The 128,308-nt window shown below is 38.8% G+C and overlaps 8 protein-coding genes and 1 long non-coding RNA gene across 12 annotated transcripts; 3 read left to right on the top strand and 6 right to left on the bottom strand.

Annotated features, from left to right (window-relative positions):
• Positions 1-11,528: 11,528 nt before the first annotated feature.
• Positions 11,529-48,655, bottom strand: cckbrb (cholecystokinin B receptor b). Its single transcript, XM_075479466.1, has 5 exons — positions 48,200-48,655; positions 32,751-33,002; positions 23,382-23,643; positions 20,117-20,244; positions 11,529-19,274 (listed from the first exon to the last, which is right to left on the bottom strand). The coding sequence occupies exons 1-5, from the start codon at positions 48,357-48,359 to the stop codon at positions 18,733-18,735; spliced, it is 1,344 nt and encodes a 447-aa protein (XP_075335581.1). The 5' UTR covers positions 48,360-48,655; the 3' UTR covers positions 11,529-18,732.
• A 10,962-nt stretch (positions 48,656-59,617) lies between these two features.
• Positions 59,618-64,570, top strand: pdzk1 (PDZ domain containing 1). Its single transcript, XM_075479467.1, has 7 exons — positions 59,618-59,824; positions 59,944-60,157; positions 61,747-62,079; positions 62,162-62,358; positions 62,443-62,667; positions 62,743-63,033; positions 64,425-64,570. Exons 1-7 carry the CDS (start codon positions 59,618-59,620, stop codon positions 64,476-64,478), a joined length of 1,521 nt encoding a protein of 506 aa, XP_075335582.1. The 3' UTR covers positions 64,479-64,570.
• A 383-nt stretch (positions 64,571-64,953) lies between these two features.
• On the bottom strand, positions 64,954-70,953 carry LOC142396580 (Golgi pH regulator). Its single transcript, XM_075479468.1, has 14 exons — positions 70,723-70,953; positions 69,758-69,817; positions 69,492-69,595; positions 69,294-69,400; positions 69,070-69,171; positions 68,802-68,922; positions 68,543-68,623; positions 68,328-68,437; positions 68,124-68,212; positions 66,713-66,805; positions 66,513-66,608; positions 65,955-66,044; positions 65,741-65,806; positions 64,954-65,642 (listed from the first exon to the last, which is right to left on the bottom strand). Exons 1-14 carry the CDS (start codon positions 70,762-70,764, stop codon positions 65,436-65,438), a joined length of 1,368 nt encoding a protein of 455 aa, XP_075335583.1. The 5' UTR covers positions 70,765-70,953; the 3' UTR covers positions 64,954-65,435.
• A 563-nt stretch (positions 70,954-71,516) lies between these two features.
• Positions 71,517-87,101, top strand: LOC142396583 (OX-2 membrane glycoprotein). Of its 2 annotated transcripts, none has more exons than XM_075479469.1 (7): positions 71,517-71,693; positions 72,717-72,828; positions 72,923-73,243; positions 75,328-75,657; positions 80,634-80,918; positions 82,904-83,005; positions 85,583-87,101. In XM_075479469.1, the coding sequence occupies exons 2-7, from the start codon at positions 72,756-72,758 to the stop codon at positions 85,588-85,590; spliced, it is 1,119 nt and encodes a 372-aa protein (XP_075335584.1). In that variant the 5' UTR covers positions 71,517-71,693; positions 72,717-72,755; the 3' UTR covers positions 85,591-87,101. The 2 variants fall into 2 exon arrangements, with proteins under 2 accessions (XP_075335584.1, XP_075335585.1); XM_075479470.1 differs by having other exon boundaries at positions 72,748-72,828.
• Positions 87,102-90,145: 3,044 nt separating this feature from the next.
• On the bottom strand, positions 90,146-94,413 carry LOC142396137 (uncharacterized). Its single transcript, XM_075478678.1, has 6 exons — positions 94,333-94,413; positions 92,068-92,397; positions 91,934-91,972; positions 91,738-91,857; positions 91,615-91,646; positions 90,146-91,374 (listed from the first exon to the last, which is right to left on the bottom strand). The coding sequence occupies exons 1-6, from the start codon at positions 94,400-94,402 to the stop codon at positions 91,072-91,074; spliced, it is 894 nt and encodes a 297-aa protein (XP_075334793.1). The 5' UTR covers positions 94,403-94,413; the 3' UTR covers positions 90,146-91,071.
• Positions 94,414-96,844: 2,431 nt separating this feature from the next.
• Positions 96,845-99,272, bottom strand: LOC142396138 (uncharacterized). Its single transcript, XR_012772515.1, has 4 exons — positions 99,172-99,272; positions 97,556-97,885; positions 97,423-97,461; positions 96,845-96,978 (listed from the first exon to the last, which is right to left on the bottom strand). It is a non-coding gene; the product is annotated as an uncharacterized LOC142396138 (long non-coding RNA).
• Positions 99,273-106,223: 6,951 nt separating this feature from the next.
• Positions 106,224-108,998, top strand: LOC142396139 (uncharacterized). Its single transcript, XM_075478680.1, has 4 exons — positions 106,224-106,353; positions 107,061-107,080; positions 107,208-107,245; positions 107,531-108,998. The coding sequence occupies exons 1-4, from the start codon at positions 106,334-106,336 to the stop codon at positions 107,717-107,719; spliced, it is 267 nt and encodes an 88-aa protein (XP_075334795.1). The 5' UTR covers positions 106,224-106,333; the 3' UTR covers positions 107,720-108,998.
• A 1,206-nt stretch (positions 108,999-110,204) lies between these two features.
• Positions 110,205-114,145, bottom strand: LOC142396140 (cell surface glycoprotein CD200 receptor 1-like). Its single transcript, XM_075478681.1, has 7 exons — positions 113,717-114,145; positions 112,697-112,756; positions 111,976-112,281; positions 111,360-111,647; positions 111,143-111,233; positions 111,015-111,057; positions 110,205-110,910 (listed from the first exon to the last, which is right to left on the bottom strand). The coding sequence occupies exons 1-7, from the start codon at positions 113,781-113,783 to the stop codon at positions 110,842-110,844; spliced, it is 924 nt and encodes a 307-aa protein (XP_075334796.1). The 5' UTR covers positions 113,784-114,145; the 3' UTR covers positions 110,205-110,841.
• A 9,755-nt stretch (positions 114,146-123,900) lies between these two features.
• Positions 123,901-126,750, bottom strand: LOC142396141 (cell surface glycoprotein CD200 receptor 2-like). 3 transcript variants are annotated; one of them, XM_075478682.1, is made up of 6 exons: positions 126,443-126,750; positions 126,133-126,192; positions 125,415-125,720; positions 124,791-125,060; positions 124,546-124,650; positions 123,901-124,450 (listed from the first exon to the last, which is right to left on the bottom strand). In XM_075478682.1, the coding sequence occupies exons 1-5, from the start codon at positions 126,507-126,509 to the stop codon at positions 124,547-124,549; spliced, it is 807 nt and encodes a 268-aa protein (XP_075334797.1). In that variant the 5' UTR covers positions 126,510-126,750; the 3' UTR covers positions 123,901-124,450; position 124,546. The 3 variants fall into 3 exon arrangements, with proteins under 3 accessions (XP_075334797.1, XP_075334799.1, XP_075334798.1); XM_075478684.1 differs by having other exon boundaries at positions 125,415-125,530; positions 125,655-126,192; positions 126,443-126,749; XM_075478683.1 differs by lacking the exon at positions 126,133-126,192.
• Positions 126,751-128,308: the final 1,558 nt, after the last annotated feature.

Consider the following 128,308-nt stretch of genomic DNA (forward strand, 5'->3'; position numbering starts at 1 on the left):
GTATGAAAATAGAATAATAACACTGTAATAAGGTTAGCTCTTGTGTCATTATCCTTGAACTTAAAGAGACTTCAAAGTGGCCTTGGAATATTGTACCAATTATCAGCCTTTCAATCACATGCCCATAATGGACGCTGCTGCTTTTCTTCTCCCCATAGAGTTATGCTGTTGACATAATGAAATAACTACTCTGTCGAACTGGCTGGTTAGAAAAGCTGATACCCCACAAATGAAACCAAGCATTGATCATTCATGCTACATGATTGAGTGAGATCCAGTGATTAAGACTCAGAGTCACTCTGAATCATATGTTTTGTTTTAGGCAGCATTATAATTTTATCAGGACATCTGTCATGCAGATGAAAGGTCTGATACTTACCAACTATGCAAAGGATCTTTGGGAACCGATGAGAAATATGTAGTGTCCGATAATTACCAGCTGTGTAGGGGAGTTTCGGGCTAAAATAAAACCTCTCGAGAATAACACACTCCCCAGTTAGTGTGTCCAGAAGAGGCTCAATAGATAAGCACACACCATATCCGGGCTTCGTGCCTGTTGATGGGAACATGCAGCATCTTCAAGGTCACCAAAAAAAAAGAAGATTCTACCCTACTCGATGAAAAACACACACACCGTGAGTCAGAGATTGCACAGACTTTAAGGATCTCTCCAGACTTGATACATCCTTCTGTAAGTTTCTGTGTTCGACCAAGTCTGTGTCAGCAGAGTTCTTCCTGCATCATCTACACATGGGCTGTTTGAAGGCGACCGTCCCCAATACTCCACACAGACAAGGAAACTTCATCATAAACAAAATTTGTGCTTTGCTGTATTTTTTAGAAAGCTTCGATTGTTGGTTCCCATCCCATTTCTACACTAGTGATTAGTATGTTCAATAATGTGTGTTCCCTGCAGTTTTTCTAGCTCTAAGCTGTGCTTCTCAATCTCTGTGCTTATCAACTTCTTTGAAGAACTTGAAGGATCAGAGCAAACAGTACTGAAGAATCAAGACGTTGCCTATCTTCTACAATTTGGGAAACGGAGAGTGCAATCTGCTTTGCAGTATATGTGAGGGGGAAAGTTCTTTGAGTCAGGTGACTCAAAGAACTAAACAAACTGATAGAAAAAAAGTCCAGAAAAAAAAGTTCTACCTGAAAACTGTCTCCAATTAAGTAAAGCAACATCAATATTTTTTCTTGTTTTAACTTCTTTCCTGTCATTTTTGTGACGGGGTAGTGGGTAATTAAAGCCAGGTGTATCTAATTCCCAGGACACAAGCTAGTAGGAGCTGTGCTGCACAGACAGCAAGGTGTGTGGTTACACTTTGTTCTCTGGTGGGAAAAAAACCACAAGCCAGGGTATGTACAGCAGGAACCTTAAATTGTTTTAAAATAACTTATGCCCAGAGATTTAAACATTATCTTATAAATGCTCACACAGGTGACAGAGGCGTATTGTACCGTCAGACAGAGGTGACAGCAGGAGTTGGCCACAAACATTTGGGAGACGGGTGCATGGTGCCATTATCAGCACAGCATTGTTATAGTATTTTCTTTTGGTTTTATTGATTTTTATTTAGCAACTGTAACCCTGAGCCAAAGCACCTTGTAGCCGTGGTAGTAGTATCGGGAGACAGAGGCTTTAGACCTTTTTCTTTTCTACAAAAAGCGCCTTTAGTACTTTGAGTAATGGAGGCACAAAGGTTGACGAAGCCCTCTTGATCTTTAATATGAGTACCCTATATCTCCAGCCTAAGGTAATGTAAGTCTAATGGTTATGTAGTGTGTGTGTGTGGCATCTGAGGCTATTTGTGGGCCAGTTGCTTCAATCATTTTGTGTTGCTCATTGATTCTGGTTTTAATCTAATGGTTGTGCTGCAAATGTTGATGATCAGATAGTGTAGTAACCCTCATGGTTATGGACTTTGTTAAGTAAACAATAAAAAAACGCAATGCCATATAAGCTGGTCAGATTTAGGGTTAATGACATTAATAAAACTTAACTTTATCTCTGATAGACTTATTAAGAGTGTATTAAAGTCTATCGGTCACCTACAATTCAAAATTGACAAACTACTGGTTCTACAATCCATCAAGTCTGCAGTCGCATTTTGTTGAGGCCATGAAAGTTCTCGATTAAGTTTAGATTATTTTGGTCCGGTAAAGAATTTTCTTCAAGGTGCTTAAAATATTTTTCACATCAGTAGCCCTGTATTCCAGAGTCACTTTGCATTTCTTGCAGCAACATTCTTTATTTGGGAGAAGTTGTCAAATTCCTTAGTCTCATTTTACAATCACAGGGATGAATCTATATTCTGGACAGGAAATGCAGTGGCTCAATAATGGATTTTAAAGTGAAGGTTTGGAAAATAACAGAGGTCCGTCCTCTGCAGCACGCTTTTAGCCACACTGTAATGGTATCTCCTAAGCTCCACCAAGTCTGTGGAATCACTGCACTCTGCATTAAAACACACTCTTGTCTTCAGCTCAGTGGCTCCGAGTGCTCTTGTCCATTTTCCACCCAGCCTTTTAACATTGCACTAAAGCAAGAGAAGATGGGAGAGCCACTGACCATTCACCTTTTGCCATGTCCCCCCCCCCAGCTTGCTGCTTTCTTTATTTGTTTGTTAAACTTATAAGAAAAATAATTCCACAAATTTAGTCATTGCAATGGGACATGCCAAAGAGCAGGAGCAGTATCGATCTCAACCACCTTCAAGATTCTAACGGAACATTTTGAATTCATTCACAAAATTATCATTTGACCAATATTATTGTGTTCTCGTTGTTGATACTGACCCCTGTTTGAGCAGTATTCTGTGTTTGTGCAAATAACAGTTTAATTTGAAAAAAGTGTTTAAAGAAGAAAGCTAGAGCCCCTCTTCCTCTGCCCCCATACACCAGAACTTAAAATAATCTCCTCTTCGCCCCAAATGCCAGCTCTGCAGCGCTGAAGTATTTCAGAAAATCAGAAAATCAACAATGGATTACCTCAACGGAGTGAGAGAAAATTATTTCAACTGGTTAATGGTAATACTAATAAGACTCTCTAATGCTTTATTTCCACAAATTACACTTTTTCTCTTTAATGTCACTCTTGCTTCTAAATAGCAGGGGGGGAGCAACCTCCTCCGTTTCTGGACCAGCCTCCTCTGTGATAATGGATGATTAATCATATTTGTTAAACTCCGAAATGTCACTCTTTATTACAGAACCATTTAAAGAATGTATTTATTGCCTCAGATTTGAAGTTTCTTAGGTGGGAAATAATTATGATTTCCTGACAGTTACTGTGGAATGAGTCACCGATACTGTAGAGCTGTTGATGAGTTCCCATTTAAGCTTTCAGGTGCATTTGTGAATAGAAGCACATTTTAGAGAACAACTTTCAAACGGCTCAAATATAGGGACAGAAAACTGGAGGATTTACAAGACCAGTGTGTATTAAAGAGGCGAATGGGTAAACACCATAAACACTTTAGAAAGGATTACTCAACCCCTCTTGGTTGAGTATGTTTTTCATCAACCTCTGTCTTTATCTGTGACTCTGAGGTAGAAATGGTGATATGTTCACAGCTTTTTGTGGCACAAAGAAAACTCACAGCGCTAACACCCAGAATTTCACTGGGAAATAGAATCCGTTTTCAGTCATCACACTTGCCAGTAAATTTGAGGTTTCCACTTTGATTTATTTACATTATTCCACTATGTGTATCTGAGTGTTCTACATGGAATAATATGCTTAGGACCATTTTAGCTATGGACAGAACTCTCTACATAGAAAGGATAACTCAAAACATAATTGTCTGGCTGCCTGTTCATAATAAACATCTAATTATCTTGCTAAATGCACTCCAGGTGCTCAGATAATGTCTCAAATATAATTTCCGATCCAACCCCCACTGTACATGAAGACTAGCTCCAGGAAATATTATCAGCTCATATTAGAGTTTGCAGTTGTTATTATGAGCTTCATTTTAAGGTATAACATTCTGGATGTTTTTTTTCTGGATGATTTTACTGTGTTTTCAGAGCTCTGAGACTGGCTGATAATCTAGTTTACCCTGAAGTCAACACATCATAAGATGGGGACCCGGGCTACGCATTAAAATTCAATATAACTTCAATTGTACACTGTTGCAATCACTTTGAATGAATGGCCCACATAATAAACATGTGCTGTTATTTGTTCAAGATGCCAAATCATTTCCATTGTCTGGTACGGCACTTCCATCACAGCACAAAAGAAAAAAAAAATACCCAAAAATATGTAAATTCTATTATTTTTTAACAGTTAGTTGCTAAGTTACTAAAAAAAAAGAAGCTTCTGATGAAAGACTTTGCTAATGCTTTGTGTTTCTATTTCCTTTAGTTATTGTTTTTTTTCATTATTTTCTCTAGGGGGAGGGAGGGGGTGTGATTTATAAATCATTGGGTGTTTGTATCAGCAATTTCATTTTTATAAAAAAAGCTGATGGACACAGTAATATTTCAGAAGCGAAATGAGGTTTATTGGTTTAACAGTAAATGTGCAATATATTAAGATATTAAGTTTTGAATTATTTTCAGGTGATCATTTCCAATAACCTGCTAACAATTCTGTTGAGCTCCAACAAGTAAAAGATCCAGTGTACGGAACGTAGTGACGTCTCGCATCGCAATTTGTAAATTGCACCAAGAAAATATGGCCAATCTGCTCCAAAACAGGGTATGGATATATAAAACTGTATGTAGTTTCATGAATAAAATTTTGTCCATGCTCAAAGGTAAAAAATTAGCATTCTTTTTGCCAGATTTAAAAAGCTATGTGTATGAATGTTTCTATTTTCTAAACCTCAATCACTGTAAAACTATACTCAGATGCACAAACCTGATTTCTACTCTCATTTTTAGCCTTGAATGAATCCACACTCCCCTACAAAAATCTTCAACATGTGACTTACAGAAGATCCTGAACAATATATAAAGTCATTGATTCTTTAATTGCCAGGAAAACAGGAAATAGATGCAGCATTTTACTGAAATGTGCAGACAATTAATGGAAATCCATGATATATAAAAACAGAGTTTTTAATAATTCTAACAACCTTAAAAGTTAAATTTTGGTATCGCCATGTTTTTTCTTCAACACAGCCTGAACTCTCTTATGGCGCTTTTCCACTAGCTCGCTTCGGCTCGGCTTGGCGCGCTATTGCGTGTTTCCACTAGCACGCCGTACCTGCAACCGGGTAGATTTTCCGTATCACCTCAGCTCTGGTTCCAAGCGGGCCGAAGCGTTACTTAAACGTGACGTCAGCCGACTGCCTTCCACTGATTGGGCGATGAGTGTCGTCACTGGAAGCGTCATAACGCGGATAATAAAAGCTAGCGTTAGCAACCGTTAGCTTACCTCCAAACATCGTCTTTTTGAAGCTCGTAACAAAACTCTCCGGTACTTTTCAATACTGTTTTGTCTGGCGGCCAGGAGTCTTCTCTGGCTCTCTTCTCTTGCCTTCTGTGCGACAAAAAGCCCCAGGGTGAGCAGCAACACGCGCAGCTGTGTTACGACGACCCCACCCACGTCGAGGAGGCACGAAGTATACTCGTTTGTAATGGAAACACAACCAAACCGAGCCGTGGCGAGTCGTGGGGAGCTAGTGGAAAAGCGCCATTAGAGTATTCAGACCAAACTCACTCTTCTGCAGAGCCCCCATCGGCTGTGGAGATTAACCCTTGGAACCTGGAAATGCCTTTGGGAAACACGTATCTGAGTTAAGTGAATAGATCTTTTTAAACTGCTTGCTGTGAGTCCATCTCTACTTAAGGGTTTGAAATCTGTCTCAAACCATAATAAAAAAACCTCTTCTGTTGTTTGCCTCCTCAGCAACAGTAGTGCCATGCCTGTTCTCTGAAAGCTTGTGAGATACATCCTGCATTCAAGTCTATAGCTGGAGAAATGAGTAACCTCTGGAATATCTTTACACTCACTTGCAACAGACAGGGAACCTGGACAAAGTGTTTATGTGTGCCCCCTCTTCCCCTGGTCTGCGTCCTATCCTGCAGTGACTGCAGCACATACCACATCCTATGTAATAGAAGCTTAACTTGACAAGGTTTTTATTCTCAATATGCGCTCGCCTTTTTTGGTTTAGAAAGGAGTCCATCACATATTTGGCTTGAGGGGCCTAAGCAGTGCCCACGCAGCTATGTGACTTAGAGCTTTAGTGCCCTCGACCCATTTGATTAGTGGTTGTAAGCCACTATTGTTTTCCACAAAGCTCCACTCTCTGGTCACTTCTGGGATTCTATTTTTTTACTAAAGCCTTATCATAGCTGCCTAACCAATATTTTCTGACTAGAAACCTCAGAGTGTAGCTCGGACTGAACAGAAGGTCCCAAAGCCCTTTCTTGTAGTAGCATATTTGCTCAGCTTCACACGAGCACAGAGTGGCAAGCTTTCATTACATGACAGTTGTGAAACAAAAGAGTGAACACACTGCAACACAGCTCTGTTTACTCAGAGCTGTACTCAGAACATTTTTCAAACAGTCTTTTGGCTTGTTCATGTGAAATTTAGGAAAATACGGACAGACAGCAGGGTTATTTTTGGAGAACTCTCTCGCAACCCTGCCGTGAAAACTAGGAGTCATCTTTATTGTCTGACCACTTCTGGTGAGGGTAACTATGATCTAGATTTTTGTGAATAGATTGGCGGAGTTCTTACTCAATAGGTATGGTTTTGTAACCTTTTTTTGCGGCTCAAGAGTTTGAGCAACTTTTTCTTGAGGTCTTAAGAAATTAGGGTGCACTCTCACACCTGATTGCTGCCATGGAGTAACTATTTTTTTACATGAGATAATTGCTCATCCTACAGCTTCAAATACTTTTGCCACACGTGGATTTGTTGTATTGGGTTATTCCCACCAATAAGTTAATGATCAAGGATTCATTTTGTCTAACTTGTTTCGATAATTTATAAAAAAAAAAAATCTAATTCAGAAAAGCTATGGAAATCTGACATGTTTTGAGTTATAGTTATGCAGAAATTCAGACAATTTCAGACATTCACAAATTTTCAGTGTGTTGTCTCTGCTGATGATAATGAAGTTTTATGAAATGACGAGGTTGTCAGCGGTCACACTTCTTCTGTTTGTTTCTCCTCCCCCTGTACCTTCCTCCTAGCTCTTAAATAATTAAAAGTAGAACTCAATAATAGAAGCCACAAGGTGTGCCACAATATATTAATACAACTACCCGTCCTATTCGGACATGTCACGAGTGATTATTAGTGTCTTTGTTCATCAGAAACCCTTTCCCAAATCACACTGTCAGGAGTGATCAGTCTCTTGTGTTCAGGGAGCACACTGCTTCTTCGATCTTCAATCCGATCACAGCTAATGCAATGTCCAGCATTTTGTTGGTGGCTTTCCTGCACCGCAGCTCCTTTACCATATGGAACATGAGAGTTCGATTTGCAAGGACCCTGCAAATAATTTCTACTGGCTCACAGCTGGCTTTCCAGCTATTGTGTACATTTTATACACACAGGCCTCTTCAAACATATTGACATTATCTGGAAGATAACAGTAGGACTCTCAGTACAGTTTTCTCAGTAATCTGAATGTCAGTGATGTGATAGGAGATTTCGTGCAGGAATATCAGCAAACAGCAAAGCTAAATAATCCCATACAAAGTGTAAACAACATAACACATCCACAAAACAAGTGAGGCAGCCTGACATCTTGGAAATATGTGAAATGATCACCACTTATGGCTGCAGCACTATGTGTTCTTAAAGATCTGTATTGGTGGCACAAAAAGTGACAAGTTCGTCCTCCATTGACGCTCACATTGATGTTACCACCGTCAGTTAGACTAGTCTGCTTGGTTGCAAGGGTTACAAGTCCTTCTCTACATGGTGGTGAGGACATATTGGCTTTTCTGAAAGGGGTAAATGTCCTTGATCAGTGAGTCTTCAGACCGCCGGCAGGTTAATTACTTGTTCTCTTCTTCTGGGTCAAGGTAAAATTAATCAGGATTGAGCTTTTGCCCTAAGGGCATCTCAACTCTGAGCTACTCTGACAAATTCAGATCTATGTGTAACATCAGTATTGTCTGTAGGAAATTATCTGAAGATCTTGTGTGCATTTACATCTGCGTTTATGTTAATATTTCTGTAGATGCTTAAAATCAAGATCACAGTTCCAATGGATTATTATTCTCAGTCTATTCTTTTACTTTTTTTTTTAATTTTCTCTCTTCCTTGTATAGCACATATTGAATGGCATAATAATCATTTGTAGTGACAAAGATAAACCCTCCCTCTGTGAGTCTTAGAGGGGAGAGTTCCAGCAGTTTCTGACCTTCTATACTGGGACCACAGTAAGGTGTTGATTGGGGAATTCACAGCAGGCGGTAATGGCTACTGTAGAAAACCGCTCATTGAAATTCACTAGAATTCAACACTTTTTTTCAGATATAGAATACAAAACATTAATGGTCTCATTAACCTGTTAAAAGTTTGAAATTCTGACAGAGTAAACTTTATATTTTAATCTCCCACCAAATACATACCCAAGACAAATGACAGACAAAGTAATGGTACAATGTTGATATCTGCCATTCATATGAGACTAGACAGTATTTAAAAGGCCAGATTTACTAATGATCTCTGCTTGGCACAAACTCTTTTTGAAAGTTATAAAAATGAATTGTGGAATCAATGGATTGGTAATTAGCCTCATAAACACATGAACTCTGTGATTTTGTGAATATGTATCCTTCTCCACACAATTTTGGGAGATGGCTGATGAGCTATTTTTCTTTAATATTTCTCTAAATTGATAAGTGATGTGTATTAGAAGGTGCACATGTTTCACACGGTTGCAAAGCAGACATTCCTGCAAGAATTTTACAATCCTGTTGCCGCAGAGGATGCAATCACCGCCAGAAACTGTAATGCTAAAAATGACAAAATGGAGGAACTTCCCCAAAAAGTCTCGTGATCAACTCTGAGCAACAGATTTAAGACAAGTCTTCTTTTTTTCTTTGACAAGGGTCCCGCAAATTCAGGTCAGAAAAAGTATCATAATATAGCCAGCAGCTGTACCTCATATTTTACATATTGTCTTCTATATGTTGAGTTGGCATGTAAATATAATTGATACAGTAATTTCAAAATGTAGCATGTAGCTTTATTAGCTTTTGATTGAAATGTCATGTCCTCAGGCTTTAAAAGCCAGCCATTTGTGGAAGAACATTAAAAGAGCCTGGAAAACCTTTTGTTTTGTGCTATTGTCATAAAATTCAAACTAGAACTGGATAAGACATGCGACTGTTGTCTGATTTTGTTTTTTAATTAACAGGTCACACCGGTAATATAGGCATCTGCATATGAAGCTTGGATGGACATAAGAAAAAAAATATTTCAGCGTCTTCGAACATCTATAAATCAGTAATAATGACAATTTGGGAACAAAATGTTCGAAAAGAGATCGAAATTAAGCACCAACTCCATATGATTCTAGAAAAGCTCTCAGTGTACTTTGTATGTACCCCAGACAGGCATTTTTGGCTAATTCTCATTGGAAAGGGAAGGTATTAACCATACATTTGTTTCTGACACATTCTGTTGCTCTCAAGTTAGTAAAAAGGACAACATGTCTTGAAAAAATGTCTTCTAGTATAAGCTTTTAATAACTCAATAATAGTTAATGGATGCTTAATTCCCAAGAATGTACTTTATCTATGCTTTTTTTCCATTATGATTAGGGAAATTAGCTAAATGCCCAGAGACCAATAAAACTTGCCAGACAAAGCAGACACCGCATCTTCTATTACTACTGGTGTCTCAGTGACAATAGCAAATTTCATCCATTCATCTGATTCATACAACCTTCCCATAGAAAATAAAACAGACTCCTGTGACTGGAGGAGGATTGTATTAAGAAGGTCAAGATAACAGTGCCCAGTGCTAGCCTAAAACAGCAGCAAGGCACAGACAACCTCTGATCAGGTTTTGTTGATAGTTCCTCGATCTCGACATAGAACAAAAGAAGACTGCGCTGTGATGTTGTTGTTTCAAAACTTTAGATTTCTCTCCCACTTGACTTAAGACCAGTGAGCACATTCAAAAGGCAGCTCAAGACCCATCTACATTTACTGACTGTTGTTTAATAGTGTCTTGTTTTTTCTATCATTGCATGTTTGTATCTTGTTGATTGTTTTTGTGTTTTTATCACATATTTGTCAAGCAACTTGTGACACCAGTCCTTGAAAAGCGATACATAAATGAGATCCACTTACTTACTACAGCACATCTGTGTTTGCTCTCACAAATAAAATCTTTTATCGCTGCATGTGATGGAACATTTTCATGGCAGAATACTTTCTTGTATTCTTGTACAAGGCAAATGGCTTATTGTTATATTGAAGGCCAATAGGGTTTCAGATGATATATATGGGAACTATGTAAAGAGTAGCCAAGCAACCATCCCTTTTTTTCCCCAGTCCATTAAAACCATTCAAAACTGAACTACCAAGTAGTTAAAAGAATGAGTCATGCCTGTGCACTTTACCTTCTCAAGTTTCCGCATGGCTTTGTACTTAAAACTTGAAGCTAAAATTGTCCAGAGGTGAATTGAACGACTCAGCTAATGCCTAACTGAAAGAATATGTTGCTCATTTAATCCTGTTCATATATATATATATATATATATAAATATGTATATATATATATATATATATATATGTATATATATATATATATATATATATATATATATATATATATATATATATATATATATATATATATATATATATATTAGCTTGGGAATTTTACATCCAAGACCACCTTAATTCTTTTCGTTGTGGAGGAAATTAAACAGCAGCTCAATTCTTACTGTCCTGCTTTTTTTGTTTTGGAGGCCTTGTCTAAGTTCAAAGGCCTATTTAAGTTTTAAAGAGCTGTGCTACTCACTGCAGTCTAAACATTGCGCTTTTTGTCTTTTTCAGCAGCTTTGTTTATGAATGCCTCATTGTCTGAGGGTATGAGGATTTCCTTATCCGTACACATTAACATGAATGTCCCTTGAGTTCTACTGAGCCCCTTTTGTTCGTATATTGCTGCTGGTATCCTACCTCTCTGCAGTTAGAATTCTCATTCCTAATTTAATCATTGCACAAAGGCTATAAAACTTTCGGTAAAAAGAGATTTAATGCACACACAGCTTGTGCTTTAAATCTTTAAAGATCTTGTTTATTTTTTCCTTTTCACATGATAGTTGAGGAAAATTACGTGACTGATGATTTCATATATTTCTTCTTTACATTGAACAGCCAGTTCTAGGATTCTTTTCTCTTGGAAAATATCTTTTGATTTAACAAATCAGGCTGCAAACCCCTGCAAATCTCCTTATTATATCTTTAGGCCATCCATTTTTTTCCGTGTCAAAACTGACATCACAAATGTGAATGAAAGAGCTCATATTTAGTCACTCTTGCTATGCAGTACAATTTCAAATTACAATAAAGACAGCACAAGAGGATTACCTGTTATAATTTGACATAGAGACTTTATTACAATAAACACAACATTGCACAAATAGATTTGAAGCAAATAACCACCATGTGACTAAACACCCACCTGTACATACATATTAAACACTGTACGTCTGAGAGAGACAGAAATGTGGACAGAAAAACACAAAGTTTATTTTTGTCAGACATGAGGATCTCAAACTTAAAAAGCCCCCATAGTAGGAATATAGAAATGCTAACCAGGTGATCCTCATGCTGTGAGCACATCTGTGATGTTTGCCATGTCAAAAGCAATGCCTGTAACAACAACAGCAATTGCTTTATTTTCTCAGAAAGGAGGCAAACCTGTTGAGCCTCCTCCTTTTAGAGCCAATCTGAAACTAAATTGGTAAATTACACATTCCAGAAACACAAGCAAACACCTAAGGCCATACAGTGTCATAGCAGCACCAAACATACTGTCAAGATAGCGTTGTCTACATTGCCTAATGAAACCACATCAAATGTTTTTCACAGACTCACAAAGTTGCTACTAATTAATAACAAAACCATAATCACAGTAAGAGTTATACCATTACCACTTTCTCACAGACAAATTCAAACCAACAACGAATTTGTAACTATCAAGTGTTTGCCATGATTCATATCCATCTCAACAAAAGGAAAAATAAGACTCATAAAAGCTCTCTCGCTGAGCTCTTATTTTGACTGAAACAGTAGTGACGCATGTATATACACAGGAAATGTATCAGGGCCTCATATACACCTATCCACTCAGACACAGCTACTGTACATCCATACACGCTTAAGGCAACGGTGGCCTGGCAACTGTGACCATTTGAGTAAACCTTGACGCTCCCTTGAATGCTACTCTAACATTTTTTATTCATCCCACGGACACCTGTGGCCTGAATGTGGTGCTTAGAGACATGGCATACAGCCATAGATCACCAAAACACAATATCAGTACTTTCCTTAACAGAACATCACAATGCAAATATACAGTAGAATATCTTATTTTAGCACAATTCTGAATATATCTTTTTCAACAAAGCTACGGATGGGCAGGTATTGACAGAGTTACGAAGCGGACATGATTTATATTTGCTGACATTCACAGAAAGATGGCTGCAATAATCCAAAATCTGCCCCAGAGACCGTGAACATCAACACTAATGAAACAACACCCACATTTACTCTCAGACAACACACTCTTTAATCCTCATCATCATTTTCCACGATATGATTTCTACATTCCACATGGATCAAACTGATATGATGGCAGAAATGACAAATTCATTGCTAAACCACCACAACTCTGAAGACTATATTACAACATAACTCATATGGCAACTTGTGCTGCATGTGCAAGAGAACTGTCAATTCTGTATATTTTGAAGACTCAACCAAAAAAAAAAAGCAAAGGGTCTATTAAATAACACATTTTTTCTGGGAATTTTTAGTCATTCATAATCCATGGGGAAGGTCAAGGTAGGTTTTCAGTAGCATCTGTCAGTTTGTCTGTCAGCCATTATACCTAATATAGTAATTGCCAAGCTTATATGTCATGACAACTGATGGAGAGGAAGAGCATGGACAAAAAATTCCATATATCCTGGAATACATTGGCCTTATTAGTGGACTACAAACTTCAATTTCCTTTTTGCATGCTCATGTTGTGGCCCCCTTTAAAAATCTAGTTCCGGTGTCTTCCTTTTGCTCCTAAAACTCTTTGCTAAAACAGCTCATTATCAACAGCGAATTGGATTTAGAAGTATTTAAGATGAAGTTAGGAAAAAGATGCTGCACTGATTTAATGCAGAAAAACAGCCATCCTGACTTGAGACCCAGTATGATAATCTAAATTTATGCAAAACCTTAACCCAAGGGCTTTTGCTGCCTTTACATAACTATACCTGGCAGTCTGGATTCAGTGTGGATGCAGATCCTTTTACCCACTGTCATCCACATAAATGTAGCATTTCATTCAGAAATGCTTTGCCCTTTCAACAAAATCCATCAAGCCATTAAGCTGATCCACACAAAGCAAAGGGCAAGCTAATTTAGAACTTTATACACTTAATTTCCAGGAAACAAGGTTACCTCACGGTGCACATTACTAATAAAGATATTATGACAAAATTAGCGCTGTAAAGCCCTACTCAAACCTGAGGAGTATGACTTACTATATATACATAAAGAGCCATTACACTCAAGCTCCTGCCAAATAAATCAATTCAGTGCTCATTAAGCCTATCAGTGTCAGGTAAATAAATTATATCACTATATCGTTTTAAGTAATTGGTTTACTGGAGCTGAATAGGGCAGCGACCGTGGTGACAGAGAGAGAGTAACCAAAAGCAACTGAAAGCATGGCAGAGCGTATCGTGGAAAGGGTTTTTAAAGCTATCGCAATAAGAGAAAAAAAATTCCACATTGTAAGGCTAAGAATTCATTCAGAAAATTTCTTTCAAGCACTGGACTTTACCGGAACCCGAATACCCACAAGACACTGTAGGCAACAGGGTGGTGGAAAGAGCCCAAAATTTAGGTGTTTAAATATGTCACTAGTTATATAAGAATATCTGAAATTTACAATAATATTTGATTAGAATAGAATATGGAAATACAATCTGTACTCCCTACACTGCCAGAGCATTCAGTGCTTGCAATGAAAAAAGATCCAGTACCAAATATCAACTCATGTGCCCCAAAGTTTCCCTCTGCAACACCTGTGGCTTGCGTCCTTATCATTCCCTGGCAGCATTGCTCCTGAGTTTTGCCCTCAGGTACACTTGTGTCGAAGAATTTTGGACTATTCATTGTGACAAATGGCTTCACTTGGAGGAACAGTTTCCTGCTCATGGGAGCATTCAGCAGTTCAAACAGACACGGACACACATAAGCCTTACGAAAAGAAGCGTCGTGGTCAAGCGTGATAATAAGAAGCTGGGAGAGGGGGTGGTGGGGGTGGCAGAGGGAGAAATAAATCAACTCAGACCGAAACAGGCTTTTGTCACCTGCGGGGGTATAATTATCACAGAGTGAGTGAGGAGCTGCCTCTTCATAAAGGCCATCTCATTGTCTTGACAAAACATGATTGATTACCCAATGCAAGTGTGTGATTGTGATGTTTCAACTTAATTTGTTCACTGTAGAGACAACTTAAACTTCTGCAGTGGAATACATTAGAGCAATCCACCTTGTTATGAAGATATTACTACCTTTACCTAAACTTGAAGTGTTGTTTTTTTTTCTCACTAAAGCCCTTGTGAGATTGACAGTATAAAATTCAAAATTTTACTTTGTCATACATTACATTTACAGACAGTGCAGTTGTCGATCTACTGAGATATGTCTAATTTCTTCTACCATTGTAAGACACGAGAGGTAACTTCCATGTGTGAATTAACCTCTGAATAACTCAGCATCTGCTTTTTGCTAACGTTTCCTGAGGACAGTGTTATGATAATTACTGGCCATTTTTAACTTAACATTTTACGTGAATTCCTTTTAAAGGAAATCTTTTTGATATCCAAATGTCTTTCGTGAAGTTGCACAGGAAAATCCCAAAAGTTTTTAAAAAAAGGGAGAAATTACCAGTAGTTTGAAAATGTGCTCACAGTCATTCTCATTTCCGTTCACAGTCCAAATGTCCTTGTGCAAGTGAGCCAGTGAGAGAAAAAATAGCAAACAGTTTACACTCCCAGTTATTTTTATGGCCAGTATTAATTTTGTAAAGGGGAAATCACTAATTATCAACATCTGCTTGTAATTGGTTCTCAGCATAATAACCAGTTTAAGAGCTGTGTGTGTGTATATGAGAGAATGAGGTGGGCTGGGGAGCAAGATATGGCGTCCTCTGCGACACCCCAGGGAAATCATTCTGATGGCTTTTTTCTTTTCTGTTTTTTCCTCCAAGTGTTACTCATATACAAAGAACCAGACGGCTGTACTGAAGTATTCGTCTAATGCGGGGAATGCTCCTGGCTGATGCATGAATGCAGTCTGGCTGGAGTTCACTGCAGTCAGAGAACTTCATTCACAGAGAAAAATGTCTGCTTCTCTGGGTAACAATGAGGTGCGAGATCAGGGTGTTTCTGTTGGAAAGACAATCTATTTTCCAGGATCTCACCTTGGTTTCATGTGAATATTTTAGGTCAGACTCACACGCACAGTCGCCTGACGCCAGAGGTAACCAGAACAGGGCTATCAAGCCTAAATAATGTTAACAGCAAGATGAATGCCTCTTATGTTTTACAGATGAAGGGGCCTGCACAGTGTCGTGGGGGGACGGTCAATAATGCCTTTGCTGTCACTTTGTTGCCTGTGTGAGGCAAAGGTTGTCTCTGTGTGTTTGAGCAACCGGGGCAAGAGTAGAAGCTAAAAGATCTACTCCTGGGTGCGTCAGTAAGTGCGTCATTTGCTATACTTTCTATTATGCAGATTACGTTTTCAGATAATATATATATTTTTCTTGGAATGAAATAAGAATCCACAAATGCTACAGACTAATCTAGGATAAAAAAGAAAAAGACTAACACATGGGCAGGCCATTGATCATTAGCTGCGAGACTGACAGCATTGTGCTTTGGTGCACTCAGTGAAATATGCTCACCGGCTCAGTCCGTCGGGGCCGAGGTTGTAACATAATTAGTGAGAGAGGAGTCGGGGCGCCAGAGTCACAAGCCCGCAAGACAGATTTGACAAAGAGAGACCCCTGAAATCTGGCGTCCACTCTGTAGCCCGCAGTTGCGCTCAGAAGTGACGGAGTCATGTACACATTCATAAGACTGAACCAAACCAAGCCATTCGTCAAAGGGAAAGATTGCGTTTAACATTTACGAGAAACCATGGATATGTATGAGCTTAATGTTTCTCAGAAAATGCTCAAGCCCCATGTCTGACGAGTTGGCTTATTGACCAACAAATAAGCTCAGGTTGGAGGGATCGAGCAAGTCAGCCATCCCTGCACGTGGGCATTGAGAGGGACGTTCATGATTCATTCAAGAGTATGTCATAAACTCAAAAGTCCATTCTGATCCAAATGATTTTGATCAACAAATCCTCCAAACATTACAGGGATATATGTAGTTTTCATACCTTTAAATATCACTCATAACAGTGTCCTGTAAAGAACTATACGAGCAGCGAGAATTAAATCCAAATAATGCACGGTTTCAACATCAGAGAAGATGTTCTTCTGGTGTTTCGTTTTAACAAGCACAAAATTTTAATGGCGAGAAACTGTGGAGGGGGTGGGGCTGCCATGCTCAGCCCTCTGAGCCATGCACCTGCTTGGGACATGAGATCAAGACTTACGCATTACTAACCAACTGCTTTTTCACTTTTAGTTATGTTCAGTCAATATAATTACATTTCACCAAAACCCTTAAAATCAACTAAAGGTTGTGCTTAGATGTTAGCATTGCTTGGTTAGGATCAGAAAATGATCATGATGTGGGCTAAAATGTATTCTTTTTAAAACAGAATCATCACCCACACGCACACGATTATGCTACCTGCCTTGCTTACATGCAAACACGAGATATTATAATAAAACTCTGTCACTTCATGGTTAGATTTTGCCAACAACATTCCTTGATTAAGGTGAAAAATCAAAACTACTTGGGCTGGATTGCAAAACGATTTTGATTGGGGATAAAATAATCATTTTTGAAACATGACGATTATTCTCGTGGACGCCATTTTTGCTCCTAAGTCAATCTCACAGCCACTGCTGGTCACAGATTGTTTGAACATCATTCGAGATATCTGCCGACATGAACAGACGACTCATGGGCACATTTTGGGGAGGAGGACAAGTCTCTCCTATAGTCCTTTCTGTGTGCTTTCAGTGCAGAATTATTAACATGTAAATGTCTAATAACAGCTCTTTTTTTGCCCTTAGCTGAGCCCAAGTGCACTCAGGAGCAGATCTCTTTACTTTGCTCCTTGGTTTGGAGCTGGTGTAGGACCATATTTTTCTCTTTTCAGTTTTTTCCTGAACACTTCAGGAACTGCCTTGAGAAAAGGCCTTTGTTTGGCAGAAAATGACCTTTCGAATCACTGCACATTGCAAAGCGGTGAGTTTAGAGAGCTTTCAGTCCGACTGATAACAAATATTGGTAGACAGAAGATGGAAACCCTGGTCACTGGGCTGAATTAATTTAGAAGCCACTGCACTAGCAGACTGGTTTCCAATTTAGTCACAGCTTTAAAATGCTGACAGAGGAGCTGTAGTGGATTATTTTGCCTTTAAATTTCTAAGCCGTGAATTAGTTTCATGCATTGGTTGCTTTTTTATTGGTTTTATTTACACATATGTACTGAAATGTACATAATATAGGGATATGTTCATTTAAAAACTATTTTCAATTCTTATCAAAATGTTATCAGTGAAGAGCAAACTAGACACTAGTATATAATATAGGAAACAAGCATGACTTCATTAAAACAAATTCTACACACACGTAAAGTAAGTGCCTGGTATTACACTGTGTGTGGGTTTTTTTCTTTATCTATTCTGAACTTTGGATTCATCATCTCACAGCTAATCGATCAGTTTTCATGAGTAATTTCCAAATACTCGTGCAAGATTTTCAGTTAAACTTACATTTAAACACCTATAGTTGTAATTTGCGTGTAATTACTATGCAAGTAATAAACACAACAACATGAGACAAATGCAACACAGAACTTGGAATCAGGCACTTAATCCACAAGGCAACTGAGTTACCATCATCAACAGACTATTCAGCAACTGAGAGCAAAATGAAAAAATTAAATGCTATTTTTTAAGTTAATAATGACTGGTGAGTTACCAAAACTGCCTTCCTCACGTATCACACAGCCCTACTCTAATTATGTCCTCTACACCACACCAGCAAATTTAAAAACCAATGCACACACGCTGTGGCAAACATCTAATTTGCCTTGGTCCACAGCCACAAGACATAACTGTATACTCTACTTTTGTGCTTTTTGAAATAGAGCTGTGAAGGTATTTACACTGTAAAAATGGATTTCGTCAAACAATCTCAATATACTTTTACGCACAGTCAACGGTGAAGCTTATATACTGCTACATATTACAACCTGTTTCTCCACGTCACATTACTGTTCCTATGAGCACAGCATTGGCCTGAAAACAAAGGGCGCTGTGTTACCGTAGTAACAGTCTTTTCTGGATTGTGCCTGCATCCATCTCCCTCAGCAGCCTCCCATGGTGCTGACTGTAGTGTAACTGAACTTAGACATGGATGCCCCTGTTGCCATAACATCCTCTTCGTTGTCACGTAGCCCACGACGACGGCGGTGACGGCAAGGTGCACCGCAGCACGAGAAGGTGGCGAGCAGAGCCTTCCGGAAGCGTGTGTTCATGAAGCAGTAAATAATCGGGTTGACGCAGGCAGAGGTATAGCTCAGTAAATGGATGAAAGCGATAGGTGCCCCTGAGAGGGCGCCTTTGGCAGACACGTCATCGAAAGCCCGCCAGGTGTTGGCACAGTACAGAGGCATCCAGCAGAGAAAGAACAGAACGACGATGACCACCAGCATACGAATGACTCGCTTCTTGGCCTCCAGCTTGGCCTCCGATGTATTAGTGCGTGGTCTTTCTGTCTTTATATGCCTGGTGGATGCAGTCATGATGGACATCTCCATGGAATGTGGCCGCTTGACTGCATTCACGTAACAACCATCACCATCGTCACTACCGTTAGACACAGTGGAGGTCAGGCCATTCTTCACATCTGCATGGGACAGCGAGGTGAAAAACAATATTTGTGTTTTCATTAAATGCTACAAAACACGTTTTTTTTTTCTTTTTCCATTTCCAATACATGTCCTTATGGTACAGTACTTTTAGATATTCAATCAATATTCCTGCCTCTAGGTTAAAAAACGCTTGACCTGAGAATTTTTTTTTCTCTGCAGCCAGTTGATTGATTTCTGTGATGATACACGCAGCCAATACTAAGAGTTATTTGAGTGACTCATACTTATTTAAAGAGCAGCTGCTCACCCTAATGGGCTGAAAAGTGACTGGCAGTTCCTGCTGATGCACAGTAATTATCCATTTCTGGATATTAGAAACTGTTGATGAAATTCAAAAATCCTGCTTTCTTTTCTTCCAAAAAAAAGAAAAAAGATACAATGGCAATATTTTAAGAGCTCAGAGGCATCCACATTTTTTTTAATTATGTCCTCCATTTATTAGAATTCTTTTGACTGGGATATTCATGAAAAACATGAGCTGTGCCTCAACAGAGGAACATGTTTTGGGGCAGATGGTATTTTCCAAGCTTGGGAGATAAAACAGAATGTTTAATTTAAAAAAAAGCTGTAAAATAGTTAGAACAATATATTTGATCACTACCAATGAATAGTTTTACCCCCTTTTTTTGTATTTATTATCAAGGAACAGTGGCGAGTTTGTGCCTGAAAGTTGTGGACACAATTGATTCTGAATCTGGTCCTGTTGCATATGTGTCTATGGTAATTCTATTTCTAGTACACAAGATTCTGTGACATCAAGAACATCTCTACTCTATTACTTTCTCAATTTTTCCTTAGGAAGTGTGCCTGGCCTCACCAGTAGAGTCTTTTTTGTGGCCCATTTCAAACTGGATGCCTCGATAAAGTTCTCTGGAGATCAATCCGTAGGCAACGATCATCACCACTCCTGGAATCGCGAAAAGTACGAGCAGAAGTAGGACATACCTGCAAGAAACACAAGTGAGGGTTGTCAAAACGGGAGTTGATGGATGGAGATAGACTTATGTTTGTATAACAGATCAAAGCATTGCACTTTGAAAAACTGATGCCCTTCAGCCAAACTTAGCCTTTACAGAATTCCTAAAGATTAGCTATAAAAGATTTAAATTTTTAATAGGAGGACAGGAGATGAAGTTTGTGCAACTTAGGTGAGAAACTTGGGAAATTTTTCAATCCTGTGGACCTTACCTTTCGGAATTAGCAACCCCTTATAGTTTATGTAATATCTTAATATACTGGTATGATAACATACACATACACAAGTATATAACTATTATTCCATTACTTTTTTTCAAGTAGAATTTTATTCTTCTGGATAATACAAAATACAAAGCCAGCCAAATGGGAAAACCATTCTTCAGCTTAGAAAAGAAGGCAAGAAATTACTGTTTGTGTCTTCCTAAGGCTGATGCATTTATCAAACCAAAAAAAAAGTGTAAAGAGAGAGAGGGAAAAAAAACAGATACCACAGTCTCCTCATTATACCTTGAAGACGTGGGAATTATCTATGCGTTTCTTATCAATTCAGGCAAAGACATAAGATCAAATGCAAAAGAGCAGACATATACAAAGAGATAAAAATTCTAAATTGTAAACCGTGTGCAAATACACACAAACATATCCTGAGTTGAGTGAAATTACTCCCAAGCCTGCCCTCTTAAAAATCCAAAGCAAAACCACTCTAAAACATTGTCTGTTCTCTTTATCTGTCCAAATGTTTCCACAAAAACACAGACGCACAGAAAGAGCTTTAAAAACTGGCTCTGTGGCCAAACATGGAAGCAAATTAGATGGCTCACTGTACTGAAGTAGACCCTGTTGAAGGTACACTGACGCACACATAAACAACCCTCAAACAGTTCTCCTAAAGTTTATTTGAAACAAAACTGCACGTTGTCCACACATCATGTCCTGATTATATGATATGTGTTTCATTTGATGTGCTGTTTTGAACTGTAATACTCTGAAAATGTAATCATGTTCATTTAAAAAGAAGAAAAGTATATAAATACTATAAATCTGCCACTTTAGTTACAACACTACTGGACTGTTCATAATGTAACACAAGATGAAATTACCTAAATATGCTGTACTGTAGTGTAAATCTAGTCAGCGGCACCTCTCTGGTTTGGAATAAAGTCTCATACTGTGCATTGCTGCAGTATTCTTGCCACCCTCTTATGCGCTTTTCAGTATTCTGAAACACTCCTCGGTCTTTAAGATTCTCCTCCAGATAAACCCTGTTTGCTCTGACTGTCCAGCTGCCCTGCAAATATGAGCCAATACTTCTTATATAATGTTAGATTGTGTGCGTTTGTATATGCTGGAGGACTGCTTTGGGATTTGGATCCTAGTGCAGGAGCGGGCAGTTTTAACATTGTCATGGGCAGGAATGGGTGGTCAGAAAATATGCTGCAGATCCCACAGTGATAGCAGCTCGTTGAGCTGCTTGAACCATTGTATTGGAAATAACTAATCCTGGCTGTAGTATATGCATCTGAAATTATTTAGAGGTGCAAAATACTTTAAAAATTTATATCATAAAATCATGTACGAATGCATTAACCGGCCACGGTGAAATGGTTACAATGATTCCTGGCTCAGATTCATTGTTAGGTCATCACGGGTAAACACGTATATGTACCACCTGACACAATAATACAACGGCGTACTGTATATTTTTATATACAGGGTACTGTATATTTTATGAGTCAGGGTACTGACTTGTGATTGACAAGAAGTCTGCACTTAGTGGGGGACAAAGACGAGCCAAAGCTGCCTGAGACTGCCCCAGCCACCCCCCAGACTACCCCTCATAGTGGGTTCTTAGTAAAATGTATGACTCACTTATTACATTACATTACGGTCATTTTGCAGACGCTTTTATCCAAAGCGACTTACAATAAATGTGTTCCACATCGGTAGGCACTTATCATGTTCCAAAGCAGTAAGATGGAGTTAGCGAAGATGAGTCAACAAACCAATTTATATTCTATTTACAATATCAAAAGAACAAATGTTTCCACCCTGCGTTTAGTAAACTCTCAGCAAGATCAGCTGTTGTGACACTGGGCGACCATAGCAGTAAATCTTCCAGAGCATTTACTGTGAGTGTGTGTGCCAGTATGAGTTATTACTTTGTTCTCCATTCATCCGACCTTTATGGAACTTTCCACTTATCCTTGCTATTTTTGGACACAGTATGGATAATCACAAAACTCAACAAGGACCTTCATATGCTATTATTGAACATTTTGTACAGAAAACAGCAATTTCCACAGATTACTTTTGCAACTTTTCCAGACTGGGCGCTCTGCAGAAATTCTCCAGATGAGAAGTACATTTATGAGCTGCAGACCAAATTGTCTTCACATTCTCCTACAAATATGTAGTGTTCTTGTGTGAAAATTTGCTATATAGTCAATTGGTATGACCATAGATATTGCAATATGTATGCCTCATTGGCTGTTGATGTACAGAAGTGTACATAATTAGAGAAACTCGCTCTAAAAAAATAATAACATTTATTCATCCGAGGCCTTCTTACAGGAAATTTTTTTGCTGTTCAGAAGCTTCATTTTTCGGGGTTTAAAGAGTCAGTCAGATCAGCCACCAGTGAACCAACTTAATTGAAATCTTAAAAGTGAAGGTTTTTTTTTTCACTGTCACATTAACCCAGATGTCATAAAAATCAGTTCAGAATTGAGTGAATTATAGTAAATTTTATGGAAAATTTGCAGCCGCATTTTATCTCTCAATACACAAATTTCAACTCAATGCGCGGCTGCCATGTAACCTTATCTGTGTCGCTATTTGCAACGGTATGCAGCCTTGAGTAACTCCAGTCACTCTGTGTTCTCAAACAGTCAAAGCGACATCACTGAACAATTCACCATACCCAATTCCAATATTTATTTGTGGAAAATGAGGTTCCTGTTAGGCAAAGCTGAAGAAAAACAAAACTTACAATGCTACAATCTACTAATTATTATAACAACAAACTGAACAGGTTTTCGTTTTACCACAGGTGCAGATTGACTCTGTTATCTAAGTGACGCCCTGTTCAGAGCCCAAACACTTACCAGGTCTGCTCTGCAGTTGCGAGGGGCCACTTGTGGCGACACTGGTGTGCTGTAGTGGTGTCAGGATGCTGAAAAGACTCCAGGTGGCTGATGATTGGATAGGGGATCATGATAATGAAAGCCAGCACCCACGTAGCAGCAATCACACGGTAGGCATGGGAACGGGTCTGCCACACCCGTGACTTCAGAGGGTTACAGATGGCACTGTAGCGCTCAATTGCTATGGCAACCAGACTAAACGTTGAAATGCTCACGGATATTCCTGTAGGAGAACAAAAAAGATTATTCTAAAAGTAGGTAAGCATACATGGTGTATGCGGTCTGTGTTGATATTGATAAAAATGAAAACAAAAAGTTATTACAGATCCGTCCTCAGAAAAGGTCTTGGACCCGAAATAAAAAGTAAGAACAAGTTTGGTAATGTGATTGTCATATCTGTGATCACAACAAAACGTGGCGCTCTGAGAAGATGTGCTTGGAGAAGAATATAGTAAGACATGGAAAGGTGGGGATGGTTATCTGAATCTCGTGGTAAAGGAAATCATGCTGCGATATGATCTGTCCCCTACACACTCACAATACAAGACGGGAAATTACTCTTTACCTCTCTAATCCATGTCCTCAGTGACAATACAAAATGTATTTATGTGTGTGTATGTGTGTGTGTGTGTGTGTGTGCGTATGTGTGTGTGTGTGTGTGTGTGTGTGTGTGTGTGTGTGTGTGTGTATGAGAAAGACAGAGTGAGGACCCAGGGGTATTTAATGTTGCTTAAACCTCTGAATGAAGCTTTAGAGCAGAAACCAGTGAAGCAATAAACAGTCAGCCAACAGTGTCTCTTTGGGCTTTTCCTACTTTTTCCTGAAGATTGATTTCCTCATTTAACAGGTTTTCTTTCTTAAATCCTCCTTCGTTTTTCTTTACTTCTGAGATACATCCTTCTCACAGGGGCCACCGCAATCATCTTGTTCAGTTTCAAACTATTTTTCATATATGTCAATAATTTCATTCAAACATTCTCAGTTAAAGGATAAGACCGGTTTTTTGACATTGGGCCCTTGATTTCACATTATAGCATGATGTTCTACTCACCCCTGCTTGTTGTTGAACATTTGGAGCTGTTCCGAAGATATTCGCGAGGCGTCTGGCTGCTCTCTTGAGATATTCGGCCATGAAACGGTTTCCTATGGGCAAGCTTATACAGGCACAAACTATGCTGTTTATAATTTATTAATTACTGTACACTAGCACTGATAACGTGGAGGTGCGTCGCTTACTTAAAAAAATCCGGGTTATTGTAATTTTGATTTTTTTGTCGTAAAGTGGGTGTTACTGACGTCCTCGTCGTGCTACTACCAGACAGCCCACAGACCTGCTGCCTATTTATTCATTCGGCTAAAATTCAAAATTAGTAACCCGGATTTTTTTAAGTAAGCGACGCACCTCCACGTTATCAGTGCTAGTGTAGAGTAATTAATAAATTATAAACAGCATCGTTTGTGCCTGTATAAGCTTGCCCATAGGAAACCGTTTCATGGCCGAATATCTCAAGAGAGCAGCCAGACGCCTCGCGAATATCTTCGGAACAGCTCCAAATGTTCAACAACAAGCAGGGGTGAGTAGAACATCATGTTATAATGTGAAATCAAGGGCCCAATGTCAAAAAACCGGTCTTATCCTTTAATCTCTTTTTCATTTGTTTTTAACCTTTTTTCTGTATGCTTCCTGAAATTTTCTGCATTCCACCTTACTCGTTCAGAAAAATGATAGAACAGAAAAATATTTTTTTAGGAATTACTAAATCCTTCATTGACTTCATTCCCTCTCCTAAGAGCCTCCGCTGTGCGTGTACGTGTGTTAGAAAATAATAGGACTGCAGCAACTAATTGATTCAGTCAATTAATAGTTGATAATGAATTTCATCATTAATGAGTTAATTGTATGTTATGATACATTGCACTTGCTGTGGCAATATCCTCTATAGTGGGGGGAGGAACACCACACCTTGCCTAGTAATTTAATGGATAGCAGGAAATTATGTCGTTTCCTTTGTCTCTGGACTAAACGTTTGACAAGTGACAGATGCAGAGTAATGACAAAGCGAGGTAAAGTGCAGACACAGAGTCTAACATAACAACAGAGAAACATGATGAGCCAGAGGCTGATGTAAAAAACAAAAGCAAAACACGCTAACTGCCTTAACAAAATCACCTAATTAATTCACTTTACTCCATTGATCTAAGTGTCACAAGAGCTCCTTAAATTCCACTTGTTGTAAAAGGCCACAGAATTGGACACATTACAGAGCAAGCAGCACAATGAAGATCAATGAGCTCTCAGTGTTTGAGCTCCAAAGCTCCGCTGCACAAATTAGACAGTCTGTTCATCGGACCAAATTAAGTTTTTTTCAAACTCCAAAGTGAAACTTGGTTCACTCCAATAAGACGGGCCTTATGATAGAGTGGTAAGACAAAAAATTGCTTAAAGAGAGAGCGAGAGAGCATATTTGTAATTTGCCTGAAGGCATCTGGGAGACTCCCCAAACTTGTGGAATAACCTACTCTGATTAAAACTGAACCTGACATCTAGGAAGAAGCTGCAAGTAGCCCAAACCCAACATATCTCATCAGCTGAGAGCACTGTAAACACGCCCTGGGGATGTTTTTCATCAACAGGGCCTCAGACATTCATGAGCATTGAAATGATTTAGATTTAAAGATTTAGACTGGGAAAAGAGTTTCACCCTTAGGAATGACGATGACACAAGAATGTAACTAAAGCAGCACTGGAGTGATTTTAAGACGAGACATTTATATGTCTTGGTTTGGCTAAGTCAAAGCGTAGACCTCAATCTGACTGGAATGAATCTGTAAGACGAAGATTACTGTACGTTGGCAGAATCCATACAGATTCAAAGAGCTGGAGCAGTTGTTTAATGTGGAATGGGTTCAAATCTCTGTGGCCAGCTGTGTCAGACTTTTAGAGACATAGCCTGTGAGAGCTGCAGCTGTAATTGTTGTAAGAGGAGCTTCTCTTGTGCACACACTTTTCCTTTTTCATTTCAATATTTGACAGCTTTAGCAGACCCCGATCATGTATTTTATCAATTTTAAAACTGAAAATGTTATTCTAATGCCAAAACCAACTACGGTATTTGTGAGTAGAAGTAAAGTTGAAAAGTGAACAAACATGAGAAAATGATTAGTCAGATGCGGCCCCAGCAGTGGGTAAAAATGTCAGTATCCGAGGGCATGAAATATCTGCGAATTGTCAGAAACTAATTTTAGTGCAAAGGCAAGCGCATGTTTAACAGTATCTGGGATTCAAATCTTTCCATAACTGTCACAATGCCATGATCTGAAAAGTGCAAACCCCTCCGATCACAGTAGGGAATCGCTTCTGACAGCAGTAACAAGAATCCAAAGTGATTTTACTATTTAACCTTTAAATGAAAACGATTCAGTTTCAAAACAATTTGCTTTACATCAAAAGTGTCAGGATCTGGGTGTTCAGTGGCGTTTTTTGTACTTAGTTATTGCTTCTATTATTTTTATTCAGTGCTCTGAATTCTTTCTGTGTTAGATCAGTCTTTGTTTCACCTTAGTTCTGTTTCTCATAGTATTCAGTTATGTTTAATTACTCCTTGTGTATTCTTTGTGTTAGTTAGATTCATTTTCATAGTCAGCGTACTCTCCCTCGCCCCCTGTGCCATCTCTCTCTCTCTCCTCAGTCCGTCTCCTGCCCTTTTCTCTCTGCGTCCTGTTCTGTAATCAACCTCCCTGGTATATAGATCATGCCAGTTCCACCACTCCTTGCCGGATCCTCGTCTTATTCGTCTCACTTCCCTCTATCTACCCCGTCAAGCTGTCCCGTCCTATGTTCCATGGTTTTCCTCGTCAGTCCTTGCCAGTATTTCAGTCTGGTTTTGTTATTTTCTTAGTTTTGTTTCATTTAGTTTTTTCAATGTTCCAGCTTTGCTGCACTTTTTGTTTATATTTAAAATAAATCCCTTAACTTCACTTCTGGCTCTTGTCCGTGTCTGCACCTGGGTCCTCCCCTACCAAACCATGACAAAAAGGGCCGATCAGCTGTCACTTTATTTTGGCATGCTGAATGAGAGAAAGAATTAGATCATGTTTCAAACTGATCACTGCAAATGAGTTACCTCTTCATCTTTGGACAACAACCTCTGATCAGCATGGCATTTTCAAATAACTTGGCAAGTTTAGTATTTCAGAAGACTGCGGCCATCAGCCCCGCATGGCAAGACTGAGAGTGAGCTGCCGGCTGTCTTGCAGTCAGGTAAAATAAGCCAATCTCTTCTCTTTTTGTCCATGAGTTGTTTCTGTCAGTTTCAAAGCCTCCATGTGAGATGTCCATGCAATTTGTTTTTCTTCTTTTATAGGAAAACATGCCTTAACGTAGAAAACTAAATAACAGTTATTAAATGCAATACATCACAGTATTTATACCTGCTGCTAATTTCCAATGCCTGTCCTGTTTGGATCAATAAATGTGATTCTATAATCAAAATAAGGGCTGTAGCCATTTTTGTTGCTCTAAACAAAGCGTCCTCAGTGAAAATGATCCCATGCACCTGGGTGTTGAGCTCACATCAGTGACCAGAAGAGCTGGAGCCCATGAAAGCCAACGCATGCTGTAGAGTAAATTCACTCAGGTATCATAGGTGGTTGAAAACTTTTACACTGCACTGAATAGCCTGATATTTACAGTTGTTGAAGGGGTTTATATCCAGTGTAATCAGGACTTTAGAGTACTGTACTTTAAAATCATCAAATCTTTCAACTAAAATAACCAAATAGATTGGTTGTTCATACAGTCCATCACGGTTTCCTCTAAGCAACTCCCCCTACAGGTTGCAGAAGAGAAATATGACTCATTTGGGCCTTAGAGGGAAACGTCATTCTCAAATGTTTCCTTTGACAAGCAACAAAGTCCTCATAAAAGAGGAAGGAGGAGAGGTGGGTGAAACACTAGTTTGAAATTAACTTTTGACAACTGTTTTTTCTAGTTTATGGTGACGGTTAAAAAAACGCCACAGTACTTTGAAATACTTGTTAGTCCTTTTGTGGGCTTTGGCAGTAGCATCACTTAGTTAATATTAGGACCAAATTAACGGTATAGTCACCCTAAGGATGCCCGTCATGACCACTCGAGGTTGCATATTGAATTAAATTACAGGTCTTTTCTATCTGAATGAACAAACCCCTGGGGTCATTTTTGGGAGGACAGCCTTATCATGATCAAAGATTTACAGTAGAGCTTCTGCTGAGTTAAAGATGGGGATATCGTATTTGGGTGGACATGAAAATAGAACACATCTTAAAAGCCGATAAAATTGTAGGGTTTAATGGTACATGTACTTGTGAGAGAGAATTTTAAATACTGTCATATAAAGAGATGATTCTATATTTGAAGAGACTGTATTCATGCTAAGCTAATTAAATCCGTTGCTTTCAGTCTATAGATAACAGATCCCACTTGTGTCTTTGCATTGCATATCTACATAAGCACATTTCCAAAATGTCAAACCATTCCTTCATGTTAGGAGTTTGTATGAGGATCTCTTTCAATTTTGGTACCTTGAAATAAAAATCTATAAACATTTGAAAAGTGACTCTACAGAGATATCTACAGAGGCACATGACACACTTCAATGCAAACTGTTAGAAAAAAATGCTCACTTAAAGAGAATAACAGTGGAAGCGCACATCAATGAACAGCCAAAAATTGGGAAATATCATGAAAATGGTCTGTTCTCAATAAAGATAAACCCCCTTTGTAACATGATTGACATGAGGTCAGAAAACTTATTAACTTCATGACTGCAGGACCAGCATCCACTTGGAGCTTTATTGTAGCAGGACTATAAAGGGCTGCTGCGTTTCATCGTTTAGTCGTTTTTTTCATTTTCTGCTGGAAGCGTATCAATCACTTCAAAAGGCAGTTTTCCATCAGCATCAAATGGGTTTTGCCTCTCGTATTTTATTTTCAGAAACGAGTACTACAACACAAAAAAAGGGGGTTATTTTATTTTGGTATAAAAAGTCAAAATCGAAACACACTCAATTTTTTTCTCTCGAGTGGATAAAAAGGCACGATAGAACATTTTTAAAAATGGTTGGATTATCTTCTTGAAGTAGCCAAGAAGTTCAAGAAAACATAGTAAAAAAAAAAGCCTCAAATTCTGAGAAGCCTTTAGGTTGGAAGTTGAAAAAGAAGAAATACTTCAACACTCCACTGTGTGACACTGAACACACTTATGTAGCAGTATGGTGCTCCCAAAACTGACAGGCATTACTGTTTTTCAGATCTTCTTTGTGTTCTCTCAAAATATATTGATGGTGCATTGGTTGAGCTGAGTTATAACACACTAATCTGTGCTCTGCAGATAATACTGAAAACTGTGATCATACAAATTTCCACATGATAGTGCTCATTGCTTATATCAAAATATCTGGCTCTGCCCAGCTGTGATTGGTGAAGCCATGGCAGGATTTAGTTATTGTTCTGACTGCAACTGCCTTTGTGGATCAGTCTATGATGCCTCTTGACCGGCTGCTGTATTGTTAGAATTTTTAAGCACCATTATGACCTACTTGGTACCAACACACCCCAGGACCTTTGGAACAGAAACACTGCACAAACTCGAGCGCTGCATGTGGGCAGGGTTACAACCTTTCATAAAGAAAAATGTCACAGCCAGACTCGTAAAAAACACAAAGCACAGCATGACTACAGCCCCAGTCACAGTGACAGTTGTGTCACCATCATGGCTACAGTCTGTGTCAGCAGTGGTAGGGGAGAGTTGAGAACCAGAGCCTTTAGTTTCCTTTTCACATGCACCCCCATTAACTAGAATCCGCATAGTCATGGCAAACTCATTCACCAGGAGGATCTGTTTCAATGTCACAGTCCTAAACCATAATTACATTCAATATCTTTATTCCTTATGTTGCAATTTTACTTTTGTTTGTTGGTTTTCTTTTTTCTTTTTTTTGGACATCTGTTTTATGCAAGCATTACATTAAGCAAAAAAGGACAGGCGGTGAGATGCATGGGTCAAAAACCTCCTCTTTCACCTGAGAGAAGGGTTTTCTACACCTCTTGTTTTATATTGGATATCACTGTTTCACTCTAAGTCCTGCTGGTTAGGCTGGATTGCCTGCTCTTTTAAGCCTGTGTGTTCCTCACAAACCATGACAATGCTGTGTAGTGACTGAGACATCTGGCTTAGTTAGCAGAACAATTAATGAGCAAATATGTAATTTGGTTTCCAGAAACAAACAAAAGAATGGCTGAATAATTCTTAGCTGACTGGGCTGAGGGTGCTCTGACTGTTGCTTTGGTTACAACCAGCGCGCGTCTTTTCATGTGTCTGAAAAAAGCTCAGCGTTGCTTTGTGAGCAGGAAAAAATGCCAACACTGTTGCAAAAAAGGTCCTTAAATATCTTGCCATTACATTTCACCCCATGTGTCACTCTTCTTTGGAGAGCGATGTGCATTCAGAGCTTACAAAAATGCTCAGAAATTGAATTCCTCATGGCAAATTCTTTACTTGAGATAATATGTTCTGCTCATTTGCAGTGCATCCTCAAAGAAGGCTTTCCATCACAATCATCAACACTAACTATCTAATGATAATATCAATCACTGATGTATCATGTATGACTGAACATATCTGATTATATGAATCAAATTAAATCTTCTCATTTTGAGATATTTTTTCCTGAGATTAGCGTGCTTGTGTAACGTTTGGTCATGTTTTATCTTCACAGCAATCTTAAACTTGAACATTTCTCTCTGACTAATATTCCAATCATGTCTGTACATACAAAGTCTTGACTGAAATTCCCACTGGCTGATGCACCTCTAACCTCTATTATGAGGCAACTGACCTCCCATCTGCAAGTGCTCATCCCAAGGCATTAGGTTATGGCTGAGCTGCTTAAAATACATTGAGATCAGACTTTAAATGGCTTTTCAAAGCTGAATTCAACTGAAAATGTTTCTGCTATGAAGTAAAGGTTAAAGGGGGGGAATTTTTTGCCGGTATGAATTAAAAAAAAGATACATATACTGTAGCTGAAATCTCTTGAAAAAGCCTTCACAATCAGGCTCAGCGTTTCACATAAACGTGGATTATACTGAAGCAGGTCCATTTCCTTAATCTGTTCTCTTAGCTTTGGTGATGAACAATAAATGGCACTTAACTCAAGTAATATTTGAAGACTAGGATCTAAAAATACACTAATCACCTGTTGAGCGTTAAAAAGGTTTGTGCATAAGACATCTGAAATTTTGAACAGGGATGCAGATCTGGATACAAGTTTACTGGGTAACTTACAGTACTATGCAAATGCCCTGAGCCTCCCCCGATTTGATTTTATTTGGGATGAGAACCTTTATTCTTCAACACAGCCTGAACCCTTTTAGACAAGCTTTCTTGTAATTTCTTCTTTTAAGAATAGTTTCAGGCTTCATAAAGGACATTCCAAAGCACGTTTTTGAATGTTGGCTCTTTTTTGTTTTGCTCTCTGTCAAGATGATCCCACACTGCTTAAATATTTATGTGATCCGGGCTCTGGGGAGGATTTGTCACTTCATAAGAACTGTTTTCACAGATTTTCAGCCCACTATTGTGTAATTTGGTATATCTGAGCCTGCTCTTTTCCCCCCTTTTCCCTTCCTTAACAATTGATTCTTGACAGCTACCCATCCTTGGAGACCATTTCTGATGAGGCCTCCTCCACTGTTTGAGTTTCCTCAAATTGTTTCAGGAGAACACTGCACACCAAACTAAAACATGCAATTTTTTGGGTTAATAGCTTGTTGGGAATCACCTTGTTGGAGCAAAAATACTATTTCATGCCTGTCAAACTGTGTTATCTTTGGCATTCAACATGCAGCTAAACAAATGGGTGCTGTTCGTTATGTGTAGATACATCACAGGTGTATCCCTTGAGTTAGGTGCCTTTTGTGCTTGAATGATTCATAGGTCAGTGGTCAGTGTAAAATGTCTGAGCAAATAAGTCATAGTCTGGACTGAAAATCGGTGAGAAAGCAGCTAAGGAACCTAAGAAAAGAAAGACCTCCAAAAGGCCTGGAAAACTATTGCTCAAAACCACCTCAAAAGATTACCAAAATATATTTCTCTTTGGTGGCAAAATATGAAGCAATTAGGGGTTTCTCAAGACTTCATGGTATCTACATACTGCATACCTACTGTATATAGAAAACTAGAAAAGAGTACTTTATTAGCTACTTCTCGTCACCGCCTGATTCTAAATAGTTTTGCCCTCCTCACTCACCCAACTTCCCCTTATCCCTTGATATTTTCCCTCACTCACCCATGAGGTAGGACACTATCTTGCACATGGCAGCTCCAAAGATGAAGTCCTTGAGGATATTGGGGATGAGGGTGAAGGGCATGCAGAAGATGGCCATCATCAGGTCACTGACGGCAAGCGACAACAGGAAAGTGTTGGTCACAGTACGCATGCGCTTATTGACCGTGAGCACCACAATGATCAGCAGGTTGCCGAATACGCTCAAGAAGAAGATGAGTGAGTAGAGCAGGATCCGCAGCGTGTAGTCCTCATCTGGAACAGAAACAGACAAGAATTCATACCGTGACGGTCTGTTTTCCTAGTAAACAAATGTATGTTTTACATGTTGATCTCCTACTGTCTTTAAAAGAAAGGATACAACAGTGCAGATTCCTAATTGCTTAAGCATTTTGAACAATGAACATGCCTTTGTAATAGCGAATAGACTTAAAAAGGGAAATGCATTTTTTTTCGAATTTCTCTTCTCTGCAAATGGAAGCTTGTGGTTGCAGAGCTATCAGCTCCACAGCTGGACCAGGAAACAAAAGTTGAAGCCGCTGCTGCCGAGCTTTGGCTGCCATAAACCGGTACGTTCCGCTAATAAAATATTAGTTGCGCCTGCTGCTGGTAAAAGAATTTACATCACAGCCTCACAATGGCACTGGTCATTCCCCTTGCACTCTTTCTAACAAATTTTACACCTGTTAATACTGAGTCTATCCAAAAAAAAGGTAAAACCAACAACATAATCTTATGAAAAAGAACTAAACAACAAAAGGTGGGAAAAGACAGTTGCTGTTACATTATCGTGTCTGTAGTTCATATCATACACATTACTATATTATATGTCATCTTCTGAATAAACTGCAATAATATAATACATTTTACATATCATCTGAACAGCTAAGATATATTGTCAGCTTGAGAAACAAAAAAAAAAATACCTTCAGAGGTGAGGTTCTCATGTTGGTTGTAGAGTGTGAGCCAGAGCTAATGCAGCCTGTAGCCTTCAGGACTTCTGACTGCTAAACAGTCAGTGTTTTAACATTGCTCATGTGGATTTGCTAAAAACTTTCACTATTTCACCATTACCTTTGACAATGAAATGGCCAATTTATTTCTCCCCGTTTGTCACGAAGGAAATAAAATGCTTTAAAACGATAGGAGAACACGCGAGCAAAAGAGACTTAACTTAAATCTTTACACTTTGTGTTGACACCATATATTTAGCCACTAATGAAATAAAACACCCCTGAGTGCATCACAAATCAGTCTCTAAAAAGCTTTTTTACAGTCATAAGGTATTAAGTTCAATATTAGATGGTGGAGAATTGGATTATTAATTATCATGTCGTGTCATATTGTTAGCCGATTAGTAATTTTTCACTTTGTCTTCAGGCTGCAGAAGCTCATCATCTCTCTGTAAAAAAGGTCAATTTTAGCTGCTTTACTGTCTTGAATCTTATATCTGGTACAAATGGTGCCTACCACTGCCAGTAACTATTTCAGAAATGTTCCAATTGAAGCTGTATTTCTGCTGTTTATCAAGGTTAGATGCTGCTGTTAAATACACCAGAGGCTGAGGCCTCCATCTTGAATACAAATACAGTGAAGTGCAAAACCATGCAGGCTAATCCCTGTTTGTCTCCTCAGCCATGAGCAGCTTCACTGGATCATGTCCTGTAAAGTTATTTGCTTTCTCACCTCACTCCCTCGCTTAGACACAACACTCTTTCAACAGGTTACCCACTGTGTTTGTATCCTGGGGATTAGAGGTCCCCATGTGTGCCACATCCGCAGGACATAAATCACATCACGCACATAAGCTCCAAACTTCACAAAAACATAGGTAAAGGCATTTGCAACCACACACACACACACTGAAGCCTTAATCCACTGGAACTATACCACCGACAGTTCCTCGACTGCAGCAGGAAATTGCATTTACTGCAAATACATGCTGACAGGGTCGGTTCTATCCAAACTATCCAAATTTACCGTCATCACCATCTTTCTTTGGTTAGACTTTCCATGAAAGTCGTGTCTGTGTTTCACTTTGAACACATTTCTAAAACATTATAATGCATTTACAGTAGATGATGTGAGGGGAAGATACTAAATACAAGTCCATTCCTCTTCTTTACCTGCCCTATGTGTGATGATGCGAAATGTTTCCATTGGCTAACCTCCCTTTGTAAAAAAACTAAAAATACCAGATATATTTTTCTGATACTATTTAGCCCAGAGGTTTCTCAAATTTTGATTTCTTTCAACACAGAACAATTTTTCACCCTGTCTCGGTGCGTCACATTTATTGAAACATGTGCAAACATAAACTGAAACAGAGTTTGTACAATTCTAACAAGTTTGATAGCCAATATTTGGTATGACCATCTTCATTCTTCAATACAGCCAGAACCCTCTTAGAAAAGCTTTCTTGTACTTTCCTTAAGTAGTCTTCAGGAAAAGTTTCCTTAGCTTCCTGAAGGGAGTTGTCCTTTTTTTTGTTCTCTATTGGTTCTATTTTTTTTAGGGATACTGGTTTCAGGTACTGTTTAGGTCTTTATTATTTGTATTTAACCTGTCCATCTTCCATACATTTTTTCAGAACATACTTCACACCATACCGAGGTATGCCAACTCTTTGAGAATCACCTGGTTGGTGTAAAAATACTATTGTATTATCGGTCAAACTTTCATAGATCTAACTTAAAAAATGGGAACAAACCATCCGTATTTGTGACTGGCTGCTAGTAACAAAGCAAAAGCAAAAACCTAAAGATGCTATTAAAAAATGGCTCATAACCTACCTTTGATGGGCGGGAAGCATCTTTGTCCTATCAGAGCAGCCAAATTTGCCAGGTTATAATCTGGTTGGATATTAGATCCACACTGTCCAGGATTTTTAACTGAATCAGTCTATATCTGGAGTTGAACAGCCCCCCTTCAATAACTCTTCTCATGCTGAAACACGCAGCTCACTGATCCAGGCCTCCCTGAGAGGACCAGCATCGACTGTTTGAATCTGGCAAAATGATACATAGATGTATTGTCTATGTAGAGACAATATATTAATACTCTATGAATATTTAAATTTGATCAAAATAAATAAAATCTTTAAGGAGTTTTTATTATAAAGTTGTTATCCAGTAGCTTACAACAGGGCTGCACTCAAGAGCAGAGTGGGAGAGAGGTCCTCACAGCTGATATGGATTCGATTTCAAGCCAAAGTGGAGATCCATCCGGCCAGTTATCTTCAGGGAGATCCCACTGCCAGAAGCTAAGAGCTCTTACATTTGTAGCCAAGTAATAGTATTTGAATAAGAGAAGGCCAAGCCTCCCTGTATGAGCATTTTCCGAAATGCGAACTGTATTGTTTGCCCTGACAAATGAAAGGATAATTTAATCCAACAAGGTGGCCTTTTTATGCTTAAATAATTCACAGGTAAGAGTGGTTTAACAAACAAAAATCCATATTCGGGTACAAGGACTGGAGTGAAAAAGCCCCCAAGTGTTCAAAGCAATATTTAGAAAGACATTTAGATAACCCAGGGATCCACTGCACTTTAAAAATTTTACTTTAAAGTCTGGTTCACTAAAAGTTAAATATACAGAAATGAGTGGTGGTTCCATGGCTTTTTCACAGTACTATATTTCATATAATTGTTTGCATAATTAAAAATATACATTTATTTTAAGCCTTTTGAGTGCACCATTATGTTTATGGCTTTTAATTCCCTTTTACGTACATTTTAATTTTACTCTCTGCAGTCCCCATTTCAATGCGACAGCTTAATTGCTCAACGTTTTCTATCTGATTGGGGCACTTTAAGTTTATTTGTTGGGGATTTTATATCTGAAATGGAATTAAAGACACTAAAATACTTACAAATATTTTCCCTTGGCCTGTGCCTGGTTAATCCTGACCATAACTCATATTGGTTTGAAGTAATCCAGCTGGGATATAAATGGGTATTGTGCACAGCTGGCTGGGGCACATAATCTGAGTTCCCCTTATCTGCCTGCTTATCAAAAAGCAACATAATGTTCTGATTGAGCAGTAAAATTGGAGCGCTACTGTGCAGAGATCTGGCATGTAGTTGAAGAGGTACATTAAGTACATTATTTGACTTTTACAAATCAGATGCCACACATGTAGTTTACAGATAGAAATTACATTTCACCAAATTGATCTACTGCCTTCGCTCAGTGCTGCAGGCCAGATATGTGACAGATTTAGTCTCAGCCTGGTCAATAAAAGTCAGTACAGTCAGTCTTTTGCTGTGTCTTTCATCTCTTTCAGAGTCACACACTCATACAAACACACACATCTATCGACATGTGGCTTCACCATCTGTCACACAAACTCCTCTGCAGATAAAATGTGCTGCTGATGGAACATCAGGATTTCTTCACTAGAACAGACATGGAAAAGGCAGCAATTTTAACTCAGGGGGGTGCACACACATCTGCATGAGTAAAATGAGAATGTGAAGACAGATGATTGACAGGAGAGAGGGAGCAGCACTCTATTTTCTTAATTTTATATGTGTTCCACTGTCTTCAGCTTAATCAAAGCCAATTAGCTTTCCTGTGTGCTTGCTGATAACTCCCTCTGCACATTAACTACTTTCTTCAAGCAAGCATTTCTCATTGCTCCATCTCTATTCAGCAGTGTCGATTATTAGTATTGCTCACAAATGGTCTCACGGGCCAATATACACAGGCTAATTCTGCTAAGCATAGAGAACACTAAACTGCGCCGATCCAACTACATGCATCTCAAAAACTGAGATTGATCTTTTTTTCTTAACTGACCTTTTGCAGTGCTACAAACACATCTTGTCCCACCTGATGGCAATTTGGTTGGAAAAAAAATCTAAAAGAATCATCAATTTTCAATCAACTACGGTGCATAATTTAATTCAAATATTCAGAGAATCTGGAGACGTCTCTGTGGGAAAAGGGACGAGGGCATTCACAAATGCAGGTTAAAGCTCTATCACGCAACAAAGAGGCTTTTTGTGAACACGATCCAGAAGTAAATCTGTCCTTCTCTGGACCAAAGATCATTTAAAATAGATTGAGACACAGCGGAAAGCTGTTGTGTGTCTAAAAAGGTCTATTAGTGCCTATAGAATCATGAAAGACAAAAAAAATGACCATGAACACCCAGGACTGCTGAGCAGCAAGATTCCTATATGAGACAAGAATAAGACAACCCAAAGAACAAACAACTGATCCCCTCACTTGCAAGAAGTTTGCGGATTGTAGAAGATGGGATGCTACACTGTGGTGAAAATGACCACTGTGTAGTGGTGTTGTGTAGGCGCAATAACTTCAATCATCCACTGAGTAGAGATAAAAGATAAACGTTTCACCTTCAACATTGAATATGTTTGCTTTTTTTCATGTTCTATTGTGGATGAATTATTGGTTTATGTGATTTGAAAATTCCATTCTTATATACATTTTATACCATATTCCAATTTTGGGCTGCTCAAAATATTACACATTATCACATAGGCTCTTCATAGATTTTGGATTTGTTTTATGACTATCATTACAAATATTTAACTACTGCTGTTCGGTTGTGTGTTCATACGTAGCAGATTGCAGTGTGCAACGGTTCAGACACATAAAGTTACCTACCATATTGTGTGTTCATTTGGAGGAATGTGGACAATCCTTTAAGTGTAAATACCTCTAAAGCCTGAAGGGGTCTTGGTTACAAAACCTCTGGATTCAATGGAACTTGTCAACCTAATGCATAGTGCTTTGAATTATGAGAAGCAAAACACCATGTTTAAAGCCTAAAACAAGGAGACTGAATGCAGCTCGCACAGTCTAAATATACAACAGTTTGAAAGAAAAGAGATGATGCGAGCACAAATTCCTACAGGACGCAAAAAATAACACTGAATAAATTGACATTAATAAAAGCGAGAATGTGGATTTGCAGCCTACAGCCAACTGCCACAGATGTCTTTCCTGCTGCAGAGTTTGACCTTCAGTTCATCATTTTGTCAACCTGAAGGGCCCTTGAAATTCAGAAAAGGACAAAATCTATACTTGTCTACACTGGGACACGAATACTGCATTTTTAATGGTAAGCATGTGATTAGCTCCTGTAGTTTTTACTTTTCCTACGACAATACACAACATAATATGCGTGCAGTGGTTAGGGATCTGTCCAGCCTCACAGAATGGTTTCTATAGGATAAAACAAAAGTCTGACTGTCTAATCTTGAAATCAGAATTGTGGGCTCAGAGCTCAGGCTTTACCAGTAATGTTTTGCTCTTGATCCAGTCATGCTATGATAAACACAGAAAGGTCTGCACTTCATCATTTCATCATATTCACTTGTTAAACTCTATCTTTGGTCACCAAATATATACATAAATACATGTGTATCTTAAAAATGCTATTGATAGCATTTTTATATTAGTATTGGATGAAATGAGAACATGTAGTGTGAAAGCAGTCACTTGTAGTAATAGACGAATTACTAGAATTATCCATCACTCTTTCTTTTTAGCTCCATAAATCATCAGTGCTTTGTTTTGATTCAGTGTCACAGCTCTTTTCTAGACATGCTTTCAGCAAAGAGTCTCTAATAAACTCTCAGTACACTTCACTGGCCAGCACCAAATGGCAGACAGACAGGAGGAGAAACAAGTGAGGAACAAAGGAGGAATTAATTCCTAGAGAATATTTCCAATATCACAGGGAAGTATAAAAAAAAAAAAAACAAAATTCAAGAGTCATTTGGTAATAATTAATCCATACACATCTTGGAGATGTAATAACAATAATGTCTGAGAAGTTAATACTATCTACGCCAGACAACTGGCAGACAAATCACTTATCTGGAGAGCCATGGGACACATTCAGGGTGGTGGATTTGTTAATATTACACTGAGAAGATATGAGGAAAATATGAAAAAGTCAGTGTTGTGCTGCTAAAGATGGGGCAAATGTTACGATATGATTGAGTAAGTTGAAGCAAAGTTGGAATGAAAACCTAATGATGGAGAAAGTGTAAGCTTATGATTTTTTTTATGATCTGTCATTGTAAGTTTATTAAAATTTCCAAAATTGAAAGGACTGAACATCCCAGTTATATTCACAGTCCCCATAAAGATATGGTCATTATAATGGATCTGATATGATAAACAACAATAAGGGAACTAGTGCTGTGAATTTGAGAAAAAAAATCATTCAGCGCTTGTTTAAGACATTTCCAATAAGATAATTTCCTCTGTATCCTCTTGACTTTATTGTGGTGAAAATGTTTGCATCTCCTTCACAGTAACAACACTTTTCACAGGGTTATTTGCAGGGTTGTTTCAGCTTCTCAAAAAATGAGCAGACTAATTGACAAGAGAGAATTAAACTGTCTCTCCTCAGAATTCTGTTGAAGTGTTAGTTTAAACTATGAAAATGATGATATCAGTAGTAAAGCAGCTATGGCGGTGGCGACCCAGCCCTGCTAATTTCTAATATCACCTTCCAATTCCATGTGTGTTGCGCACTGCTGCTTGTTCTGCCAGTGAATAGACTTAAATCACACCTAAATTAAGTTTGAGGCTTATTGCAGATTGTATTGATATAAGAGAGGTATTCTGGTGCAGGAAACTACTCAAAAGAAACTATTTGGAAGGATTTCTTTGCACTCAGCTCCACCATTCTTTTTTTTTCAGTCTTTTCAGTCCACAGCAGCATCTGACCACCGACTCTGGTACACAGTCTGCTCTCTGCAATTAGCTGAAATAGGCTGATGTGAACTGCTTTACTTTAAATATCTCTTATTGGAGTCCATTAGCTTTGCTTACTATCTCGGTATTATACACTGTATACGTTTCGTTAAATCGCAAACAGTAATTATGTCTTGTTAACTATGACAGACACACATTTTTGCAGTATAGAATATGTTCATCAAATCTAACATATCATTGCTTTTTTTTTTTTACCAGAAATTCAAGTGTTGATGAATTAAAGTTCAACACATTGCCCATAAGGACATCCAAATGATTCAAAAGAAACGTTAAATGGAGTAAAAGAGTCTCTTATAGGACATGCAGTTAAATTGTTAATGAATTAATGATGAGGCTTGTATTTCAAACATGAATTTTTTAGGTTTTGTCTATTTTTTTCTTATTTTGTAGCTTTGCATGGCTTCATATTAACTATGAATTAACCTCCCGCCCCCACATCTCTTTCTCATACATATACAGCATCTGTCACTTTCTATCCCACCAGCCTTTATGTGCCTGCACCTATCAAGGAAAAGCCGACACTGCTCAGCTCCTGTAGGATCTCGGTGTTGGTAAATGTCACAGCTAGTGGCTAATCCAGGAAGGTAAATGTCATCTAAGCTTCGACACAAAGCCAGACACACCGTAGAAGAGTTGATGGAGGCAATGAGTAAAACCACTTTCTGTTGACAACACACGATCCACCGAGACTTTGCGGTCACAGTGGTCAGCATACGCAACATGTTTGTTGCTTTGCCCAGGCATATTTTAAACACCACAGCTCTCGACAAGCAGTGTGACATGAGTAGGTGTGAGCGGTGGAGATGGTGAAATAGGCACAATTACAGGAAGTGGAGTGCAAAGGCAGTGAAAAACACAGCGTTTTGAATTTGTGTGCATCTTTCAGATGCTTACAATAATGAGGGAAATGTCTTGAGATAACAGATTTGAAATTTGAAGGGGCACACCCGATAGTGACTGATAATTGCTATTTTATCATGTCATCATCTTCTTTAAAGTAAGTGATCTTGCAATTGACTCTGGATCTGTGGATCTGTGGATCTGGACTTTAGTCTAAAGTGATGGTAAAAAGAAATGACACTCTCCGAACATTACATTTTTACAAATCAGGACATAATGGCAATGATCGGGTTTTTACAGGGTCTTAAATCAGGTCAACTAGGTTCATATGAACTCTTGATAATTAATTTAACAAAAACAAAGTCAAATACAGAAACAACTTGTTGTTACAGGACAAGTCACATCCACCCATTCACACACATACACACACACACACACTGATTTGGTCTGTACAATTTTACAGGCTATATAGTGCTTTTTTTGCCTCTATCACACACAATCATATTCAATTTTCAATTTTCATCCCCTCCGCCTCACAATGTTGTCTCAGTTCATCGATGCTTGAGTACATTTGTTTATGTCCCTCGAAAGCATTTTGATCAGGTTGAGAATTGGCCTTTAAGTGGGCCTATGTAATGCCATGATTTTTTATTTTTTTGTCTTCAGCCATTTTGTTGTAGATTTGCTGCTGTGCTCGTGATCGTTGTCCTTTTTCATGATCCAGTTTCAGTCAAGCCTTATCTGTTGGACAGATGGCCTCACATTTGACTCTAGAATACTTTGGTATGCAGAGGGGCTCATGGTGGACTCGCTGACCGCAAAGTTTCCAGGTCCTGTGGCTGCAAAACACACTCAAATCATCAGCCCTCGCTTCACAGTTGGTATCAGATGTTTGTGTTCTGACAGTTTAAGCTGTGCTGTCATGTTCTTTTCAGGAGAAGAGGCTTTCTCCTGGCAACGCTTCCAAACAGTTTTTTTTCTAATTGTACTGACATTAACTTTAACACTGAACATGCTACCTGAGGCCTGTAGAGTCTGAGATGTAGCTGTTGGGGTTTTTGCAGTTTCTCTGAGCACTGCACAGTCTGACCTTGGGTTGGGGTGAACTTGCTGGGACTTCCACTCCGGAGAAGAATGACAACTGTCCTCAGTGTTTTCTACTTGTGAATAATCTTTTTCACTGCTAAATGATGGAATTCAATTTTTTTATTTTTTTTTGGACATAGCTTTATAACCATTCCCAGAAAGCGAAGCTACAATTGCATCTCTGACGTTAGCTGTGATATCTTTCCTCCTTGCCAAAACCTGGTGCTCACACTTGCTGATGATCAGTTAAGGAAGTGCATTTGATTAGCAGCAGCTGGCTGCTAATTATCTTCTTAATTCCTATGGAAGCAGTAAAGATGCAATTGGCTTTTAAAACACTGCCTCTGCCTGAGTTTTATCAAATAATCAATGAAACAGTGTAATCGGTCATCTGGTTTTTGTTCATCTTAAGTTGTGCTCGTAGGTTTTTATTATGTCCTGATTTGTAAAACACTTGGAATTGATTTATTTCGCTACAAGACTGTATGTGGTTTGACATGTTTCATCGCACATGTTCCACCATGAGCCATGAAACCCTTTGAGAGTCTGCACGTTTTATTTTGTATGCTTGGTTTCTTTTTTTTTTCCTTTTTTTTTACAAAAAGGCAACACCTTGAGTGTGTTCAGTGTGAAAAATTTTGAAAGGTGTCTGTGATTGAGCAAAATTCGTGCTCTAGGGGCTGGCCAAGGTGTTTAATCCCATTGGGTGACTGCGTCACAGGTGACGGTCGGTATATTGCTGCTTGCATTCCTTCTTGCTCGCTTCTCTGACTAAACAACGGCAGAAACCTTGTAAAACCTTGTGAAGATGACTCAAGAGTTTTTCCACTGATCGGACAATATTGTCAACCAAGGTGAATCAATCACGATTCATGAAATAAAAAATAAAAACTGCTATGTCCTTGGGATGTGCTTTCATGTCCCAAGTCTATAGAGTAGCCCAACCAGGCTGACTGTGACAGATCTCAGTCATAAACACAGGAGCAGTGGGATAGATAGAGAGAGAAGAACACACAAATGAATCAAACTTCTGGACTGATGGCATGAGCAATGATGGCGACAGGAGCTGCCAAGGTTCTGACGTTGCAAATTATTCTCTTTAGATGAAGATCTAGGATGTATTTGATAGATATGATGGAATTATTATCAAGTACAATTCTACAGTACAGAAGCTGGGTCAGATGCATATCTGATATATATATATATATATATATATATATATATATATATATATATATATATATATAATATAGCCAGTTTTTGTCCAGTGTCTTTAGTTTTTGATTATGGAAATATATGTGTACTTGTTCTAGAGTGTCTGGTCAGTCTGGCACATTTCCTAAGAATTTCTATCCACCATCAAAAAAGTGATCAAAACACACTGAAAAGATGTCCTGGGGGATTTTTATCTTTAAGTTTGTTTGTTTATCACTCCAACTCCAAATTCAGTGTTAAAAAAAACGATGATAATTTAATCTAGTAGATACTGGCTTCTGAAGAAGGAGAACCAATGTTTCTTTACATATTTTCTAAATAAAAAAAGATTTGTGGAAGCTGCTTATGCTGGATTCCACATCAATGCACTCAGAAAAAAAAAAATAATATTTTGGTGAACGAGTCAAAGATTTAAGTAATATGGTATATACATATTGACATATATCAAATTAAATCAAAGTTCATTTGAAGTCAATAAAACAACATATTATGAAATATTTAGAAAAACAACCTTATCTAATGACAGAGAGTGTAATGGCTATATTAGTCCACAGCACAACATAGGTTGAAGAATTATTCTGTTGATATGCTTTCTTTCTCTGTTCCCTACAGAAACAGTTTAAGTTTTGTTATCACGCCTATATTCTACATCAGCACATCAATGCCCTACATTTCCATACTTGTTCCAAGGTGATGATGTCCACTTTTCACAGCTTGCAAGTGTTTACTCGGTTACAAACACCTATACAGGGATAGTGGGGGGCACCAAACCACAGCCCTTTGTGCCAGTTTCATGCAAGAGGTCCCTGGTTTGAGACTCGTCACATTAGCACACTGTACCTTTAAGCTCCAAGTTTAATTACTGCTAGTTTTCTCTGGTGAGAGATATCTTGGTCTTGATTTGTTTTTCATCTTTCTTCCCCTAGAGTCTTGATAAATGTATATTGCATATGTGGCACTGACCCAACAGGTTTTCCCTCTCCTCAGTGATTAGATCCTGCATAGCAAATGAGCATCTCTATTGCTCAGGGTGCCATTTGGTACTTCAGGTGAAATATAATAACTCTTTAGTGCATACTATAAAAATAACTCTTTAGTGCATACTAAGCTGCCGTTGACATATGGAGAACATTAAACTGAGATGAATCATATTGCTATTAGCATGCATGAGCTAATAATAAATTAATTGACTGCTTTGGTTTTTAGCTAGGAATTTCTCATCAATTAGAGAAAAAAAGCTTTCTTCATATGTAGTTTTGCTATCAACAGACGCCACTGATACTTGATACAAGCCTCTTTACCATACATATATTATATACACTATTAACATGTGTGACTAACCTGTTCATCATACCTTAAACCTTGGTAAAAGTTACCAACTAGAGAGAATTTCACCAGCAAATTTGTGCCATACTTTCATATCAAATATAAATATTTTTCTGTGCAATGAAGAACCAAAAATACTTCATACTGATTCCCTTTTTTTTTTTTTGTCTAGTTGAAGACGGCTGACCATTACAACTTTTACATAAATGACTTTCTAAAATATAAAATCACTGTCTATGGAAAATAAAAGCACTTAGGGCGTATTCACACCTACCTCGTTTGGTCCGGACCAAACGACCAAACGGACCAGATTTTCGTTGGTTCGGACCTTTTGGGATGGTCTGAATACAAACCACCGAACTCTGGTCCGGACCAAACAAGCGGACCGAGACCGAGCTGAAAGGTCGGACTCGGTCCGGATCAAACGAACCCTGGTGCGGATCTTTTGGAGGAGTGAAAGCAGACCGGACCTAATCCCAGACTTTTTACTTTTTTGTACCTCGGGAGCATCCGTCGTTTGTCTGCTGCTAGGTAACAGAGCGTCGTTCTTCTAATTACTAGACCGGCTGTGGTAAAGCTAACGAAAGACCGAATCAGCGTTCTCCTCCGTAGCCGCCTTACCCTTTGTCGTCGTTGTTGATAAATTACTTGTACAGCAGCATAGTAATTACACAGTTGTGAAAATAGCAAAACGTTGAAAAAACATATAGTTTTGATTATATTAAAAGCAATAACGGCACGGAAAGCGTCCATGAATACATTCACTTTTGAACTTAGCACTTTGTGTTGCGCGTGTCGATTCTGACCAATAGCCGAACGACTTCAAGGCGCGTGGCTTTGTTGACATATTTTGGTCCGTTTACTGAAATGTACAATCTGAAAGCAAACCGCACCAAAATGAAAAAAAAAGGTTCGGACCAAAGCAAGTGAACTATCGGACTTTCCTGGTGTGAATACGCCCTTAATCAGGCGGCATCAAACTGAATCCAACTGATTCGCATCAAATCCATGCGAATCCCTCTAAACCTTATTATATACGCCATGAATCTCGATTAATAAGTTAAAACAAATAAGTGTTTTATAAACGAGAGATACAGACCCCGATTACTTATAGTCTAGGCTTTTTGCCAGAGGCGGTTCCTTCATAGGGGCAATTTGTGCGACGCACTACCAAACACGGAGGGTTTCTTTTAATCTAGTTGCTAAGGCGGGACTGATCTACTGTAGGCAAACTGGTTGTATATGTCATTGTCCAATCAGATTAAGGTCGCGCCTGGTGTTGCCACGCCCATTTGGGGCGATTTCTGTCAGGGTCAAATTTGCACCAAAAACCTCCCATTGACATTAATGGTACATCAGTTTTTTTTAAAAATCATGCTCCCAATACATTTTCTATTAGGGTTTATGTGCTCGCACAAACGACGTGCTTTCGTCATATGTCTGTTGCGCGGGACCATGAACATTCTACGAAGAAGATGGCGAGTGTCGAGTGCAACAATAGGGTAGTGTTTCTGAAAGAAGTACCCTTTAGTCGTCGTACTAATGCGGAGAAGGAAGTTTGGAAGAATTTTGCGGGATTTTTGAGCTAGCCTTGCGAGGCAAAGATGAAACCGAGGGCTCCACCAACCCTGGTATTTTTCGAGGTAGAATTTGATGTAGCTAAATAACTTAACCTTTTGTGCTCAGTCATTGACTTGTAATGATTTAAATATTTTATATAATGTTGACAATAATAGCAGAATGTATAATGACACATTCATTGTTAATGGTGCAGTATTATATTTAAAAAAAGAGAGAAATCTCACACAAGTAAGCTGCACTTAACCATGTGTGACAACTGGTTATGCTTTTCTAAGTCATATTTTCCAAAACTTCAATAAACACTTGACTTGGATTTATATGCTGTCATTTTAATTACATTCTTTAGAATGAAAATTGAATGAATCTTATCATTAAGAGCTTATGTGTTTACTTATTTCATAGAATCCTGGAACAATATGAGGAAAATAAATAAATAATGGTTAAGGTGTAATATTAACTGATTGGCAAATAATTAACTGGCAAATGTTTTGCTTTGAAGGTTTCACAATGTAACTTCCCTAGTTAGACACTTTTAACTAGTTCAGTGTTGACATTTGGTGGACAAAAGAGATATTGCCTAAAATTGATATCTGATATCTGGATTTATAGGCACAAACAAGTTAGGGAAATGGTCTTGCTACCTAGACAAATATACCTCAGTCCTATGGACTTTTATGGTACTTATGGACATAACGGGGGGAAATTGCACTACCTAAAAAAAATGTCAGGAGCCGCCACTGCTTTTTGCTCAATCAACAATCACTAAAAGCAATGTTGACAAAGGACCCCATTTTCAAGAGCAAGGCCTGTGTTGCCAATGTTTTTGCTGCGTGTAACTGTTACACCTGAGTGCTAAAAACACATCGCTGTTAATAATGACTGGTGATTAATGGGGGTTTGGAATTCCATACAACATGTGCGAAACATTGGCGCAGAGCTGTTAAGGGATAAAGATGAAAACAGTAAGTGGTGATTGAAAACTAGAGGGTGAAGATAGGATGGAGAGGAAATTGTACGAGCAATGATGCATTTCAGTGTCTGTTTTTGTTCGTAACCTTCATTGACCCTCAGTTTGTAAATAAACAAGCTTGGAAAGCTTTGCAAATCCATTATTAGCAGGATGCAGTAACAGGCTAAACATTACTTTTTATTGCAGGATCATAATAATTTGATATATACATACATACACTCTATGTCCTCTCAATGATCCCTTTCCCACTGAAACCTTTGCTTTTTCTCTTACAATAAAGCACAACAGAGTCCACCAGCTTACTTTGAAAAAATTACAGGCAAATGTCATGTTTGCCCTAACCCCCACATAGTCTTCTAACTAAGCCCCTTGATCCAATTTATGTACTATGGAGCTGGTTTTCATTAAGTATGCCTATTAAAAAAATTAAATAAATTATTCTAAATTTTAAGCAGGAAGTTGGATAAGTTTATTTTTACCGGCTGTTAATTCAAGGCCTGAAAGCTGCTTATCACGTTGTCTTACTTTGCACTCAGAGATAGGCAGCCCCTTTAAACTTAACATATCCCAAAATTCAACTCATATATATTCTAATTCTGGGCCTGAACTGAGTCAATACAACACCTTTTATTTGCACTTTCAGTCCCGTTATGTTGTTTTGTTTTGCGCTTACCTCTCTGCCTCACAAGCTCTGGTATGAGGGGTGTGGACGCGTTGCCGCAGGAGATGTTTGTCTCCAAGCCCCCGTTACCGGTTCCGATCTGAAGCGCATCAGCCAGCACTCCGATGCATTCGGGATTTACAGATGTCTCATTTTGCGCAGAGAAGTCCATGTCTTTGATTTCAAGTTTCTAAAGTAAGGTAATACCGTGGACTGCAAAACGTTCACATCAACCTTCTGTCAGTTGATTTTTTTCCAGCCTCCAAAGTGACACAGTAACTGGACACGGAAGCCATGGTCCATCACACGTGTTCAATATACAGAGCGATACAGTTACTTACTTTTGTCAGTTTACTTTTCCGCCCTATTGTTTCTATAGTTGAGTCTCGTTTGGCGTCATTCTTTAATCAAGGATCTGTGCGCACTGAGGAGCGCGGCGCACTGCTGCGCTTTTGCCAAATAACCTGCATCCAGAGAGCGAGTGAGCGCAGAGAGAGTGGAGCGCTAAAGTCATGAAGGGTGTGTGTATTTGTGTGTGTGTGTGTGTGTGTGTGTGTGTGTGTGTGTGTGTGTGTATGAGAGACTTGGGATGACGACGAGAGACAGAAATAAATAAAAAAGAGACTTTGGTTTGTGGTTACCGCCTATACCATCCGTTAATGAAAACGTTGTAGGTAACCCATAAAAGGAAAATGATGAATATGTCAACATAATGCAAATAGCTGTGTTAACGCAGAAGGTCCATCTGTCATGATGGGCTGCATCCGAGTCCAAATACTCGTGCCATGAGTAAAAAGCGGCAGACCGACACGTCTAAGATTAATCTGCTCAACTTTGATGACTACATGTTAAAAGTGCAGGAGAATTTGAATCAATGAGATCACACAAATTGCTTCAGGCATTATTATAACCCCCCCCCCCCTCTCGAATCAGCGTCGGTTTAGTTTGTTGATTCACACTGTTGTGTTTGCAAATTTAATTACCAGCAAGAACGTTTCCTCCTTATATAAGCAGTGTTGATCTGATGCCCCAGGCCAAAGCTGTTGAAGCTGCTTCACAGGCTCACTGTCGCCCCCGTGTGGCGTGTAAAAACACTTCTTAGGGCAATTGTTTGACGTTTATGAGCTCTTTCTTGATTAAAAAGAAGAAGTATGGATCATTGTTTCATGAGGTTATATTCTTGCTTTGGATTGACCAAAGTCATCATCATTACCCCTGCAATCCTAAAACAGAATAATTAGATCACTGGCTCTATGCCCTGTAGGTTGTACATACCTGGGCTTCAGTCTGATCTTATTAAAATGTTTGAGATGGTCCTTCGGCAACCTTGTTTTGGGTTTTCACCAGGGGCGGATTGGCCGTCTGGACTTCTGGGACTTATCCCGCCGGGCCGGCCGGCCTAAACATAATGTCAACGGCCCTTGTAAGCCGACTGGCAGTACGTGGCTGGCAGCAGCAGCATTCACTTCTTCTTCTCCTCCCTGGTTCCCGTACCGCCCATATGCCCCCAGTATGCCAACTAGTGGCAATGCACAGAATACAACAAAAGGCTTTTATACGCTTTTAAATCTGCACTAGCATTAGGAGGTGGGTTTCACTTGACGTCACTTCCGTATTTTTCTAAGCGCGTGAACCCAGGTGGTGGGCAACCTGAGCTGGAGCCCATTGAAAAAACTGTGTTTTGTCTGCCGCTTTTTGCCCAAAATGCCTCAGTTTTGTGCCGTTTTTGGATGTTGCTTGCAATCGGTCTAACCGAGAGAAGGGAAAGGGTTACTATCGAGTACCTAAGGTAATCGCCCATAGAGGTGAGAAATGGAAAAAAAACTCACAGAACAACGCCGTAAAAAGTGGATAGTTAACCTACGTTTACAGACTGGAGGGGCTGAATCTGCAAATGCTCGTGTCTGCGGTGACCACTTTTCAAAGGTATGTGGGAAATCTAACTGTCTAGTAGTAGTGCAGTAAAGTATTATGTTGTTAAATGCCAATCAACAGTAATGTAATACGGGCTACGTTTGGGCTTTGTTTTGAAGGCTGCCCCAGCGCGTTGTTAGCTACTGAGTCAGTGGACTGGGCTCCGACGGTCAAGCTGGGTTACCAAAACACAGAGCTAAGACACCGTCATCGGTGTTTCATGCGATCTCTGAGAGTGGTTGATCTAAACAAAACAAATTTGTCAGAATCTTCACGTTTCAGTAGTATCCACAAAGTGCTAACAGCGCACATTAGCTCCCAAGTTCTCGACAACAGAATCGCTCACTCTCTCTCTCGTGCATTAGGCTAACAAAGACACAATGTCAGCATTTGGATATTTGGATCTCGGCATTTTATCAAAACATGAATGCCAACATTCACAGCTCGGCATTCAACATGTTAAGTTCTGCTTTACTGCCCAGCCCTGCACTACACACTGCATTTTCCATTGGGATAATGCACCATAAACAAACAAAACAAACTTACCCTGGCGAACACCAAAACACAATCATTCTGTAGACGTTTTACTCCGAGTTTGCTGATCCATCCGCTGTGGTAATAGTTGTATGCTTCCAAACTTTTGTGGGCCTTCATCTGTTGCTTGGTGTAGTAAGACGTCTGGAGAACCAGGTAGCTCGTCATGTCCACAGCCTCTATTTTCGGCAAATTGTTCCGGTTTTGCGAAAATTCGGACATTTTCATTAAGTATGTGTCACGCCCAATGTATTTCTCAACTAACGCCAAACATCTTTCCCTATGTGCCGGCTCCAAACCACTACAATATTCACTCATCTCCATATTCTCCATGTTGTTGCTATGCTGTAGTCCAGCTTCCTGCCCACCAGCTGAAATTCGTGCGCTCCCGTGATGACGTAACTGAAACCCCCTGTTACAATAGATTTTTTTTTGGTATGAGGCCGGCAAGGGAAAAATTGTCCCGGTGGAAAAATACTTCCCAATCCGCCCCTGGTTTTCACCATGCTGCCTGTCCCCTGGCTGTGTTTGTAAAACTGTCATCTGTAGTCATTTGATCACTCATGTGATTGCTCAATCAGCAACATTTAGGGGACGGTGTGAGATAATCAGCGACAATCAGTGTCCTTTTTTCCTAAAGGTGGTTCTCCCAATAATAGATCGGTCAAGTTGCCTCTTGACAAGGATTGACAAAAATACCTTCTTGCTGTTAGAGTCAGAAAAAAACTCACATAGGGGAGGTAATATTAGTAGGCGATGATCTATTCTAACATTTTCAGATTTCTTGGTGTGAAGTGCTCTTTTAAAATACTGGTACTTATGTTTCTGTTGTAACTATTCAATTTGAAACCTCAGTTGCACAGTTAGTGATTCAGTATGTTCTGTTTTGACGTCAGCAGTAATATCTAGTTGTGCTTAATTACACTTGTGGGAAATTTTGCAGATCTGCAGCTGATTTTGAGCAAGTGCAACAACAAAAGTATCACCAACTCGTTGTTATGAGGCTGTCATTTGGTTTCTAATTTCCCATTGCCTGATTTCTACTCACCTACAATGGCAAATAAAAAAATCTTTTAAACGTTTAAAAAGTTTTTAAACTAGTAAGTAAACAACCCAGAACATTGAGAAAAAAAAAAAAAAACACTTGTTATATCTCTGGGTCAAACCCATGTCTTATGGTTTTAAAAAAAAAAGTGTTTCCATATTTGTACCATCCACGCCCATCCTCCTCCTTAAAGGAGGTCCTTAAGTCCGGTTGGTGTTGGGGCTTGTTAAAAAAGCCACTTAAGAAAAAAAAAATTGCTCCAACGAGGGAATAAAAATATGGGCAAACTACCTATTTGGTCACTTTGGTTGGAGGTCTTGTTGCTCGTAACAGTTGTGGAGATGTTAGGGACTGAATCTGAAAGGATTTTTCAGGTGGAATTTTCACAAACCAGCCTCGGGCTTATGGGGTTAATGCTGTCGATTGACTGTATTTTTGTTTGTTTTCTCTTGAGAGCAACAGAAAGACTGACTCCTACCTGCCACCTGTACACTTTAGAGGTTTAAATGCCACTTCTGTCTGAGGCATTATAGTTGCTGTGGAGAGCGGGAAGCATCTGCTCGGTCTCCAAACATTCTAATGATTCCCTCCAAAAAAGAAAAAATGGGGCCATTATTTCAAGCATCTCTTCCCTAATCTCTCTCCTGGTCTAAGTGGCTTCAGCAGATCGTGTGCAGAGCCACTTACCCCAGATAAACAAGCCATGTGAGGATGCCAATCAAGATGAGGAGATACACTAGTGCTCCCTGTTGAGCGTGGTAATCGCAAACTGGCATGACACGTTGATTACTGATGCCACACTGCTGATGAGGACAAGTTGGATATAATCACCTCTGGGGTGCTACCTCACATCTCATGTCTGTATCTTCTGATGCTTTGATAGATCCATTCTTTGCCGCTATTTTTATAAACACCCCTAAGATTTTGTTACAGACCAAATCAACAACGACAGCTTAAGAGGACTCATCAGCAGGTGGTCAGCGTCGTTGAAAGTCATGAAACAAGAGGTGATGACTGCAGGTAATGGATAGTGAATGCATTAGTGCTAAGCCAAGCTGAGGAGGATTTCTGTCTCCATCCACTCATCTGTCTGCCTGTGGCTCCTGGACCCCTGGGATCGATTGCTCAAACATTGCTCAAAGCCAGTAGTGGGTGTGAGGCTGCAGGGTTGGAATTATGTGTGCGTCTCCTGATGGATGCTCAGACTGCTAATATATAAACAGCCCATAAAATCCTAGTCCGGAGGTACATAAACCTATACTGTAAAAAAAATCTGTAATGTTACAGATTTTTTCCTGTATTTCTTAGGTATTGGAAAACATAGAGAAGATTAGAGAAATAGACTTTGAATTTACAAGTAAATTAACATGAAAAACTTGTAAGAGTGAAAATATAAACAATTTCCATCCTTTTAAAGCAAATTTAGTCTAATGTCACATTTAAAAAAAAAAAAAAAAAGTGAGACACTGAACTCATCGCCTGGAGTGCAAACCAAGATGAGTAAGCCCACCAACCAAAAAGCACAATAGAACCACCAAAAAAAACACTCCTAAACCCAAAATAGGCCAACGCTCAAAATCAAAACTAATAAGACTCATTTGAAAACCCCTAAAATAACTTTACAATTTAGGATTAATCGGAAACTAGGAAATAAACAACTAATACAAGCTAAATCTAATCAGGAGCCGAACCACGCCCACTATTCACCTCATAGAATCATGGGTAACACAAAAAATGTAAAAACTGTGAGTAAAGTCCCTCAGAATTTTAGCTTAAGAACCGACTTTTCTACGTAAAATTAAACGCATGCCTGTTAATGACAAATATTTAATGTATAATGTAAGTCAATTTTGTAATTCAAGTCAACCTTATTGCCAATATCGATTCACTACCATTTTAAGCCAGAATTTTTATATATTGGTGGCTTTTGGCCATATTGTAAGTAACGTTATTCTTGCTGCATATATTAACATCCTTCATGAAATATTAAAAAGTCCAAATAAAACACAAGATCACATGAAAAAGTAAAGATAGAAACCTTTATTCTATTATGGGAAATCACCGTACTTTTATAGATATTTTCTGGCAGAATATGAACTGAATGGATAAACAAAAGGCAAACAACTACAACAAGAAAAAGTGAAAATGCTCTAAAAACACACGGTGGAGTATCTGAAAGTTAACTAGATGGATTAGTAACATGTCAGTCACGTAAAATTTCGAGGAATTTGGGGATTTAAATCATCCACATAACCTAACATTATCGAATTGTTGAGAAAGATGAAACTGCATGCAAAGTACAAGGCTTGAAAACGAATGTGGAGTATTAATGATTTTAAGGCAACACTGTATTAAGAACAGTCATGTTTCTTATTGGAAATCACTGCATGGGCTCAGGAAAAAACAGATTAAAAATCAGTGTCACTGAAGACACTATGTCAATGCATTCACAATTGCAAATTAAAATGTCACCAAGTTTTTCTTTGCAGCCTGCAGGGTTTTAAATTATGCACAGAGCAAGTCACATTTGCCTCAGGTTATGCCTACTCAACTTTTGTCAGAAAAAACACGGCCACGAACAGGATAAAACTGTACATTTCCAGCCCCAATGCTGCAATGTTAATAAGTAAGCTCTGAGCTATCACCTGAGGAAAAAACCCACAAACCTACGCCGCCGGCATTGTAAAATATTGCTAAGTCATCCTTTGCATGCTGCAAAGCACATGGGCTTTAGAGCAGTAATAGCAGCTTCTAATTTGATTTTAATGCATGCAACTGCCTCCATAATGTCGCTGGACGAATGAGTCCATATTTTTGTTAACGTCACACATGAACTATATTTCACATAACCCCCATTTTGGGTTTCACTCTTCTCTTATAGTCGACGGAAAAGGCTTTTGAATGGTCTCCATTCCCGGATGATGTTTGCTGTCAGCATCTAATATTCCTGCAGCCAAGGCAGCAGCTCATCATCACCACAGGACACTTTTTCCTTGAGTCATAGACACCAGGGGCTGGCAGAAATTGTGACTAGTTGACCCACAGGAATGAAAGCAGGTTTTCATCATGAGGTGGACTGACACAAATTGGAAAGCTATCCTGTGGTCGTACAAATCAAAATTTGAAGTTATTTTTGGAGTCACGTACGCCTCTTCGCAGCAGAAAAACTGATGGACTACCTAGCTTGCGCATTATCGTCCAATAGTTCAAGCCAGCATCAGTTCTCTGCATGTCTGCCTACAGGTGCTCCTGGTGCTTCTAAGCCTGGATTCCCCACAAAAGCCGTGGATTGACGTGGAGTATTGTTTTTACAGGTGTAGCAGCTGGTTGTCTGATTTTTCATTGTTTTTTTATGTTTGTCTCTTCATATCTCTTTTCCTTTTTTTCCCTTCTTCGCTCTCCCTCTCTCTCTGTCCCCCGGTCCGGTTCGGCACTATCACACGATCACATCATGTTAAGTATTGTAACAAAAATAAATAAATAAAAATGAGGAGTTGATGGGCATTAAGGGGAGCTTTACATTCATAAAGCTTCCCTTGGCATAGCAAATGTGTTTAGCATAAACGGTATTCAGATTACAATTCTGCTGCCATAATGCTGGACAGGACAAGGGGTAAAAAAAAAAAAAAAAAAAAACAGGAACCAGGAACCAGGAACCAGGGGCTGATTGGCTTGAAGAATGTGTGCAGAAAGATCATTAAGTGTGGTGACATGAAAATTGTGAATGAAGGGATTTTGACAGCGTAGGAAAGAGGAAGTCAGGAAAGAAAGAAAAAAAAGAAAAAAATGGTATGGATTGCACTGGTGTGTTTGGCATGGGCAGTTTCCGCATCTGTGAGAGAATCATTAAAGCTGAATGGTATACAGGTTTTGGAGCAACACAGGCTGCCATACAGGTGTTATTTTACAGGAGGGTCTTGTTTATTTTTGTAAGCACCTGCCTAATCACATTTAGCACATATTACAACAGCATGGCTCTGTAGTAACAGAGGCCAGTTGCTGTCCAGACCCGTCATCCATTGAAAACATCTGGCACATTATGACGGTAGATGTAAACTATCAAGAAGGTGGTGTCCTCTATACAGGAAGAAACTGGAAACATGTGAACTACAAAAGTACAACTATTGGTCTGCTCTGTTTTCAGATGTTTACAGAGTATTGTCAGAAGAAGAAATTGGACAATACGCCGATTAAAAATGTATTCAGTTCCAACTTCGGTCAAATGTCTCAGTTTCAGTACTCAAAATGTTGAATGATTGCATTCTGTCTCACTCCCAATTCACATTGTTGCAGAACTTGTCGAAGGAGTTTTGTACAATGATTGTTTTTGCACTGACATATGCAGTTTCTTCACAGAAAAAAAAACACATGCCTTAGTCTACTATGTCATTGTTTTATGTACAAGAGGTGGAATGTAATCACTTTTACCAACTGACTCTATCCTCCAAGGTAAGTGCAGTAAAGTGATGTTTAACGAGGTCGTTCTTGCACTGTTTGTATCTCCACTTTTACAGCATATGTACAAAGAGAGCAGGGGGTAATGTGATATACATTGTTGCAAACTGCTGAAGCACAGTGGATGCCCGGAAGGAGGGTAATGGACGTCATGCATCTTTTCACCAACAGATGCACACATCTGTCAATATGCGTTACTGCTGCTGGTGGTAATGTGCGGTAAAAGGAAGCGGAGTGCTGAAAAAAAAGGAGGAAAAAAGGTAATGGGCTTCGAACACAAGTTCAGATTATCGATTAAAAGGCTTTGGGATTTGACTAAACACTAAATGTGTTTTAGTGAGGATGGAAAATCTAAGTGACCCCATATTTTTATAACATACAGGTGCCTTTAAGGACTAGAAAAACTCTGTTACTTTTGCGTAATATTAGAACTTTTAATCATATAGACTAGAGTATGAATCTACATTAGAATTAAAGCAGTCTGTAATAAGACAGTAAGTAGTTTTATTTAGATTACACAAACCTGGATTACACAAAAAGGCATTTCCACTTCAGCATCCTTAAATAAAAAAATCACTTTCCATAACAGAATGGATATTCCTCTTATTTTTAAAACTTTAATAAGAAATTACATAACAATGCAAGAATTATAGAAACTTTTTTTGCTGTTAATTGACATTAATTGCTTCAGATTTCTAATTAAGCTACAAAATTACAGCAAAATTGCAGGAGTTGCACTGTAGTTCTAATATTTTAACAGTTGTGTTTCTTTAGTGGGTGAGGCAGGATGTTTACTACATTTAGAATTCAGTTTAATAAGGAGAAAGTACAGGAAAGTGTGACACACATGAATTGGTGTATAAATACTGAGAAGAAAGTTTGGTTTGGTGGTAAGACTTCAAAGCAGCATCAAGGCAGAATATGACAAGAATGAGGATAGGAAAGGCCCGGGGTGAGATTTAAAAAGGATGGAAAACAGCCTGATATACAGTCTCCCTGGAGGGTATGAGAAAGGAAGGATGATATCAGAATTCATTTCAAAGAGCAGGCAATAAGCAGAGTCAGTCAAAAACAGAATGTTACCGAAGACATCAGCCCAGTGATGAATTAACTTTTATAGTTAGCAGAGTTGTTTTGCTTGGCTTTCATTTAAATTGAGTGACCTTTGTCCCATCTCAAGGACAACAGTTTGTGCCTTTGATAACTCTCCTGTATTTACAGACTACAGGAACCATAAACCTGAGACTACACTCAAGCTGAGCCTGACCTTTGTGAGCCTTGTAGATTGGTTCCAAAATAAACTGCAGTTTAGCTCACTTTGTGTTTGTTTTTTTTTCTTTTTTGATGTTGAAGATGTAGTGAATGAATACAGCTCGCATGTAACAAACTCGTCAATGTTGGTTTGCCTCGAGAGTATCCCATAACACACTTTTAAGTGTCACATTTTAGCAGAAATGTATTGAGCAGGGCAAAATAAAAATAAAAATTGGAGTTTTTCTGCAGATTCCGTTCTTGAAGCTGTTAAGTTGCATTTGAATAATTGTGTTATAAACTACACAACACGTACTTGAGTAAATATAAAATACCAGTGAAATCGTCACAGAAATGATCAATCGTTTCAATAAAACCATTTCAATAAAGCTTGAACAGGCTGCTGAATCAGACTTGATTTAAAAGTGGGTGTAGCAAAGATAAGTAATATCTTGAACATAGATAATTTATTCTGTTTTGGAAAGTTGGGCTTTATCTAAATAAATCTCCTGAGGATGCATTTCCATGGATACTGACTATGATGTGTTTGCTTAATTGCCACCTGCATCATGTACCTTTGATCTCGGAACCGATGACTGCTCACCCTGTGAGGACAGATTGCACAGAGTCATCGCCTCTCCACACATTCATGACACGAGACACTGTTAAATAACTCAGCCTTTAGGCTCACCTTTGGCCCGTCAAAGTCCCTGCACTGAGCACATGGGAGGGAGGGAGACAGGTTGAAGACACAATAACACCTAATCAGTGACAGACGAGCTCTCTCTTTAGACTGGACACTGAGCCTGAGACGGAGCTGGTGAGTGAACTATCCTGTTTTGGTTTTTTTGGGGGGGGTTTCTGAGATTTACCATCATACGTCAACAGCAAATATTTAGAGCAAAGAAATCATGTAAAGAAATACAAACAAAAATATGAAAAGAAATAGTTCCTATGTTTGGATGTGGAGATTCATAAGAATTCCTGATGGGTTGTGAAAAGATGAACAGCATAGAAACCCAGGAACACATATTCTGCTGTTTGTTTCATTTCTCTCGTGAATATTCGCAGATTTCGAGGTAATCCAATACATAATCATACCTCTTTTGACTTCTGGGAATTAAGGAAATACATTTCTTTGGTTGAACAAGTCATAAAAGATGACTTTCATATTATTAAAAATGGTCACACAAACTCACGTGTTAGACCATAATGACAAAAAGCACATCTGGAATAAGTTTAATCAGGAGTCATAGTGCATGAGTTCATAAATTGAGGTTATGCTGTAATACTTATTATGTAGAATACATTTTCATAAAACTGTTTTATTGAAGCTGCATTTTTATTACAGGGTTGTGCTTATGTCATCTCTGGGGCTTTGCAACTTTGACTCAAGTGATTCACTTGATAATATCTGAAATGTCCTCTTGTTGGAACTTTAAAACAGTTTATTTGAATTCTGATTATGATTCTAAAGTATTAAAAGATAGAAGACATGAATCAGACCGTGGCATTTTTGTAATATGTGTTTTCTATGTACGTAGCCATCGCTCTCATAAAGGATACCAAGTGTTTCTGTGATAAAGAAGCTTGAGACATCATGAAGTGGTTTTTTTTTTTTCAAATAAGAATAATCATGTTTTTTTTATTTGCATACATCACCTGATGATGCATATCATCTTGACAGATTTCTTGTTTTGAGTCAGTGTACAGGAATTCTTTAAGGCTTTAGCATCTGCGTGTGCTCTTAGGATAAGCAGACGACAGGACACACATATCTTCTATGACCCTCCTGTATGGAAATAATGGCACAACAGGAAAATTACAATAACAATCCTTACTATGCATCCAAAGTCCATGGGATTTTTTTTTTTATGATCTGTAGTCAGCCAACTATTAACCATTAACTGTCACTGTCGAGAAGTCATGGAAGATTAACTTCTCATCTGAGGTTATCAGCATTTTGTTTGGGGAAATAAGGGCAAGGAATGGTATGAAAATTTCAGGTACTGTCGTGGCTCCTTTACTGAAGTACGATTTCAAGAAATCTGAAAAACATAACTGTTATCTCTGACTCTTGTCGCTTATTTCAAGTATTTTTTTAATATATATGTTTATGTGTATGTCTGTTTATGGTTATACGGTAAGACAGATATTAGATATTGATAATGTGGAGATATAATTTGGGGTTCTCTTTTATGTGCTCTTTGCTCTCTCCTATATGTAAAGACATGGCCATGTACAAGCCAAGGGTGATTTCTCTCGCCAAGAAGCCGGGACAGAATTTTGGCTTCTATCTGAGGGTGGAGCAGAACGAGGAGGGTCACCTGATCCGATGCCTAGAAATGGGAGGTCCCGCTGAACTAGCTGGCATGAAAGATGGAGACCGCGTCCTCTGGGTCAATAGAACATTTGTTGATGGACTGTCCCACTCAGAGGTGAGCAGGATGTAAGATTGCTGCAGTTCATTAATCAGATCAATAACAAGTCCTTGGCTGTTGACATAATCCTGTCAGGTGTGTCTTTTCTCTGACCCTCCTTTGTTTCCCTGGTGCAGGTGGTGGAGCTGGTGAGAAACAGTGGAACATCTGTCGCATTCCATGTTCTGGATGAAACATCTTACAAGCAAGCAAAAACAGAGGGAGTAAACCTCTCCAACCCTCAGAGCAAACCAGTTGCCAATGGGGTGGCCAAAGCGGCTCCAAAACCTAAACTCTGCTACTTGGTCAAGTCAAACTCAAACTATGATTTTTCTCTTCGCTCGGTGAAAGGTGAGCTGAGATTCGGGGGCAAAGAGAACTAATGATTACTTTTAAAATAAAATCTACAACAAAAGAGAAACACAATTTAGTACAGAAGGAAGAAGGGCAATGAGATTTTAACTTTACAATTTTTTGAAGTATGACTTATTGATGATAAATTCAAAAAGGTTCATAGGTCATTTGTCCATGGCCTTAAATACAATTCATAACGCCGTCTTTTAAAGAACAGCCACAGATGGGAGGGAAAGCTTTGTTAAAGCGTGTTTTTTTAACTGGTCACAAAATTCTCATAAGGAGGCAAGGGGGTTGGTTAATTTACATTCTTTTTACCATGCATGTAAAGCCCTTACGAACACCATTTTGCTGGTTGCCTGGGTTACAAGAAATAAAGTACGCCACAACGTCATTTTCTGGTTGGGTTTTGGCTGTAAGATCACTTGGTGAGAGTTAGAAATCAAATAACTTGGTTTGGGTTATGAGTTCATTTTGGCCTGCATGTTTTTGAGGACACTCGTTAGCATGTATAGCATGTAACGATGCTCCACAGCAATGCCTCATGTGACAGGGCACGAGTTCTTTATCAGGACAAATTTGGGGTTTTCAATTAGTGGAAAATATTTTGGGATTAAATCCCCATCGACAAAGAAACTTGCATTTTCAGTTTCACTTGATTGGTTCAGAAAGTACACAACAGTGGCAAAATACTTATTTTTTATTTTAAAAAACCTACTTATATATATTTTACACGCCATTAAAAAAAACCCTGTTTTTTGAAAATTGAATCTGTTATTTGAAGAACAAAAACTTTCAGTTTTTTTGTGTAGGCTAGAAAAAAGACAAAGTTGACACATTTGACATTGTGAGAGGGACTGTTTTAAAGCAACCCTGATGCTTAATCCTAACTAAATCCAAACATAAAAGACAAACTACATAATGGGGTCCAACCAAAAGGGAAAAACACTCTCCAAAATTAGAGTCGTGTGCAATTCCATGGCCATAACCTTAAGCCCTTGAAAACAAACTCTTTTTTGACTCTATAAGCTAGTAAACACTGCTTTTTTGTCAGTTTCCAGTAATCATCATTCCGGTATTATTTGTGTGACCATGAACACAAAAAAAAGAGGGAAAATCAGTAGAATACATTTCATGAGCAGCTTGTTTTTGATGATTTGTTGATATGCTGCTGTGATATGGTTATAAATGCCACACATTCAGGCACTCCTATGAGTGTGTTGGGTGTGGCTACAGGCTTTAAAGGTTCGACCAAATGGGGTAGTAACTTACATAACCATCCATCATTATCATAAAAGTCCTTGTAAAATATCAAATTATTGGAGACAAATCAGATAGTGAGAACTGCAGCAACAGTCCATGTTGGGAGCAGAGGTCCCGCCTATCTGGAGCCAAAGGAAGACTGTAGAAGTTTCATGCTGAAAGAAAAAAAACAACAGTTGAAGATATTCCAAACAACAAAGTGTAACCTGTCATTAAGGGCTTATATCGGATGCATTAAAACATTTATTCAAATAGGTGTTAATGGCTTCTTCATTTTCTCAAATGTTAAGTTGGAAAATAATTTTTTTTGCTCTTATTACCAGGCGAGATGGGTCTGTTCATGACAGATGTGACTTCAGGAGGTGTGGCTTGCAAAGCAGGTGTTAGAAACAAAGACCGTCTGCTGGAGATCAATGGGGAGAACGTAGAGAACTGCACACACGATGAAGTGGTGGAAAAGATCAGAAAGTTGGGCGGCAGTGTCATGTTCCTGCTGGCTGATGACGAAACGGACAAGTTCTATCAAAGCAAACATGCCAAGATTGGAGCGTGGTTGGCAACAGTCAAGCATCTCCCTCACAAACCGCGCATCATCAACATGAGCAAAGGATCTGATGGATACGGCTTCATGCTCAAAGAGGAACCCAACCATACAGGCAAGGCCATGATAATATCATGTTACTTATACTGCAGAGACACGGCTGTGGTTTCATAATGTCCTACCTTGACTCCATGCAGGACACTTAATAGGTGACATAGAGAGAGGCAGCCCAGCAGAAAAAGCAGGTCTGAAGGAAATGGACAGAGTGGTTGCTGTGGATGGGAATCTCCTAGACAGTTGCAGCCACGATCAGGTGGTGGACAGAATCAAGAAAAGTGGTGACCAATGCTGCCTCCTTGTGGTGGACCAAAAGACAGACCAAATTTATCAGCAGGTGAGCTTCGGAGCCACTGAGTCTGTCTTCAGTTCTGTGTATACTGTACATTAGATAGATAGCATAATATTGTATATCCCACAGGGGAAAGTGTCTCCTATGCTTTTCTGGGAAGATATGAAGGATTCCAACTCACCGCCCAGTTACATAGAGGCTATGAATACTTCTGCCTCCGTTCGACCATCCACACTTGCTCAAAAGAGAGAAGAGAATCCGAGGCCCAAGCTGTGTAAGATGGAGAAGACTGCTCACGGCTTTGGGTTTCACCTAAATGGTATCCAGGGTCTTTTTGGTCAGTACATCAAGGAGGTAAGACTAACAAGAACGTTTGCTATGTGATGACAATCATTTCAAAACCAAGCTGTAAGACAATTCTTGTTTCAGGTGGTGAAGGGCGGGGCAGCTGACATAGCAGGCCTGGAGGATGAAGACATTGTAATAGAAGTAAACGGGGTGAACGTGGAGCAGAGCAGCCACGAGGAGGTGGTGGGAATGATCCGCAGAAGTGGAAACCATCTGGAGATGCTGGTGTGCAGCAAGAACCTCTACGAAGAACTTAAAATAAAAGGAGAAACATTCAATGACCACGTCCACACTGCAGACACACCAGAAACCATCAAGAAGAGACAGGAGGAGGCCAGGCCTGAGACCCCAACAAAAGCAGAGAGACAGAGGGTGAGAGGTGTTTTTTTAGCGGTGACACTTTAACAAATGTCACACGCTAACATTTTCAGGTAGAGATGACAAGGTTGTTCTGTCAGTTTACTCTTTTCAATGAAATAATTGTATATTTGGTCGATTGATTTTTCCCTAGAGAATAACTCTTAAAAACTTAAAAAAAATTTCTTTTAGTACTACAAGAACAACCATTGAATTGAATTAGTGCTGATTCTTGAACTAATTCCATTGAGGATTCTTTCAACCTTAGGGCCATCTAGCTAACCAGACCAGTCCACCTGTTTCAAAGAGGGTGGTTGTAATCAGTGGTTTTTAATTAACTTTGGGTGTTTCCAAACTGTAGATATGACTCTGAAGCTGTAAATATCCCAGCACTAGATAAACAATTCTGGAATCACGCCCATTAATCAGGAGCTCAGTGACCATCAAAGCAAGTTGATGGATTGCACTGGATTTCATTCAGATATTTTATGTCCCCTCCCAGGATGAATTGTTGTATTTGTTGATCCGTGTCATCAACTAACATCAATTGAGAAAAATATAGACATGGCCAGTGTGTCACAAACACACCTGAAAAGTTGTGAACATGACAATCTAAGACCCCATCAGCTCATTCATGGCTTCTGGTAACAGTTAAATGGCAAAATCATATTTTTGCAGACCAAGACTTTTTGATTGCTCCACCGTCAAATTAATACAGATATAATTATTATTATTTTAGTTTTTTTTTGTTTTGTTTTTCATTCCTCATTGTTATCTATATACAGCTAAAGCCTGTTTGAAAGCGAACACTCGGACTAAAAAACAGAAACCAGAAAAATCCTAGCACATATATGTTTCTCAGGACTACTTGCTTGCTTCCATATTACACCAGCTAAACCTTAGCATGTTGGCATTGACATTGGGATTCTAATGGTGTCTTAATAGTACATGGTACAGTACAGTGCTGCTCACTTTCTTAATACTTTTTATAAGTACTTAGAATTTAAAAAGAAAATGGAGGACTAAAGCCCCCTTGAAGAATACTGATTAGGAAAACATGGACACACTCCTTTATCCCCGTTACCACGATGCTGCAACGTTTGCTGCACTGTTGCATAAAGTCATAGCTTTGACTGGATAGTGTAGTTACTACTACCTCCAATAGCGGTTCTTAGGTAAGACCCCCTTACGCTACCTGCCTGTGATATGATTGCAAGTCGCTTTGGAAGAAAGCGTCTGCCAAAATGCATAAACATAACACACAGGTGGTAAAAAAAAAGCCGTTGACTTTTTGAATGATTAAACTTGGCAGGGTACTTTATGCATATTGACTCAAGTCCAAAATCATGACACCTATGCTGCCTTTCTAATTATCAAACTTCAATTTTTTTTCCTCTCTTTTTTAGACTCCATCTGTGTCGTCATCCTCATCTGCAGAAAGCCTTGATATGAGGCTCTGAGAAATCACCTGAAGAACACCGTTCCCGATTTGCCCAAATCCAATATTGATCAGTTTTCTTTTTCATTCAACAACGTGCTCTATGAGTGTCACACAAGGTCGAATCAAGAGTAAATAAATATGAGGAGAACCGCTGAACAAGTAGAGCAGAGATCTTTGAAATGCACTGTCAAAATCGGATTTATAGCCGAGCTGCTGCTTCTTGAGCTGAGAACAAAAACATGTCATCAAATATGCGTGTGTTCAGAAACATGATCATACATCTTGAGATCTACTTGTTGATCAGAATCTCAGATGATTCCTGAGACTACCAATGTTGACATTAAGATCGCCATCTATATTACCAGGAAACACGGCGGTCTTTTATGTACTTCTGTATGCACAAACTGCTGCCTTTATTTAATGTTGTTCAAAAAATAACTTTTCCCATTCCTGAAATAAAAGTAGCATTTCATGAAGAAAATAAACACATATCGTTGTAATGAAGCCAAACTTTATGAGTGTCTGTTTTTCTTATCCCAGGTGAATTACATATCTGAACGCTTAACAATGCAGATCACAAGTGGCATCCGTATCTTTTCTTCATATTCGCATCTCAGTGAAGTGAAAAAGGGACACATGGTGAACACTTTTGCTCCAGTGTGTTTAGACATAAGGGGAGTTAACATTTTAGCTCAAGACATAAAATTTCAAAAAAACATAAAGACATAAAAAGTTGGGGAAACAAAATTGAATTCCAATTTTTTATGTTTTTCTTTATTCATTCATTTTTTGTCCACTTTCAGCTTCGTTTCATCTTGTATTCTGATAATTCCCAGAACTTAAGCCCAAAAAAAAAAAAAAAAAAAAAAAAAATCAATCGTTCCTGATTCAGGAATATATCTATAAAAAACGAGATTTCTGGATATCGCTCGGCTCCAGATTAAAAGTCATCAGAGAGAGGACGTGCGGGGAGAGGTCAGAGGGCCATGTGCTTTTCTGGTGACTGTTTGTGGGCGAGATAAAGGAAGAGGATGCTGGACAGGGCGCTGACCAAGAAGATGACATCAAACCAGCGGTGGTAAAAGTTGAACTGCAGCTCTCCCAGAACCTCAGTCACGATGGAACGATACTCCAACGGCATACTCATGCGCATTAGCAGTACAGATGACACAAAATACATTCCCTAATAGATCAAACCACACCAAAGAGAGAGAAAAAAAAAACAAGTCATATTTAACTGCAATTTGTGGGCAGCCATTAACTGTGAAGAAACACACTCACCATGATCTGAGCGAGGACGAGCACAATGACGTTGGAAGACTTACTGCTTGATATCGCGTAGAAGAACTAGAAAGTTACAAGCGGGAAACGTCAAGATTCGAGCAATAAAATAAACTCGATATTTGAAAACGCTCAAACGGAAACCGCTAAAACTATAAGAAATGTTTAACAAAAGTTTTTATGCCACACTAGGCGTTTCGTGCGATAGTCCTACCTTCGTTAGTGTGATGAGCAAGCCTCGTATGGATGTAACGATTATTATTCCAACCAAGATGAAAGAGATGTGTTGGGACCAAAATTTTACCTGGAAGACAGAGAGGAGGAGAACAAAAGAGTCAGAAAAAAAAATAATAAATCACATAATTTGAGGACAACGTTAGAGAAAGAACATGAGAGATTTAATTTTTTTTTGCATTTGGACTGTGAGAACTGCATTTATTAACTGTCTCTGTAGGAAAAGACTAAATTTGAGCACGACTAGGTTCACTGAAGAGAAAACATCAAAGGGAAGATAATAAGACTGCAATTATCTTTACAAAAGAGGTCACTGCAGGTGTGTCTGCGTGCGTCTACTTTATTATTTATTATTATCATTACTGGGTCTTGGTCCCTTTTAGCAGACAAAAGTCAAGTTCTTGTCAATTAAATAATTTCATTTTAGCATAATACTTGTTAAAGTTTAGTTTAAATGTTAAACGTGGCATGGTTAGAGATGAGGTTCGAGTAAGTGGAAACGCATCAGTGAGTTTGTGCGTGTGTGTCTGTGTCTCACGTCAAACTGGATGCCCAAGTAGTTCACTGTAATCTCAATACCCCTCGTCACCGGATCCGTCTTTCCAACTCGATCGAACACTATGTTTATCGTGGCCTACGAGTCAAAGAGAGTTTGTTTCAAAAGAAGTTCATCTCAACCACCTCTAAAACACACAGTAGATTATATGGCTGATAGTAACAACATGCAAAACGTCTTACCATAAATATTTTCCAGACGCAATAGATGGAAAAAAAGTAACCAAGGAAGTTGAAGTATTTTCCCTGGAATGTCTTTGAGTACTCAATTCTCTCCTAAAGACCATGAAGAGTGGCGTTAAAGAGTTAGCGAACCGCTTGTGACACATAAGCAAAATAGACATGGCGTGTATCAATAAATAATGTGCGTCTCCATCAGCATTGAGTAGTGCAGGCTACTGATAACCTGCCCTGCAAACAGAATCCTCCCGTTTTTTTATTTGGAAAGAACAGAAACGCTTGTTTGTATAGAATTTGCTGGCATGAAATATGAAAACGCTACATTGTGTCTAGAAAACCTGCAAAATGATTTTAATCAGACAAAAAAAAAAAAAAAAACAACAGAGCAGAAACAATGTTTTCGCCATTCTGGATAAACCCTCTTTAATGTGGCCCTGTGCTTTAATACTCATATCCGGTCATTCAGATCATATCTGGAAGTCGCCAGACGGTTGTGGAGGAAAACATAAAATGACTTCAAAAGACTTTTTAAACGGGAGAATGGTTTACATATTACATCAGTTGTACCAGTGAGATAATTAGAAACACAACAGACTCCACAGTATGCATGCAGGAGCCTCCCATAAGTGGGTATCGTGACCAGCAGCTTGATTATGCTGGTGGTCATGACTCGTTGATAAACCAAGTGTTTGGGGAAACTAAATTTCATGTACATTTCAAGTCGAGTAGTGCCGACCTCCTTAAATACTCAGCTGTTCGTCTGTCATGGATGGTGTCTGTTTGCAGCATGAGGGTTTTGTCTTAGTCTTTTTTAAAATCATTTAAAAGTGCTTCGTCAATTCATCACTTTTAAATAAACGAGGAAAAAAAAAACTGCTGATTGTGCCCGAGCACATAAACGTGTTAGTCCGACCGAGATCGTACAAAAATCGAGCTTCTCCGAACTGGACTGAGGTTGTAGCTTGTTTTACCCCTGCATGTGTCCACTAAATATCGTCTTAAATGGTCAAAGGCCCTCAGAGTGCACGCTCAAAAATAAATAAATAAAAGAATCGATATGACACTTTTCGTAAGGCATCAACAGACTGTCACTCTGGTCTAATAAAAAACCTGATTTTATACCCTCAACATCCGCTGATGTCGGCTATACTTGCATGTACGATGATCTCCCACAGAGAAAGCAGGCAGTGGCAGAGTGTGTTGAGCATTCCCACACAGTGTACGGTATCGCAGCTTTGGACATTCTTCAGTCAATAGCTTGATTCTGCTTCTATGCATGCAAACAGTTATAAGCATGGTGCTCCAGTTAAATGGCCCGGTTGAGTGTAGCTCGATCAAGTGAGAGTACCCTCCTTCACTAGATAGTAATAAAGCTGCAATAAAGTGTGGTTGTGTGTGTATACATATGTGTTACCTTGGTTGCTTGCAGGTCCACAGTCTCAAGGAAGAGCTGTCTACTCAACTCCTCCAGAGCATCAACCTCCTGCTGGATTAGAGAGAGATCTGGAAGGAAGGAGTCAAGGCTAACATAGACTCCTAATACACCGGACGGTCAACAGGTGGCTGATAATGGAGAATTTTCACTATTATATTAAATCTGAGCGGAAAAAAAGGATTCTTTCACTGCCCGTTTGGGAAGAGGTGACGCTCTTGATCATGCCCCAGAACCCTGCCTGTTTGTTCTGGTCCTCCCCTCGTTGGTACATCTGCCTCCGCGTCATAGCAATTCTTCACAAACAGTACAAAACACATTTACAAAAACAGCAGTACAAAAGCACGTATCGGGAGTTTAAGAGGGATAAGGGAAAAGAACTATAAAATAAAAAAACTCACCTTTTCTTTTTGCTGACAATCATGTCCATTGTTTGCAGCAGCCGCCTCTCCAGAGCAAGGATGTCACTGTCTGTTACATTTCTGTGAACACAACGAAAGCAAGCTCCTTAAAAAGCATCGTCATCTTCAGTATAAATAGCGCCTTGCAAACAGAGTATGATTATTACTGACTCATTAGCGGGCTACGATCCATACATAGCATCGTATAGCTTCCTCAAGGAAGTTTGTGTGAAAAATCGTGGCCTGAGGAATATCATACCTGAGGAAATAGGACATGTATGTGTAGGGACAGTTGACCGCACCAAACCCAGACAGCAGAGCCATGAGAGTGACGCCGATCACACCAACGCGACTTATTAGCTGCTCAATGGACAGAATCCCTAAATAAAAGACAGCGAGCAAACCGACTTTCAACACTCTGACTTTGGTACTATAACTGATAAATCATTTTTGAGTCTATGAGAAAAAATAATGTTTCTGTCAGGTGGCCATAAAAGTGCCGAGTGAAGAAAACGCCACACACTTACCATGTTTTGGACTTAGGATGGGGAATGGGTCTCCCAACTTCCAGAAGAAATACATGAAGGTGAACCACACCATACACGCGAAAAGAAGCCTTTGTCTCTGCACTACACAGACACAAAGCAAACACTTCACTGTGACAATTTGTGGAATAGCATTGAACCAGCAAAAACATCAAACATTTGGTCCAAACGCTTCACTTTCATCCGTCGAAAGTGGTGTCACTTACGCAAGCGTATGTTGCTGACGACAAAGTAACCAATATAGAAAGGCACCACAAAGATCAGGACCAGCAGAATGACGTACAGATTCAGCTTCCAGTGGAAATACCTCGAACTGAAAAAAAGAGGTGAAGATTAGTGTCTTTCGGCAGCTGTGGGCAATAATACACAGATATAGCCCCACAGGGAAAGAAAAAAACACTCACCTGCTGCTTAAGGCACCCAGAATCTCAAAGATAATGAGCTCAAACATGGTACAAGAAAAAGCAAATGTGATGGAAAAAACCACCTGGACAACATACTGTCGCACCTGAAAGCAAAAACAGAAGGCGTGTCAAGAAAGAATTATTGTGACGAGCTGAACTCTTGTGTTTTTTATGTTAGAATCATTAGAGGACATCTTGGGGGTCATATTACCAATACGTTTGCCATAAGAATAGGAAAAAAATAAATGTTGCAAAAAACAGCATACCTCATAGTCTTTGAAAAGCTGCCGCATGAAGAACAACCAGCCAAACCCAAAGAACAGGACCTGTGTTGCATCAAATGGGAATGATTTAGCAGAGGACAGACCTTTTTTTTTTTTTAATCCACTGTTTTAGGTTCATGGTGATAATGCCTCCGTTTTGTCTCATTAGTACAAGTGGTCTCTGTGGTGAGATGGCTGTTTTTATATGAACATATTTCAAAATATGTTTTTCTACACAGACACACACTTAGATAGACACAAAATATCACATAATATTACACAATCGCGAATATTTCAGTTGATGCTGTTCATCTTTAGCGTTTCTAACATTCATCTTGTGGAAAACAGGCTGGATGAATCTACCAAAAAAAACATATTTCCAGCATTATTTCTATACCGTTTTACAATATTTTCTTAGCTTCTTTATGACATTAGCATTGTGGTTTTTACTGATAAAACCAAATGCAACGGTATCCCTGTGGCCTCACGTGGAATTTAAACCATGTGAAAAAGGAGAGACTAATAACCTGAAGAATAACATTCATATTGCATTTGAAATTTGCATCACATATCCACAACTAGTAGTGACAGAACGTGAAAGAAAAATCCACTTATCAGTATGACAGCAGTCAAATACAATGTAGTGAAAATTGTCTGACTTCTCAGTGCTGCAAGTACATTGTGCCAAAATAAGAAAACAACTGGTCAGCAATGATGCATTTGTCATTTTGTGTCAAATGCGCTTGTCCACAACCACACTGCGATATTAATCTCGCCATGAAGCTGTAAAGTGATGACTGTGTATAGAGTTTCTCTAGCCCCAGATATAGATGTTGAAACCTCACCTCACTTTTACGGGACTGCAGTTAAGATTCTAACACGGATTATATTGGTAATATCTAGCATGTGTTAGATTACAACATAGAAATACACGTCATAATTAGTAGGCTTGTCTAACTCGTCGTTACCTGAGAGGTGAACATGATGACTGAGTCCACCAGAAACGACATGACGATATCTGTCAAACAACCTTTAATGCCTCGAAAGTTCACTGTACATGTGTGGCGGCTCCGAGGTCGGGTTCAGTTCATCCTGACCCGACTGTTACAACAGCCTGGCTTGAACAAGAAGCAGATAAATTAGGTCTCCAATGAACTCATTTTAGAAGTAGCTGTTTAGCTGTCATGTTCCAACGGCGGTTCGTAAATACGTCACTAAGATGAGCCCTGCGAAAACACTTCCGTCTCGGGGAACATGACGTCATTTTTTTTTTTTTTTTTTTTTTTTTTTTAAGAGAGAGAGGGAAAAATAAGCGGTTAAAGAAAATATGAGGATTTAACGTGAGCTAACTTGCCTGTTTATACTCCCCGCTGACCTATAGACTCAGACTATAAAAAAAATGTAATAATATCAATTGTAAAAAGTTACATAAAAACCCCAAAAATGTATCTCGGAACCATCGAATAGTCTTAGATTAACACAACAAATTCTGCAAAAGTTTGGATATTTCATATTTGATTTTTATATATATACCAGTAGGTTGTCCTTTCCTTGATGTTAATCTTCAGTATTATTGAGTTTTGAAATATTTAGTGTTTATTGGCCCCTCACGGTTTTCCACGTAGCACGTGTACTGTAAAAGGACCTGTATCAAACGTGCAATGTGCATAAAATAACGCTAGAGGGCGCCCAACACAGCTACAAAAGCTGTGGTTTACCATGGATTTGCACCCACAGCTCCTTGAGCGGTAAGTGCTACTGTCGGATGGTTTTCGCGGAGTTCGTGGTACGCTCAGTCAAAAAACATTTGGATGAGGGAAGAGTAGTTTCTCGCTCGATGATGAGCCCAAAGACTGCTGGGTCATAAGGATGCCTGGGATGTTGCAGAGGTAGAACATCTTAAGCTGTGGCTTTTACCTTTTTGATAAGAACGCAAGAGGTGAGTGTCTCAATTTCATTAGTAAATAACTTAATTAGTGATAGAACAACTAGAAAGCTTGTGATGGAATTGGCTCTCCGTGTAGGAAGTTATAGGTCAAATTATACTGACAGTGCACGAAAATCACGACGTAATAGGGCCTCTGTGTGTCCTATTTGTGTCTGTTTTACACTTGGATGATTATTTCAGATACATTTGCAAGCAAGGAACACTTTTATTTCAAAGTTCTCTGAGGTAGAGTCGATTTTACTTATAAACTTATATACCTATGACTTAATAGGCTACTATATAAAAAAGTCATTGTATTTCATATTTGTAACAGATGTTTGTTTTTTTTTAACCTTTTTTTTTTGGACTTCAGGTTCAAAACGTACAATAATTCCAACTAAAATATAAAGTTGTAGAATCGTGTTTGTTGTGTGTTAAAAGTAGCACAACATTTTTACTTAAGCACAGAAGTTGAGTTAAATCTACCAACTCGCATTCCACCGGTGTTATCTAATTTAGTTCAAATGTGTAACTTTGATGTAATTTCTGTCTTTTGGGGCCTGTGGGTCGCCTTGAATTCACAACTGATTTTTATTTTTTGGGCATGGGCTGCACTGTGGTGTGGTGGTTGGCGTTGTCGCCTAACAGCAAGAACATTCAAATCTTGGCCAGGGCCTTTCCGTGTTAGATAAGAGTTTGCATGTTCTCCCCAAGCATGTGTGACTTTTCTCCAGGTAATCCCCCCACCGTCCAAAAACTAGGCATGTTAGGCTGATTGATGATTCTACTTCGACCCCAGGAGTGTGTGTGTGTGTGTGTGTGTGTGTGTGTCTCATCTGTCTAGAAAATAGAAAATGGATAGATTTGATGGTGTCAGATCGAACTAACCACAGGCGCAGAATTGGCTCTGGAAACAGGGTCAAATGAGGATAGTTTTTTCGAGAGTCCTGTATTACTGTTGGATCATAAGTTGTACAAATTACTGGAACATATGATTTCATTCTGGGATGACTATGATTACTTATGAAATATCAGGAACATTCTTCCTCCTCTTCCACCCGAGCAGTGAAGAAGATGATGATCTCCGCCTCTTGTAGGAAAAGCCTGCAGTTATGTTTACTCCTACTGTTGGTGGAACAACTGCAGTGTGAGTATGAGCGTGCTATACCAAGAGAATTGGGGAAAAAGTCAAACCACACCAGCTTACTGTGTTTTATGTCACTAATTGGTGGATGTTCCAGGCAGAGTAACAGCACCGGAGCGTCTGGAAGCTCAGGTTGACAAGCCGTTCACTCTGAGCTGCAGTGTTTCGAGGGAACGAGGCGAATCCCTGAGGCAGGTTCGCTGGCTGGACGTCCAGAACCAGACCCTGCTGAGCTACCAGCCTGGCAACAGAGACAGTGTGAGTGGCCAGCAGCACGTGGAGCTCACCTCCTCTCCCAAGGACACCTCAGCGATCACCATTCATCGGGTGAGCTTCCGTGATGAAGGCTGCTACACCTGCATCTTTGACCTGCAGCCCTCCGGTTCGAAGCAAGGACAGACGTGTCTCACCGTTTTGGGTGGGTAAACTCAATAATGTTGAATATTTTGATCTTCATGAAGTGGCATTTTGGCAAAGAGCAAAACAGAAAAGTGTGATAGTTCTAATGTAACTAGAAAAATAAACCATAAACTAAAAACCTATGTATTTCTGACTTGGGAAGCTAGAGACTCATTAAGGTGTTTGGCAAATTTCAAGAAAGACAAGGATCTGACCAGAGAATGGAAGAGAATGAGTTTGGTTTTTCATCATGAAGGAATTACTGTACCTCGCATCTCACCAGATGGCATCTGGGATAAGCTCCCTGGATGGACATAATTTGTTTTTGCTCTCTTGATAAATATTTTGAAGTGTGCACTAAAGGCCACACAATTAAAATTAATAATTGTGAAAAAGCTTAAAGATGCCATGTTGAGATTAAAAAACCAACATGGCACTCAGAAGGCAATCATTTATGGGCAAACAAACTAAATGGGTAAGCAAGGGTGATATCTATTAGTGATTACATACTGACTACATACAGTATGTACATACAGACCGTCTCACTGATGGACGGAGCCAACCACTGTTGGATGTTAAGCCTACGCTGCATCAGATGCACTCAGTTTGCAGCAGCACAGCTCCAAACATCTGGAGTTGTGTTTCTATTCATGGAAAAGAACTTACAGTAAAGACATATTCCCTCATATATTCAGTCCTATTGAGAGAAGCTTGGTGTTGTGATGCAGCTGGAAAAGTCATGACACGGTGTGATAATCCCCTACTGGAGAGCTAATTGAGATATGATCTCAGTGACACAATGAAGGGAGACAGACCTCACCCTTAGAAACAAACCGAGGAGCTCACATATCCAGAATCGCAAGCATAAGTCTTATGAGCTCACCTGTCCTCTGTTTCATACAGGATTAATATGAATGTACATATGTTTTCTGTTTTAGAAAATCAAAATGATACATTTGTTTGAGTAATTGTTCAGCATAGAGTTGCTATCAGTATGAGTGAGAAATAACCTGGCTTGCAACAGATATGTCTCAAGAGGATCATAAAAAGCAGTTGTCTGGATTCTGTCTTCATTGTTGCTGTCCCTGTTGCTTTTTCATGGCTTGACTGATGTTGGATGCCTGCCCTTTGCACACATCCATTAGAACTGAAAGTATGTGAATACAGATGTCCCTAAACACCGTTAACTTCTGAACACAACCCGATGAGCCTGCTGAGACCGGGCCGGTCATGTTAATAAAGCGTTGTGCAGCACTAAGAGCATGGAGGCTTATTGTGCTAAGCAGAAACAGCTGGTGCAGATTCCAGGGACTTGTTTCTGTTTGGGTGTCTCATATTTCTGAATATTAACTTTGTCCTGTTTGCACATTCTGCCTCCCTGCTCACTTTAGTGATCTTTTTTTTCTCATGCTTAAAGGATAAGACCGGTTTTTTGACATTGGGCCCTTGATTTCACATTATAACATGATGTTCTACTCACCCCTGCTTGTTGTTGAACATTTGGAGCTGTTCCGAAGATATTCGCGAGGCGTCTGGCTGCTCTCTTGAGATATTCGGCCATGAAACGGTTTCCTATGGGCAAGCTTATACAGGCACAAACTACGCTGTTTATAATTTATTAATTACTCTACACTAGCACTGATAACGTGGAGGTGCGTCGCTTACTTAAAAAAATCCGGGTTACTAATTTTGAATTTTAGCCGAATGAATAAATAGGCAGCAGGTCTGTGGGCTGTCTGTGGCAGCAGCACGACGAGGACGTCAGTAACACCCACTTTACGACGAAAAAAACAAAATTACAATAACCCGGATTTTTTTAAGTAAGCGACGCACCTCCACGTTATCAGTGCTAGTGTAGAGTAATTAATAAATTATAAACAGCATAGTTTGTGCCTGTATAAGCTTGCCCATAGGAAACCGTTTCATGGCCGAATATCTCAAGAGAGCAGCCAGACGCCTCGCGAATATCTTCGGAACAGCTCCAAATGTTCAACAACAAGCAGGGGTGAGTAGAACATCATGTTATAATGTGAAATCAAGGGCCCAATGTCAAAAAACCGGTCTTATCCTTTAACTTTTTTTTTCTTTTTTTTTCATCCCCAGCACAAGTTGTAGCTGACAGAAACAAAACAGCAGTGAGTGGCAAGAGGGCCTCCCTGTCATGCTCCTATGGTTTGCCTGAAAAGGTGCAGCAGATTGTATGGAGACACACATCTGCCCAGGGGGAATCCACAGAGGTAGCTTCTTTTGCAAAGCGCAGCGACCCCATGATCGAACCATCGTACCAGGGAAGAGTCTGGCTCGCTGCTTCCCTGTCAGACAGCCACCTCACCATCCAGCCCGTTGCTATCAAGGACGAGGGCTGCTACACCTGCCTATATGAAACTCATCCAGATGGGCCGAAGAGCTCCGTTGTTTGCCTCTCCACCTATGGTAAAATTCAGTTTTTCATATGAAAAAACAATTGAATCAAAAACAAAGCATTGGGCCCTGAATTTGATTCACATTCTTGGTGTAGAAAATAAGTGGAAATGGTGTCCCTGCAGTGTGTGAGGCTTTTGTTTCCTTCCTCCTTTTGTGCTCGTGTTCAGCCCAGCACCTGTTCTTCATAGGCTGGAATGTGCATTCATATTCCCAGTTTGTACAAATCTGTTTTTCCCATTTATCTGTGACTGATAATTTGTCATATTTTTTAAGAAAATAGAAATATAATATTTCTTCACTGACATGTCTCTTTAAGAGACTAAGAGCAGGAGTCTATTGATTCCAGTGGGGCGAATATCCTCACTCGCCGATTCTTTCGCCCAGTTTCCAACGGGAACATGCTGAACGCATTTTATTTTACACAAGCCACACATATATCAAACATTCTTACACTAAGTCAATATTTCACACAGACAAATCAGAAGAAAATTAACTTTATCTGCGGCCTGTGTGTGTCTCTTGAGATCCAGCAACAGAGATAGTTTTTGACAAAATGAAATGTTCCAAATATAATCTAGGTGCATGTATTAAAACATTTATATCTACAGATGAAATCAGAAAACACACATCCAAATTTACCAACACTGATAACACTTGAACTACGCCCACTTAGGACACCACCTTTCATCATTTCATACCACTGGTGCAACTTTTATTTCTTAATATTTGGGATTGTCTTTTCAAGATGATTTTTATTCTAATCAGATCTAATAATTTATTTTAGCAATAGCTTTTGCAAATAGAAAGTAGCATTATCCTATTTCCACATGCCAGGGCTAAATATTTATGTTTTGTTTGAGGCATTTGAATTGGTGGGCCACGCCTTTCGGTCTGAGCGAGAATGTGTGGAAGATGAGCTTTTAAAAGTCATAGGAAAGTGGAGGAGAAAGAGAATAGCTATAGAGAGTAAACTTTAGCAAACTTTGGGTGGTCTCTCCACTGTTTGAACACAATTCTATCTTCAGGGAAAGGTATTCTGGTGTCAGGTTTCTTCTCTTATTAGACTGGCACCTATCCTAGTCAGACTGTTCACAAACACATTGGTCTGCATGTTGTGGCATACAGCGACACGCTATCACTCCCAGCTAGTCCCACACCCGCACACAGTCAGAAGCCTCGGGCACAGGGTACCCTCAAAGCATCATTTTGAACATGCAATATTTTCTAAGATGTTAAAAAAAAGTAGAAATGTATGTTACCATGGAAAAAAGTTGGTAAACCTTTGTGCAATGAAATCTATTTTATTGTGTTGTTTAATCCCTGACCGTGATGCTGTCTTAACCTTCACCAGTTACTTCCGATGCATAATGAAGTAGCATAGTAGAGCGAAGGACTGGAGCAGGACCCCCTTGCTAAGGATTAATTGAGAGTTGGGCGTCTATTCCCCTCCTCTCACATTACCTCCTTACTTTCTGTGTGTTCATTTTTGATAGCACAGCATTAAAGGAAGACATTTCCTGCCATCGTTTACTATTAATGCAACTGGTATGTCACCGACCGACGCAGCAGGATAACCTTCAACATGTAGCAGTTCAGTGTGTGAAGGAAAGCGATCATCAGTTGATAACTGAAGCAAGGACCCCTTGACAAGCAGCAGTGTTTCACAAGTTGGGAATGAGAATGTGTTATGGACAAATTTATGCATTTACATGCATTTGTAGCATTTATAGTATGACAAAGATGTAGCGTGTGAAAGCTTATAAAGAGTGGCTCAACATTTTGTTGCCACGATTTGGAAAAGAGCTAACACTTACATTTTAACCTGATCAAAGCTCTGAACGGCCTTTATAATGTGTAATCTTCTGATTCAAAGTGGACCACACTACCGCCTGTGCCACTGCTGCCCCCCATGTTTATGTTACTTCACTCATCCAAGCGAACCTCCTCCACCCTCACTCATAGTTACACTTCCTTTCAAAAACTAACCTTCCAAAAACCTCGGCAAGAATTTTCCCCTAACAAGATTTTGGGAGAGAACCTTTTCGTAATGACACGTAGAACAATCTGACCTCATCCTTTGCAAGCACAAGCAGTTTTATTTTGCCAGGTTTGTTTTGTCCCAGGTTGAAATTTCTGTTTGATTTTCTTCTAACCTAAGGTTTTGGCAAGCTCAGTTTGCCACATTAGGGGACAACTGCCTGCCAATTACTCGTAGGTTTGTTGCTTGAGTTTCAACCTGGAGTCATGTCTACGTATAACTACCAGGATTACATCCCTCCGTAGCTGCTCAGAAAGGAAACACCACCCTTGGAAGCATTCTCCTACTCTAAATGGAATTTAGATGGAATTAACCTGGAATAACTCTGACTCGATTTTAGTTAACTCACTTACTATTCATTAGCTTATGAGCCTGCTGAAATTATCTTTACCTAGTCTTTATTCTCAAAATTGATTAATAAATGGACATTTTGAATTAGTGTGATAAATAAAGAGACAAGGTACCTCGAAAGTCCAAGTGAGGCTTAACCTTGGAGCCATGAATGTGTGCACCAGAGTAACCTCTGAGTTTCCAAAACCAAATTTTAAGGCAGTCAATCAACGTGACATGCGGTCATTCGCTCTAAACCAACACACAGTATAGCCAAAACTGTATTTGTTGGCAGTGCCATTGTTGCCGCTACAGTTGTGGATCTTTTGCGGTTTTGATTGAGTGTCGCTTTTATTCGAAATGGAAAAAAAAAAAGATGCACATTTTAAAGGGCTGTAGCAGTGAGTAAATCTGTTTTACAGTAGATGAAGGAGCTGGGAGGACACGAGGATAAACAAAGAATGGAGACTTTTGTGCGAGAAGACTTAACCTGGACTTTGCTGGCAGGACACACAGGTACCACTGGGATTTGGACAGGAATGTTGATCTTGTGGCTGCAGAATGGTTTTATGGTACAGCAGCTGTAGAGTGTCAGTCAGTTTGCTAACACACGAACACAGAACAAGTGTGTCCACGTGAAGAATGGACCATCAGAAAGAATGATGGAGGCAGGGAGAGAGATCCTGATGCATGACTGTGTTAGTGTTTGCAGCAGACAGTGATTCTCTCTGTGCTTTGTCTGCATCCCTTTGTGCTCATTTGCTTTTCCACTTTTCTCACATTCCCTTTTCTCTCACAGTAATCTCAAGATACAGATGTGCTTTTGTTTGAAATTGAACTGTACAGTACAGTAGGTGTTCCTAGTGCTGAGACATGATTAGCATTAATGTTTTATTCTTGCTGTCTGTTTCATTCCAGTTTGGATGACGTAATGCCCCCCGCTTTGCTCCCACTTTTAAATATACTCTCCATGAACAGTGACTAACCAGAAACACTCAAGCATATTATTGATCATTCGACTGCTTGTGTCTGCACTGCTTACGTTTTCTCATAACAGTTAGTGTCTGGTGCCTGGAGAGGTGTAAACTCACCAGTGCTTTCTCCTTTTTTTTATCAGAATGGGCCAAAAATTTCTATCTCTCAGATGGAATTCACTTGTTTTTCCAACAAAAGGAAGGCCTGTTTCCCTTGCATTGATTTCAGTGCTTTCTGCCTATATTCATTACGTAACTATAACTTTCACATGTGTTGGTAATCAGTTCAAATCGTCTAAATGATCTTAATGTGTGATTTTACAACATGACAAATGAATCAGTAAGGCCTTTATGCTATTTCCAAATTAGGTCTCTGAGCCAGCTAATGGCTATGAAGTTGTAAGACACTGAAGCTAAATTCATGACTAAGGTCCTTAAGTTTATATTTGATTTATAAAACCTACTGCATAAACTGCCCCATGAAAGGATTATAATCGGAAGTGTGTAAACTCAGTGACACTATAATTCAGTTGCTTTGCAAAAGTTCGATTCATCATACTGCAACTGAAGAAGTCACTGGGTTCAAGTCTACATGTGACCATATCAGATGTAATTTTGCAGTTTGAGCTAATTTACGTCCTATAAAATGTGTGTGGTGGCGGAGGTGTCCTTCCCACCCTCGTGATTTAAGTATCACTGGTATAAATTGTGGGAAATGGTTTGTTATTCTTTTTATGTAACTAAACTACAATATCTGCTGTTGTATCGGTTATTGTGGGGGGCTGTAGATGTACAAAGTATAATCAAATACCTCCGAAGAAAATTTCAGCACCATGCCTAAATACATACTTTAATTGTATTGCGACATCAACTGAATGTCTTTGAGGGGAAATGAAAACTGACACTCTACTAGACACTTTACTAGAACAACGGTATAATTGTATGTCTTTGCATTCAAGAATTGATTAGATCTATTAATCACTGTGCAGTTATTCAAATATTTGACTGCTGTTAAACCTCACAGCAGCTACTTGCTAACCTTAAGGGTACTATTATGGTTTGGAATTTTATTTGAATTTTTTCCCTGCTCTAACCCACCCCACAACCTAGCATTTTCCAGGCTGTGGTGGGTGAAGTTCATCCCTCAAAAACGCTGAAAAGATTCTTAATCTATAACAGCCAAATATCTGTGGCTAAATGAGTTCTTGCCAACAAAAATGTTCTTGGTTCCAGTGCATCACATTCCTCACACAGCGCTCAGAACAGAGAATTGAAAACGGTCGGAGATTTACTTATGGATCTTATGAAAGCAGGAATTTGCGTCTTAGCTGATCCCAGGTATTTAAGGTTTTGTCCCAGATATCATGATACACAAACATAGTCTCATCTAAAATATGGATTTGACCTAGTTTGTGTATTAAGACAGTACATTTAATATGCCTTCCCTAACACAGCAGGTTTTTCATACATTTTGTGCTGTTTTATTACGATTATTTAACGTTTCTAGAGTTTCCCATATTGTGCCTTTAACACACACTGCAAGAGAAAAAAAAGACATTGAACAGTGAGATTGTGTTTGTTAACCTGTGTCGCTGTATTATGGTGTCATTTTTAGCATTTTATTTTTTTATTCATTCTTGCAGTGCTGCCAAAACCTCAAGTGAGTTACAAGACCACCTCTCCAGGTGTGATTGAGGCCAACTGCACCTCAGTGTCCCGGCCCCCAGCAGAGATTGTGTGGAATGTTGAGAGAGACAACCGTACCATGGGCCCCCCCGTGACAACACAGCTTGCCCAGGGCGATGGGACCACTCTGGTTATCAGCACACTGACTGTCCGATCGGGGCTGCTGAAAGACGTGTCCGTCAAATGCTTGGTGCACCACAAGGGGCTCGAGTCACCAATTGCTGTATCCATGAACACTAAAAGTGAGTTTTTTTTATCAGTGAACCTTTGCATCCTAGAGTCCAAGATGGCAATCTTATATATTTGAATAGGTGCATGAAATCGTAAGATTTCTCAATTTTGGCTTCTAAAGAAAGCACAATACTGTCCCAATCAGTCAAGCTTGTGGGAGCTACAAACTGAGATTCTCGCTCAACGAGCCAGCTGACTTTCTGCTGACTCCCTGTACCCATGATCTGCTTGAAATAATGGGGCATTGAACTTGAACGTTGGAGCCTAGAATAGCATCATACTCAAGTTGACTGTGTTCAAGTTGTAAAGGAAATGGGGTCTGCTCTCTGAAATCATTAGTTAGCATTGCAATAAATATTGAAGCCCATTTTAACGCTTTAACAATATGTGCACCGATAGACGTTGGACAGCATTATGCCTCCGACTGATTTTATGAGGCAGAAATTGATTGAAGTGCTAGTTTTATGTGCCATGCAGCTATGCAGAATGTTGAGTTCAGGGTTTAGGAGCTCCCTCCAACTCCCTCCACCCTGTTGGAAATCTGTTTTGGGGTATAAACCTTTCCACTAAGAACTTTAAAAATTCTGACATCCCATTTCAAATGGAAAGTACTGTTAAATTTGCACTTTCCAAATATTACTGCGTCATAAGGATCCACTTCTAATGATAAAAAAAAGTTGTTTTATGGGGTTTGCAATCATTGGGGAAAAGGGAGGCGAGATTGTTGTGCCACAATGTTGTGTGTAAGGTGCAGAGATGAAATGGATGGACAATTTTTGCACCTCTGAGCGGTCAGTGGAGTTCAAGCCAAAATCTGTGTTTTTGAGGAAGTACTGGCATGGGGACATGGGGGTCTTGCGTTTCAATGGAAAAACACTGCAACTACACTCCAACGACACACCACCATCCAACCGGTCTTGGAAATCGTTGATAAAAAGTCCTAGAGGTTCTCAGAGATGGGCCATGGCTCCTGATCTCTGGACAGAGCTAGACTAGACCCGCCCTCCTGGTGGAGGTTTTTCGCTTAGTGGAGCTAATGGGCTACTGGGCAGCGTCACTGTCATGTCCCATGGTTCAGGGAGGACCCAAATGCAGGACTGGGCAGGAGGGAGTTTGTTAGTAAGGAAAAATACATTTATTTTTGACTAAATCCAAACACTGCAGAGCTGGATAATTGACAAACAGCAATCCAGATGGCACAGTAAAACAGAAACAGGGCTTAACTTGGCACGGGCAAAGGGACAATGGAAGAGAACAATGATAAGGATCTTGCAGTGATCAGTAATGACTTAATGCAGATCAGGTGTGGCGATCAGAGACAGAAACATTGTCTAAGTCAAAGGCAGGACGCAAAACTAAGTGGAATGAATAAAGCGAGCACGATCTATAAAATAAAAGAGGAAACAAAGTTAACAAGAATACAGAACTGAACAGAAACTAACTCAACACAGACAGGAGTAAGGCAATAGCAATAAACCTAATAAAACCCAGACTAACCCGGCATAAATCCTAGATACCAAAGGACAGCATCCGATCCAAACACAGCAGACCCAAAAACCATGACATTCAATTTATTTACCACAACATATTGACTGTGAGGCAGAAGAGTGGTCACAATCTTCTCATTCAAACCTCTGCCAGATGGTGAATAAACATATTTCCATCCTAAAATTAAAAAACCCTATTGCTGATATGGCTTTGATAGACATATGCAGCACTGATATGGCTTTAGTATGTTGGTGGCCTTCAGTTAATTAGGTTTTACTGGGTCAAAAGTGCACACATTAGAGAAATCAGATGGTAACACTATAAACTAGATCTCAAATTTAATTAGAGATTATCCAAAATTGGAAAGCAGTGTTCAAATTAGCACAGAGTATGCTGCACATAGACACAGAAAAACCAGCACCTAAATTGAATTGAAAATGTATATGTTTAACTGATAATGGAAAATAATAAATCTCCTGATCAGGTCTCTCCTCTTTTTCTCTTCTAGTTGGCACAGCTCTCACAATACTGATCTCAGTCACCACAGTAGCCGCTCTGCTGGTTATGTCCCTCTGCTTCTGCCTTTGGAAGTGTTTTTTGCGTAAAGAAGGTGAGCAAATGTTTGTTTGGCTTTCCTTCTACTATAATGTTACATCTGTCGCTGTCAAAAGTTTACGTCAAAAATATGGTCGCCGCATCTCCATGCACCTCCTGTTATTGTTCGACATACAAATGAGCGTCAAATGTGGCTTTAAATAACAGGTGGGATAAGCAAGTTCCCTCAAACTGACAGGATAAGTTAAAGATAAAGAATATTTTGAATATTTTAACATTTTAAAAGAACTGTAAAGGAAAGAAAGCTTAAAAAAATGGTTAACAATGTATTACATGTATTTGGCATATATATGTATTTTTGACAAGTTTTGCGGTTATCCACTCACTCAACAGACATCCTGTTGAGCTAAAAGAAATTATTTTGAATTCAACTGAATTTAATAGTCAGGCTTCTCTCCCTAATGTGGGTTTTGGCAAAGTGTTTGGGTTACTTTAGAAACAAGGAAGGAACAGATGTCTCTTGGGATGTTCTGCAACACTGCTGTTGCTATAAAACACTGGTGTCGTTAATGGCCAGTAAGGCAAGTCTCAGTGGGCAGAATGTGTGTCCAATCTCAGTCATGCAGTGTGATTTTGCGAAATCTATCACAGCATGTAGAATTTTTCAATATAACATTTTTTGTATTAGTTTCAGTACTTTGCGAGGCAGCTGGATTTTTTGTGAGATGTGCTAGAGTACAATCACAAGAGGATATACTTGCCAGGTTTCAATGTATATGTTAAATGTAAGGTTTTAGGAGTGATGACAGTCAAGAATGCTGGCGCCTGAACAGGTTGGTGCTTTAGTATCAGTTTTGCCAGAGCCAGGTCATAGATCTTCAATGAAAAAATAGCAGTTCATAGTATGGAAGGCTTTTACTTCTAGAAAAGATGTTTTTTTGCTGCTCTCTCTAAAGGGTGAAGTAAGAATGTGATCAACTGTTTGGCGACAATTTGTCGTTGCTCATTGATCTTAGTGGTTGAAGTTCACTCATGGTTGATGATGATGGACAGACATGAGGTTCATACAATTACTTGCCAGGTGTATTTTTATACTTGCCCTCCCTTTTGCTGAAACTGTTCACCTCCCCAAATCAGGCTCACAGGTCCTATGTTCATGCAAGCAGATACTAGCTATACTAGCTGTTCAAAGAAAATCCTGGTCTCAGTGGTCATGAGAGCATCTGCAAGTGTCCATGATGGTGACAATTACATTTTAAAACAAATGTATTTGAGCCCTGGACGTTATTGTTTTAAATTCCAAACCAAGTGATGTTATTATCTATACCCAACATGGAAGTGTTGAAGGCTCTTCAGCAAAGTCCTGTTATGTTATTGATCAAACATTACTCAGTAGTGAAAAAACAGTTGTCATTTGTTGGTCTTGCTTTTGCATCACTCAGTGGTGTATATATTTCCAAGCAATGCATGTAGCTACGCCTGCTTCCACATTTTGGCTTCCTTAAGAAAATACTTGTGAATGATATCCAGTCTAATGTAGCAATGGTCATAAGAGTCATATTTCCCTCCTCCCAGAGTCCATTATGGGTCACATTTAAGGGTATGAACAAACGACCTATAAGGTTGTACTGATTAGGGCAGAGGTCTTCAACAGGGGGTCCGCGGAGGTACTGCAGGGGGATCGCGAAATCTTTGGTTGATTAGACGATTTTTAATAAATATATTTTTTTTTTCCAAACAGTTTTTTCTCACAAATTGTGTGCAAACGTGTGCCATGAGGATTTGAGGATTCATTGTCCCATCTACATGCATGTTTAAAGTTAAAATCTGTGGATTATTTGAATAGCTCAGTGTTGTATGCAAGATGTTTGTTTATAAATGGCAGTGGCACGGCCACCCTGTACCTTGCACATGTTTAAAATAAAAACATGAATATATTAACCTGTGTATTATTTGAATAGCTTAGTATTGAATGTACAATAACAGAGTAGCTATATTTATACACGGCACTAGGCCCCGTTAAATATAAAACACAATTGTATGCCATATAAATAGTAGGGGGGTCCCTGCTCCAACTCTCCATCAGTTTGGGGGTCCCTGGCCTGAAAAACGTTGAAGACCCCTGCTTTAGGGGACTGTTGGTTTTGCAAGCACTTTCTTGGAGAAACTTCATAGGTGTTTCTGTGTAGGAAACATCAGGTTGAGGATTACTTGAACAGCCAAATTCATTTCAGAAAAGGAAGCAACTTTACGTCCTGCCTTTGTGCACCGTATTCTTCCTGCTCACACATGCAGCTGCATCCAGCTGCAGCACCTGCTCATAGAGGCTTGAGTGGTCTGCAAATTTAACCATTTATCTAAAAGAAGGTTGCAGCTGAACGCTTTTCCCATCTCCGACAGGCATTAGAAAAAGTGTGAAATAAAGATAACGTGGGTCTCCTTGATGATGATGTATATGTGAATGCAGCGCTGCACCATCCAACCTCCTAATGTGTTTTTGTGTGTGTGTGTGTGTTTTAAACTGGTATACACTCAGACAGTTATCCTTTGTACAAGTATCTATTTACAAGTGTTTTCTTGATACATCTTAAATTATTGTGTCATCACGCTCTCCCTACACATTTATTTTCAGATGATTAATCTAACAAGAGACCAGAGGCTGAAAAGAAGTTGTGCTTCTTAGAACCAGCCTTCGAAGATCATTCCCCCGCATCGTTCTCGTCGTCATCATTATCAGTAAATTGGTGCAAAGAGAAGATGTTTTGACACACCTCCACAGGACGTCCAGTACAATCCCATTTATGAGCACCAACTGGACATTCACCTCTGCTCCACTGCCTCTGCATCTGACTCTTGTGTAATCTTGGCTGTCCTCACATGGTGTCTATGAGAAGCAGTTTCACAGATTTTCCTTTTTCTTTTTTTTTTCTGCCTCTGGCTCTGTAATTGATTGAGTCAATGGCCACACATTCCACTGCCAACCGCAAAGTCTCTGCATGGCTAAGTTAAATGCGGTGATTTTTCAGCACACTGCATCTCCCCAAAAGACCATGTTCTGTTTGCCTCTGTCTTTACCTGTTTTTTTTTTTTTTTAAAGAAGTGTGGTGTTTTTAGAGTTTTCTTACTTGTTTAAATCCACTTAAGAGAACATAAAAACATTTGTGAGCCACAGAAAAGACTCTTAATATTTTGGGAAATTGGCATGGAATTTTATCAATAAAAAAACAGAAGGTAATTGCAAACCTTATACTTTGAATTATCCACCAAATCAACACATCGAGCTGACATTTAAGGTTTTTCCTCTTGTTGTACCTCAGCCAAAGATCTGTTGTCACTTTAGTATTATGAGAGCTGAGTGGGATTACGGGCACCATGAGATTGCTTAAAAGGGCTGCATACTCATACTTTGTCAGTATAATATCTATTGTAAACTTTTCTGCATGGTTCAGTCGATTGGTGGAGTGTGTGCGTGTTTGTGTATATATGTGTGTGCTTGTGTGTATTTGTTAGAGGTTAAATTCCACGGTCAGATGGCTTGAATCAATTGCCTGAAGAAGCAACAGTGAAACCTTTTAGGTGCCCCTGAAAGGAATGCATGTCTTGTTACTTGTCGTGCATTCAGTCACTTTTTGTGTCAGTGGTTTTCGAAAAATGATTTGAGGACTTCAGGTTAAATATCCCAGAGCCGCTCTGCTCATTTTTATGTCGCAATAAGATCAAAGAGGCACCAAAAGTACCCGCTTATAATATAATGCAATGATGCTTCTAGGTAATATTATGTTCACATGTATACAGTGACGTTTTAAAAGCTTTGTGTTGAAGTAACACTGCATATTGGAGCAAATGATTTGCATCTCCGAGTTACTGACTTTATCAAGAGAAGAGTTGGTAGGAAAGTTATCAGCCTTTATTGATCTCATTTTCTGACTATTGCAAGTTCCTGTAGTTTTTCAGTATTCACAAACGGAACCAATCACATCTGAATACTTCTGTAAATGGTTTTAATTACTGAAACGTGTTGAGGCATCCAGACCTACATGGAGCAGCTGTAGTCCAGGAAAAAAAAACGAAAAAAAAACATCACGTCCAACTATGCATGAAAAGTTAATGTAATAAATGGAACAAATAATAAAAGAATAAAAACAACAACAAAAAACACTGAACTTTCATTTGTTTGAAATCTCTTACCCATTTTTCAGCTCAGCTTTGTACATCTGAAACTGGATTCAGTGAAACATCAAATTCTTCTCTGGTGTGCCAGACCTGCCTGCCAGATGCTCATTTTTGGGGCCTTTTATTATTATTTTTTTATCCCAAGCCAGATGAGTTAGGGAGGATCTCGGAAAAAAAAAAAAGAAAAGAAAAATGTGCTCACACACGCACGCAGATAACTTACAGCACCTTAATTCTTTTGTGATTTATTCTTAAGCTCAGGGGTAACATAGAGCATTTGTATTTTCCTTTAGAATTGTGTTTTTGGTATTTAACTCAGCACATGTATAAATATAAAGGTGTATGTATCAAATAGCTGGAACTGGCGTCAGATGTGCAACAAAAACAGGGTTTTTAATTTAGTCGTTTAGATTTATAAGCTGAGAACTTGTTTAACCTCTTTGGTTATTGAACTAAAACACTCTAGATGGAATGAGTCTCAGATTTTGCTCCCTCCTGTGTCTCGCAGATGTGTGTTATTACAGCAGCAAAACCTCACGCCTTCAACATTCCTGCCAACCCTGTCAGAAGGTGTTTATGTTGTGGTGCTATACAATAGACTCAGGCCACACAGATTCACATCACACGTCTCAGCAGAAAATGTTGATCTTTGTTAAAGATTCTGGACTCCGCTACTCAAGACCAAAAGCTGAAACCTTTTTGGGTCCCATGCCAGGTAAGTGTTTTTAAGGAATGTGGGTGTTCAGGTCATAATATGGAGACGTGTTGAGGGAAAAGGGGGGAGGAGTAGCTTTAGTAGTTTTTTTTTCTCTAGACAACTGAATTAAAGCTCCACATCATGTATAAGGTTAGTTTACTTGATATTATTTTTAGTTTAACCTTCAAAAATTAAATTCTCATTCACTATCTGTTGGAGACATCCTCTCGGATTTATTAGATTTTAGTGTCTCAGTGATACAGACTGTCCAGAGTCAGACCTATTTAACGCATGCATTAATGCAGAACCACAATGATTCAGCACACCTTGTCAAAGGGTTAGTGCAAATCAAGCCCTCGCAAAAGCTTCCATGCTCTCAATCTCTTGCAATCTGAATCATGGCTTTGTCCACAAGAGAAGAAAACTACAATTAGCAATGTGTGTGTGCATGCGTGAAGGACTACAGCACAGAAGGTGTGTGTGGGCTGTGACTGTCAGACACCACACCTGAATGAAAAGAAAAATACACTCAGAGACACAAAAGTGTAGTCCCATGGCTCAGGATTTATAGACGGCTACATTTCAGCTTTTCACCACCCTCTCCTGGGAATGCATACCAGCGAGTATAATGTAAGAAATACATAAATGAGGCAATATTATTCAACAGCCTTTTTTTGACATTTTCAACATGCCATGTTTAGTGAGCCGTTCATTAGAGAACCAGGATTTACAAATGAAGGAACAGTGTGCTCCCCTGGATATTATCAAAAGAAAACTGAATTACCATGATGTTTGTCCATGTGACGTACTGGATGTGTTCAGCAATATGAGCAATGACTTGTGGCCTCGTGGATTGAATGGATTGCATACTGGATCTTATATCTTTAATATATTCAATATAGATACTTTGTGTTTGACCCATTCACCTCAGCTGAACTTTGGCCTATTGAAAGAATTTTTCTTATCAGTTACATGAAACTGAAATGAAAGGCTTTGTTTTTTTACTTGTATCCAAACGTATCAGCAAGTTCATTTTTTGCAGAAAACATCTTAAAGAATTAAAGTCCTAACAAAGCTTCGGAAAATAGAAAATTCCTGAAGAGTTTGTGAGATTATTTATGTACAGGAAAAAAAGACAGAATAGATATTCTAATATGTCCTTTTTAAATGATCATTATTAATTTTGAATGGTCTCACCTTCAACACAAAGATCAGAGGTATGAGTACACACACACAGCAGTGATGCAACTGTTTAGCAGTGCACATGCCAAATGAAGCCAATGTAAGTCTGCCTGATAGGGTTTAAATAGCTGGGTGCAGACCCAAAAGTCACGATGTAGGCTGAGATTAAAATTCTGATTCAAATTAGTTTCAGGTAGCCAAAAGAAGCCCCGGTGAAGTTCAATGAGTAGTGAAACGATATCAAACACCAGATACGCTGCTGAATTCTAGACCATCTGAAGAGGCTTCACCTTTGCTGCCTGGAGACCTGCAGATTTACAGTTGTCAAGCGATAACCATGGCCTTAGATGGATGAGATGCTGAGTCAGATACCAGCTGAATTTTCTCATATTTTAAAATGCAAAATTTTCCAAAAACATTTACAATTGTTAATCAGTGATGACACCAATTTTTCTTGGTCAGGGAGATGAGGAGTCCATTTTTGGGATAATGCGGTTCCTGCATCCAACTTGATTTGTTAGTAAGACAAGCTGAGATCTGTGAGATTCAGGTCATGTGGGAATGAAAGGAACAAGTGGATGTAACCTGTACAGCAGTGTTATGAGAAAGGATGACAGGTCCTAAGGAAGCTGTTTATTTTGCAAAGGGTAGGGACCCTATCAATGAGCCTAGGGGCCCCCCTGTGGAGAGGCGATGGGATGTGGATAGTTGTCCTTGCCATAATGCAGCTTTAGTTGTTATTAATACACAATGGACAATATAGCAAGTTTAAGTATAATCAGTAGTTTCCAACCTTGATAGCATCTTACATAAAGTTTGTTGCCTGGGTCACAACACAGTAAGTATCTGACAACACTTGACGTTTATCTAGTGTCTGTGTATTTAAAACTTTGCCTGAAGTAGTTCAAATCAGTTCCACCTCCAGCAGTTGCAGCAGCAACAGGCTGCTCTCATACTAATGAGTCATCATTCACAGTCTTATCATATCAGTAGTCATGATAAACCAGTCAGAGGAACCTTAAATATCAGAAATGATATTTAGTGCTGGTAATTAAATAGGATATCTCATGCAGTACTATTACTTGGAATGGAATATTTTCACATTGTTGGTTTTCTAAAGTGAAAGATGTGCATGTGTCCTCCCCTACTAAATCTTAAGTTAATGAAATATTTTTTTCTATAGTTTGTATAGTCTTACATTTTTTTTTTGTCTTGAACTTTCTCTTGTGTTTTTTTTTTTTTTACTTTTAGAATCAGAACCACTTTTTCCGGTCTTTATTCATACTTAAAAGACAGCCACAGAAAAGCAATGGCCGTAATGATAAGACCACTGCTGTATCTCAAAGATGTAAACCACATGTAGTCGACACAGCTCCTCTTCATCGCACACGTGCTACGTCAATGTCAAAAGGCTTTCAATCTTTAAGTTCCTGTACGTTTGAGCTAAACCACAATGGTGTGGTCAACACGCCTGGTAATATGTTCCTGCAGAGGCAAAAAGACGCTGAGTATCTAGGACAGTGTGCGAAAAAAACACTGAGTGTCTGTGTTCACTCAGGATGTCGTTTGGTAACTTTACATTTCATGGGGTTATGGAATGGACGGGGGGATTTTTATCTCAAATATCTAAATGATGAGCTCAGCTAGAGGGAATGTTACAATCTATGATAAAGTTATGAAATCAATAGATACGGATCGAAAGAGATGAGAGAGATGAAAACTGTATCTTTTTGTAAAACATTGTTTTTTCAAAGAGCCATCAGAGCGTGGGCCAACAGAGTTAGCAAAGTTTGAAAAAAGCCTTCCAAGTCAAGAACTGGAGGGGAAAATAAATACTGAAAGAAAACAACAATAAACGGACAATAAAAGACAGTGATGACTGGAACAAACTGTTGCTGCTGCCACTCACGTTAACTTCAGACCACACGCTGGGTTTGTTTCAACAAAACCACAACTCCTCTCCGCTCGCTCCTTCTGCAATGTCACGTAGCCGATGCATGTTCCATAACACCTTCCCACACATGTGTACGTCTCTCTAACATTTAGTCTACATGACAAATCCAAAACGTTCAGTGCAGCTTGACAGCAGCATATTCCGTGCAGTTATCCTGTTTGGAAGTGGCACGGTGATTTCTGGCAGGTGTCCCACACTGTCTGTGGTTGATGACAGCATATGCTGCACTGTTTGATTCTTTATCTGCTGTGTTCACAACCACAGGTTGGCACCCAGTGGAAATGTGAGGAGGTCGTGATGCTGTGACTGTGGTACTTAAAACATAGATGCCATTCAGAACTGAGACTTGCGTGTCCAGGTCAGGAGCAGATGGGGTGGTTCTCTTGGGAAGACTCGGTATCATATGAGTGGACTTTTCCTGTCACGGAAAACAAATAAGACTATGAAATACTTTTCCTTATGCGATTATGATTCTCTGTAGACGTGAAGCAAGAGTCAAAAAGTCAATTCACAGAGAATGAAGTTGATCTGGCTCTGTCCAAAAGTTACAAAATCTGCATTCCAATCTTTCAAATTCATCTCCAAGTTCTCTCAACAGGAGACAGGGTACATTGTCCAAAAACCATTCCCTTAAAGAAACAACACTGCTTCACGTTACCTCTCCCTTTATGTAGTTGCAGGTCCACTTTCCTGTGAAAAGAAAAAAAGAAAAGTTTTGTTTCGGGAGGTTAAAGAAACAATTTTTCTGTTTCAGGATCCAAAAGCATCAATGCAATCTTACGGTTCCAGCCATGATAACGCAGGAGGGTTAACGCGATAATTGCGGTAACCAGAAGGACAAGGCTAAGACAGATGGAGAAGTAGGGCAGCCAGGAGACATCAACAGTCTCTGGTGACTCATCTGCAGAAGAAAATAAAACTGATCAATGTTTCTAAGAGGTATCCAGAAAATATGACTGAAAAGTAAATGTTCCTACCTGCATAATCATCAGAGGTTTCATCACCATGGTTCTCATCTTTAGGAAGTAGTATGTAGCATGTATGATTAAAACATACATTCATATATATCACATGCATGTTTTTATAATGATGGAAGAAAAGGACTACACACCTGAAACTGAGATGTTGATGGCATGGCTGAAGAGTTCAGGTGTGCGACCAATTAAATCACATCTGTAAAGTCCGTCATCATTAACTGAAACCTTTTTGAAACTCAAATTAGAGATCAGATCATCATTCTTATAAATCTGCCTTATTTCTACATTTTCTGTATCATGAATCCGTTCACAGTGGTTTATGTGGACGACTTTACACCAGGTGACATTCAGTGAGTCTCCGCAGTGTTTGACCGGACAGCTGACTGTCAGACTTTCTTGGGGGGCAACTCTCCAGATCGTGCCTCTCCTCACTGTGAGCATAACGTCACAGGAAGCAGGCAAATCTGAAATGAAAGAATATATATATTTAATCTCAATCCATCGGGCCTTCGTAGTGATTTGTGTAATTTACTTTAGATCAAACATAATAGTTTAAACAAGAAGCTGTAGGTCATTTTAAGAACTAGTCTAAGGCACTTGTGGGACTAAAGTACCATATCTTGGTGAATACTACTTATCCTTTGTGGTTAACATAAACTTTTGTTGTTACATCTTTTTTGTCTGTCTGTTTGTTTGTCTGTTTGTTTGTCTGTTTGTTTGTCTGTTTGTTTGTTTGGGCCAATATCAGAAATTTGTTTCAAGTGGCTTTTCCGTGGACCTACACTTTCCTTCAGATGAATAAAAAAACCTGCAACATTTCCACATTCTTAGGGCCTAAAATAACTTATTTGCCCACTTTTTTCGCTTGCAAATTGTGACATACTCAACAAATGGGATACAGCAAAGTGTAACATAAAATATAGCGTTATACCACAGACTCTAATGTCAGAGAGCCAAGCCCATCGTATGCACTTTTGTCCAATTTCACTTTCAGTCAGTTAAGTGTAGAAAAATAGATGGTTAGAAGTAGATATTAAATAGATCCATGTATTTAAGAAGGGTTACATGGGTTTTACATGATAACAGGAATTTTTCAAATGTTCACATATTCATTGTCATCGTGTCACCTGAAATTATTGCATACAAGACAACAGGCAAAGTAAAACTATCTCAGTTTCTTGATCTTTTTTGTTTGTGACATGATGTGAACATGTGGACAAAAGAACTTATCTTAAGTTTTCTTGTGAGACTGGGCTACATCACCACAGCAAAACTTTATATTGATTGGCAAAGAGCATGATTTTTAAATCTAAAAACAGTTCTAAAATGTAATTGATTGATGACTTTTACATGAAAACTAGTCATTTTTGTCACTTGTCATTGATTTGTGATGAAAAACAACATATTCTATATTTTGTAAGTACTAAGACATTTAACTTCTGCTGCCGTCTAAATTTTACATGGCAAAGAAAAAAAAAGTTACTTCTGTTATCGTCTTTGGACAAAAATAGCAATTAAATAAAATAAGTATGAAAGATAGTAAAATGTTTGAAATAGCATTATTGCAATGCGACAATAAGAAAAATTTTAAAAACCATGAAGAGGAAAATGTTCCAGTTTTGAGCTGTAACAACTGTACTTATTTTTGTGAACCAATTTATATTCATTTCCTCCTTGGACAGTTACAATCATGATAATTCTGTTAGTTTTTTCCGTTTTTTTTCATTTGGGAAAGTCAGAAGTGACTGCAGTTACAACCACATCCTGTTATTTATCTAATCATTCATTTATAACCAGACTCCCGTCCGATGGCTACTACTCAGAAAGGCTCCAGCCCCCCTTCAGCCTGAGCTGAATTGGGCAGGTATAGAAAATGGAACAGGATGGATGGACGGATCATGGTATGTATATTCAAACCAAAAAACAAATCATCCTGATAGTAAGCCCTGTTGTATACCTTAAAAAGGAAACAATACATCGGGAGTTAAATTATGTATCCTCCCCACACTGTTTTTTTGTACGTTACATGACTGTAAATGACTCAATAAGCTTTGTTTGCCAGTTAAAGTTAAACTAGACCAAACTAATTGGGTATTATGGCTATAAAGTCCGATCTTTCTTTGTCTTGTTTCTAAAATTATAATAAAATAACTTCTGCTAAGTATTTTCCTTAATTTTTCTGTCTCCTTAACCACAAACTCTTATTACTATACTGTGCAATGCAGTTCTCAAACAGATTAAACTGGTGGTAACATACTTTTTAGTTGTTGTTACCACCTCATCCCTTAACCTTCTTTCTTCTGCTCTTATACAGACATAAGTTTCTGATGTTGATCCATTAGACTCTATCGAAATGTCACCCATGCTCTTATCCCCAACAACAGATCACTATGGTTTACCTTGACTTCCTCCACAGATGCAGATTAATGTAGAGCACCAAACTATCAGATAGTTCAGTCTTCTGTCCATTGTGCTCAACATGCTCACCACCAGAAATCTTTCAAATAAGCTATACCGCTGGAGCTTACTTTGCTTGAGACAAGCTCACCACTTCCTGACCTCCCACGTATTTTCTGCGACCCAACCTCACTCATGTGTATCTCAATATGTCACGAGGAGACAAAGTTTCCAAAGTGCATTATGTGAAGAATCACACGCAGAGTGTTTCCTTTTGCAATAGATTTCATAACCCAGGCTTTCAGGTACAAATATTTACAGAGATGCAGGTCATCTTCAGCACAGAAACCGGGACACATGCAGTAGCTGTCGTTATTTTCTGATCTGATTAACTCTGGGTCACCTTGGTAGAGTTAACATACACTGATCCATCATCTCAACAAAAGCTACACTCCCACATTTTCAACAGGAGCACAGTAGTTTAGGCAGGAGCTCTGATTTCAGAGAACTAATGTGGTCTGTGGAGCGCTTCATCCCTGCTCGGAGAGGAAAGGGGATTCAATCAGTTTATTCCACCTTGCAGAGGTTACATGTTTGTTTTTTGAACATTTTATACTAGTTATCACGCTGCCCCTCTGTCACATGAATGTTCTCGGGTTGATTTTTGATCTTATACTTTCAATGTAATGATCAAAGCTAAAAAAAAAAAAAGGAAAAAATTTAAACTTCCAAACAAGAGATTCAGTTTCTGCAGCTTCGGAAAAAAATGTTCAGTGCTTGCCTTTTTCTAAAAATATCTAATGTAAATGACAGTTGTATCTTAGAAGCAAAGAATCACTAGAAGTTGAGGTTCTGGTGTGTCATGTTCATTATTCTTGCCACATACAATTTACAAATCAAATGTCTTTGTCTTTTTTTCTCTTCTTTTCCTTTCCATGAGAACAGCTGCCTGTTTGGATTGAAGCATCTTTCTGTTGCAGCCTGTGGGCGTTGTTTCCTCAGTGGTATATGAAGCCCAGGCTTTCCCAATGGCACCATCTGGTGTAGAAATACAGCAGTATGTGCTGTAGGTGGATGCGTGTTTGTGCGCCTCAAAAAGTAACCTGAAAAAACTAATAACGTGCATTTTCTTTTCCATTTAACCCATAAGCAGTTATTAGTCAGTCAGTTACATAAAATCTTTGTCTCTCTGTGAAACATCAAGAGGATTAGGGTATTCAAATATTTTGTGATCAAGTTTAATGAGAAACTTTAAGAAATGGAAAAAGACTTGTTGGTTAAGAGAGGCAGAAAGTGTGTTGAACAGGAACAGAAGCAACCACCTTCTGAAGTTTCATTCGATTTTTTTATTTATTTTGTGCCCCTTCCTTCTTGGTTCTCTTTGCCGTTGTTCGTAAGTTATTGATCTCAGTTAAACAATCTGTCTACCAAAAGAAGCTTACTCTTTGAATGACCCGACTGAAATTTAATTTATTGTTTAAGGACCTGAAGTGAGCGGCTCATGTGAAGAGACCCGCCAAAATGCCTGAGCTGAAGGGGCTCTGTACAGAGAATGGACTGAAAACTCCTCAGACTCGATGAACTGGACTGATCATAAGTTACTGGAAATGACAGCAAGTTTTGCTGGTGAGTCAGATTAGATACTGAAAGCAGAAACTTCACTTTGTGTTTTTAATAGAATATATGTGATACGTTTTCTCAATTAATTGAAGATTATATCTTTTGTGTTATTTTCCCGGTTCAGATTTCTTTATTGTTTTATTTCTTTATTTTTTTTTGTACTCGTGTCAAAAAATGATAATATTTCAGGCCAGTTTAAATGTTTTATAAACCTTCAAATACGACTGTATGTGGGCGAGTGAAGGGGACTTTTGGCAGATGTGTCTCTGTCCTCTCTGTAACCTGCGTACATTTCCACTAACCCACACTGGTTAGTTTTTACGTTAACATTTCTCCTCTATAGATTAAGTGGATTCTCACAGAAAACTACAAGAGATGAGCCGACCAAATTATCAGTTCAAATTTCAAGGTGAAAGAAATACACATGGAAATATAAAGCCTCGGGACTGAACTTCAGGACTAAACAGCTTTATAGACATAGAAATCTGCTGAACAACACCTACTGTAGCAGCCACACAGAAAAAGAAAACATCCATTAAGTGTAATACACAGTCTGTACATGAGAAATCCACCAGGACTGTTTGCTCAAACACATGAATTACATTTTGGTCAGTAAAGTTTAATAAGTCCTCCAGTCTTAATAAGAAATGTTCAGAAATCGATGATGGTGGTTTACTGTGGACTTTTATCTCTTTGAGTCAGTTTTTACTGTTCTCCTACAGAGACCCTGGACTCACTGTTGATGACCGAAGAATGAACAGCACGGCCTGAGTCTGCTCTCTCTGCATTTGCTAGTGGGACAAATGGAGAAAAAAAGAAAAGAAAAAGAAAATACTCCACTTGTTAGATGGCAGCCAAGGGACATTTTAGATCCAAAATGTTGATATACTGTATGTTAATGTTCTTACACTGAAAGCAATTAGAGATAAGTGGACCACTCACGGCCAATATGACCACCAGACTAGCTATACTAAAACAGATGGAGAAGTAGGACAGCCAGGAGACATCAACAGTTTCCGGTGACTCATCTGCAGATGAAAAAAAACCTGATCAGTGTTTCTAAGAAATATCCAGAAAATATGACGATACCAGTATCGGTAGCGGTACTGATACTATGTGCGTGTACTCGTATTCAGTGTTCATTAAAGTGTTCCGATACTACAGAACCGATACCAGTGTGACAGGAGTTTAATTTTCCTGCAATGTGTTTGTGAAAGTTAAAATGTTAAAACAATATGTTGCACTAAGAGTAGTTTTATATTACTAAAATGCACAAAGTGCAGTTGTATTTGGGTCGAATATGCCTAAAAATAAAATAAAATGTGTTTTATTGTAAGAACTGTAATGGCCTTGATTAGTACTTATATCGGTACTCTGTATCGGCAAGTACTAAAAGGTAAGTACTTGTACTTGTACTCAGTTTAAAAGAATGTGGTATCAGTGCACCCCTACTGAAAAGTAAATGTTCCTACCTGCATCATCAACAGAGGTTTCATCACCATGGTTCTCATCTTTAGGAAGTAGTAGAGAGCATGTAGGATTAAAACATACATTCATATGTATTACATGCATGTTTTTATAATGACGGAAAAAAGGACTACACACCTGAAACTGAGATGTTGATGGCATGGCTGAAGAGTTCAGGTGTGCGACCAATTAAATCACATCTGTAAAGTCCGTCATCATTAACTGAAACCTTTTTGAAACTCAAATATGAGATCAGATCATCATTCTTATAAATCTGCCTTATTTCTACATTCTCTGTTTCATGAATCCGTTCACAGCGGTTTATGTGGACGACTTTACACCAGGTGACATCCAGTGAGTCTCCGCAGTGTTTGACGGGACAGCTGACTGTCAGACTTTCTTGGGAGGCAACTCTCCAGATCGTGCCTCTCCTCACTGTGAGCATGACGTCACAGGAAGCAGGCAAATCTGAAATGAAAGTATTTACATGCAATCTCAGTCCATCGAGCCTTTGTAGTGATTTGTGTCATTTACTTTAGATCAATCATAACAGTTTTAACAAGAAGCTGTAGGTCATTTTAAGAACTAGTCTAAGGCACATGTGGGACTAAATGATCAGATCTATGTGAGTACTACTTATCGTTTGTAGTTAACATGAGCTTGTGTTGTTAAATAGTTTTTTTTGTTTTCTTTTTTTCCAATATCACAAATTTGCTTCAAGTGACGAGTCATTTTGTCCCTATATTTTCCTTCAGATGAGGAGAAACTCTCCAATAAAACCCTTCAACACGAGGAACAACCAGCGTGCAGCGGACTCACAGTATACACCTGTGGACCATGGAAACTGTATCCTGTTTCTTGTTTTACATTAAACATTGACTCCTTCCTGAAACAAGTCAATATCCAAAACAGTCTCAAACCGTTGCATGTATTTTCCACTGGTTTAAACTGCAAAGTATATCAGTTTTAGAAAATTTGAAAACAGCTGAACTTTCTGCATACTGACATTTTTTACAATCTTTACATACTTGTCGAATCATACCAAGAAGAATTGCAAATATGATCAAATTTCTACTTTTTTAAAGCTCCAAAAACATGCTTATGATTTACTTTATAAGAAACTATTACAAATGGGATATAGAACAAGTGCTAAATATGCAAAAATGATCATAAAGAGATGACATGATGCCAGTGTTATACCGGAGTTTCCTGCCAGACAAGTTAGAGCTGATCTGATACTGTTCAATTTTACTTTGAATCTGCTGAGCAAAGAATAATGCATGGTTGGGAGTAGATATTAATGAATACATGTACTTAAACAATGATTACATGCATTTTCAAATGGCAACATAAATTTATAAATTGGTATGTATTTATATGCATACATATTTATGTATTTTTCACACCAAAACTAGCTACTATCTAAATTTTTACATAATGAATTCCCTTTGTTATGTTCTTTGGACATCAATAGCAGCAATTATGCACAAAGCTTCATGACTGTCAAGTATTTTCCTTAATTTTTCTGTCCTCTTCACCCCAAACTCTTATTACTATACTGTGCAATGCAGTTCTCAAACAGGAATGAAATAATAAATCAAACTGGTGGTAACATACTTTTTAGTTGTGTTACCTCCTCATCCCTTAACCTTCTTTCTTCTGCTCCTATACAGAAGTTTCTAATGTTGATCCATTAGACCATATTGAAATGTCCCCCATGCCCTTATCCCCAACAACAGATCACTAAGGTTTACCTTGACTTCCTCCACAGATGCAGATTAATGTAGAGCACCAAACTATCAGATAGTTCAGTCTTCTGTCCATTGTGCTCAACATGCTCACCACCAGAAATCTTTCAAATAAGCTATACTGCTGTAGCGTGCTTTGCTTGAGACAAGCTCACCACTTCCTGACCTCCCACCTACTCTCTGTGACCAACTCTCACTCATGTGTGCATCACACACAGTGTTGTGTGAGAGTGTTACCTTTACAGTAGGTTTCATAATGCAGCCTTTAAGGGATCAACAGAGATGCAGGTCATCTTCAGCACAGACACTGAGACACATCCAGTAGCTGTCTTTATTTTCTGTTATGATTAACTCTGGGTCACCTTGGTAGAGTTAACATACACTGATCCATCATCTCAACAAACTACATTTTCACCAGGAGCATATAAGATCAGGCAGAAGCTCTGACTTCAGTGTCTGAATTCTGTCACATGCTCTCGGGTTGATGTATGATGATATACGTTCTTGCTTTTGTAATAAACATTTGCAGTAGCTGTAGATATCAAAGTCAAAGAAGAAGCATTCAGACTTCTTAAAAAGGGATTCAGGTTCTGCAGATTGGTAAGAAAAATATTCAATGTTTTCCACTTTCTAAAATATCTAATGTAAACGAGCGTCATTTCTTAGAAACAAAAGATCACTTGTAGTTATGGTTGAGGTTTTTCACGTTGGTTATTCTTGCCATATACAAGGTACAAATCAAATGTGATTTATCTTTTACTCCTCTTTTTCTTTTCATGAGACCAGCAGCTGGTGTGGATTGAAGCATCTCTCTGTTGCAGACTGTGGGCGTTGCTTCTTCAGTGGTATGTGAGCCCCATCCAGACTTTCCCAATGGCACCATCTGGTGTAGAAATATAGCAACATGTGCTATAGCTGCGCGCATGTTTGTGCATCTCAAATTTAAAATAAATTAAAAAAAGTAAGAACATGCATTTTCGGTTTCAGTCGACCCATTAGCTGTTATTAGTCAAGACAGATGTTTATTTATTGTTTTTGCCAGAGTTTACTGCGTGCAAATTAATTCCAACGTAGACAATTACAGCAGACAAGTTTCAGGCAAACAAGGAAAATATATATCATATTATATATTATTCACTTTAAATCAAGCATATAAATGATCAAATTATTTCTAATGCATTTCAAATTCCATAATCAACCTATGTATATCTTTGGATACTCTGAGTAGTACTCAGAATAAACACATAAAAACAGTATCACTCAGAGTCTAATTCTCTTTGTTAGCATCTTATTTCTTAACTTTTGGCCTGCTTTCCATTTACTTACATAAATATACTCTGTCCTCTCTGTAACCTGCGTACATTTCCACTAACCCACACTGGTTAGTTTTTACGTTAACATTTCTCCTCTATAGATTAAGTGGATTCTCACAGAAAACTACAAGAGATGAGCCGACCAAATTATCAGTTCAAATTTCAAGGTGAAAGAAATACACATGGAAATATAAAGCCTCGGGACTGAACTTCAGGACTAAACAGCTTCATAGACATATAGAAATCTGCTGAACAACGCCTACTGTAGCAGCCACACAGAAAAAGAAAACATCCATTAAGTGTAATACACAGTCTGTACATGAGAAATCCACCAGGACTGTTTGCTCAAACACATGAATTACATTTTGGTCAGTAAAGTTTAATAAGTCCTCCAGTCTTAATAAGAAATGTTCAGAAATTGATGATGGTGGTTTACTGTGGACTTTTATCTTTTTGAGTCAGTTTTTACTGTTCTCCTACAGAGACCCTGGACTCACTGTAGATGACCGAAGAATGAACAGCACGGCCTGAGTCTGCTCTCTCAGCATTTGCTAGTGGGACAAATAGAGAGAAAAAAAAAAAGAAAAAGAAAATACTCCACTTTTTAGGTGGCAGCCAAGGGACATTTTAGATCCAAAATGTTGATATACTGTATGTTAATGTTCTTACACTGAAAGCAATTAGAGATCAGTGGACCACTCACAGCCAATATGACCACCAGACTAGCTATACCAAAACAGATGGAGAAGTAGGACAGCCAGGAGACATCAACAGTTTCCGGTGACTCATCTGCAGATGAAAAAAAACCTGATCAGTGTTTCTAAGAAATATCCAGAAAATATGGCGATACCAGTATCGGTAGCGGTACTGATACTATGTGCGTGTACTCGTATTCAGTGTTCATTAAAGTGTTCCGATACTACAGAACCGATACCAGTGTGACAGGAGTTTAATTTTCCTGCAATGTGTTTGTGAAAGTTAAAATGTTAAAACAATATGTTGCACGAAGAGTAGTTTTATATTACTAAAATGCACAAAGTGCAGTTGTATTTGGGTCGAATATGCCTAAAAATAAAATAAAATGTGTTTTATTGTAAGAACTGTAATGGCCTTGATTAGTACTTATATCGGTACTCTGTATCGGCAAGTACTAAAAGTAAGTACTTGTACTTGTACTCGGTTTTAAAGAATGTGGTATCAGTGCATCCCTACTGAAAAGTAAATGTTCCTACCTGCATCATCATCAGAGGTTTCATCACCATGGTTCTCATCTTTAGGAAGTAGTAGAGAGCATGTAGGATTAAAACATACATTCATATGTATCACATGCATGTTTTTATAATGACGGAAAAAAGGACTACACACCTGAAACTGAGATGTTGATGGCATGGCTGAAGAGTTCAGGTGTGTGACCAATTAAATCACATCTGTAAAGTCCGTCATCATTAACTGAAACCTTTTTGAAACTCAAATATGAGATCAGATCATCATTCTTATAAATCTGCCTTATTTCTACATTCTCTGTTTCATGAATCCGTTCACAGTGGTTTATGTGGACGACTTTACACCAGGTGACATCCAGTGAGTCTCCGCAGTGTTTGACGGGACAGCTGACTGTCAGACTTTCTTGGGGGGAAACTCTCCAGATCGTGCCTCTCCTCACTGTGAGCATGACGTCACAGGAAGCAGGCAAATCTGAAATGAAAGTATTTACATGCAATCTCAGTCCATCGAGCCTTTGTAGTGATTTGTGTCTTTTACTTTAGATCAAACATAATAGTTCAAACAAGAAGCTGTAGGTCATTTTAAGAAATAGTCTAAGGCACATGTGGGACTAAATGATCAGATCTATGTGAGTACTACTTATCGTTTGTAGTTAACATGAGCTTGTGTTGTTAAATAGTTTTTTTTGTTTTCTTTTTTTCCAATATCACAAATTTGCTTCAAGTGACGAGTCATTTTGTCCCTATATTTTCCTTCAGATGAGGAGAAACTCTCCAATAAAACCCTTCAACACGAGGAACAACCAGCGTGCAGCGGACTCACAGTATACACCTGTGGACCATGGAAACTGTATCCTGTTTCTTGTTTTACATTAAACATTGACTCCTTCCTAAAACAAGTCAATACCCAAAACAGTCTCACACCGTTGCATGTATTTTCCACTGGTTTAAACTGCAAAGTATATCAGTTTTAGAAAATTTGAAAACAGCTGAACTTTCTGTATACTGACATTTTTTTACAATCTTTACATACCGTACTTGTCGAATCATACCAAGAAGAATTGAAAATGATCAAATTTCTACTTTTTAAAGCTCCAAAAACATGCTTATGATTTACTTTATAAGAAACTATTACAAATGGGATATAGAACAAGTGCTAATATGCAAAAATGATCATAAAGAGATGACATGATGGCAGTGTTATACCGGAGTTTCATGCCAGACAAGTTAGAGCTGATCTGATACTGTTCAATTTTACTTTGAATCTGCTGAGCAAAGAATAATGCATGGTTGGGAGTAGATATTAATGAATACATGTACTTAACAATGATTACATGCATTTTCAAATGGCAACACAAATTTATAAATTGGTATGTATTTATATGCATACATATTTATGTATTTTTCACACCAAAACTAGCTACTATCTAAATTTTACAGGGCAAAGGAAACATAATGAATTCCCTTTGTTATTTTCTTTGGACATCAATAGCAGCAATTATGCACAAAGCTTCATGACTGTCAAGTATTTTCCTTAATTTTTCTGTCCTGTTACCCCAAATTCTTATTACTTTACAGTGCAATGCAATTCTCAAACAGGAATCATATGATAGGTTAAACTGGTAACAAACTTTTTGTTGTTGTTACCACCTCATCCCTTAACCTTCTTTCTTCTGCTCCTATACAGAAGTTTCTAATGTTGATCCATTAGACTCTTAGACTCATTAGAGTCCCCCGTGCCCTTATCCCCAACAACAGATCACTATGGTTTACCTTGACTTCCTCCACAGATGCAGATTAATGTAGAGCACCAAACTATCAGATAGTTCAGTCTTCTGTCCATTGTGCTCAACATGCTCACCACCAGAAATCTTTCAAATAAGCTATACTGCTGTAGCGTGCTTTGCTTGAGACAAGCTCACCACTTCCTGACCTCCCACCTACTCTCTGTGACCAACTCTCACTCATGTGCATTATGTGGAGCATCACACACAGTGTTGTGTGAGAGTGTTACCTTTACAGTAGGTTTCATAATGCAGCCTTTAAGGAATCAACAGAGATGCAGGTCATCTTCAGCACAGACACTGAGACACATCCAGTAGCTGTCTTTATTTTCTGTTATGATTAACTCTGGGTCACCTTGGTAGAGTTAACATACACTGATCCATCATCTCAACAAACTACATTTTCACCAGGAGCATATAAGATCAGGCAGAAGCTCTGACTTCAGTGTCTGAATTCTGTCACATGCTCTCGGGTTGATGTATGATGATAAACGTTCTTGCTTTTGTAATAAACATTTGCAGTAGCTGTAGATATCAAAGTCAAAGAAGAAGCATTCAGACTTCTTAAAAAGGGATTCAGGTTCTGCAGATTGGTAAGAAAAATATTCAATGTTTTCCACTTTCTAAAATATCTAATGTAAACGAGCGTCATTTCTTAGAAACAAAAGATCACTTGTAGTTATGGTTGAGGTTTTTCACGTTGGTTATTCTTGCCATATACAAGGTACAAATCAAATGTGATTTATCTTTTACTCCTCTTTTTCTTTTCATGAGACCAGCAGCTGGTGTGGATTGAAGCATCTCTCTGTTGCAGACTGTGGGCGTTGCTTCTTCAGTGGTATGATATGAGCCCCATCCAGACTTTCCCAATGGCACCATCTGGTGTAGAAATATAGCAACATGTGCTATAGTTGGACGCATGTTTGTGCATCTCAAATTTAAAATAAATTAAAAAAAGTAAGAACATGCATTTTCGGTTTCAGTCGACCCATTAGCTGTTATTAGTCAAGACAGATGTTTATTGTTTTTGAGTTTACTGCGTGCAAATTAATTCCAACGTAGACAATTACAGCAGACAAGTTTCAGGCAAACAAGGAAAATATATATCATATTATATATTATTCACTTTAAATCAAGCATATAAATGATCAAATTATTTCTAAATGTATGCATTTCAAATTCCATAATCAACCTATGTATATCTTTGGATACTCTGAGTAGTACTCAGAATAAACACATAAAAACAGTATCACTCAGAGTCTAATTCTCTTTGTTAGCATCTTATTTCTTAACTTTTGGTCTGCTTTCCATTTACTTACATAAGTACCCATCCAGGTATGCGTTCATACCCTTACAACAAACAGTTAGACTATACTCTCAGCCATTAACATTTCCTTTGAGCAACACTAGCATCACAACAAAGCTTTACCCGACTTTTTCCATAGAAATGGGAACACCATCAGTGTCATCAGACAGTTCAGCCTGTCCCTTAGTCTCAGCATGCTCATGCAGAGTACGGAGGAAATCTACTGAACATATTGAAGGGGTTTATTTCTGTCATGGTGGAGCTCACCACTTCCTTACCTCCCACATACATCCTGTCAGTATCTTGAACATGAACATATCGCGATATGTGGTGAAGTAAGAGTCCAGTGTGCACATGTGTAAAGAATTGCATGCAGAATTGCATGCAGAATCTTTCAAATCGAGAGCCAATATCGCTTTCCCATGAGCTATAAGACAATATATTTCCATTTTTTTTCTGCAGTGTGAACGTAGCCTGATTAACTGTAAGACCCACTAATACTGGATCAAAAGCTGGATAGTGTTTAGACCTCTGAAAGTGCCCTCTCGTGTTAAATGCAGAAGTAGCCAACACAAAGGAATATATGGTTTTGTAGAACTGATGAAAAAAACAAGATCAGTTGTTACAGAACATGCCAGCCACGGACATCTGATATTTAACAGCTAAACCATTCAGATTACATTGCAGATTACAGAAAAATTCCTAAATGACTATTACAATCATAAAGGTTTTCCTCTTAACAAATAGACAGCTTGTACTCCGAACGGGACTTTCCACTATACATGTAAAAGATCAGTGACTTCCTCATGTGCCTTATCAATAAAATTTGCATAATCATGCAAATAAGATTATCTAAAAAGCACAAACATTGCTCTTAGGGTGAACTCTGGAACTATCTGCATTGTTGCATACTGCAGGGGGTCAGCAGATGTCAGAAAGTAGTTTCACTGTTAACATTTTGCCACCAGCTCAAGAAAGTGGCAAAAGCAGAGCATCATTTTTAAACTTCATGAATCATTAAATGCACTGAATAATCTATTTTCTCATAGGTTTATTGGAGCCAATACTCTGAGCCCCACAAGTTTGTTTGAGGGTCAAAATCCAAATTTTCGGTTAGACTCGCTTAAAAGTTGAGGCGAGGTTTAGCTATTCATTTGTGATGGTAAACTTAAGGTACAAAGCAACGTATTACATCAATGGTGCTTCCCCACTAAAGTACGTAGTTAAATAAATGAGTATGCGTGTGTGATTCAGGTGAATCGATTACTTGGTTCTCCTCCACATCAGTATCTGTATTGTTGTGCGATGCATGGTTACGTGTGCACTCACGCACAGGAAAAAAAAATAGCAAACAAACTCACACACAAGAGGGCCTTTGTGTCATCTCCTGTCCCTCCCTCCCACTCATATCTTCTCTCTCTGCTCTCCCTCGCTGTTGTGGCCTGCGTTCATTCTGATGCAGCAGCAGAGAGATCGGTGACATCAGTGTCAACTATAGTTTTTTTTTTTTTTTAAAAGAAAGGGACTCTTTGAGGGATCATCATGGGAAACTGCGCCTCAGGGTAGGTAATCACCTCATAGATGTGTGCTACAAAATGATTTTTCAGAATGTCTAAAGTTTTGTTACAACTGCTGCGAATGTAGAAAAACTTCTTGGAAACTACTGTGATCAAACTACAGTTAAATGAGCAACACCATTTAAAAGATGGAAATATTAGCGATAAAAGCACTTGTTCAGATGAAATGTTGTTGCACTGTCAGACATGTGGCTGTTTTGCACTGTGTTTTCAAGGAAATAGCAGTTGGTGAATAAAAAGGCATGGTTTGTGGTCTGTTACTTTGTCGGTGTCAAGGCAGACATAAAGGATATATTATCTTTCTTCAATTACAATGTATTTTTGTTCCAGCATTATCGAAACGTTGACCTAGAAGTTTTGAGGTGCTGTGCTGTGCTGAGACGGGGCAGTTGCTTATAGACAAATGATAGTTGTAGGTCTGTGTAAAGTGTTTCCTGTTGCAGCATACATTTTCATCTGTTAAGCTGTCAAGGAAACACTGCTGTGGGGTAAACCAACACCTCTGACAAGCTGCTGTCGATATCAATCTGCGGCATCACATGAAAGATCACGTTAAAATAACTTTTTCACTCTTTCTGAGTAATTTACCCCTCACTATCGCATTTTTATTGTTTTCCATGAACAATAATGCTGTCGATGTAAATGACTGTGTACTAACTGGGGTCAATCGTGTCAATTTGCTTCATTGTCAGGCAAAAGAAGAAGAGGAAAGGTAAAACAGCAAATTCATTTACATTTGTACATAACATTTTTTTTTTACTGTATAGTATCCAGGACTTATAGTGTACGAACATTACACCATGTGGATGCACTTTACATATTGACATTTTCTCTTTCAGGAGATTCTGCATCAGCGGATAAAAGCAAAGACAACAAGGTAGACGTCCCTGCATCTATTTCTGTTGACCATTAATCTCCATAGTTATCATCTGTTGCCCGGTCAGAGGCTAGATTTGCATACTGGGTGAAGGTTAGCAAGAGGCCTCTTTTATAAAAAGAAACTCCGGAGTATTTCAGGAGGTATTTGTAAGTAACCACTCTCAAAAACCTGTTGGTTCCAGAAGCACTGTAATAACAAAAAAAAAATCATGATGAGTTGAAGTATATGTTCAGAACAGACAACTTTTCTCTCAGCTTTACTCTCTGTTCTGTTACCTGGCAGCCTAATGAGGATGTGACGTATGCCTCCATTAACCACACCAATGTTCTACAATCGAGAAGAGCCATAACTACATCAGACAATGACTGTGACTATGCAACAGTGAACGTCCCAGCAGCACTTCTGGCTGAGGTAGAATCTGAGTCTTCGTCCAAAGAGGAATGTGCTGACGATTATGTGCTGATGGGGTAAATTAAACAGCAGGAACATTTCACTTGGACAAGTAGATGCTTATCACGAAAATGCCCAGGAACTTGTGCTGGAGTGGAAGAACTGGTGTGAAGTTAAGCTGTCAAGTTTACGGGTGAATCAAGATCAATTCTTGATTATCAAAGAATAAATGTGGAAAACTGAAAAAAAAACTTTAAAAAAAATAATATTTAACCTTCAAGATGTCATCATTTACTCTCTGAAGTTTCTTTTAAGCAGAACACAATCGTGTCGTTCAAGAAGAAAAAACTTGAAGCGCAACCGATCACTTTACAGACTCTTTACAGACGGATTCTAAACATTTTCAGTTGGATGTTGGATTCCTTTGACATCGTGACCGCACTAAACTGTCCAGATGCAGAAACGTGAAGAAAACTGGACACGGTGTTTGGGCGAGAGGATTTCAGGATGCAAAACAAAGAGATCAATTCTGAACATCTTCGAGGATGCAACGTCTCCAACGCAGCGCACCAAGCAGCTTCAAAGATTCTTCTGCAAGTTAAATCATAACTTGCGTAACTACACCTGATGACTATGCCTGATGTTCTTTCAAAAAAAAAAAAAGCCAATAGCTCCAGTGTTTCAGAATACTAAAACAACTATGGGTGGGATTTTTTAAATATCATGTCTGCTGTTTTTTTGCATTAAGGCGGTATTGGTTTGCTTTCAAAAAGCGCTTGTGCTACAAAAATGTCAGAACTGCTTCTTTTTTTTTTATAACCAGGGAACAAACAAGATAAAAACTAGAAACATAGAATGTGGATACTAATGATGCAGAGCAATAATGTATGTGTTGGCAAATGCGAATATATTTGCTGTTGTTCTATCATTTTTTACCGGAGGTGGAAGTTTGATCTTAATCTGGAGTCTGTTCATGTTGAGTCAGAGCCAAAGTTTTGCAACCCATGTTGAGCTTCCTTTAGCAGCTTTTACAATGTCAACATCCAAGCCTAATATGCAGCTACACTGTTTGCATAGTTAAATATCAAACGTATGATATTTTGTGAGCTTAATTTGCCACATTATTAAATAGAACATACCTTCACTGTGCTCATTTTGCAGCTTAGAGCTCTTAAGAATTGATCCACTTACTTGATATATTAGAAACTTGTATGATAATTTAATGCTAAATAATTTATATATGGGGTTTTTTTTGTTGTTTGTTCATTTTTCATGTGTATGCATGTTGGTTCTTACCTGGAGAGCAGTTGATATGTTTGACTGGATGCCTATGAAATAAATTGACTGTACGTCGTTTTCATTTCTGTTGAAGAGAACCAGTTTTGTTCATCATTCTGCTGTATGATCCAGCTGCATGTCTGGAAATGTTTGAAACATCTTCTTTTTTTTTTAAACTCAAGGTCAAACTGTCACAGAAGTTATTTGCACCAGAGAGGAAATTATGAAAAGGTGCTCTCAAGATTGGTGACTACAGCTAACGGAGTGCAAATGAGACATGTTTTGCTGACAGAATAGAATAAGCAAGGCCAAAGTTGAGACCGGCTGAGAGAAGTTTGACGCACAGCAGCATCAGTTGTAAATAAAGTATTTAGATTGAAAGCATAAAATGGCCTCTAACATTAGTCTTTGCCAACAGCTCTCAACTAATGCTATTGAAAGTACCAACACAGTAGTTACACCAAGAAGCCTAAAAGGACAAATTCACACTTTTAGAGTCTGTCTCAACACACACACACGTAAGATTGTCCAAATATGAACTGGCCGGAAATAGATTAATAGATCTACATGTGAGCAGGGAAAAATCTCAAAGAAAAAAAAACAATCTGAGGCATCAACAACAGTTTGAGATAAAAATCAAAATAGACGTTTTCGACCCTAAAGAAGGTAAATTCTGTGCCAAAAACTTTTCAGGTATTTGTGATGCTGTCCCCCATCAGATTAACTGGTAGCACATGAGAAAAACACATAGGAATACTGACTGCAGACTTTTGAGCATTCCTGCATCTGAGGGCAGATTGCAGTTATTGGTTGTTTAGATATTGTAATACAGACGGTTACAGTACTAGACATCAACAGGATACAGTACAGCATGGCTATGAAAAATCATGTTCTGGTATCTACCAGTAGAGGGCAGAATAGTTCTTTTTCCTTGTCTCCATTTTTGTCATAAATAGATTCATAGTCATTGTGAGAGAGCTGGGCCAAATTCACAAAACATCCTTTTATTTTGGAGGTCAATTGTCCAATAACCATAGAAGAGGTGGTAAAAGATAGATTTCCAGCAGGTCTTGTCTTGCCAGCACTTGTCTTTGTGCAGTTTATTTACAAAGGACCTTTTTGACCTTGACCTTTTTAAATACCAAGCAACCAAGAGGGAGAAAAATCATGTTAAAGAGTGATCCGTCGCTTCCGTTTTGTGTTCTGACACACCGTGCCCTTGTTCAATCTGTGTTTTGTGCTAAATTTGTGTTTTTCTACCAAATATGACTACACCAACACAAGGTCAGTTGTTTAAATGTGTTTTTTAATGCACAGAATTACACAATCATCCACTTAAATACGAAACGAATATTACATATAAAACTGTCCATATTATCTTGCGTCAGCTATGTGTCTGAATCACACAAGTTCTTTGATTTTAGTGGGCTGACTTGAGCAAGAGTCTATTTAAAGTTGAGGATCTATTTACAGTTGATTTATAAATAAGTGTAAACATACAGTTAAAGCCAATGTTTCATCAGCAACATAATAAGTCTGTAGTTTTGTAATCATCCCATACTGCTTCCGGCTTACAATGCCGGTTTTCTTTCCAGCGCAGTGGTTCTTTGCATATTTAGTAATTATTAATGTTCTCCATCATACCCACTGACAGAAAGTAGTGGGCAGCTTGTGCTGTAAATGGGGGTGTGTGCAGCATCAGGTACATCCCCTGTTCCATCTGCCTATACAGTTTGTTAGGATAACTTTGAACTGTGAGGCCTTCCTCTCATATCAGACGTTTTTGATCTTACTCCTCTCTTTCTTTACTATTTCACCATTTCTCAGTTTCGCAGCCCACAGTTTCTCACATAGTCCCAAGATGTGCATTTAAACGTGCAACTGCGCTGCATGTGCAGAGTTTGTATGCAAGGCGTATCTGCAGATTAGTTGTAGATCGAGTTCACACGTTGAACATAGCTAGCATAGGGCTCCACTTCCTCCACATCCTCTGTCTAGAAAAAAAAGTGATGACAGTTGTCATTAATCATATTTGATTAAATGCAGTGCATAACACAGAAACTTGAAAAACAGAGTGCCTTTTAGAAAGTTTACTCACCGGTGGCGATTTGGATGTTGACGTGCCTGTCTGTCGACATCTTCTGGCAAAAGTTGCACAAACGAGCTGAGTTACTTAGCTTGCAAGAAGTCATTTTAATCTATTTTTCACTAAGTTATATTACTTACCTCAACATAATCAGTTTCTTCAGTGCACAAAGTGAAAGTCCCGCCAAGAATACAATGATTACCACAAGTATAGGTATCCATAGCCAAGAAGCTGCATAGAGTTCAACGGTGAGATGCAAAGAATCAACAACAATATAGAATTCACAGTCAGAGTTTATCCTAAGAGTCAGAATAAAATTGAAAGCTTTCTGTCCAGTTTTGTATTCAGAGGCCTGACCTTTTTTCAGTGGAGTTTCTTTTATGAGTTCCGGTACCAGAGTCTTATCCAGATTCCAGGACATGTGCCTGACAACGCAGCTCAGGTTTTCTGGTTTAATGCTTTCGGGCAGCTCCAGATAACTTTCTACTGTAAAAAATCCATCGGAGTCATTCTGTGTTTTCACAGAGTCCAAGTATCCTGTGTAACTCCAGCTGATGTTGGCAGGAGGATTTCCTCTTTCAGCTCTGCACACCGCCACCATCTTGTTGTCCTTAAGCTCCAACCATGCAGATATGTTGGGAGAAACTAAACCAGGAAAGACAAACACAATAGAAAAAGAAACAAATGCCTAAGTCTGATGTATAAAAAATTAAATGTAAAATACAAATCCCCACACAGATAGACTTTTTTATTTATTTATTTTTTTTTTTTTTATTGAGTACCTAAGAACTGTGGAGAAAGACTATTGACAGCAGTCTCACTTAATTATCAAGAGCAAGAGCGATATTATGTCTAGAAATATTTAAAACTCACATATCACATATTTGAGGATTTTCAGTGAAAGGTGCAGTGAGAATGATCGAACATGACAACAGACCCTCACATGAGTTATGAGGGGGGTTGAACGTCCTACCTGTGAGAGTCACATTGATGTCATAATTTTCATTTCCTCCTTTGAAAACTGACTCACACTTGTAGACCCCCACATCATCAGCTGAAAAGTTTGGGATGTGCAGGTAAGACTGACCACTGGAAGTGTTTCGAAGAGACTTGTCATCATTGCAGGTGTCTTCGCTTTGACCATCATTGCTAAAGGCAAGCTTACAGGATTTGTTATTCACTTTTATATTCCAGATAACAAACATTGTCTCACTCCATGTCTTATCACTGCAGTTCAGGTACGCATCACTCCCAAGATTGAAAACTGCCTTTCTGCGAACTAAGAAAAAGAAAGCAATTTTACATTAGTTTTGCAGATTGTGGCAATTGAAAAATGCCAAATCAAACACAGACACATGGATTCAGTTTTATGTAGAACACAGATGTTCATAATGAAAATAAAGAAAGCAAACTGAAAATCATATGTAACACATAAGGAAAGGCATAGAACATAACAAAATGTCAACAAAATGATGTTGTTGCCATATTATATAACTTTGTCTGAGGCATTTTCACACATTTTGATAACAGAAAGTGTTTCATGATTAAATTTTTATACATTTTGAACAGGATTAAAATGTACTCAACTTTCTATGTGTTTGCAAGAACTTCTTAATATATGTTGTCTCAAAATCACACACATTAAGCAGTTTGAAAAAAAACAAACAAATCAAAACATGAGAAAATGAATTTACCCAGAAACTTTTTAGGGGGAGAAGTTGTGCTGGGTTTCAAAGAGGTGTTTTCATTAGTTCCTGAGAGAAACAGAGGCGGATGTGAGGAAAAGGTTAGTAAAAAAGGGTGATTTCTCTTTTAGTGAGAATAAGTTGATTAATTCCAAAGTGTTTAATCAGCAGAGCATCAATCAAGGGTTTATTTTTTCATGTTAGTTGCTGTCAAGTTAGTTCATCAGTCAGATAAGTAATTAGCTAAGGTGAGAGGTGATGATTAGAATCAATCTGCAGTTGAGAGAAAAATTGCAGTTTGAAGAGTAAAATCTCACTGTAAAACTTGAACTTCCCCAACTTATAAAGTTGCCCATGGCTGTAACTGACTGTGATTACTGTAACTGAGCGATATGGGGTCTGACACTTGTTTACTTTTCACACTTGTAACTCAGCACATGAGGTGGGTAGTAAAACCACAACTCAAGAGACCCCGCAGTGGGGGAAAACCGCTGCATCATTGTGTTACCGGGACCTGAAACCATGATTTCCACTGCAGAAAACAAGTGGCAGCCTGCACTTTGCTCATTAAGAAAATCTGGAGATATCCCCCTCATACATTGTTATGGAACCTTTTTTTTTCCCTTGTCACCTTCCGAATAGGCCCACCTACATGCTTGTTCTTTCCACAGACTGTCAGCACTAAATATAGTCATAACAACTTAAAATAAATCTCAGTTTGCTACTTGTTCAAGAAAAGATGATGATTATCAGCCACAGCATGTGGGCTGCATGATAGCTGACATACATAACATACATTTATTTAACAAAGTTTCCATTTAAAAGTTAAAGATTACAGACTATAATACATTAAATCACTCCATTACATCATTGTTCTAGTAACATATATGAATTAGCCAGTAAATTATTCAAAGAGACGATTCCTTTCAAGGTCCTTGACTAAAAAACATGCTTATGTTAAAAGCTGTGTCTGAACAAGGTTTAAACAATGATAACCACATGCGAGTTAGATGTGTTAAGGGTCCAAACCTGAATCCAGGCTCCATGCTTCAGACAAAAAGATGATACAGATATTAATCCACAACATGTCTGTCATCGCCACTCGTCTTCAGGTTCCTCCGTAAACGTGTTGCAATTGTGTCTCTCGCACAATAGAAACTACCAATTTAGCCTTTAAACATCAAACCAAGATGCAAGGGTTTTCCTGTGCTTCAAAGTCAGTTACCCTCTTTGAGCAATTTCACTTTCTGTCATCTGATGCTCTTGTTTCTCTGGGTTTGGGCAAAGTTGCTGCTACACCCAGTCCAGACAAATCATCGACACCCCTTCTGAATGAGACCTATATAAGATGTGTCACGAAACTAATCCCTCCCTTCTTGTTTCTCTTCCTCCTCTCCAGACCTCTTTCCAACCAAAAATTTGCCTTTTTCTCCCTCACACTATGACGTCTGATGTGTCAAGACACCAGTTTCCTTTCTCGCTAGTCACATGATCATCCTCTTTCAGAGCAGTGTATAAGAACATATGAACAAGACAACATTGTGAAGGAAGAATAAAGTACACAAAATGGTACTTTTTCTTCATTTCTGACTAAATTTGACCTAAAACAACACGCCAATCGTAGATTGTTACTTTTACGTCAGTGGATTAGCAGATCATTTTTTAAGATGAATAATTGCCAGTGGGTTTTCTCAATCAGGTGTGACAGACATCTACTGAGGTCTGAGCTTCACAACGTGTGTGTCTGGAAGTGAATCTGTTTTCAGAGCACCACAGAAAACGTGTCGTCGATGCTCATCAGGCTGGAAGAGGTAATCATCTCTTCTGAAATGTGACTCCACAAATCCACAGTCGGAGTGATTGTGTACAAATGAGGGAAAATTTACGACCATCATTTAAAGAATAAAAGATTATGTTTGTGAATGGCCGAATGAAAGTCCTAAATTCAACAGAAGTGTTAGGTGAGCGGCTCATGTGAAGACACCAACCAACAACCCTGAGCTGAAGACGCTCTGTATGGAGGAATGAGTTGAAATTCCTTCAAGCTCATGCGCAGAACTGACTAAAGAACTGTTTTTATTGTACAAATGAGTGACCTGAAAGGCGCTTTTAAACAAAACGTATTATTGTCATTGTTATTAAAAGCAGAAATCTAGTTCACTTATTGCTGACAGACGTGTTGCATTGGATTATTTTTCTTAATGAACAAGTAATCAGGTACAATAATTCTGCCTCGTGTTTTGTTCTAAATTTACCTTTAGGATCTGATCTGATGAAGTTTCTGGATGCAATTATGAGGAAATAAAGAATATTCCAGTATTCTTCCCTTAAGTACACTTTCTTGAGTTGGTTTTAGAAAACAAACTAACATGGATTTGACTTCCTAGATTCAAGCTTCGCTATATGACTGCCTTGCTGCCTACAGAACTGTGCATCTCACTAAATAATTGTTTAATACTCCAGCATATCATCACCATCAACATCTTTACTTCTCAATAGTTATAATAGTTTATAATAGTTTAGGATAACTTAAAGTACTTTAAAGCTTGTAAGTTGTGGTAATGGTGTAGAAGTGCTGAGAAGTGTCTTATATTTGATCAGTCCTCTTTTCCTAATCGAAATGCTAAACAAATGTAAATATAGTCGGTTCAAAACCTTCTGATAAATGCTGATCTCGCATAGAACTAAGCTTCGTGTCAGGTTTGTTGAATCGGATGGAAAGAATTCAAGTTTTCAGAGAAGAAACTGTTTATGCTGAGTAGGTGCAATGTGGAGTTGGTTGTGGTTGGTTATCTGCTGGTGTCAGAATGTCTTGCTGTTGAGAGTCACACCGAGCAGCCTACATGCACTGTTAATGTGGGTGGAGGCATTATTACTGACTCCATCCTGCATTTGCAGATTGGAGACTGAACTTGGCTTTCAATTCGCTTGGCTTTCTGCAAGCTGTGTGCGGACTCTGTGGTTCATGGTTACATCTTCCAGTGAGATACGGCTCGTTATCAACGGCCCCTCACAAGATGACATGTTGTGAAAGTCCTTTTTTTTTATATTTTTTTTTATATTTGCTCTCAGATCAGAATTGTTACAAAAAAAAAACTCGAAGAGAGGAAGACCGTGCAGATACATCTGCATCCTGTGCGACAAGTGAAGAAGTTCTGGTCGAACAACCATTAATCACAATTAAAACAACTTGCCTCATACAAAACCTTTTTCAGATCCTAATGTAGCTGATTATGAGGAACTTATGAGGAAGCATCATCTGTAGTTTTCTAGGTTATAAGCAAGCACAGACGGCCGTTCTTCTTTTTTAACATCTAATATTAGATTGTTTATCCTACATCAGAGCAGCAGAAGTTCAGCTGACTGTGAGCTGGCATATTTTCTTAAATGCGGAACCAGCTCTTCCAGAGAATTACAAAACCTTTCAGCAGTGAAGTAATATGGCTTTGGTCAGCTGTGCCATCCAAATATTCAAAACTAAAAAAGGGAAGAAAATCCATATTAAAAGCTGATACAGGGGCTTTGAGGAGAAGAAGCATAGTTGCGTGGTGTTTTTGCTCATGTGTGTATATGCACCATTTCCCCCCTGATAACACCAGCTTCCTGTTGATGTCAAAATCAAACTTTTTCTGGCAACCAAGAAAATAGACGCTGAAGTGTATAGATAAGTGACAGTTTCACAAAGTCAAACAACATGCACAGCATTTGTTGTTGCATTCAGCTTTTACTCAAACTTTCATTTGAGTAAAAGGCATAGTTCTTTGGAGACACTTTGAGGAGTTTAATAAAGCCAAGCATTAAGTCAAACAAAATCATCATATTCAATATTTTGGGTAAATTCCAGTAAAGTAAGCGACAGTATGAAGTCTTCAACCCATAGCTATCAAGAATAGAGTCGTGATGTGGTAGTTGTGTTGGGTAATCACTGATAATGATGCACAAAAATGACATGCAGCACTTTTTGTCACTTTTTCTATTTGAGAAGGATTATGCTTATGCGTCATTAGGCCGACTGATGTGATTACTCATTAATAACAACTACATGCATAGATTTACATTCACATTTCTGCTTTTAGCAAATGCATTTATCCAAAGTGATTTACAAGGAAAAATTAGAATTTAACAACTGGGTATATTTCAAAGAACAATCTACAATAAACAATTACAACGTCAAGAGGCGGCTAGCGGGAGAACGCGTTTAGGTTAGTTAAGAGCAGTTTGAGGGATAGATGGGTCCAGGTTTCAGAATAACTGTTATCTAAATGTTATTCACCATCCTCAGTGTCTCAGAAGTGGAAATAATGACTCAGTTAATTCAAAGTTAAGATGTTGTCCCTCGAAGCTGTTGGTCCAGTAAAAGCAAGTGAGCACGTAAGCCGTATGGCGAGCTTAATTCAAATTCAATTCAAAAATACTTTATTTATCCCAGAGGGAAATTAAATGTTGATGTAGCTCAATTAAATCAAAGAGTTATTATAGATGCTGATGGCTGTGGGCAGGAAAGATTTCCTGTAGCGGTCCGTTTTGCATCCAAACTGAAGAAGCCTTTGACTGAAGAGACTCTGTTTTCTGATAACAGTCTCATGGAGAGGATGTTCAGGGTTGTCCATAATTCTCTTGATTTTATGCAAAATTCTTCTTTGCATTATTGTCTCCAGAGGTTCCACAGTCGTCCCCAGAACAGAACCAGCCTTCCTTATCAGGTTGTTGAGTCTTTTTAGGTCCCTGGTTCTGATGCTGCTGCCCCAACAGATGACGCAAGAGGAAATGACGCTCTCAACAACAGACTTGTAGAAGATCTGCAACATCTTGTTGCAAACCTTGAAGGACCTTAGCTTCCTCAAGAAGTACAGTCTGCTCTGTCCTTTCTTGTAGATGGCTTCACTGTTGTGTCTCCAGTCCAGTCTGTTGTCCACATGAACACCAAGGTATTTATATTCCTCAACCACCTCCACTTCTTCTCCCATGATGGAAACAGGGTTTGATCTGACCCTGTTTCTCCTGAAATCTACAATCATCTCCTTTGTTTTGTTAACATTCAAGATGAGATGATTGTTCCCACACCATGCCACAAAGCGGTCCACCAGCTCTCTGTACTCAGCTTCTTGTCCATCTCTGATACACCCGACAACTGCAGAGTCATCTGAATATTTCTGTAGATGACAGGAGTCTGACTTGTACTGGAAGTCTGAAGTGTACAGAGTGAAAAGGAATGGTGAGAGTACAGTCCCCTGTGGTGCTCCTGTGCTGCTGATCACCTGGTTAGACACACATTTCTTCAGTCTGACAAACTGTGGTCTGTTTGTCAGGTAGTCATTAATCCAGGTGATTGTTGAGGCCTCCACCTGAGTCTTCTGGAGTTTCAGACTAAGCAGATCAGGCTGGATTGTGTTAAATGCACTGGAGAAATCAAAGAACATAATCCTCACAGTGCTGCCTGCTTTGTCCAGATGACAGTGGGTTTGTTGAAGCAGGTGTATGATAGCGTCTTCAACTCCAACTCCATGGCGATAAGCAAACTGCAGGGGGTCCTGATATGTGCTGGTTTGCTTACACAGGTGGGTCAACAGGAGTCTCTCCAGGACCTTCATGATGTGGGATGTCAGTGCAACAGGTCTGTAATCATTGATGTCTGAGGGGTGAGTTTTCTTTGGTACCGGAACCAGACAGGATGTCTTCCACAACAGTGGTACCTTCTCTTGGGTCAAGCTAAGGTTGAAAAGGTGTTGCAGAATCCCACAGAGCTGCTCTGCACAGGCCTTCAGGACTCGGGGGCTGACACCATCTGGACCTGCAGCCTTGTTCCGGTTCAGTCTTTCCAACTGCCTCTTCACCTGACTTCTAGAAACAGAAAAGTGGGAGGGGGAGGCAAAGGGGAGAGCAGCATCTCCTGATTGGGTTGATGACAAACTAGTGGAAGCAGAAGAATCCATGACTGAGGTGGAGGTGGAGATGTTACAGGAAAGCTGTGGGTCAGAGGAGGGTGGGATGTCTCTTTGGCTGGGAACAGGAGGAGAGGATGGTGAGCTTGTTCCTGAACTGAACCTGTTGAAGAATGTGTTCAGCTCATTTGCTGTGTCCAGACTTCCATCCATCCGATCCTCCCTCTGCTTGAGGCCTGTGATCTTCTTCATTCCTGACCACACATCTCTGATATTGTTCCTCTGCAGTTTACTCTCAAGCTTCTTTCTATACACCTCCTTGCTCTCTCTGATCTTGACTTTGAGCTGCTTCTGTATACTCCTCAGTAACTCCCTGTCTCGCTCCCTAAAGGCTCTTTTTTTCTTGTTCAATAGTTCCTTTAGCTCACTGGTGATCCAGGGTTTGTTATTAGGGAAGCATCTCACTGTTCTGGTGGGGATGGTGTTGTCCACACAGAAGTTTATATAGTCAGTCACACACTCAGTCATGGCATTAATGTCCTCTCCATGTGGCTTACAAAGAGAAATCCAATCGGTTGCATCAAAACAACCCTGTAAGGCTTCTTCAGCTTCCTCTGACCATTTTCTAACAGTCTTTTTTGTGACAGGTAGTCTCTGAACAAGGGGTTTATATGCTGAACAGAGAAAAACAAGGTTGTGATCTGATTTTCCCAGGGGAGGTCTTGATTTGGAAATGTATGAATCCTTGACATTTGTGTAAAACAAATCCAATGTCTTGTTTTCTCTGGTAGAGCAGCTGACAAATTGTTGAAAAGTTGGCAGTGTAGCAGAGAGTGAGGCATGATTAAAATCACCAGATATTGCCACAAAAGAATTGGGGTGTTGAGTCTGTATCTTAGCAACAACGGAACTGATGACATCACATGCAGTGTCGGCAACAGCTGATGGTGGAATATAAACAGCCACCAAAACAACACTGGTGAACTCTCTTGGCAAATAATATGGACGAAAACTTACTGCCAATAGTTCAATGTCAGGACTGCAGAGACGACTCTTCACAGTAACATGTCCTGGGTGACACCATCTGTTGTTGACAAGCACTGCCAATCCACCCCCTTTCCTTTTCCTGCTAGTCTTTATATCTCGATCTGCTCGTACAGTCAGGAAGCCCGGCAGAGAGACGCTGGAGTCGGGTATATGATCCTGTAGCCATGTCTCAGTAAAACACATAATGCTACATTCCCGATATTCTTGCTGAGTCCTTATCAAGGCTAAAAGTTCATCCAACTTGTTAGCTAACGATCTTACATTGCCCATGATGCAGGATGGCAGAGATGGTTTGAACTTCTTCTTTCTTTCTCTCCTCTTTGCTCCTGCTCTGCATCCACGACGCCTCCTTTTCAATTCCAGTGGGATTTCTGGCTTCAGTTGTCGAATTATTTCTGCTTTTCCAATGTTATTCAGCTGCTCCCTGTTGTAAACCACCTTGTTGCTATGGTGATGCATCATGACAAAAGAGTAAAATATACAAAAGTATTGGGAAAAATTAATCCAGCTGCACAGCATCCAAGGCAGGAAGGAACAGTTGTCCAAAAAATGCAATTTCTTCCAAGAAATAACAGGAATGAAATTTAGAGAAAAAGAAAAATCTCAATGTGAGGTACAGAGCTACTCCAACATGCTGCCACCCTCAGCAGCGCATTCTAGAACATTATGACATATAACATTAATGGCATATGGCATGGCAAATTTACAACACAATCAGGTGCTTTTAACATGTCGATTTACTGGAGGTTGACGTGTTGTTTTCTTCTTAGCAATACCAATTAACATTACTGGTTTGCGCTGGCTAACATTAAACATTCTCGGCTGAACGTGATTATAATTAATGTAGTTATTATGAAACTCACTGACTCAAACTACAATTAGAGTCATTACAGTGCAGTGACATTTCCACAGTGAGGTGACAAAAGAAATGTATCGTGGACCTAATTTAAATGTAATTATACAATCATGTGCATTTATAGCAACAATTCAATAATGGTAATTTAGCGACGTTGCATAAGTTTGAAAGCCCCCATTAAAAACACTTGATTTGATTTCATATGACTGTTAAAAATCCCACAAAGCACATGGAAAAATTTGTTTAAAAATCAGCAAAAAAGAACAACAGAATAGGCGTAGGCGATTCCATTCTGAGTACTACATTCACACATTAAAATTCCACTGTTTTTATTATCCTCAACCAAGTCTTTCACCATTCGTGGGTTTCATTTCTACACATAAACTTTAAAAGAATTTAGAGTTTGGAGAGTTTCACCTTTGATGGAGTATGTAATGATAAATGGAGAAGACTTGAAACTCTAATTATTTACAAAGATGAATTCAGCCAAGAAGAAGACAAGTCACATGAGAGCAGTGATTCAGTTTGCTGCACGGTATTTATTCACTCTGAGAGCAATATTTGAATATTCTCTACCATGAAAACGGGTTATTACTGACCAGAAATATTGCCCCCCTTTTTTTAAGTGAGATCTCACGTAGGATAAAAATCAAACCAGATGAAATGGAGTAGAGAATAATGTTATCAGTGGAAAACGTGTTTTTATTTTTCAAATGTAAAGTTGAGTCATCATCCAACTGGCTAATTTTCAGTTCCCTGCTTAAATGTCTGAGAAGTATCTTATGGTAAACTGACAACAGTTCTGAGGCCAAAGTCAAAAGATAAGGGCTGAATGGACATCGTTGCTGACCAGTTGGTGTGGCTTTGGGCCGAAAGAAGGGGGCCCTAACTAAGAGAAATACCTCTGTGTATATCATTAGAAAGCATCCAAATAACATTACAAAAATGTGTTCTTGATCCACTTGAAACACTTTGGGGATTTTAAAATGAATGGGCTGTTATAATGTATCATTTGCAGTAAATTAAGATTAAAAAACAAAAGATTGTCATCAGAGAGTAAATCAGGGCAAGAAAATCCAAACAAAAAAAAAAAAAAAAACAGAAGATGAGGTTAAATGGTGCGCACACACCAGAACAAGTATATAGTTAGTAGAAAGCGGTAGAAATACAGAGAAAGGCGAGGACAAACAAAACAGAGGTTGGAAAACTAAAACCAGGCGTTAAATATGGTCTTAAAGCAAAGCCCAGCAGAATGCAAGAAAAAGAAATAGTTTTAAAAATAGGAAGTAAAGGTAACTAAAAACATAGTGTGAAAATCTAAGTAATCAAAGTAAAGTAAAGTAATTTATCAACCCTGGCACCGAAATATTATTTCTAACTGTACATGATCACCAACATATAGTTGTAATCACTGAGTTCAGTAGTAACCATAAGCATGTGGCCCTCATTATGCAAAGACTGAATATATTAAACGTCCTCGAGTGTGCACACAAATGCAGTTATGAACTTCTCTGCCCATACTATAGACATGTTGTTCATTACACATTGCCTATTTTTGATTTCCGTTCTCCAGTAAACTCCAGTCTTGGAGTTATATTTGCTGCAAGGTGGCAAAACTCCAGCGAATCTGGTTCCCTTCACGCATGATACATACATTATCCCTCTCTCTCAGGTAAATATATATGAAGATTTTGTGAAAGCATTAAATCCACATTTAAATCATAAAGGGCTGCTACAAACAAAAAAAAGCTGGGACACCGAAGGTACTTTTCCATGTTTTTTGTTGACCCGTACCAGCTTTTTTCCAGATGTTTTGCTGCCATTGAATTCAAGATGAGAGAATATGTTTTCAAGAAATAAAATGTATCACGCCAACATTCGACATGAGCTCTAAGTGCTATTGTCAATGAAATATTGACTTAAGAGAGTTGCAAATCATTGCATTCTCTTTTTTTATTTTTTGTAGTTTATTTATTTCTTACATTTTACTCTGTTCCAAGTATTTTGGAAATGGGGTCGTATGTAATTGGCAGTTTCGAATACCAATATGTGTTACATGCCCTATAGATAGTGTGCAGGTGGCTTGCAAAATCAAAACAAAGTGTAAAAATAGATGGCACTCTCAATATTCTGTTTAAGACTGAAACTGGCTTGCGAAACGTCAGATGCTATTTTCTCAAAGGTCGACAGGACACCATTTGTACTTTAATACTGCCCTCTGGTGCGTGCTTTGATGAATCCACCATAATGCATGATGATCAAAAAGGCCCACTACATTTTTCACCAAATAAGCCATCGCTGGCGTGCAAATAATATGAGTAACATAATAAAGACAATGAAGCATATATTAATCTTTTTTTTCCCTACTCAAGCTGACTCTGAGGTAGTAATGCACCCCATGGAAGCACCACAGAAGAAGAGGAAGTGGCTTGAATGCCAACTAGCCCTATAGTGAAGAGGAAGAAGAAGAAAAAGAGGCATAGACTATAAAGGCAATGTAGAGCTGTGAAAACTGTCATAATGAGGTACAAGCAGACATCAGCATTTTCTAAATCTAAAATTAATAACTTAAAATATAAGTCATAAAGAGTGACTTTAATAAGGAGTTCATCTTTAATTCAGCAGTGTTTGCTAAGTTTTTTACTGAGACTCAGTCGAGGATTCCATAATAGTAGCATGAGAAAATGTGAGAATTAATTTGGCTTAAGAATAAAACTAAAATGAGATAACATTTTTCATTACTTTTATGACTTTTGTCCCCCAAATAAGATATTTTGAAAGTTTTATCCACTCAGTCAATTCATAAAAAGCTTCCAGAACAATTATCTCCTTGTGCTTGAAAACAATAAATGCTCTGTTTTTTCAGAGACCCCTTTTCTTAGAAAACAATGAATTCTTCTTTGCCAAATCCTAGTTTTAAAATCTATTTAAAGGAATTTAATAAATCATTATTTTTGTTGCGCATCTCTTTGGTTATAGTGAAGCAGGGTCATTCATGCATTTGGATGTCAAATTGGATGCTTTCGGTTTATTGAATTTCTCGAGACATTCATTTTGCAAGTCTGAGCAGGCTGTACACCATGTGTAAGCTCTGATTTGTAACAGGACTTTGTTGGCACGGCAAATTAGATTCCATTTATATGGAATTTATAATTCTGTTTGCTTTCTTTCTTTTTTTTTTAAACCATGTAAATATTAAATCAAAGGCAAGAGTCGTGCACAGTGTTGTCATCTATATAGACAGTTATAGAGTTATTGTTAGAAATATTCATCCTTACATATAACTTATGCTTACTAACCTGAAATGCAATCTCTTCTATTGTCTTCTCTATCATGAGGTAGCCATGCATCATAGCTGTGCAGCAATAATGTATACTTTCTTTTACATGTTGAAAACTGAACATAACTCAGAGAGAAGCCTCTTTTTCTTGGCACGAGCTCTTTATTTGTCCAGATACACAAACTGTTGGACAGCCATTGATAAGCACACATCAAGCGGCAGATTCCCCACCACAGTGAACATTGGCAGCAATGAAAGCAACCAGAACCAAAAGGGGTGGTGCAGGATTAGGCAAGATGGACTCGGCTTTCTTAAAAGTCCTGACTTTGAGGAGATTGACGACTGTGCCAGCAGTTTTTCTGCACACTTTCTATGAATTCCTGCAGTCTTTTCCCATATAATATATAAGTGACCTGCACCAGTTGACAAGGGAGAATAAAAGCGAAAATGTGATGAAGCCTGAATAAAACATTTTCACGAAGGATTCTTCTATTAACATCAACACAACAAAGCTTACAATAAATGTGCATATGCACTGGCTTTACTACACACTTCATTCACATCTGGCATGATAGCCGGCTTGTTATATGCCAAAGTGCCCAGATATCGTACTGCAGCATAAACTCAGCATCCTCCTTCCGAAAAAACAACCGACCGGTCGGGATTTGGATGGTCACCTGTCCGACTGCCCGCGTCACCTGACAAGAGTTGCAAAAACGATCTCAGCAAAAATTGTTGGACGGAGCATGCTTATGTATTCAAGAAGAGTTAAGTTGTCATAGTCACCACTTACCTCAACTTATGGGTTTCTTTATCAGAAAAAACAAGAATATCCCCAAAGGAACAACGATTACCACAACAATACGGATCCATAGTCCAGTAGAAATTGAAGAAGAAGCTGCAGTGAGAAATCAAAGATTTGTCAGTAATGTCATGAATATGAATATCATTGTGCACAGATAAAATATCATCATAAAATGAACCACCAATAACATAAAAAAACATAAAAGTTTCGTATCCAGTTTACAGAAGACTGACCTTTTTTCAGTTCTGGTATCACAGTCTTCTCCTGATTCCAGGACATGTGCTTGACAATGCAGCTCAGGTTTTCTGGTTTAACGCTTTCAGGCAGCTCCATATAACTTTCTACTGTAACAAATCCATCGCAGTCATTCTGTGTTTTCACAGAGTCCAAGTTTCCCGTGTAACTCCAGCTGATGTTGGCAGGAGGATTTCCTCTTTCAGCTCTGCACACCGCCACCATGTTGTTGTCCTTAAGCTCCAACCATGCAGATATGTTGGGAGAAACTAAACCAGGGAAGACAAACACAATAGAAAAGAGACAAATGCCTAAGTCTGATGTTTAAAAAATTCAGCTCCTCCAAAAAACATATATTAGAAATGAAATGTACAGAATACTAATCGCCACACAGATAGACTTTTTTGTTTTGTTGTTGCTTTTTTTTCATTGATTACTTAAGATCTCTGGAGAAAAAGACAGTAATCTCACTTAATTATCAAGAGCAAGAGCGATATTATGTCTAGAAATATTTAAAACTCACATATCACATATTTGAGGATTTTCAGTGAAAGGTGCAGTGAGAATGATCGAACATGACAACAGACCCTCACATGAGTTATGAGGGGGGTTGAAAGTCCTACCTGTGAGAGTCACATCGATGTCATAATTTTCATTTCCTCCTTTGAAAGCTGACTCACACTTGTAGACCCCCACATCATCAGTTGAAAAGTTTGGGATGTGCAGGTAAGACTGACCACTGGAAGTGTTTCGAAGAGACTTGTCATCATTGCAGGTGTCTTCGCTTTGACCATCATTGCTAAAGGCAATCTTACAGGATTTGTTATTCACTTTTATATTCCAGATAACAAACATTGTCTCACTCCATGTCTTATCACTGCAGTTCAGGTACGCATCACTCCCAAGATTGAAAACTGCCTTTCTGCGAACTAAGAAAAAGAAAGCAATTTTACATTAGTTTTGCAGATTGTGGCAATTGAAAAAGGCCAAACCAAACACAGACACATGGATGGTAGAACACAGATGTTCAAAGTGAAAATAAAGAAAGCAGACTGAAAATCATATGTAATACATAAGGAAAGGCATAGAACATAACAAAATGTCAACAAAATGATGTTGTTGCTATATTATATAACTTTGGGGCATTTTCACACATTTTAACAACAGAAAGTGCTTCATGATTAAATTAAAAACATAAATATACACATTTTGAACAGGATTAAAATGTACTCAACTTTCTCTGTGTTTGCAAGAACTTCTTAATATCTGCCGTCTCAAAAACACACACATTAAGCAGTTTGAAAAATAAAAACAAATCAAAACATGAGAAAATTAATTTACCCAGAAACATTTTAGGGGGAGAAGTTGTGCTGGGTTTCAAAGAGGTGTTTTCATTAGTTCCTGAGAGAAACAGAGGCGGATGTGAGGAAAAGGTTAGTAAAAAAGGGTAAGTGCAGCTGTTATAATCTTCCCTGGTTACAGCTGTAACCTGTACTTTAGGAAAAGACTGTGGCATTACTGTAACTGTCAATTATTCAAAGAGACGATTCCTTTCAAGGTCCTGAAAAACATGCTGATATTAAAAGCTGTGTCTGAACAAGGTTTAAACAATGATAACCACATGCGAGTTAGATGTGTTAAGGGTTCAAACCTGAATCCAGGCTCCATGCTTCAGACAAGAACATGATCAAGATACAAATCCACATCATGCCTCTCATCTTCAGGTCTCTTCAGGTTCCTCTGTAAGCTTGTTGCAGTAGCCCCCCTCCCCCTCGAACGACAAGAGATAAAATCTAGTTCTAAGACCGCAGCGTCATTAGGCTGTATGTGTTTCCGGTGTAATCTTGTCATTCACCCTGCTCGTGTCATTTGATTTAGTTTAACAAGCTCTGGGTTTGAGTTTAAGTGCTCCTCCACCCTATGCATTCGTACTATAAATCTTTCAAACCTCTTGTAATACAGAAATCTATGTGTTGATGAAAATAGTCCCTCCCCATTTCTCCTCCCTCCCCAAACCACTTCCTACCACAATGTCATACTTTTTCTCCCACACAGGATGACACCTTATGCTTCAAGACATCAGTTTCCTCTCTGTCTAGTCACATGATCCCCCCCCCCCTCCGTTTTGTTTCTCAGAAAACATGAAGATACACAAGCATTGTGAAAGTGGCTTTAAATTTTATAAGACAGCTCAGTTGGTTGTTTTTGGGAACCCGCTAACACCACAATAGCTTGACCAACTCACCTTCCAAACTTCCAATGTCCATAACTGTGCCACGAAGTCTTAGTGGTGCATTTGATTCACTTAAAAATCTCTGCAGTGAAAAGTTCCTTTAGTGAACACTGCCCATCTGAGGTATATTCTGTCTAGCACTGCCCTATTGACATTAACCACAGCGTTACTCACTGACAGGTTGGCAACTCTTTTTATTTGGTATTGTATAATACCAAAACACTACCCCATTATTAGCACTCCGTCCTCTTGTTTCCCATTACATAAAGAATTATTGAACAAATATTTTGTTTGTTTTAAAGCTCTTCCCATGTCAGCCCCTTATTACATTTCTGGACTTTTCTTCCTATTTTCTGCTCCAGACCTACATCCTACAAATTGCTTTTAAATGTTCCTTAATCCATTGCTCAGATAGGTCCAATAGATGTCATCTTTGTGGTTGCCTCGGTTACATATGAATACAATGCATTACAAGGTTTAAAAAAATAAATAAGTCAAGGTTAGGGCTCAAACACTTTCTTTCACAACGCAACCATCACCTTCACCATGGTAACCATTTTTACACTTCATATGCAGTTGCTCTCGTAATTATAGGTTTTATCAGTCTTTATGAGCAGCTTATCCACGGGCATGTTTCAGGGAGGACAGTCTCACCTTGCCATTGTGCACAGCACTTTGGTTGACTGGTTGTTTTAAACGTGATTAGAAAATAAACTGGATATGACACTTCGCATGAGTAATTGCCTCTGAGGTCACAATGGAACCGAGTGTTACTTTTAGGAAACTAAAGGCCCCATTTTGCCTTATCAGTCATCTATAGATAATCTGAATGAGTCAGAAGGCTATTGGCTTATGCCTTGTGCACGGATCAGCCCAAAATAGTACCTTGTGGTTTATAGATAAACTGCACTTTAGCATAAGAATATTATCACTTTTGTTAAAAAGGTCAAGAGAAAATCAGGGTTTGAGCCTGTTGGTCCAGTTATGACTGCAAATTTCAAATGAAAATGTGGAAACATTTTTCTGTGAATGGAAAGTCAACAGAAAGTTGGACATGTAGCAAGATAATGACCCCAAGTACACAAGTCTTTTACCTAGCTAACTACCTATAAAAAGAAAAAAGAAATATTTTGGAATGGCCAAGATAAATTCCTGCTCTTGATCCTATTGACATGTTGCCGGACCAGGAGAGAGTACTTTATGTGGAAAAGAAAAACTCCAACACCCCAGAGTTTGGCCGAAAGGGCTGAAATTTCTCTGCAGTACTATCATAAGTTCTAGCTT

The sequence above is a fragment of the Odontesthes bonariensis genome, chromosome 12, assembly GCF_027942865.1.
Source record: "Odontesthes bonariensis isolate fOdoBon6 chromosome 12, fOdoBon6.hap1, whole genome shotgun sequence".
In the NCBI taxonomy this organism is placed as follows: Eukaryota; Metazoa; Chordata; class Actinopteri; order Atheriniformes; family Atherinopsidae; genus Odontesthes; species Odontesthes bonariensis.

Excerpts from the sequence above, each read along its gene's own strand:
- cckbrb (XM_075479466.1), bottom strand. The coding sequence starts at position 48,359 with ATGGACTTCTCTGCGCAAAATGAGACATCTGTAAATCCCGAATGCATC. Across the intron at positions 20,245-23,381 it reads GCAACTGCAGAGCAGACCTG|GTATGTCCTACTTCTGCTCG; the intron begins GTAAGTGTTTGG and ends TGTTTCTTGCAG. Across the intron at positions 19,275-20,116 it reads CCACAAAAAAGACTCTACTG|ATGTGAAGAATGGCCTGACC; the intron begins GTGAGGCCAGGC and ends TGTCCCATGCAG.
- pdzk1 (XM_075479467.1), top strand. The coding sequence starts at position 59,618 with ATGGCCATGTACAAGCCAAGGGTGATTTCTCTCGCCAAGAAGCCGGGA. Across the intron at positions 59,825-59,943 it reads ATGGACTGTCCCACTCAGAG|GTGGTGGAGCTGGTGAGAAA; the intron begins GTGAGCAGGATG and ends TCCCTGGTGCAG. Across the intron at positions 62,359-62,442 it reads CAGACCAAATTTATCAGCAG|GGGAAAGTGTCTCCTATGCT; the intron begins GTGAGCTTCGGA and ends TATATCCCACAG.
- LOC142396580 (XM_075479468.1), bottom strand. The coding sequence starts at position 70,764 with ATGTCGTTTCTGGTGGACTCAGTCATCATGTTCACCTCTCAG. Across the intron at positions 68,624-68,801 it reads TACATGTCCTATTTCCTCAG|AAATGTAACAGACAGTGACA; the intron begins GTATGATATTCC and ends TTGTGTTCACAG. Across the intron at positions 68,213-68,327 it reads TTCCCAAACGGGCAGTGAAA|ATCTCTCTCTAATCCAGCAG; the intron begins GAATCCTTTTTT and ends CCTTCCTTCCAG.
- LOC142396583 (XM_075479469.1), top strand. The coding sequence starts at position 72,756 with ATGATGATCTCCGCCTCTTGTAGGAAAAGCCTGCAGTTATGTTTACTC. Across the intron at positions 73,244-75,327 it reads GACGTGTCTCACCGTTTTGG|CACAAGTTGTAGCTGACAGA; the intron begins GTGGGTAAACTC and ends TTTCATCCCCAG. Across the intron at positions 80,919-82,903 it reads TGTATCCATGAACACTAAAA|TTGGCACAGCTCTCACAATA; the intron begins GTGAGTTTTTTT and ends TTTCTCTTCTAG.
- LOC142396137 (XM_075478678.1), bottom strand. The coding sequence starts at position 94,402 with ATGGACAGAAGACTGAACTATCTGATAGTTTGGTGCTCTACATTAATC. Across the intron at positions 92,398-94,332 it reads CATCTGTGGAGGAAGTCAAG|ATTTGCCTGCTTCCTGTGAC; the intron begins GTAAACCATAGT and ends CTTTCATTTCAG. Across the intron at positions 91,858-91,933 it reads AACCTCTGATGATTATGCAG|ATGAGTCACCAGAGACTGTT; the intron begins GTAGGAACATTT and ends TTTCTTCTGCAG.
- LOC142396139 (XM_075478680.1), top strand. The coding sequence starts at position 106,334 with ATGGGAAACTGCGCCTCAGG. Across the intron at positions 106,354-107,060 it reads ATGGGAAACTGCGCCTCAGG|GCAAAAGAAGAAGAGGAAAG; the intron begins GTAGGTAATCAC and ends CTTCATTGTCAG. Across the intron at positions 107,246-107,530 it reads ATAAAAGCAAAGACAACAAG|CCTAATGAGGATGTGACGTA; the intron begins GTAGACGTCCCT and ends GTTACCTGGCAG.
- LOC142396140 (XM_075478681.1), bottom strand. The coding sequence starts at position 113,783 with ATGACAGACATGTTGTGGATTAATATCTGTATCATCTTTTTGTCTGAA. Across the intron at positions 111,648-111,975 it reads CATCAATGTGACTCTCACAG|TTTCTCCCAACATATCTGCA; the intron begins GTAGGACGTTCA and ends TTCCTGGTTTAG. Across the intron at positions 111,234-111,359 it reads AGAAACTCCACTGAAAAAAG|CTTCTTGGCTATGGATACCT; the intron begins GTCAGGCCTCTG and ends AACTCTATGCAG.
- LOC142396141 (XM_075478682.1), bottom strand. The coding sequence starts at position 126,509 with ATGAGAGGCATGATGTGGATTTGTATCTTGATCATGTTCTTGTCTGAA. Across the intron at positions 125,061-125,414 it reads CATCGATGTGACTCTCACAG|TTTCTCCCAACATATCTGCA; the intron begins GTAGGACTTTCA and ends TCCCTGGTTTAG. Across the intron at positions 124,651-124,790 it reads GATACCAGAACTGAAAAAAG|CTTCTTCTTCAATTTCTACT; the intron begins GTCAGTCTTCTG and ends TTCTCACTGCAG.